General features: G+C 37.5%; 1 long non-coding RNA gene across 4 annotated transcripts; it reads left to right on the top strand.

Annotated features, from left to right (window-relative positions):
* Positions 1-44649: 44649 nt before the first annotated feature.
* Positions 44650-96929, top strand: LOC112985405 (uncharacterized). 4 transcript variants are annotated; one of them, XR_010387184.1, is made up of 7 exons: positions 44650-45463; positions 50302-50423; positions 61750-61861; positions 73707-73798; positions 89465-89552; positions 90210-90397; positions 92627-96929. It is a non-coding gene; the product is annotated as an uncharacterized LOC112985405 (long non-coding RNA). The 4 variants fall into 4 exon arrangements; XR_010387182.1 differs by having other exon boundaries at positions 44650-45460; positions 90210-96929; XR_010387181.1 differs by having other exon boundaries at positions 90210-96929.
* The last annotated feature ends 47250 nt before the right edge of the window (positions 96930-144179 follow it).

Here is a 144179-nt window from a genome sequence, read left to right as displayed (position 1 = left end):
CCTACATAAAGAAAGGGAAAAACAGACTAAGCAAGCACCAATATTTTGCAGTGAGAATGCAGAAATGAATCAGCTTAGTAACTCAAACATATTCTAGATAAATGGGTATTGCAAGAGGAAAGAAAACCTCAGTGAGGAACAGAAAATTGCTGAGTGCAAGAGGAAAAAGCAGTAAAAAAAATTTAAGGAGAAAAAGAAGATGAAGAGAGCCTCCAATATTTCAGCAAATAATAATGGGTCATTTGAACTAGGTTTGGCATTAACAGAGTTTATGATTAATTTGAGCAAAACTAGATATCTACAGTACAAACATCTACATCTGACTTTGTCAAAGGAGAGAAATAAGCACTTTAGAGGCATAATTATTATCACCCTAAAAAGGAGGTCTATATTTGTTCAGATCAACCTCCTCTTTTTCTCTCAATGTTACAAGGACACTAAAATGACTAATTTAACGGTGTCTATATTTTATGTGCTTCAGAAGGTACTAAAGACAGGATAGATACATTCTTTTCAGTAAAAGACAAGGGTAGGGTACAGTAGAGTCATTTTAATTTTTAGATAAGAGTTTACGCAAGAATAAAAGGAAAATGTGATAGTGAAGATGGTAAAAGTCTGAATGAACAATATGTATCTGGGAAATGTCAGAGTAATAATTCACAACCAAAATGCTCAGAACATGCTGATAGTGTAGACGCAAAGGACATGCAGGTGGTCTGAATAAAGGTTTCTGATCTGTGTTGCAAAGCGAAATTCCATATTGAAGAAGAAGTAGCAGAATCAGACAACGTAGACAAAAAAGCTTTCATCTCAAAGAGAGGATATGTCTCAGTAAAGCATTTAATGGTAATGGCTTTTCATTAGTGATAAGAACAGTCTCCACAATGGCATGTTTTACCAACTTTGCAAAAATGATGGGCAAGACTCCTACATTTATCATCTCTGACCAAATTAGTGAAATAGGCCATTTTTCTGCATTTTATTTTATTCTGGTCCTCTATTTTATGCATTTTAAGCACTAAGGATACCTACTCCAAAATTCGTTGGAAAATGTACAGATATAATTCATTTATTGAAAGGAATTTACTTTGGTTGCATTAAAAGAAGGATAATTCCTAATTTGTTAACTCTTAAAAATGATTCTAAATTCATATGCCTGTTACATTTTTAGTGTATAAAACGGTCTATGGAGACAGTTATTAAACATTCATTGAGAACAGGGCTTTGAGTATTTAATATTGATGATTCAGTATTTCAAGAAGGCGATCACTTAAGCTATTTTCTGACTGGAAAACCTGGTACTTGTCAGTTATTTCTGCTTCCACTAAACATATAAGATTATTTTTGAGGTGTAGTTCTACTTAAAATCCATTGGTGGATTCTTTCCCCCCCCCCCCCCTTCTTGCCATTTATACCAGATGAAATAATACAGCTGTTTCCAAAGCCAGTAGGTTGTCCTAGGGTAATCCCAATGCCTTACTCGAAGACACCCTAGACATATTCACAGTAGTAAGTAAAATCTGTTTTCTGAATGTACAGGCCAAGCCCATCAGAGTTTTGAGAACACAGTGCAGTCAGGTTTGGGTTTAGTTAGAGCTTGGCCACAGGCACAAATGGACAAAGCACAGTGCCAGTGCTTTACCGTATCTACTGCAGAACTTCTGCAGAGACGTGAAAGATTGTAAGAGAAAGACATTTATTTCCTGGCGTCCACCTGTGCTGGACCACTAACTAGGGTAGAAGAGGAGAAACAGTCTTTTATGAGATGTGGCTTCTTTCCCCGTGCAATCTTTAAATCTCTTTTTTTTGCTCTTTTGGGGAAGGGCGGCATTATGCTAAGCTCCTCGCAGGGCTCTGTCCATAGAGCACCATTGACATGGTTTTGTATATTTACAAGCACAGGAAGAATCTGTCAGCGCAATATGCAGGACTTCCTAACATTCCTAACAGCTGAATAAAACTTTTACAAATAAAAAAATGACAGAGTCAATGCAGGCAGTTCTGTCATTATCCCTTGTATAATTCCTAGCAAATTACTACTTTTTCCATTCCATCAACTGAAGAGGTATAAAATAGGAGTGCTTAAATCACCTGCTGGAAGTGTCTAAAGTTAGACAACTGGCCAGTTAAATCCTGATCTTATCTCTCTCCATATATTTACTAAGGAGACTAGACACTGATAGTAATTTTTCATTACAGTGTATTGATCACAGTGAGTTTTTTTCTTTAATTATTAGGGTGTTCTGAAACTATAGAACATATTTCAGATGAGACCAGAAATTAATTTTTAGCACTCTATTGGTAAACTTGGCAGTGTCTCCTAGAACTTATTTTTTACAGTAAGTTCTAATTTCAAATAAATACAGCAACATGAATTAAGACTTTACAAAACACATCCCAAAAGTTATATTGTGAACCAACAGGTATATCTTATTCATATATTTTTATAAATGCAGTATGTTTATTTTTTGTAAAGATTTATTAAACTGATGGAGGCATAAAGAAAATCTGATAAAAAACTCCAACACATTTGAACAAAGAAAATCCCATATTCAATTATTTCAACTGAAGGCAGCTAAGATTAGTGTTTTATGTTACTCCAGCATGATGTTTTTTTAAATGAAAGATTTTGCAAAGTGAATTTTGTACTTAAAATATCAATTATTTTTACATGCAGAAACAAAACTTTTTTTCCATTACTCTTTTTAGTGCTTTTACTTTTACAGCTTTCCCATATGAATAAAGAAGATTTTTGCTATAACATAGTCAGAATTTAGTCCTGAAAACAAGGAACATGTCTTCAAATACTATACTGAGATGCCTGAGGCTTAATGCTCCGAGCATCCACACAGCAAATGCTCCTGTATGAGATAATTCAGCTGGAGTGCTTTGGTAGCCCTCACACTGAAGAGACTGTTCCTGCTGTGTGGATATGAAAAGGCTGAACCTGAGCTGTATGCTAGAGGTGATTCAGATGTAAGGTGCATCTTTCTTACACCTTTCAGCTGTTACTCAGTGGTCAGTAAACGAGATCTGGAGCTGACCGTGTAAGCATTTTTCAAGTCAAAGAAGTTCATTTAAGCTAGAGAAACTCAGAATTAGTCTCTGGGTCTCAGCACTGAACTGTTAACTAAGATGTGAGGGGCAAAAAGAATCAGCTTCCTAATCATTTCATAGAGTAAATGACTGTAAATGTTTCTGAACTAGGTTAGGGTGAGGTCAAATGTGACCTTGAGGAGGGGGCTTAAACTCATCTTCTGATCTGGCCTCAAAACCTATATGACATGCTCACATTCTGCAATTATGTTTAGACTTAAGCCTTCTAAAAAAGCATCTAACCTAAACTGATCATGCAGGCTTTCTCTATAATCTAGTGAAAGAGAGATATTCCTCCAGAGCATAAATTTAAGAACATAACCTACCTTTGCTAGGCCTGCTCTATGGTTGGGCTGCCACATGTGCAAAAAGTTTTCAGAGACTAGACATAAAACAAACTAAAGGAAACCTGACTTTATTATTGCTGATGCTCTTCTTGTAACCATTGAATAACATTCATAAATACCACAGGGAACAGGAGCTCACACCCTGTTCTTCAGCGGCCTATTCATCACTGTTCATTTGCTCTTTAGCTCCCATAGTCTTGCATTGCTGATTGTAGCGTCTCAGCTTGAACACTGATGAAACGTCTCATATAGGGGATACACTGTGGTAATATGCAGTGAAGTGGCATGTCTCTTCATGTCTGGAACTTTGTGCATGCCAAACCTCTGAAAAATTCACTCTGAGGTGTGAAAGAAATGAGGTTTTATTCCTAATAATGCTAAATGCAGGCTTTCAAGTCTAATCATGATATTGATAGAAGTCATGAGCTTTAAAATATTAATGAATCTTGTGTTTTTATATGGCTTGTTTTTAATGAAGGAGTCATATTTTATATCTTTCTTCTCATACAAAGCTGGTAAATTACTTCAAAGGGAAAACCAAGCCTCCTGTAATTACCAGGCTTTAGGACTTGAGCCTGTTAAAATAGAAGTAAATCTTGTGACTCTCATGAAAATTTGAATGTAGCAATATATTACAGCTCTGAAAATCTTTCTCTTAGCATATGCTGGAATGTAGAAATAATATTCTACCTTGACTTCCCAAATAGGCATTAATAATGGATCTTACTAATTACTGAGCCCTAAAATAAAGCCAATAAATGCTACATCTGTAGTTCTTATTGTGCTACACTTAAAGGTTTGTCTTGTTAGATCTTTGTTTACACTAAAAGAATGGAAATGACAGCTGACTTGTTGTAGACAAAAGTTGTTCCAGTTTTCATTAAATAGGTAGATCAAAAAGAAAGAAAAAAGCACAAACCATAATGATGATGTACCTCTACTTCTGCTTCAAACCATGTTGAGCAGCTCTTGCGTTTTCTGTAAATTTTCAGTCTTTGCTATCTAGGCCTGATCTGCAGCCATAAAATGTAAGCAACACCTTGTAAAAAGCAATAAACAGATCTTTAAATTATCATGTGCCTGTTTGTTTTTAAATCAATTTAATTAAAAAAAGAATCAAAATAATAAAAAATAACACAAATGTCACATCAAAAAACAGACCTAGACTAGAATGTGGACATGTGAGGCTCCTGGGTTCTTTGAATCACACACTGAGTTTCCTTTAGGGAGGCATAATGACATTTTAGAATCAAAGTACCTAATTTTTAAAGTTCATTGTGAAGTGCTATTTTTTTTTAAGTTAAATGTGATGTTTTTATCAAATATATTAAAAACAATATCTTTGGTGAAAGCAAAAAGAACCCCTAAGAATTTTATAATTTAAATTAAAAACCGAAAGCACCAGGTCTTCTAACATTAAAAAGCTATATAATTTATTGAAGAATCACAAGAATGTTCAAACAATAATGTTATCACTTGTTCAAAACTGCCATTTATTTTGTTTTAGTAGTTCCATAAATCATACTTTATTATATCTGCAAGATTTATGCTGAGTAGAAAGCTTTCTTATTGGCTGCTTTATATTGAAATTAATTTCCTATCCATAGGCAGCAACTAAATTAATCACCTAGCTCTTTTGAAATAGAAACAGAGATTGATAGCATTAACTTTAATTTTAGGGAAACTGGTCATAGAAGAGTCAAGCATACCAGCAAGATCTTATAGGAAAAAAATGGTCTATATTTTATGGAATGAAGCTACAGTAATTTACAATAGCTGAAGATATGAGATAATTCAGTGTTTTCTAGTTTTCTGTGATATCTTTTTCATAATAATAGGAGTAGTAAAATATTTCATTAAAAGTAGAGCTGTTTGATAATGTCACTTGAGTATTTATGGAAAAATAAATAAGCATTACAGACTAGATAGCAGAAACTAAGAAGTAATATAAGTCAAAACAGCCATTTTAATGGGTATATCTCCTGTGTCGGCTTAGAAAACATATCTACATATCTCAGCTGTGACTTCTTTACAGTATAATTGATAAATAAGTAAGAGTGCACACGTTATTTGAAAATGATCAAAATGGCCTTTGTAGTTAACTGTTTCATGGGAGTGATGTGGCACTGGAAGGGAAGGCAAAAGCAGGCATCCCAGATTATTCCTGAGTGGATTAAAGGTATCAAAAAACTATCACAAAATGAAAATGTGCAGTTTAATAGCCAATAAGCACAGACAGATAGCTGTGTCATGGAGCAGCAGTATAGGGTTGGGATCCCTAAAAACAAGAATCGCCAGTGACCACAGAATGACACAGAGTGACCATTGGAAGAGGCAGATCCTGAAAGAAGGAGCAAGCTGAAGACAAGAGTGATAATAATAGATAATAACAAAATGCCCCTGTGCAACTATAAATCTCTCCAAGCTATTGTCTGTCATCCCCTAATGACTTTCATGAATCCAGTAGGTTAAGAGTGAAGAAGGGTTCAACCACATGTGCCTTTGAGCTTGTAGCCATCTTCTTAAGAAAGTCACCTTCCTTCAGATTGTTCTGCCTTCCCCAGCAGTTGCTGCTTATTTGATTTAAGTTAATTTAATTTAAATTATCTTGATTGACAATGAAACAAATCAGGAACTCTAATCTGGTCAGTGAGCACATCTTTGTTGAACAGTCATTAAGTAGCAAGTGAGGCTATAACCATTAGCCCAATGGACATAATTTTTTTAAGCAATTCAGGCTGTAGACCTCTGAATGCATCTTTACTTGATAGTTATTTTGTCCTAAACTCCATATTTACATAGAGTGATTTTATTTTTATTGCTGTCAATCCATCCATTAAAGACAATTTAATTCACCATAAAGTACAATGTTGCTGCTCTGAAACTATTTGTGAACTTACCAAATGGTGTTACATGCAAAATCTTGTTATGGGTGAAAGGGATCGCACCATATACATGGAGACAAAAATTTCCAGTTGGTCAGTTAATGTTTTAACAGGCAAATATTCCAAATTATGTGATTAGATGGAAAAGCCTCATTGATACTAGTTAAAATGGTTTAAAAAAAAAAAAAAAAAAAAAACTTGCAGGTATCCCTGGTGTTATGGTGTTATTTTCTCTGGTGTTATGCTCAACCTTCAAGTATCCCTTTGGGCCCTAAGGTTAATGCTTCAGTTTTTCTCAAACAGCATGGGAGGAAAGGGGTGTCAAAACCCTTCTTTTTGGTCAGTTTGTTTGTCTTTAGCCAAGCACGAAGAGATATAAGTAAGTAGGATATACACAGCTTACAAATATAAGGTGATTTTTACTTATCATCATCTGCCCCTGGCTCCATCGACACTGCTGACGCTGATGGCCCGGACCTGGCACAGAGAGACCTCAGCCCGGCTGCTGGAGATGCAGCAGGGCAGGGTGGGAGTTTCTTGTCCTGCCATCTGTTTTTCCAAATGTATTAAGAAACTTAAATTCAGCCCTTTAAAAAAAGAAAGAAAGAAAGAAAGTTTTGGACCTGCATCAACCTAACATCTGAAAAGCTCTGCAGGTTGGGGTGTTTCCAGGTTGAGGCTGCTCCTGGTTCCTCTCATCAGAGCTGTCCCGTTCTGGGGCAGATAAGTCACCAGTGGAGATAGGACTTGTAAGTGTACAGTCACTCACTGAAGAGGTAAGACATTCCTGTTTCAGTGCAGTTCCAGAAAATACTCAAAGCTATGAGTCTCACCTTTAGCAAATATTTTCATCAATTGATGAACATATGTGAAGGTAAATTACCTTTTTTGAGTTCTTCCATTTTGTGCTGTGCCAGCTGAAAACCATCTGGCTTTGCTTTAGACTCTCTTGAAATGCTGTTGTTAGAAACCTCTGTGAGGAGAGGAGAATATCTATTCAAATTAACAGAAGCAGAAGGGAATTCTCATGCAGTTTTCTCAGGCAGTTCCTATTTTTGCTTTTTCATGTTATATGTTCCTGAATCAAAATATTTTCCCTGAGATCAAATCAAATGTTTAATACGACATTAATAATTTGGGCTGCCTGGCTTGGGGGAACAGAAGAGTCTTTTCCAACTTCCTTTTATTATATCAAAATAAAATAGTCATTTAAAAAATAGCTTTCCCTCCCTTCTCAGTTTCTCATTTTGGCCACTGAAAATTCTATGTTTGTTTTGAAAGTCCTGTGTTTGTTTTAGTTCTTGAGCTTTTATGCCCTTCAGGAACCTCTGTTGCTCACTAGTTTTATGTGAGGACTCAGGAAGAGATTTTCCCATGATGAGATATGTAAACTTCTCCCAGAATGTACATGTTCAGAGCCTTTCTAAAAGAGTGCAGATACATTTCCAACAGGCTACAATTTCTAGTATTATTCCTATTATTCCTCTCCTGTAAGAAAGAAGCAAAAAATTCAGGAGTTAAAGAATGAACCCTCAGTTCTGCTGAGTTGTAAATGGATGAGAAAGGTATTTCAGTAACAGCTGTGCAAAAAGAGAATATGTCTTTTCATACATTCATTTCCTTCCATGCCAAAATAAGAAAACCCAGATATTCTTTGATAGAAATATTATTACTTTCATAAAACCTTAGAATGCTGATAAGACTCAAGGTACCTACTGGCGTATTAGCTCTGCAGAAAGACCCTGAAACAAAATGAAGATGTTTCAGGATACCTAAAAATGATCTTGAGGGGATCCAAGATGGTTGCATCAACAATTAGAAAGTTGTCTCAAACTCAACAGTACCTGTTATTACAATATTTCCAGATGTTGTTGTGACCTTTTTTAGCCATTGCAACAAAAAAGAGCAAGGAATTGTGGGAGATCAATGTCTTTTGGCAGGTATGACAGATGATAAATGAGAAACAGTTGTAACTATGAGTTACTGAAACATGAATAACCCCTCAAAAGAATACATTGTGGAATGTTATTCTTTCTAGATGTTTTAACTGAAGTTACATAAAATCCATAAGCTAGGTGAACAGAAACTGTTTAGCTTCCACCCACAGATTAGTTTTTCCAACTCACTCCTACATGGGTTATTGTAATTTCTCTTCTTTAGCCCAAATATTTCTACAGAAATTACCTACACTCCCCAAAATATTATAATTAAATAATGAAGAATTAGTGCAATACAAGAAGTAGGTGATACAGACAAAATGACAAACTAGAACTTGGTAGCAGTGTTTTAAATGTATATGAGCAGGGTAAGATTGCATTTTCAGTAGAAGAGCAGAAGATACTGTAGAAGACAAGATGCTGGGACCCTACGTGGGAGTTTTGTTTTGATGAATGATATCTATATCTTAGAGATCTTTTCAAAAAGGAATCTAGAATATTTAAATACAGCAATCGAGTGAAGAAAGAAAATGTGCCATTTGCATAATGAAGTGCAGTGAAAATGAAAGGTAATGAGGCAAACTGATTACAAAAGATAAGGGGGAGGAGGCTTTGGGGGCAAAGACAGAAAGCTGAGATATGTCTGTTTTTGTGTTGAACTAATAGTTCAAGTTCTTTGTGAAGAAAATGTCAGGAGAGAGGCGGAGATTTTATTTTAAACACAGGGTAAACACCTACAGTAGAGAAGTAGGTCTGAAATTGTCAAAGGACTGGTATATTTATGTACAGGATCTTTCTCTGGAAAAGGAAGAGCAAGAAGAACAAGGACTGAGACCAGTGTAAACATGTATAATAGAAACTGAGGCATGCAGTATGGACTAGGAAATGAGTGATACAATCTTGAGTTATTGGAACCTAAGTCCCTGCAAAAGAAAAAGCAATGGAATAAAATTCCATTCATATTTAGATAATATACAATTTAGAAGACTTGGAAGTAGTCAGCTTTAGATTTCACCCATATATTTATTTTCCTACAAAGTCCTGCTATTGTTATTTCTATTTTTTGATCTGGACATTTCTATAAAAGTGGCATGTTTTACACAAGTTTCATTTTGGTCCTTTATGATTATTTTCAGAATAAAGTAAAATATAATGTACTGTTTCCAGTTTTAATAACATTACTCTGTTTCAGCTGCACTTACATGGATTTACATCAATGTAACTAAAAGGACAATTGTAAGGGTGAGGTGGGCACACCGCCTGGACTCCCAGCAGGGACGGATACACAAACACAAGGCACACGATGGTCGATATGGAGCATTTATTACCTCTGCGTCTGAACGGGGGTTCTCCGGTGTTTTCCCAGTTGAGGCAATAATGGAGCGGGGGATCCCTGGCACTGCTGAGTGTTGGTCCAGGGTGAGGGACACTGGGGGGGGCACTAGATGAAGTTTTTATGTACCATACACATGCGCAGTAAGCATGTTGAGCTCATTGTTATTCTCGATTCAAAGCCCAGGTGCAGCACCACACTGGCACAGGCTCAACTACGTGACTATGGGTCAACATTCCCTGTTGATGCTGCTTTTCCCACAGAATGGTCTGGCTAGCTTCCATCGTCTATCTCCTCGACATTCTTCCGCACTTTCCCGTACACTCCACCCCTGTGATGGAAAGCTAGTTACAGGCCATCTCAATCCTCAGAAGGGCATGGGGTATGATGGCAAGGGAGTTAACAAAGTAATGAAATCAAAACATAACGTAATACAAAGCAAGAGATAAACAAGAGTCCTCCTTGTATGAGGTGGCTGATATTCTCAATAGATGCCGATTCATTGGTGATGTTGAAACAGCACATCTCAGCAAAGTCATGATGTCTGTGGTTATCTCGCAGTAGGAGGCAGTCGATCCCTAGGTGGTTTTGCAGTGTTCCTTGCTACACTGTTCCCAGCTCCCTATTTAAAGAGGCAATGGCTCTAGATGTCCAATTTAAGCTGTGAGCCAAAACACAGGTAACATGCTCTAACTGTTTACAATTATGTGCCACCACCCCCGGGATCCCAACTAGGCTCAACAATAGGCCTAGAGCTTCTGCATGAGAAAATAAACTTATATGGCGGTTACGAGCAGCATCTTAGGATATGCCACAGGGTCCTCTGCCACTCCATCATGAAGGGAGGAATGCTTAAAGTAGCACAACCGACAATGCATAGGCCACCTGTGGTGTCAGCCAGCACATATGTATATGCTGTAGTGCCACACAGAAGGAACCACCCTAATGGTAGTATAAGGTGAGCAGACGCATAGGTAATATCCATAGTGCCATTACAAATTAACTGTACATCAGTTACATTCTGCAGAACAGAGACAGCATTCACAAAGCGAAAGCAAGTATCTGCTTTAGATATGTTAGCTATATGAAAAGAGTAAGCCCAAGGTGTCAGCTTTTGGGAAACTACTGAAATCATATAAATTCATGGGAGTAACAGAAATATCAATTTTTTGTATAACTCTGCAATACCACGAGTGGAGCTGGTACACCTATGTAACGTGTAGTTAAGACATCATCCACTGATCGTCCTCCTGCAATACAGAAAGCAGAGAGGTTAGATGATCTTTGTGCGAGCCAAATCCATGTATTTACATGGGAAGCTGGATGGTCTTGTAGATCAAGGACATCTGTCATGGTCACAAGAGGCAACATTCCAACAGCAACTTTCAGATGCCGGCGTGGTAACCTGCTGATGAGAGGATAGAAAGGCGTGGTATCGCCATCAGGAAGAACAAGAGCAGTGGCTCCTGGACCATCTGCTAAAACAGTGCCAGGCTGTTTTTTCTTTTGAGGAGTTAGTACCCACACACTGGCTAAAGAGTGTATTGAGGGTGTTTGCTGAACTTGAGGCACTGAGGCAGTGTGGATCAGGATTCCTCACAGTGTGGGTGCTCCCTGTGGAATATTTACTGGCACAGATGCAGATACCTGGAACGACAAATCTTGAGAAGAAGTCAATAAGAGTGGGGCTATTTTAACAGATATCAAAGGTGTAATCAGCCATACACACTGTGAAGGGCAGTCCAGTCTTAAATGTAAGCTTATAACTCTTCATTCAGTAATCATAAGTTGCTCAGATGTATAGAATTCTACCTCCCCAGAGGTGAGCACACGGGGGGCAATTCCCCCCCTTCCATTACAGATATCCAAACAGGGATTGCTCGGGTCGGTTTGGCTTGTACTCGCTCAGGAGATAATGTCGCAAAAGGAGGGGCCTCTTGGACAGGTAATGGGACTATTGGGGGAGCAAAGCCCACATCACAGCCAAAAGCTGCTTTTCCAGAGGTGTATAATTTGCTGTGGCCCCTTGCAGGGAACAGGACCAGAAACCTATAGGTTCCCATCTTGCGTGGGCACATTGCTGCTACAACCCCCGAGACATTGCATCCCCCAAAATCATAACTTCTAATTTGAAGGGTTGACCTTTATAGGGTGTATAGCTTGGAATGCTGGACCACCGCCTCCTTGCACAGGTCAAAGGCTTGCTGCTGCTATTTAGTCTATTGCCACTGGCTACCCCCTTTTTTGGTCAAACGCTGTAGTGGCCACATTAAATATGCTAAGTGGGGTATAAAGGTCTGCCAGAACCCCAAAAGGCCCCCAAAAGCTTGTAGTTGTTTTACAGCAGTGGCAACAGGGTATTGTTGAATCATATTGCGCACTTTCTCAGGGATAGCTTTTGTCTGCCGCCTCCAGACTATCCCTAAGAATTGCACAGTGATGTCCGGCCCCTGTACCTTCTCAGGGTTTACAGCACTATGCAACACTGTAACCTCTGCTCCTGTATCTACTAAATCAAGCACAGCTACTTCCCCTCCTGAGCACCACCTAATTCGCAGGGGTACATACGGGTGTAGGTCCCCTGGATGATACGCTGCAACCGATGCTTGGATTTTGAGGGACCCTCCTCCCCTTCATTGTTTCTTAGGAGGCAGCTTCCAAGGAGCACTGGGTGCAGGTGGGGTGGTAGGCTGTGTCTGATATTGCTGATTAGCAGGTAACCGTTGCTTAAATAAGTCAGCAGTAGAAAGACCATTTATCTCATCATGTAATACCCCTACCTGCAGCAAATCAGTCCACATCTGTCACCTCGTTAGCTTTCCACTCAATTTAGTAGTCCCTGCCAATCTTTTCACCTTGGAATTCTGAACTGCTCTCACTTGCCTAGCGTCCAGTTGACCAACAAGTGCAAAATTCCTTATATTGTTTACCAAAGCCCCCACTGTAGCGGCTAACTCACCAGTGGATGGGTAAGCACCCACCACAGCAGCGCACAACCATTGATACAGCAAAGGAGCAACTACAGGGTTACCAGAGCTATCTTGCGCAGACGTAAGCTGGGAGAGATAATACCGCACTTGAGTGTCTGTGGAAAACAGGCTTATTAAATTCAGCTCCTCTCTTAACAACATTAATGATCCAGCCCCATTATCCCAGGCTTTCACCATCCACACTAGTAATAACTCCCCCAGTTGCTGCTGAAATGTGGTCAAAAACTCACATAACTCCTTTGGTGTATAAGTCCTTGTCTGCTCTACGGTATCCCTATCTATCTGTCGCTCCCCCCGCATCTGAACAAGCGGCCGCACCTGAGCGTTAGCAGTTCTTGCTCGATATCAAACTCAATTTCTGAGTCAGATGAGGTACTCCAAATATTGCCATTCTGCTCCTCTGGGTCCCAGGAGGGTCGAGTTATATTTGCCTGCACCTGAGAAACAGTAGTGGGCACCTTCCCATAATGCCCACGCCACCTATTAGCCATCCGCAAAGCTAGCTGCTCCATCTTGTGGGCTAAATCTTGGGCGTTCTCAGCTTGTGCTGTAATCACTTCTTGGGCTATCGCCTTTGCATCTCACAAATCCCCCACCTCCTTTTCCAAATCTTTCACTCATTGCTGCAAAGACGATACCTCGTTATGTAAGGCTCGAATGCCTGTCAACAGTGCCCACCCTAATCGTTTGGCCAGCTTCCGAGCTGCTTCCGATGTGGCACGGAAGGGCATAACTTGTAAAGCGGATTCAACCGCCTTTGGGGTAACATTTCCCCCCTGTGCCAACTCTGGCCAGTCCTCGGGGACTGCCAGCTTGGCAAGCAATGCAGCTGCTGGCCCCCATGGCTCAGTCTGGGGCCATCCTGGCAGCCGCAGGCAAGCAGTCCCTTCTTGACTCTCACCCTCCCCCTTCGCTCTCCTCGGCCACGGCATTGTCGTTTGTGTATCCTGCCGACTACGCCAAGTGTAAGGGTGAGGTGGGCACACCGCCTGGACTCCCAGCAGGGACGGATACACAAACAGAAGGCATACGATGGTCGATATGGAGCATTTATTACCTCTGCATCTGAACGGGGGTTCCCCGGTGTTTTCCCAGTCAAGGCAATAATGGAGCGGGGGATCCCTGGCACTGCTGAGTGTTGGTCCAGGGTGAGGGACACTGGGGGGGGGCACTAGATGAAGTTTTTATGTACCATACACATGCGCAGTAAGCATGTTGAGCTCATTGTTATTCTTGATTCAAAGCCCAGGTGCAGCGCCACCCTGGCACAGGCTCAACTACGTGACTATGGGTCAACATTCCCTGTTGATGCTGCTTTTCCCACAGAATGGTCTGGCTAGCTTCCATTGTCTATCTCCTCGACATTCTTCCACACTTTCCCATACAACAATGTAGTTCAAAACATAAAACTGTTAACCTTTTAATCCCCCAAAACTGCAGAGGGCTGACATCTCAAGCTTGTAAGTCATTTCTCTCTTCAGAATAAGTTCATGCTGGCTCAATTCCATGGCAGCCTCCAATCCAGCTGTGACCATTTCTGTATTCGTATTTTCTTCTCTCAGCATTTTCAATAAATGGATGAGACCTGCCAAGTCTGTGCCAAGAGATAGAGGTCTTACCTCGAAGTTTCATGGATACAAAACTGCTAGTCTAGTGTTTATGCAAGTGACAGATTGTTTCACCTCAGCTGATTTAGTTCTGTGTCGCTTAGCTGGACTAAATTCATTTTTACACTTCAAATAATTATAAAGCAACTTCTTAGCCACCTCCGCCTTTCCCCCCCCGACCCCCCCCCCCCCCCCCAGTATTTGTTTAAGTAGCCTCAAGGTATTGCACCATTTTAGAAGCTGCTAAGTTCTTCTTACAGATAAATTCTCTGTAAATTTTTGTCCTTTATGTAAGAGTGATGCTACAGACCTCAAGAACATGTTATTACTGTGAAAGGCAGGAATTAGTATTTGATCTATTTTCTTCCTGGCCTCATAACCTGCTGTAGCTCTGTCTATATAGATCGAAACACTTGCCATAAGAAACCAGTGGTAAAAATGCCATGGGTTCCCCTGAGGGAGCCCTCAGATGTTACATAATTCATAGAGATCTATATTTTCAGTTTCAGAGGTTCCTGCTTCAATCCCAACATGGCCTTAATGACTGGCTTAGCCAATGGACAGTCTTCGAAATTGTATAGTATTTATTTCGTCATTCTTCTTCAATCTGTACAAGAGCAATTAAACAAGTCAATGTTATATAGTATATAAAGGTCTGACACACATGTTTATCTAAGCTACCTTTAGACACCTACAGTGTAGGCATCTCTACCTGAAGTAGTCACCCTTTACTCCTTTCATATTGTTCCAAAGAAATAGGTATTTCTGGAGCACAGATTGTCTAATTTATTTAAATATTTACTTTGGAGAAGAGAGGAGTTAACTGTGCTCTATAAGAGGCTCTGTCTCTTTATTGTCTTTAACAGTCTAACAGACTCATTCTCTCTTTACAAAGTGAGATCAATGAATTATTTGTTCACATGTACTCACCCATCAAAAATCCTGGCAAGACTTATTACTTGGCTTCAGTCAAGCAAATTAGGCAAGGGACCCAGCAGTTAATAGTTTTATCATGATTTACACCTTCCTTTAAAAAGGAAAGCCTTTAAAATGACTTGTCCTGAACAGGACTTGTCATGCTACCTCCTTTTTTTTCTGCTCACCAGTTTGTTATGGTGTACTTAAAATGATTCTTTAAAAGGAACAAATGGATAGGGCTCACTTGTGAATTATGGGCAATAGCCAACAGAAGTGAGCAGGAAACTGAGGAAAAAAAAGTGAAAAGAACCTTGGTTAGACACTCAGCTCTGGGGTCTGCTGCATATGGTAAATCCTTTGTGAGATTACTGGCTCAGCAGCTGTGGTTTGGTGAGATGGTGTCAAGGCTCTCAATCGTTCAAGTCACTGACTCATCATAACAGCTTGTTTGCTAAACTAATGTCAAGATTCAGACTGTGGGAGGTTACTGGTAGAGTATTTATAACTCATTTGGCTGGGGTCCAGCCACATAACTTTTCACAGTATTGCTGGCTAAAATATCTCTTATTCCCTCGGTGTCAAAGTATAGTGAGGCTTGCTGGCTCAGTACCTTCAGTTTGCTGGGCTGATGTAAAATGCTGGTTGCCTATTACTGTTTGTGTGGGATTTTTTCCCTCCAAACCAGAAAGATGAATCTGACTCTGAGCATCAGGTAAAGTCATATTAGTAACAGAACAAGAACAAAGGATCCTAAAGATTCAGTGTGATCTTACAGCTATGCTGTTGAAGAAGTCCAAAAAAAAGCTGCCTATTGCAATTCAGACAAACAATAAGAAAAGATAGCTTGTGCTGATGGAAAAAAAAAAAACAGGAATAGAAATGTATTTCTGAATAAAAATTAGGTACCCAAGAATGTCTTTCTTTCTCCCTGTCTTGAAGAAGGAAAGAAAATAGATTAACTACTATTATCTGCATGAGCTTTGAACCTAGGGATTTAGTACCTAAAATCCCACAGCACTGGCAATGACAAAAGAAATTATATTACTTAAATATATTTCATAGAAGCATGGAAATCTTGGTTGAAAAGGACCTCTGAAGGCCATCTAGGCCAATCTCCCATTCAAAGCAGGAATATCTCCAGCAGTAGATCATGTCAGCCATGACTCTGTCTAGTAACTCCTTGAAAACCTCCAAGGGCAGCGATTCCATGATTTTTGACAGGGGCCTGCTCTAGTGCTGCACTGCCACCCTACTGAAAATGTTTTCCTTAATGTCCTACTCCCAGTTCACAGGCTGTGGATCTTGTCACCCTTGCCATATAATCTGACATTAATGAGAAGAGTTTCTATTAAGTCACCCCTTAGCCTTCCCTTACCAAAGTAAATACGCCCAGCTCCCTCAGCCGCACTTCACATGCCCCTGAGGTCTCTGTTCAGCTTGGTAGCCCTCTGATGGATCCTCTCCAGTTTCTCAACATCCGTCTTGAACTGAAAGGCCTGAAACCAGTTGCAGTACCTAGGTACAGCCTCACCCGCATGAAGCAAGGAACTGGCAATTTCCTCCCAGTGTGTAGTTTGCCTTATAGACATTGAAAGTGCACTCTTGGCTCACACTTATCCTGCCATCTAGTATAACCCTCCAGCTCCTTTTCAGCAAGGCTGCTGCTCAGACAGACAGTTTTCTCTCTTTTCCTCTATCATCAGCTCACATACACCTAGCCCTTGTTTTCCGAATGATCATAGCAGCTTCCAAAATACATTTCTTCTCCATTACTCTTACCCTCCACTTGTCTCTGTCATTAGCTATCTGTTTGAGCTCTCCTCAAATTATAATCACAAATTTCATCTTTCTAACATAAAAATTATGGAGAGAATGACTTTGACTGTAGTAATTACACTGATCAGTTCTCTGTCTGCACTTGGTCACTGTTATCACAGAGGATTCTTCTCTTAGTCATGTTTCACAGTGTTAATTTTACCTTCATGAACCAAATGACCCAAATCCCAAGGTTAATATCAGTTCAATCCTACTTCCCCATTTGTTGCTTCATCAGAATACAAGAGCCAAACACAGGAAAATCAACCTTAAATAAAATTTCAGCCTCATCCTCCTCTTGTGTTGCCCTGCTTCTTACAGAATATGCATTCAAATAAGAGAGAATATTTTTTTTATGTCCCCAAATCCTTTTTTCATTTTTTCCTTTGGTTGAAAACTGCATTCCCCAACCCTTAAAAAATGAGTTTCCAACTCTTCTATTTTGTTATTCATAGGATTCCCAAAATCTTTCAGTTTCCAGTCAAGCAGTGTGAAGAACAGCAGAAGTACTCTTTAGTTATTTCCTCTAAAGTTAATGCAAATGACGTAATGCCTAATTAGCAGCAAATGTATCCCATGCTGGCAGTTTCCTATTCTTTAGTTAAACAGAAGTTTCACCTTACAATACCATCTGAATAATACTAGTATAATACATAAAGTGAATAGAAATATTTCAAATAGAAATTATTTCAATTTTTTAGATCAGATTTTGCTTCTTCAGTGTAATATTATGTTCTCTTTTAAGGACAGCATAAGCAGTTTCAGCTAGACTAGTCACCAGTCTGTTTAAGCTTCCTATCCATCATCGATTATTACTAGCAAAGGCACAAAGCTAATTTCTTTTCAGCTTTTCTTTTACTGGGTCTAGTAGTAAAGCATCCTTGATTGTTACAAGGAAAACCGTGTGCTCGGAAATAATTGTATGAATCAGTTGCATGGATACATATAATTACACATTAATTCCTGGCTGTCATTAGCCATCTAAGTTCCACAGAGCACACAGGTATATCAGGAAAGAGCCCTGCTGCTGGCAAGTAGCTAACCAGTGTGCACCATCAGATTGACTCCAAAATTTTAGCCAGTTTTTCAGTATGTCTTTGTGGATAAATTAGAGCAATAGCTATTATTAATTCTTAATCAACAACATCATGGATGTATATCCTTCTTTATTTATGGATAACACTGTTGCAGTACTATGTGCATGATATTTATGGCACAAAGAAATAAACATATCTTTCCTAATGGGTAAGGGAAACATTTAAAAAGTATTCAGTGAGGTGCCCTGGTTTTGCCAATCAGCAAAAAAGTAAAGAATTATCGTGTGACTGGTGATACTATCCCATGTATACAGGGACTAGACAGTGAAGGAAATACTCCAGAGTAACCATCTGAGATGGATTTTATTTTTATTTATTTTTGGTGTGCTCTGTTTCTGAAATTCTAATGGATGAAAAGCATAAGAATCTAAAACACTTCACTCAGTTCATGGTAATTCAGTTGCAAGAAGGGAAATGACAAAATTTTTGCCTCTGTTTAATCCTTGTTAAAAAACCCAACTTGTTTGTCTACAGCAAACAGAACTGTAAATCAAACAAACTGATGCTGTTTATTGAGTTTTGTAGTGACCACACAAGATGTGAGGAGACTCTACATGCCATCTACAAGTACATACACTGCTACATAAAAGTGGGTTGGGAAGTCAGCTTAAGCATTGGGTCCCTGATCATCCACACTACCTAATTGCGACCCTATCCCCTTGCTTTGCTTTGGATCACTGAAATCAGCTCCTGCCGGACAATGTGAAGCATGTTAACAGTTGACTCCAGGGACAGCTCCCAAAAGGCAGTACGGAAAAGACTGCCTCGAGTTTGGGTTCTCTCCTTCCTTTTGGAAACCCTCAGACCTGCCTTCATGCCATACCCCAGGACATGCAAAATTTATCCTGAGTTTCATAGCATAACAACACCATATGGGGTGTTTGCTACATCACAGTATTCCCATCATTTTAGACACTTTGAACTGAAAATTTGCCACAGAATAATATAATTTTTTTTTTTTAGATCCACAGAGACATTATACTGGGCTGGCAGTGATCATGATTAGGACAGTTATTGGGTCCAAAGAGAGTATGTCTGGCCTGCTTTATGCTAGCCATAATCTGTACGAATGTGAAGCACTGGAGGCCAGCATTGGTTTCTGTATTTCTTTATTTGCCAGTATAGACAAACAGCCTCCTTCAGTTACAAACAAATGCAAAGAGGTCATATAGCCAGAAAAAACCTACAGGATATCTGTTGCACATAGTCCTACTTGCTACAACAACCTATCACAGCCTAAAGATCTGAGGAAAAAATTAAAACCACAAGCTAGTATTCTCCACAAAATAAATCATGAGACCAAAATGAGGTCTTACTTAATAAGCACCCTTATACCATACCTAAAGTATCTTAGGCAATAGCAGATAGCTTGCTCTCCTGCTTCATAATCCTTGAAAGAGAACTGTGCCTCACGCAACAGAAGAAAGCAAAAATCTCCAGGAGTCTTTGCCAATACAGAAATTCCTTCTGGATCCCAAATTAGATTTTACATCTGAATTGGCCCTCAGGCAAACTGATCAGGCCCCTGAAAGATTTTTGTGCTTCTAGAAGCATCAGGAAACTTTATTACCCTCATCACTATCTTATTTCTAGCTATGAACAGTCTCCATTATTTCAGAAAATGGTGAAAAAATTAAGCAACCCACTTATACATCTTGGAGGAGGGGGTATATATTTTGGTGCTTGATTCAAGTTTATTCTATCTCAAAGCTAAATTGTAATGACAACTGTTCAGTTATATGCACATTGATTTTCAAATAAGAAAATTATAAATGTGGTCCCCTACTTTCTTCTCAATAAAAAAGTAAAATAAAAAAAGAATATATCTATCTTTATTTTTTCTTAGAGTATGTGGACAGCCTAACACCCACACATTATACCTGCAACGTGTCTCTGCGAGGTCTATGAACATTATTTGAAGTTATAAAGGTTTTAATTGCTTTTCACACCATTGGTCATGTATCAGATTGTTATGCTAAAGGGGATTATTAAACACTGCAGAAAAGGCCAGTTTATTTTATTTCTTAAAATCCCTTGAGCAGAGAGTGGAGATATTCCTTAGTTCAGGAGGAAAAAAAGCAATCTGATACAAATAATTTCTGATTCTGAGAAAAAGTATCTATCAATATTAATAGAAGAACAATGAACAGTCAGAAAATCATTTTCAAATCTTACACTTTCTGTATCCTGTTCCACATGGGATCTGAGCTTGAGTTTTCAAATTCCATTCCTCATATTCCCACATTTCTTATCCACCCCCTCCATTAAGTGTTTATTTTAAGTTTATTCCTCAGTCTGCTTGTTTTTCTGTAGGTTAGGAACAGCTTTTGTTTTTTTTTTTCTTCCAAAAACACTATTAATAAGACTTCATTTTTAGCTGAATGTATTGCAATTGCTGTACTTGTGATTGTAGTGATTTTCACATACTGAAAACATTCTGAGGCAAAGAAAATCACGGCAGTGGTTTTACAATTTTGTTTTATTGTTTCTCTCATGGATATCTTTTTAGAAGAAAAAAAACAGTGGATTCTAGTCTATCATTAGGTATGGCTTGTAGAATACAAATGTATTATAAAACATTTATTTATTTTTAACTAAGTAAGTGTTGAATTTTGAATACCCTTTGATTCAACTGAATTGGAAATTTTCTGAAAAAAAGAAAACTTTAGAATTTTCTATCAAGCACCATTCTCTGCAACTGCCTATTTTCTGTCCTTTAGAATAATTTACTCACTTTATTAATTTCTGAGGTATTATGCAAAACTTCTAAAATGGATTCTGGTATTTTTGCTACTTCTGAAAATGTTAGTGGCCCTGCAAAAGTGACAGTGTCATATGTCCATTATTACAAATGGTGAAGGCCAGCAAAATCTGGCAGCTGAGCTACAGGAAATGAGAGAGAGTTTTCCAGCATTCTTTTTGCAGTATCATTTACTGTGTTAATGGGGCTTAACTAATGCTAAAGGGGGGAGAAGTCCCTTCTTCAGCTCATATTCACCATCTTAGAATGAATGAGGCCAGACATATAGTGAAGCATACATTTTTATTTTATTAGAATGCCATTACTCCTTATATGATGACCTATAATGCTTGACTGTACAAATAACAGGAAACTTTGAATGACTTATAATTTCTGAGTTGAGAGTCATATGTATGTCTGATATGGATATATAGGCAGTATTGGGGTCCTCAAAGGGTTAAATGACATCAGCCATGAAAAAGGACTGTCACCAACTTCACTGTGGCTATCACTAGGCACTAGTTAGCACAAGTATTGCTTTCTACATCATCTTCAAAGATAGTCCAGTATCCAAGAACCTTCTCCATTTGTACCCCGAAAGGTTATAATTCTAGTGGCCTTGGACTATCAGTAGATGATATTCCTAAACTCAAAGTATACAGTAATATTCAGGAAGTACAAAATCACTAGAAAGTATCTGAAACATCGCTCTTTCAGGGTGTGGGTCTGAACCATGTTTTCACTGTCAATGGCCATTACTGTTACTAAAAGATGTGTGTTAGTGATCATTTTTACCTCTAGGACATTGCTTCCATATACCATTAACAGGGTGAAAAGGGCATATCTGTGCTTTAATGGCTCCTTTCAGATTTACTCAAGAATATGCATCCTTACTTAGGGATCCACTGACATTTCCTACTACAGATTGTAACTGCTAAACTGTACCCTGAGAGGAGACAATAATTTGAACTGACTGTTAAAAGAAATATGGCATCTGTCAGTGATTATCATACCAGTTACCAAAATAAATCACAGGTCTTTATTTAAACTGTCTTTCTAAACACTGAGATTTTCCAGCAAATTTTATTCTATCAGCAATACTTGGGGGGGGGGGGGGTGTTTGTTTTTTGGTTTTTTTTTTTTCTGGCTAAACCTGTGAAAACCACAGGATTAAGATCTCAAAGAGCATAGTAATAGACTTTACATGTATTATGTATACTTAGCTGAACTATGAAATAAATATTGAAGAAAAGTTATAGAATGCAAGATTATGAGACTTCATCACATCTATTGCATTATGAAAGGTACTCAATCAATACTCAGTGATGAAAGACAGAAAAAACACGGGTCATACCTCTTGTCCAGAGAATGGGAAACTTTCACAAAGATATTTCCAGTGGTGAATCTGTCTGAATCCATGTTTGTGAGGAAACATTTATTCTTAAGAGTATTTAGGATACAATCCAAATTATATCCAAAAGGACATAGTCATGCTGTGTTGTTGTGTCTAACATTTAGATACATGTATGTCCCTGACAGGAATAAGGAAAATTTGTAGCACATGGACACTCACGGTGCTTTGGTGTAAGTTAGTTTTCATATTGGTCAAAGACATTATGACTGAAGCACTGCTGAGTGTCTGCATAAATGGAAATTGGAAAGCTGATGAACTCTGATATTGCAAATTGAGGTATATGTGGAATTTAGGTGCCTTTGAGGTTAGGTCTAGCAATGAACAGGAGGTTTCAAAGCACAAATTTTGAACTAAGACACCCCGGACCCTTCAAATTTAGGCACCCAGATTATTTGGTGAAGGTCTGGGCTATGTCATAGAGTCTAAATACTACACCAATCCATATGAACTCAGTCCAGGCTATTTAAACATTGTTAATCGATGAATCAGTGTTTGTGAAGTGTTCTTACATTTCTACAAGAAAGACTATGGAGAAAAAAGAAAAGAAGAAAGAGGAAAATATCCCATTCTTAACAAAGCAACATGCCATTGTTGTCAAGGAAACAACGCAGTCATCTTGTTGCTATAGTGATGTTATATAGGACACATTAACACAAACGAAAATAAAAAGCAAAATTTCTTTACAAAGGGAATTCTTATGGTGGATCAAATACAGAGTCCAATACTAAACACAAGGTTTTGATTTAAAAACTTCAGAGCCCTTCACACTTCAGCCATTTTTATGATGGAATTTCTCTGTGCTTCCTTTCCCTGTCAAGTTCTAGGAAAAGAAAACTCTGTTCAAAAATATAAAAACTAAAAATGCAACTTTCCATCTGGTATTTCTAAATCTAAAAATAATGTCCCATGTTTAAAATTCATTTACAACTCCTTGCACCACCACCACCCCCCCAGAGAAAGAAGCAGTTCAGCTTTGCCTCACTATAAATCTTTACAGTGTCCTTTACTGATTTGTTTCCACGTTCATAATCTCTGTCTACCACTAAAACAGGATGACTGTGTCTTCCTGAAATACCCACGCTGTAAGCAGGTGTTGATCCTGCTGGAAAAAGAATTAACACAGCACGTATGACAGGCAGGCACGTGATCTCTTATTACTTTGTTTTATTATAAAGAAGGCAAAAATGCCTGCTCTGACAGAGAAGCCAGGCAACTGGTTTGATAGTCCTCAAGGAGAAACTCTTTGGACTAGCCAAACATAGGAACATGATTTCCCTGAATTCAGTGGTGTAAGGTGGTTCAGTGCTTACGATCAGATCTAGTAAATTTTTCTGCACAAAGAATGTCATGGAGCCAACTAATAGGAAATAGTGATCACAGTCTGGGTGTGGAAAGGGGACTTGAGGTATAGGAATCTAGGCACACATTACTGCATAGTAGTGAGTTTTAGGCATCTTCAGGTTAACGTGGCCACAATAGTGTTAACGTTTTGGTTCACTGCGATTTTCTGGTTCAGGGACCTAAACTTTACCTAGCATCCTATTTTTGTAGCCAGCCTGGTTCTTAGCAGAGATGCCTCAGGTCTGCAACATCTCTCAAGTGTCAGTATCCTTTACCAATCCAATACCAATTTGATCTTCTGTATTGTCTACTACATTGACTGAAACTTAGGCCAAAAGGAAACTGACTGCTCTTTGAAGTCTCTTTAATACAAGATTTCATACACAGTGACCCTCTTTTAATGTCAACTCTCTTTTTTTTTTTTTTTTTTTTAAGTTTCTGTCTGAATTTGTTTGTTGGGTAATTTGAACCTTCTCACTGAATCAATCTTAACTGTCGTAACTTGGACATTATACACTATAGATCAATATTTAATCAGCTAACAGAACACTGGCCAATTAAGGAAGTAATACGCTTGTCACATGTTTCTCTTTTCTAATCAAACTAGAGCATTTACCAAAACTGTAAAATTACAACTGTGGTTACAACCGTGGAGGATTAGGCCAATATCTGGTAAGAAATGTGCAATTCATTTGACTCTACTTCCACATGCATAGCTAAGTTCATCATACTGCACTAATCCATCTCTTAATATAAAACAGAGTTTCCAAGAAATGATATGAAATTCATCATATTTAATCTGAAGGGCTTGATCCTGTTGCTGGCAAAGCTTTTGAAAGTCAATGGACATTTTGCTCAAGTAAGGCCTACAAAAGTAAACCATAAGAAAGCCATATATTATCTCAAAACATAATCCCAGCTGTAGCTTTTCACTCAAGTAGGAAAATATGTTACATGCTCTATAAACGGAAATGAGCTCTCCGCTATTAGAAAAACTCATGTTTTAATTTTCAAAGAGGTGTGCAGTGCAATCTGTCAACCTTACATCATCTTGATATCTTTGTATGTATCCCCTAAAACTCTGTGTTATTTGAGCACCTCTCAAAGTTATTACTCATACCCATAACAGTAGTTATCTCTCTTCGTCTTCCCTCCTGTCAGTAGAGACTTTACTCTGAGCATCATTCTTTGTTTTGTCTTTAAATGTAATGTTTGATGAGAAAAATCTTAAAAGGAGATTTTAGAGGTGTTCTAGTGTTAGTTCTTCTTTAATTCTCTTATTGATGTGGATGAGTAAAATACAAGGCAACTTTCATCTCTGTGTTTAATTTCTCAGCAGATACATTTCCATACTAACATATGTTATGCATTTGAAAATTGGCCTGTGCCGTCCAAAAGTAGCATTTCTAAACACATCCGGAACACTGTAGACCTCATAATTATCAGCTTTGAATGTCCAGCATTGAACTCCTCAGGTGCTTTTCAATTCTTTTATCACCTTAGAATAAAAAAACAGTCCTCTGAAAGTAAGACTTATTTTTTTTTCTATCCCTCTCTTTATTCTTGCTAATATAAATCTTACAGATGCCTGTGTTACATACAGAATTACGATTGTGCAAACAAATGTCAACTAATGAAAAAAATTTTTTTTGAAACATTGGACACCATTTTGATTAGGTGTTCAGAGTAGCTGTCAGATAAAAAAGAAAGCACATGTAGAATTTCATTATACTTTCCCTTGTATATATAGATTACATTCTTGAATTAAGCCTGAATCAATTTTTGATTTGATGTTTATAAAGTTCCAACACTAATATATGAGTAGTTAATTTATCATATGATTCATTCAAATAAATGAGCAATATTTTTGTTCAATTTAACTTCAATTATATTGTAGATGCCTTAACTAAGATAAGTAAGAATGTTAGGAAACTTCCATAAGAATATACAGTCTTAAAAAATATAGTTTCTGTCAGAATTTTTTGTGGAGAGACCACACACAACTGAGCTGTCAAAATTCTGAACATTAGCATAAGACTGAGCCATTCCTGGAGAAGGATTGAAATGTTCATGAAATCAAAAGAATTTAATTTGCTTGCATTTGGTTAAATTAATGGTTTTGTGCGGACAGAAAAGTATTATTTTTGTTTCAGTTATAGTCCTTTTCCCTTCTTGCCACTTCAAAGTGGTACAATGATCCAAAAATATACTCCAAGTTTCATTAGAAGTCACACGTAATAGATTTTCATTTCAACTTCTGTACAATACTGGGGCCATAATAAATGTTCTGGCAATGCCAAAACGTTGTCAGTGATGAAGAAGCATGTGTATTATATTTATGGTAGACCAGTTTTTACATTCTATTCAATTTATTTTTTGTCTAGCTACTTTGTTAAAACCCTACACTGTCATTTTCCATGGTTAAGAATACTTTTGCACATTTCATAATGTTATAAAAATGATTTTTGCCAAAATCTCATGATATTCTCACAAAAATAAAAGCAAGAATGAAAACATATGTGGCATATGTAATTTTCAGCAGTCTGTGAGGTTTTGCTCAGCAGTGAGGTAAGAGAGGACCTCAGAGACAGCAAGATTAGATCATCTCCTATTTGGAAAAAAAATATGGGGGTTTTTCTTTGTAATTTTACTTAATGTCAATCCCTTGTGAGGAAGAGATTCCATATGTGGAAATGGAAGTGGCTTCCAATCACAAACCTGATGGTACTTGTAGACCTGTGTGATCTGATGGGCTTTGAGCATTTTATAAATCCAGGAGCAGTTTTTGTGCCATTTCGGAGATAGAACGAGACAGCAAATAAGGTGTGTAGAATATTGACTGGTTTGGTCTTTTCCTTGGTAATTTGAATGAGCTGAATACATAGTTTTGCATATAGTGCCCATCTCTTGAATATAATATTATGTGCTAAACAGAAACAGTAAAGCACTTACAGTGAGAAGACTATTTCCACATTTCTTGACCTCAGCGATTTTAAAATCTCCATCTTAGCATTGTAAAAAAGAAGACTTCTGTTGCATATTTGCAATATATATTTCCTATTGAAATCAAGAAAGAGATTTCAGTATGGTAACACTTGTCCTGCTGAGAAAAATCATCTCTATCTCAGCTAAATAAAATCAATTTGGGATCATAAATTACATTGCCATGTAAAATGTTCCTTTTAGTATGTTAATATCCGTAATAGCTCTTTTAGTGTAAATACAAATTGTCTTAGTAAATAGTTTTCTTAATTTAGCCAATAATTACAAGGCTGGTTTCTAATGAAGAGTGTTATAATTAATTGTTTTTGAAATGTGAAAACTCCCAAATGGAACAGAAAATGTACAGCAAAAACTATCAGTGACATATTGATGGCATAAAATATGACATTACCTTGCTTTATTTTTGAGTAACTGATATTTGAGTCCACATTCTAGATCCTAAAGTAAATGCTGTATTACATATAACTGTCACAGGAAAATCTAATCATTTTGTCATATTTAATTTTCTCTGATTCTAAATTTCAGAGTTTTAAGGAATTTAATTCCTGAATTATTCTTGAAGTCATTTTATTTTAGTCTATCAGTTATCAGTGCTATGTCAGATTTGAATTCATATTCCAATATAATCTCTAAACCTATAACTTTGTCAAATATATATATATATAAATGACTTTGCATGCATACTGTAAAATATGTTCATTCAGTTTTTCATATTTGCCTTTGTTATCTGCAAGACAAGCAAATGAAGAGCAGCAAAAACAGCATTTTGGTAGTTTTGCAAGTTACACAGGTACTGTCAAGAGAATTTTACAACAGAGTTCTTCTCTACCAGGGCAATCCTTTGCTACAGATGCAATTTAGGCTACTGCTTTTCTCCCAATACCTGCCTTGTCCCTGCTCTCTTGCAGCCTTATATCTCTCCGCACTTCCAGCCCAGTAGCTCTTCTCTCTCTGTTCCTTATGTTCTGCAGTTGCATGACTCAGTGGGTTATTATTACTAAGTAATTATTCTCAAGTACTTCCTCCAGTACTGTTACTTTCAAAGGAGCATATATTATCTGAGGTGAAGGCTGTATACACAAAAATGCTGTAATTTCTACTTCGAAACTATTCTGCCAAATTTTATATCATTTTAGTTTCCTGAATGTACCTATACATGTGTGTTACATATATACATAGGATCAGAAACTAGAACTTAAGTAATCTCACTTGCAATGGAGAAAGCTCTAGAGAGCCACATTCCCTCTTACTCTCCAGGGCATCTTGGCACATTTCTCCTTAATGGAAAGAATTTAAGAATGCGAAAGTATGCTATTCCCATTATTACTATGCTCATGTCTGATTACCATATTCGATGTGTTTCAGGCATTCTCCAAAACTTAATTTTTATAAGGCAAAGAAAAATATTAAACAGCTATTTCCCTGTCCTGACAAGCCTATAACCAGTGGGCTATCTTTAAAAACATACAATAAATAAAAGGCTACTTCATTCCATGTTTTAAAAGAATGTGGGGATTGCCACAGGTTTTGCAGGAAACAAAAGCTCTTTTCTCTCCATTTTGAAGGCCTAATGTAAAACTGGTAGAGGCTCGCAGAAGGTCAGATCAAAGTTACAGGATGAATTCCATACTAGGAAAGAATATGTAAACTAGGATTTTCCAGTCTGGAAAAGTGCAACATGGTAAACATCAATGAAATTATGTTCCAAGATGCACATCAAGGGCCATAAGAGTCACCAAATAAGATTTGCAAGTAGTGGTTTCAAAACAAGAATAAAGAGCTGATTTTTATATATATAATTAATACGTGGAGCTCCTTGTCACCATGTATGTGAATGGTAGAAGTTTAAACAGGTTCAACAGAAAGCTAGACAAGTTTATGAAAAAGAAATTCACCAAAATTTACAAAACGCAAAGAAGGTCCAACTCAGGAAATCTGTGACAAAAAATATTTTAAAGATGCTCAGAAAAAGAATTGTGTCCTATTGCTGTGTTCTTATTCTCCTCTCTAAGGATATTCTTTTCCTCTCTATCAGATACAGCAGCAAAAAGACCTTTGCTCAGATGCAGTGCTTTTGTTCCTATTCTCTTACCCATAATTAGTAGATATCAGCAGTGATGGCTAAAAGATATGAGGAGTATCTGGAATTCTTCATGACTTAGTGTATCTAATAAAAGGTCAGTGTAAGCTTCAAGTGGTTTCTTGACCAGGAAACCTGCTGGTAGGAAACTTACATAGTAAATTTCAGGACCACAGACATTATTTCATGATCCTTATGACGATCCATGGTTCTGCCACTCCAGCTGGCTTTCTGCAGAGGACGAACTATCTGGTTGCCATTTCTAACTGGATTCTACTACCTTGCACCTTAGCCAACCAGTGTCAAGCTTGTTTCAAGTTACTAATCAAACAAATCATGCTAGTCACAAGATCTATATTAAATTAAGTGTGTTTCTGTAAGATTTTGTAAGAAATCTCAGCTGTGTGATTGTATATGTAATGTTATCAATGGAAATAGACCCTATTGTGAATGTAGTGGTTTTAACTCAATCTAACTTCAGCAATATATAGGGGATGAGCATAATGGATAAAGGTAAGAGTAACCTTTAAACCTTATCCTTATTTCTTGACCATTGAGTGCACATTTTACAATGTTAACACTAAACAAACACTTGTAGGTTTTTTTTTTCTTTTTCTACAGAAGTTTTTATGTAGTTATCTATATAAATTTCCCTCGCCGTGCCATAGGTCAAACATGACGTGTAAAAATGTCTAATGGCAGTGTAAATGTTGAGGGTAGTAAATGATAAACTAAAACCCAGTCTCAACAGCAGGAGGAGTGATTTTTATAGCTGAAAAGCTCCAGGAAACTGCTGGGTGTCCAGACATATTGGAAGGATTTGATGAGCATTGTGGGCAATTAATAACTTGAAACAAACCTGAAAGAAGGTTTTTTTGCATTATGACTATATATTCTGCTCTCATTACCCCACACATTTATATGCTTCTTAAAAATACTGTAATGACAGTAATTCACTGTAAAAAATAATTGCATTGACATGATAAAAATAAAAATTAAACAATAAGTAGTTGTTAATGTCAGAAAATAATAATGAAATGTTCCCTTAAAAATAATCTAATATTAATATAAATATAGTGAGCCAGATTTTCAGTCAAGTTTAAGGATATACGTGCTTGTAGAATTTACTATGACTTGGCTAACTGATGCCTGTTTCCGTCTTTGAAAGTTTTATCTTGCAATTTAAAAGTTCTGAAAATGCTTTTCTGCCCCAAGGAACTCAGGCTAATGCTTTGATTTCTGTTAGTTGATTTATCTCCAGTATCTTTGACTTATTGAGTATCTTTGACTTTGATTAATACCAAGAGGAGATTTAACATCTCCCTACTTTAGAAAAGAGATTTTGAATGCCACTGTCAAGTTGTATTTCAATGTTGCTGCCTTTTCAGGCAGCACAGGCTGGAATATTATAGCCTATCTGTAAAATGAGTCTGAACATGATATATTTTTTTTTTTTTTTTAAGATTTCATGTATCTCAGTGCAAAACTCATTTACATACATCTTGAGGAGTTTTCAAGTTTCACTGTTTTAGCTACAAAATGAATGTGTAGTTTATTAGAAAGTAAGTTAAAAAGAAAAAGAACATGATAACTTACTTACATATCTTTATAGTTTGCCCATAGAATCACAGAAGTTTGGGGAGTTTCAACACTGTTCTTTAAATGTTGAAGCAAAGAGAACTATTGCTGCCACTCTATCATTTCTGAAATTTGCTATTTTTTTTTCAAGATTTCAGTATTACAAGAAATGGAGGATTTTTTTATATAGCCATTTCATTATAATTTAGGAGAAGTGTATGCAATTCTCATTAATAGCATCTGTAGTATGAGCACTAGTATGCCACTAATGTAGCTATGGCAACTAGAGGAAGTTCAGGGAGTTATCGGGCCTCATCTCCAGTGAAACTGGATATCCTCATATATTGGATTTTCATTTCTGTATTGCTGTTACAGGACTTGTGGAGATACTATCATAAGCTGATAGTATGACTGCATCAGTCACAGTAGCCAGAGAAAATGAGACAATTCATTTTCTGTTTCAATACCTTTATTGACAAGGTAAGACATATGAATGGTGCTAACAGCAATGTACAAAATGCTAAAGCATGAATCTGCCTAGAACAGTCCTCGCAGTGATAATGAGGTAAAGTATATGGGTGTCTTGGGGCTTCATTGTATCTGAATTCACAACATTTAACATAATGAGTTTATGAAGTTATGCGTTTTTGAAACTAAAATAATTCAAAACAAGAATCTCCAACTCAACTTTTTATAAACTAGACTCAGTTTATTCTCTCATCTATTTGAATTGATATTAGGCTTTTATTTTTTTTGGATATCTAAAACAAGCCAGAAGCTACTGAGAAGAAAATATATATTTTAAAATAAGCATTTTACCTGCATGTATTTAAACTGTGTATCTGTAAGGCATCTTTGAATATGGTGCAAAAATATCTGATGACTGTTGCTAATAAAAGAAATTAAATATTTGAGTGGCAGTTGCTTTTCAAGTATATTTTTTCATGTTTCATAACACTGTCATGATATGAATTTGTAATGGCAGCTCTAAGAAACAGTAGCTCAGAACAAAAATGGTTTCTCTCAAAATTCAGCTACTTCATCATGAAGTAGCAGAGTATAGTGTTATATACTAATGGTTCCAGTCTTGTGTTCACTACTGTAGATAAATACTATTTAGGGTCCTTAGTAGCAGAACTTTTTAAGAAATAGCAAAATAACTGAATAACACTCAAAGTGTTATGGAGATTTTTATTGTCAGAAGGCTCTCTGAAAAGAATGCTTTCTTTTGAATAAGAAGCCAGCAGGAACGGATTTTACTGCTCTTTAACCCTAGAATTAACATCCCATTTTGCTATAGGGTTGTAGCAGTGCTTACTGCATCCCACTTCCAGATGGAGTATGGCTGTGAACAGTTACTACTGCCTGTTCTGAAACACACATAATGAAAATTTAAGCAGAGTAGATGGCTGATACTGTTGTCGACTATATGGTGCTAAATTTGGAATATGCATTATGTTGATTATGATGTATATCAAGCTTGAATATATTCAGCTAGAAGATATCTATGTTTTTCTACCTCCTATGGAATGATAAAGGAAAGTGCGCAGTGCCTAACAATCTACAATGTATAACAACTTCATTTCTCTGTGCTAACAGGTAGATACAATTTCAGTATTCTGTGAGGATTTTGTAATTATTTCTGAAATAAATATGCAAGATCCTAATCAGAATGAAAAATACAGTACAACCTAATATGCCTAACCTTAAATGCAGGCATTTCAGAAGTGTAGAGGATCACCTAGACAAACTAAAGCAATCACTGATATGTTGAAGTCAAAAAATGCAAACAGAAGTCTCCCCTGGCAGACATAGAGGAGTGGGAAGTTTCCAGCTCACTGCATTGAATATTGTGAGAATTATTACCTGATCCTCGGGTAGTGGCATGTGTGTGCACACTGTGTAAACTGCACATGGCTTTTAGAGACAAAAGACTTCCTCTCAAGATCAGGAAGCCTGTCCTGGAGGAAATCAGGCAGACAGATAAGTTAATTTACAACTTCTTCAGGCATATCTTTGAACCACTGGGAAAGCAGCCTCCGTGCTGCTGGGAAATGGAAAGAAAAGCAGGGAAGTTCATCAAGACGACTTTCATGGACATTGCACAATGGTCCAATTTACAAACCAGCATCTCCAGCCTCATGACAGGAAGAAATTGAGCTGATGAAAATGGAAACTATCCCTAGACTGAGAAAGGATAGAAATCTATAAAATTCTTTGCATTGCAGAGATGACAACCAGGAAACAACTGCCTCCCTGTCTCTTCAGTACTAAAAAAGGGACATCAAATGAAACTGAAGATAGATAGCTGAAACAGACAGAAAGAGACAGTTACTGACAAAGGAAGAGATAAATACTGAAGCACACTTTTGCTCCATATTTCCTTATACTGTTGTTTTTCTCTTATAAAAATAAAGTGATGGATATAGTCTGTTTCTCTTCTCCTTTACCCTAAGTCTACAGACAATTCCTGATTGGCCTCAGAATATGAAATAATTAGACTTGAAACTTAGTATAAGGTACACTGCTCATCTTATCTAAGAATTTCAAATATTAAGACAAGGCCCCCACAAGATAAATAGAAAGTATTGTGGTAACTAAAAGCATGGGGAAAATGAGTCACACAGAGGCTTTGTACCAAAGAAATTTTATTAGCTGATGAGCATAATTTCACTAGTCACCTATTATACCTTTAAGCATTCAAATAGAAATTGTTTTTAACAAACTCACACAAATTAACAATAGGAATAAAATTAAAGAAATAAAAGCCTGGGTTTCCTTCACACAACTTCAGGAATTTTACTGATATACATAGTAGAGAACAATTGCTCAGTGTTCACATTGTGCTCAATGGAAAGCAAGAGGCATTTCCAGAATAGTCCTGCTGGGATGCCTGTTTCTCTCCTTTCGCTTCAGTAGGAGCTTAGAGATGTTTATAAAATTCATTTAAGTTTGCACAATTACGTGGAATTAATTCAGCTTTTAATTTTAGTTTCCAAAACTGGTTTATTTTCTTGGAATCAGTATGAGTACACATTTTCCAGCTGAATGGTTGAAAGTGAATACAGTATCACTTTTTTTGTATAACAGACTGAATATTTAAAGGAATTAATGGCATTCCAATATGTAATCTACTTCCTAGTGAGCAGAATTTTGGCCATCAGCACAGGCAATGATGTAAAAACAGCTTTGTCAGGAATCTTGAGTATTACCGTAAGAGAATGAAACAAAGGCTCCAAAATAGGTAATTCACAGAAATGATTGATGAATGGCCCAAAGAACCCCATACGTGATCAGTAGCATCTGATATATAGCACTAACTTTTCTCTCTGCTCTTTTTAAGAGACAGCACACACAGTCCTTATGTGCAGATAGGGTCATTGGAAGGAATACTGGAGGAAGAAAAAGGAAATCTGAAAATATATTTGACATGGACAAACTCACAGTATTAGAACATGAAAATGATTTTGTTTGCAGTGAAGGCATCATAAGAAGCAACCAAGTAGCAGCAGTAGTAGAAGTGGTAATAGTAGTAAAGATCAACTGCAACATATGCTAATTTGTTCTAAAACACATCCAATCTAGGCAGTTTTGCCCCTCCAAGTTCTGTAGAAGAAGCTGTCTGAGTCTAGTCTGGTTAACAGGTTTTGAAGAGATCTTGTGCTCTCTATATGTCCTCTCAGCTAAATTTCTGCACCTTCAGGAGCTCAAAAAGTGATGTGCCACACTTCAGCTTTGAAAGTTTGTCATAAAAAATGGGAACGTGAGTATAGCTAGACTTAATAATTAATTGTACTGAATTAAACACTGAAGTATTTTGGGTATTGAGTGATTATATTGAGTAATTAAATATTGAAATACTAATTATTTTTCTGCTTTTGTAGTAGTAGAGAACACAGATTTATCTTTTACTTAGACTCTGCATTATCTACATTGATAACCATTATCTTTATTTTACTTTTAAGAAGAAATAAAGAAAAAATTTATAGACAATGAAAATACTAATTATCATCCATTGTTATCAGATCATATTTTTTTTTTTTTTATGTTTTTACTGAGACTTAATAATCCCTTAGTACTCATGTAAAATTCTTTCAGTCTGCTTAGTGACATTTTACACAGGAAGGTACAAACTAGTTACTTTAAACAGTTCTGAAAGGGAAATATATTTCTTTTAAATGCAAAGATAAGCCTGAAAGATTGAACTTCATTGCAGTGTACACTACAAAAGACAGTTGTTGCTAAGTAATAATAAATATACATACATACCCAAACAGACCTTTAAAGTACAATTTAAGCCTGCTAATTTTGTTGTTGCTACATGGACTGACAATTTTGACTGTCTCTTTGTAATAAACAGTTACATATTTGAAGATTACCTTTCCTCTACTTCTCTAAACAAACCCAACTCTTCACATCTTCTGTTATCAGTCACAGTTTCTAAGCCTCTAGTCTTTCCGGCTACTGTTCCCTGAACTTCTTCCAGTTAACCTACTCCAGCTAAACATTAAACTCAATTTCTCTGGCCAGAGGTTGTCATTTAAGGTTGGCTTTAACTTGCCAATTTTGCAAGAAGATTATAAGCTTCCACTGTGAGAGTCATCTCTGCTCTTCCGTGATCCATCCTTGATCCACATGCTAAGAAAAGTGGATGAGTTACACAGGAGAGAATTACACAATTCTGTAAGAATATTTGATAATTAGCACTTCTACAGCTCAAAGATCAGTAAGATGTGTCCTCAGAAAGTCCTGCATACGTGCACAATCTAGTCATGTTAATACCATCACTGTAACTTTTTAGTGTGCTTGTTTATACCTCAGTTAAACAAATATGGGAATTTATACATGAATATGGCTCACCAAGCTAACTGTGAAATACAGACATACCCAGAGAATAATATCCTTGGACTAGATATTAAGGGAAAAAAAAGACATAGAAGAAAAGGGAAAATAACATATTCAAGCAGAGTTGTTACATTTTCATTGTGGTGTAGTAAACAGTCATTCTACAGTCATGATTGAATGAATCAATCAACCTTCACCAAAAATGTAAAACTGTTTTTGTTATCATAGTTGAGCAATAATGTTAAGCCTCCTAGTTTCCTCAGCGGATGATCTGGTGCAGCATACCAAATTGAGCACAGCATTGATGTTGAAGCTTTATGCTAAGTACGGGTGCAGGAGTAAATGAAAGAACAAATTGAAGTATCATGACTGTTTAGGAAAATACAACTGTGATTATTATTGTAAATCAGATGTGATATTAGATTTATACAGGTCAGTGAGACAAATGAAAGCCTGGTGTTACTCCCCACCTACCATCTGTGCTACAGATGATTTGCATTTCTAACTAATTTCACCTGTGAGGTCTTCCATGGGGCAAAGGCAGTAGACCATTTCTCATATTTGTTCATTGCTACAAATACTAACGGGATGTAATTATAATCAAACTTTATTAACTCTTAGCTATTCTTTTAATAGACCCAAACAGTGTGAGATAAGAGGAAAGATTCCATCTCAAAGAGAGGAAATTGCTATATTAGCTCTGTAGGTTCACATCAGATAAATAAAGCTTTTCATATTACACCAGTAAATCAGTGGTGTATCCACTCTTGTTCTAACAAAAGTTGGAATTTCTTTTCTGACCTTTTCATCTTTTTGCCTTTTAGCCTAAGTGACTAAGGTTAAAAAAAAAAAGAAGAAGAAGAAAGAAGAAGGTCCAGTATAATGTACTATCTATTTGTACACCATGCACTCAACTCAATCACCTACACATAGAAACCTGGTGACAGGTGAGATTCCCCAAAGTGTTTGAGACATTCAATGAAGGTCTAGTGGATAAAGCACAAAACCTACAAGACACTGGTACTGCCATGGAGTGACAGCTAATAACATATGGGAGACTTAGATCTAATGCCATTGGGTCAAGTCTATTCAGTTATCCTGAAAATAAACACTTGATACACATAGAAAAGATGTCAGTTGCATCATTGTAGCAGTCCAGAAAATTGTAAAGACTGTTCATTCAAGTTCTGAGCTCTTCTAGGAAGTGCAAAATACCTTCAATTCCCTCTGAGGGCCACTGAAGTAACTTAATACCTCACCACTATATGCCCCTCTCTTCAGGCATAAAGCTGATTTCAGTGTGTGCAGTATATCCTTCATACAAGTGATCGTTGTTCTTACATGCCATGACAAGACAACTTACATGAGCAGGAGCTGCTCTATTTCCAGGATAAACAAGATGTAGTATACGTACTGAATGAGTGCTTAACAATTAAGTAGACCTGGAATAGTATGAAGGTGATTCATACTTTAATTTTTAGAATGTCTACTTTTAGATGGACTATCAACAAGCTCATTATTATATTCTGGTAATGAAGAATATCCTATCGAGTCAAGCTATACATGGAAGTACAAGTTTTCCGTAGGTCCTAAAGCATTAGCAGGAGAGAACTGCATGAAAGATGTTTATGAAGTTGTGAAAACTTAAAATTAACTTTCTGAATCAACCCGTACTATGAAAGACAATACTGGAATTTTTATTAAAAGTGTAATTTTGATGGTAAATCAGTGTGAACCAACAGAGACTTTAAGAAGTAGTAAATTATCAGGACCAGGTGGCAGTCACATTCTGAAAGTTCAGCGGAAATATGACTTAAAGCAAGCCATGTTGCAATGGAAACCTAAGTGCTTTTGCAAGAAGCAGCCCCTTATATAGTGCTTTGTTACTCACCTGAACTTCTTGAGATCAGTTCACATTATGTTTTTTGACACTGTCTTAAAAAATCATTATGCATTAGGTAAACTTCTTAATAGGAGCTGTCCATATATATGTGAGACACGTTCAGTAACCTTTCAGAGTTTTTATCTGTTTTTTTCAAACAAAAAAAGCATAAACCTTAGTTGATGACCTAATTTAGGTCTTCACCCCACCTATAACAGTTATTAGAACTTTTCTCATAAATACTTTTTGTCTCTGTCCTTCAATTGTTGCTCTTTTTAATCTGTATTTTTAAATAATCTTTCTCTTTCTGGATTGAGCTGCGTTTTACCTTCAAACCTTCCATGAGTAGGATAGCATTAGAAAACTGGTATCACTTACTGTTTTCTTTTGGTGACAAATTTTATGAGACTGTAATATAATATTCTTCCCCTTCAAGGTCACTAAGAATGAGCACTGACTCTGCATCATAAAATATACCTGGATGTGATCAAGGGATGGATATACACATTAGGATTTTGAAGCCAAGGGACAACAAAACATGCTTTAACTATTATATATCATTTCACCAGACACATTATGGTTACCAACCAGGATATACTGTCTGAGTCAGAAGATAAAATAACATGTATACTACTATTACAGCATATCTGCAGGTTCCCCAGCTTTTCTCTAAAAATTATTACCCTGAACAGTTCATTGCTGAAAATCTTGACAGATAACTTCTTTCTGCATTAAGTCTTGACTTTTATTCTACTAAACAGATAAAATTTATCTTATTCAATCAGTGTTAAAGTTAGCACAGCAAAGCAGTTCTAGACTTCCACAGATAAGGAACAGGAATTATCACAGGAATGTATAACCAAAGCTCTGCTAAACTAAGAATGATGTTTCCAGATCCGCCTTTTATTTTTAGGCAGTATGCTTGCACAAATTTTTTTCAGCCTATAAAAAAATCTTAGGAAAAGACATTTTTCTTCCCTGAAATTTCAAAAGTTAGTTGTATTTTAAACCTGTACAAAATATGCTGATTTTTAACACTCTTGCTGCTTAGCACTAAACAGTTTTGATTTTTGAACGTGGAATTTGGCAAATGAATCATTCATATGTCCTGACTGCTTGTGATTTAAGTGTAAAAAAGGATGTTATGCCTTGAAAGAAAGAATAATGTTTCTGAAAGGGTTTTGAGATACTCTTTAGAAAGATCTGAGAGTATTCCATCCAATTTTTGTTATGAAAAATAGTGGTTGGTATCCCTGTGCACACCATGGGATCACTCTCACAAGTGAGGAGGACGTCCTGACACCAGATGAGCATTTACTCTCCCAATAAAGTCAGTGTTGCCATGTCAGTTTTGATTTTGACTTCAGACAGAGACAGAGAATTCTTTTTAAATACTATACAACTGAAAAGCTATATTCCTTGATTTAATAATAGATGTATCCTAATGCATCAAAATTCTGCCTCTGTAAAGTCTACTGGTATTCAAAATACACAATGTGTATTTAAATAGTTTTGCTTCCCCTTTTTTATGGGGATCTGATTCTCATATTCATTTTCATTAAAGACTGAATCATAGATGCAAGGGAAATGATCTGCAAAAGAAATATCTTGTGTCCATGGAGAGCACAGATGTTTTGCACAAGGTGAGTCAGGCAATCACAAATGAAAAGGTTCCCCCTCGTGGCCAAAGATACGGAGAGGCACGTGCCGAGAACCGGCTTCTACCCCATCTCTGCAGCGGTCCCACGCGATGCTGAACAAATCAATTGAACTAAATCTTTCCCTTTAGTCAGTAATGAGAAGGGTCATCTGAGAGTCTAGTCTAATTTGCAGTTTGTTACTGTAACAGAACTCCAGGAGATCTGCACTTTGAACAGCAAATAAAGTAACGACTCCAAAAAAACCATATCCTCATCTTGTGAAACTGAATGCTGAAATTAGTCAAAATGAAACCTGGTTGTTGGAATCAGCCAGTTCATCAAAATTTAATAGTTTCATGAAGGCAATTCAGTCTTGACAAGATTCCTCTGATAGTCAAACTCCAGCAAAACCAGTCCTGCTTGATAGATTTCATATACAATTACACTGATGTCGCTTTGGTAAGCCATCTCTTGGACTGACAGTATCCCTGGCTGCATGTCTCACAGCTTCTCACTAGTCCAGGTTCCAAAGACTTGTAGGATCACCATTTTTTTAGTATAACTGGGGAGATACATGTGTAGTTTCTCCATAAGTTATTCAAGTATTTCACATTTTGATTTAGAAGAGAAGCCAAATTGAAGGAAGGTAAATTTAGAAAGAAGTCAGATTTCAAAATCCCTCATGTAATAAAATGACTATTCTTCATCAAATTCCTGTGGAAACTATTAATTTCTCTTTCTTAGTAGCTCTATAATAGTACTCATAATACCTCTAGGAACTTTTATGCATATGAGTCCATCAATATTTGTGAAGCATTCAAATAGCATAGATATGATGATGAATGCCATCGAAAAGTCACTTGAGAACATCGGTAATCAGCTCTTCAGAACAGAGCTCGAATAACATGCACAAAACAAATAGGACAAAAAACAAATATTGAATAACTACTCATTAAGGAAAATCCAGCATTCTTTGTAGTACCTGAGGCAGAGGTCCACTAAGGAAAAATATTGATAACTTAATTAAAAGACTTAAAAGAAAATAACTTTACTAAAACTAGATCATAATCATAGGTAAGACCTGAGAAAAACAGTTAAAAGTGTTCTCCAGCTAGCACTGTATAGATCACTCTTTCAGAACTTACTATGGTGGAAGTCTATGTCAGGCTATACCTTCCCCTGGATTACATTTTGCAGTCTTAAATATAATTATCTATAGCTCATAATGTTATAAGATCAATAATGTATTACTTACATATATGATGTGGTTTAGCAGACAAATTTATAAAAAATCTCAAAAGTTAGAGGACCTAAAGCAGACCAGATGAAAACTCTTCCATTGATTTTAGCAGGCTTGATATAAATCTCTAATGCCATTATCATATGCATTCTTATGGACCATGCTTACCTCATGCATGCAAACTTACCATGGACAAAACTAGGGGCAGAACACATTTAACTAACTGTACAAAGCAGTATTGAATTCCTTATCTGGTTTAACACAGTTTTACAGATTCGGGGAGTAAGTGCAGATAGCTCCCAGGGTCCCGGCTTTGGGACAGATCAAACAGGCACAGGCCTATCTGCCGTAGGGCCAATGTCACACAAAACCGCCACCTTCCTAAGGGTTTGGTCTTAGGGCAAGCTGTCATGGGTACTGCCAGAGCTCACTGCAAACACTGTCGAGGGGAACTCAAAGAAATAGAACTGAAAAACTCTGAACCAGTATTTTGTTTCACCTACCTAGAATGTTATACTTCCATGTTACAGATATACTAAATCTTTATGTTTCTAACTGTCGCATGTTTGTAAGTGAAAATATCTCATTGTAAAATGCATGAGTAGCTTGCACAAAGTCTAAAATCCTCTAGCAGTGTAAAATCCACCATTTTAAATTATTTTTCTAAAATATCACCAAAACTGTTTGAGCTTTTTTATGGACTATTGTAAAGTCCTTGACTCCTTCTCCATTGCCTTTTTCTCCTCAAGCTAAGCAAAAAATAAAAATGTCTCCTTCTCAAGCCGCCTTAAGTATATCATCATTTCTCTGGCTCCTGTGCTGCCTGCATGAAATAAATCAGAAATTTCTGAACATATATTTTGTTTCCTCTAACTAGAAATTTTAATAAAATTTAAGCTTTATAGGAAATGTTCCAAAAAACTAGTGATATAACTACAGTATATGCTATGTCTCCCTCTTCTCAGAGTTCATATTCATTTATAACATCTTATAATCAGGCAAATACTTTTGATGATAGAAATAATTAACTGCTGCAAATTCCAGAGAGCATGAAGAAATTCAGCATCAGCATCCTCTTCCCTTAGTGTTACACTGTCTACGTTCACTTAAGAGGATGAGTACTATGCCTGGGATAAAAAGGTGTCTATTTTTCTTCTTTGTGAGAAGGTGGATTCTAAGACATCTAACTCAGACTTGCATGTTCAACATATAGACATCTAAAGTTAGAAATAACACACTGGGATGTATAATTTTCATTCACTGCAGAATAAGTAGCCTTGCTGAAGTCAAAATTTGATCATTGCTGAGCCAAAGTTCCACAAACCAGGCCTTTGTCATTAAGTGACAATCATACCTAAATGTTTAAAATCTGCATAAGAAATAAGAACATCCTGAAAAAGCACAAGAAAGTGGTGTCATTGTTGCTATGTGTAAGCGCTATTTTTAAAAGATAAACAAATTTTAACACCGATGTTTGTGACCTTGAACCCCCAAAACACAGTAACAATCTCAGCCTGGTGACTTTCCCATGGCATTTACTGAAAAGAAAACTACACATCAAAAAAAAAAGGGAGGGAGATGATAAGTACTCATTAAAAAGTACCCCCCCTGCAACTCCTCCTGCTTTTCCTCCTGTAGGGACTGTTTAGTAGACCCTGAGACTGAATAATATCTTGTCAAGAAAGGGCTGTGTGACATGAGTATTTTAAGGAACCCCTATCTGTTACGCAAAATTATTGCCATGGTGACTTAAATGGCTATTTGTACCCCTTGTCACTAAAAGGATGGGAAAGGCAAGACTGTGAGCATGCTTCATAGATGAATGTATCCTTGTGTGCTGTGATTTCACTGTTGCAACTTCCCCATGGAAACAGAGTAACTGCAAACAAAATAAAATGCGTGTAAATGTTTTTATTTACTCCAAGCAAACAGTTTCTTATTAATTGCCATTCAGGATTTTATTCGGCATAATTTATTTTTGAATAGTCCAGAAACAGAAGCAGAAACAAATGGAGAGGGAAACTTCTGTTTTCATGCTGAAATGCAATGCCAAGGCAGACTTCAAACACAAAATAAAGTAACGATAGAGTGGGGTTTGAATCTTTTCTCCAAGGCATCCAGGAGCGAGTGTGATATTGTGGTCATATTCCCTTTAAGCAAGCAGATTCATTTGCATTTTACGGTCTCGTTACATGAATGGACACTTTTTCCAAATTCCATGAACAGACAGATGATTTTTTATGTTCTTTTTGTAGTTCATTTAATTATAAAGATTTGCAGAATCTTAATACCTGATATATAGTGACAAGAGATGTTGTTAGAGGGAAGAAACAACCAGATAACTCTCTCAAGTATGTAGACAGAATATTAATGACGACAGAAACAGATACTGAGACTTCTGCTCTATAATCTCTGTTTCAATTATTTATATGCTGTTCTGTTGTGTTCTTTATGGGAGTAATTGATTGCTTTACATCAATCAATCTATTCCCAAGACCCCTGAGAGGAAGGTATAAAGCAAAAAATACATTAGTTTAAATTAAAATATACTTTTTTTTAACAGAAATCAATAGAGAAAATAGAAGATGAACTTCACAACAGCCAGAGAAATGGTCATATAATTCAGGTGGCTTGAGAGAAAGACATATTTATTTATTGCATAGCTCCAGGAGAAGAAGGCAATGGAATTTACGGTAGTCCATAGAAGAGCCCTGAACTAGGGTATAACAACGCAAATCAAAAAATGTTGGTGAAGCTTTAGAAAAACATTAATGTCCAATATTTAGAAACATTTGATTTAGTACATCTACACCAAGGAAATATGATGTCATCCCTTGAGCGTAATCCAGCTGCAATCGACACTTTAGAAACGCTACTAATCTTTGAATAGAAAATATCCAGATTAAATCCAACTGTCTATAGAGTCTTCCCTTATGTCTTCTAGATATCTGAGAAGCATGTCTCAACATGCTTTTTACTAAATTAGTCAAAAAAGATCCATAAACACAATACGGCTACATATTTGTTAAATAGGAACAGCAATACAACTAGAAAAGTAGGGACATCAAAGCTCATGCAGACTACTCCCATTCCCCTTCTGCACTCATGTTTCATTCATTTATGGTATAGTCACATATTGAAGGCCAACCTGATTCCATCTTTGACTGATGGATCAGGTGAAATTTGTGCATGAGACCGTAGAGCAAAAGACAGGCTATGATACCATGCCCAAGTGAAGTATCTGGTGTCCTACACTCAGAGGAGCCCAGCACAAGCCCCATTTCCCGTGTGGGTCATGGGAATTGTCCCTGTTCTTTATCTACCATGTGCCCCAGCAAATCCCTCCTTCATTGCAGAATGCCATGCTCCAAATGCAGCCCCCTTCCCTCACATGATCTTACATGGGACTGCTTCATACACCTCAAGAAAAGAAGGTACATGCTGTGGAAATGAAGGGGCCTCTTTCTATCTCACTATTGTGTTTTTGAACTATGGAGGAGCAAATGATAAACCAACTCTTTTAACTCAGATGCTCTAAAAGTACTGTTCGGTAGTCGTCACTAAAGTAAGTCAGAAAACAGTATGTTTATAGTGCCATATGTTGAAATAACAGTAGAAATGGTTATAAAAGCAGGAGGAAAGTTCCTGTCTTTCCTTTGTCAACAGTTAAAAAAACACCTCTTAATACCTGGCAAACAGCTACCCTGTGGGATGTGTTGCCCTCAATGTCAGAAAACCCTATATTGCTCCAAGAGAACAAAACTGCAACTCAAACAAAAGCAGCTTAAAATTCTGAAAATTCTTGCTTTCTCTCATATGAAATTTGGAAGGAAAGGTGTTGAACAGCCACCTAGTAAATGATGTCCATAGACATGTATAAATCCAACTGGAAAAAATGCATGTTCCTATGCTACATATAGTTGACAAAATCCTGTGATGTTAACATACTAGAAGAAAAAAAAAAAGACGACAATCCACTTTCTTCAATATTTTTGATGTTTCTTCAAATAGTTTTTTCGTATCCAAATGCCCATTGAACTTTCAGTAACAGTTTTTACCACCCTAGCTGTTTTCTGGAAAATAGATTTCTCTGTTTCAGTTTGGAAATTCATTGCTTATAGAAATTAAAGTCTAACACATTACTAAACCTGAAATAAGAGGTAGCGCCTAAAATGAAATCTTCTCCTTTTATTAACTGTTATCTATTATTATCCATTCTGTCATATATAACATTCAACACTCTTCTTAACAAAAAGGAAGGTAAATAAAAGAAACTCAAGCATCAGTGAATTTCAACCAAAACTTATTGAGATGTAGCCTTAGATGAAGTCAGTGTTTTTGCTTGCCGTGTTTCACTAGGAAAAAGTCTTTAGTCTGAATCTCTGAATGGCATGAAGATATCTATTGTGTTAGTATAACTAGTATATATGAGCAAACTGGTAGGGACAGCATGAGAATCAGGCAGAATATATATCAGAACCTGAAATGAAAACCGGTTAGAGCTTTTACTTATGTAATTTTTTTTCTTTTAAAAATAGCCTAAAATAAAACCAAAACAGGGTGAACCAGAGTACACGGCAATGTGCATCTAATTTGGAGTATAAATAGTCTTCTGTGAACTAGAAGGCTTTCTGGAGGCCTAGAGGTGGAGTTATTCTGAACTAACTCTTGAAATTTAGCTGTCTGAATTGTCATTTTTTCTTCCTCTTTCTATGCTTACTATTGTGGCGGACAGATGAGTGAACTTTTGCCTTAAACATTTCTTGGTACATAAGGTGCAAGCAAACCATAACCCCAAACAAGCCATCTGTTCCCGGCGGGAACAGGACTGAGCTGCTGCAACCCCCGAAATGGTCTCCCTGCGACCATGCGGGACACACCGAGCCTGCGCTGAACCGGACCACGATCGGGCAGAGACTTTGGGACCTGGACTGCAAATTACTGCTGCTTAACACAACTTTTATAAAACTTGCTTAGACGCACTCCCTAGTTCAGTGAGAAAGGGCCCCAGAGCTGGTGCAGACTGGAAAGATAAGGGAGTTACAAGCAGTCTGCATTCCTATGCTTCACACTCCGGGAGGGAGGATGTCAAGGCTTTGAAGTGAGGCCTGCTTGGGCGCCAGGACCCTGGGAAACAAAGCCTCCCCTCACTGCTGAAACAGTGTTAATTAGGGGGGGGTCTGGATTATATCCTCCTCGTCAGGACCTTGGAAGATAACACCTATTGTCACTGCTGGGGCAGTGCTAATTGCTGGAACAACACCTGTTTGTCAGGGCCCTGAGAAAGAAGGGCAGAACCCGAGGAATCAACACATTTGTCAGCAGAAACCGCAACAGTAAAGATAAGGGAGAAAAGCAGCCTGCCTAGGAACAACGAGGAGACCCAATAGGGAGCAGGAGACCCCAGACCCAAAAATTACTATTGGTCTGAACTACCGCGTGAGGGGTGGGAAACTTAATTTGAAAAAGCTATAATTGCCCAGGGATTTCTTTGTTCAGGGTCCCTCTTTGGAGGCACCCAACTCGAGCTGTAACTACTGCACACGTGTCATTCCAAACTTTTCAGCGGGAACCTAGGGTCGGACCCTGCTCGAGTTGTAATTACTGCACGCGCATCGCTAAAATTTACACCCAGGGTGAAGAGGACCAACGGGACGCCGCTGGATTCACGGGTGGTGATATCTCTTTCTCTCTCCCCCTTTTCTCTCTCTCTCTTTCTCTCTCTCCTCCCCTTCGCCTTCTCCCCCCACCTTTTCTCCCCACTCCGTGGAAAATAAAGTTAAAAGGTTGTACGATATTTGACCGGTTTTAGCGTCTTAATCTCGTCCTTGGGATCATAACGAACCCCCCCCCCCCCGATATTGGATCGGGACAATTGGAAAGTATAATTGCCCAGGGATTTCTTTGATCGGGGTCCCTCTTCGGAGGCACCCAACTCGAGCTGTAACTACTGCACGCGTGTCATTACAATTTATTTATTTAATTTGCCTTGATTTGGCTCCGAACTTTTCAGCGGGAACCCAGGGTCGGACCCTGCTCGAGTTGTAATTACTGCACGCGCTTCACTTAAATTTACACCCAGGGTGAAGAGGACCAACAGGACGCCGCTGGATCCACGGGTGGTGATATCCCTTTCTCTCCCTCTCTCTCTCTTTTTCTCTCTCTCCACCCCTTCGCCTTTCCCCACCTTTTCTCCCCACTTTGTGAAAAATAAAGTTAAAAGGTTGTACAATATGTGACTGGTTTTAGCGTCTTAATCTCGTCCTTGGGATCGTAACGAAACCCCCCCCCCCCCCCCCGATATTGGATCGGGACAACTATTATCCTCTGGAAAAATAACATGAGAGTCAGTATATTCCTCACTCACTTTCTTGCTGGCTAGTTCATCACCACATGTACAGTGTAGGTTTTGCTGAAGGAAGAGATGCAGGCATCTAAGTTAGTCAGACTTGCTGTTGTTCCTGAAGCCTTCAAAGACACCTACTTGTTTTCGTTGATTCCGCAAGAGAATTAAACACTTCCAGTGTGTGGTGGAGCTGGGCTTGGTAATAGCATGTATGCTCTTCATGCTTAGTACAGGAGGAAAATAAGGTGCAGAAAGATGCTGGGGTTTATATCTCTTTTATCAATGGAGATAAAGTTCTGGTGGGGACAGACGTCTCTGTTCCCAAAGGAAGAGCTGCCTCTGGGTATAGTTAATCCACAGATCTAGCTGAAGATTTTGGAGAATGTAAACTGTCTTTACTCTTCCTGATTTAAACAGCTACAGATTCCTTATACATGAGATCTGACCCAAATAGTAATAAATGTAGAAACTAATCTCCCTAGTGATATTTAGCTGCTAAAACTGAGGTTATGGCTCAGTCATTTTTCTTTGCAGGCGATCAAGATGTAGCATTTTATGATTTGTATTGTTTTTTTCTGTCTCATTTTCCCCAATTAAAATGTAACAAGGCTGTTAAATGTTAACAGTTGTTTCAAACAATAGCTTTTCAGGTCTTTTCTTAGGTTCTCTTGCCCTCATTAATGATTTATGCTCATCCCGTATAGTCTTTTTGGCTATGGAAATCATCTTCTCTCTGTTTCTAGAGGGAAATACTCTTAAGTAAATCATCCAATTAAAACCAATAATAAAAGCTAACAATTTTTTGTTGAGTTGGTTTTAGTGTTAAATCTCGACTTATTTTTATCATCTTGTTTTTATCATCTTGTTTTCTGGCGAAAGCTAAGGTAATTCCATGGTGTACGGAGAAATGGATTAATCCCCTTGTGCCTGAAGACAATAACTATTGGATAGTTATGGAATAGAAAAACTGGGTAATAAAAAAGTTGCCTTCTTGACTCATTTACAGTTTACTTGCTTACTCAATAGCACCCAAAACTGGATATCGATGGTATATTCTGTGAGTAGTTTTCCTTGAAAGTATCCGATGAGATTTCAGAAATCTGTAAATCATGCTTACTATCACTGAGTGAGGCTACATATGATGAGTTTACCACTCCTGCATTATACACAAATAAATGAAATCTACTTAAGAATATCAGACTGGATCAGACAAAATTCTAAAAACAGACACCCAAACACAGTCTTTGGTTTGGTTTTGTTTGGGGATTTGAGGACAAATACTTCACTTCAGTCTCAGAAACTATATCTTTCAGAAGAACTGCTGACAGCATACTGTTAGTACACAAAGGGTGAGGTTAATCAATCCTAACTTAAGACACTTAGAAATAAAATTCAAAGTTTGAGGTCTAGGATGATTCTTGTCCCCCTAGTTTAGGCATCTAATATAGGTCAAATAAATCACACTCTGAAAATGCTCATGCATAAGGACCGTCTGAGGATGACTTAAACACGCAATCTTTGGACACCTACTGCTAAGCTAGATAACTCCCTTTCTCAGACTACTAGCGCCACAGCTGTGCTCAGAAGAACAAAATAAAAAATGCCAGAAGATGAACGTAGCACAGCAGTCACTAATTCAGTGATAAGTAATCTAAATGTGCACTAAATTATAGCACTTACCTCCAGTAAGTGTAGTTAAAAGTTCAGTAACTTGTAGTTACTGTGATACCAGCTACACTGGAGATGATAGAATTCAACTATTTATAGGTAGTGTGATTGCAGTAGCTGGGGATTTATGCTTTTTACCAGTTGGTGGACAAAAGCTATAGATAGCAGAATGTTATTCACTTCAGATGTCCACAGGGCATTTCTTGTTAAACTGAAAAATGCTACAAACATGATTGTTTTCCACTGCTTTTGAAATGCTAAATATTTTCCTCTCTCACAGACAAGTTAAATCATAAAAGTATGGATAACAGCCAACTATAATACACATGATTGGCATTATGTGGCTGTATTATATGTCTCCTTTCTATTTTCAGTTTTCAGGTATTTCATTAGCTGTGCATGAAGATAATTTTTATAATTATTCTGTTCTCAATTTCATATTTATGGGTTTTCTAGAATATTTAGCACCACAGTCAGGCTACATAATACTCTTAAATTTCCTTTATGTGAGTTATTCACTTCAGTACCTTGAGACTTATATCCTAGAAGAAACCAAATTGAACTGTGAAAATCCTTATTTCTGCTGGGAATTTTATTTTTAGATTTTTAGCCCTGCCTCCATCTGCCTTTGAACAATTTTCTGTGCTTCAAGCATGAACAAGCAATATTAATCCAATTTCTAGTTTCTGTGAGGCACATTAAGTTAGATCAAATGCACCTCAACTCATGTCCTTAGGAGCTATGTAGTTATTTAACTGTTTCATTGTCTCACTCCCTTCATATCTGTTCAGCAACTAGAGCACAATACTATGAAAAAAAAAATAGTTTGTTTTTTTTTTTTTTCTGAAGAGGATGGGGAGATGAAAAGGAAAGACAAACAATTAGGAATCATATTGCTTTTTGCCAAAGGAAAGATTCCACCCTGATTCCCCACACTAGCAATAATTCAAAAGCATAGTATTTTACAACTGTCATTCAATCAGTGCTCAATTTACTCACCAGGTAGGGTACAACAGCAGTAAGGTTGGTACGTGTTCTTAAAAACTCTTCAGAGACTTTGAAGCAAAAAAGACAAATACTTTCTTCTTTCCACCATCTTAGCTTACAGACAGCTGCAGAAGGAGGAAATTGGAGTGTTGGCCTTCCTTTCTTCTCCATCCAAAAGATAAAGTATTATCTTCTGCACTTAGGAAGAGAAACAAGGTTGACCAAAGTGTTTCCTAACTTTGCCCTTCTTCTTTAAACTGAGGTATTCACATTCCCTTGCTGAAATAGCACTGTTTTTTAGATGGGATGCAGCAATTGTTTAATTACAGGTCGCAAATATTATGAAGACATAGCTTGAGATGCCTCTTATCCTACATGAGAATAATCCTTCAGTAGACTTGCATTTTCATAGCTGTTACTGTATTTATAATTGCTTTCCTCTGTGTTATATTTATACACAATCCAATAGAACTAGATAATATTCTGAGGGATTATTTTGAGCTGAATATTGTTGGTCTCTTAGGACTACTACTCTTATTATTACTCTTCTTATTGAATTTGATCTCTTCCTTCGCCTGCAGATTTGTGTTGTAGATATTTTAAGACTTTCCTGTAGAGGATATCCAAACCAAGCCAAGCCAAGCTAAGCTAAGCTATTACTGCTATACAGATGATGCTTTTAAATAATGTAAATCCCTGGTAAACTGTCCCCCCCTTTTTTTTTTGTTTTATAGCCTATGCAACTTGGAAATAGAAATCTGGTAGTATTTGAAGCTTGACCACACAGCTCCTAGTTCACATATCACTTGATAAATAGTATAGTACTGAGGAATTATCTTACACCCACATTGCCAATGGTGAACACAAAGAATTACTTTTGTTCTTTAATATTCTCCTTTTTTTTCCAAACCATTCTGGGATACAAACACTTGAAAATGTGTGATGGTTCACTAAGACATACTAAATGAATAACAGTAGGGATAAAATTTTTGACCTCTTTCTAATTTATATTTATTCTAATAATTTAGAAATGCATTTATTTGATATTTTCCTATTTGCCATTTTGGAAAAGATTTTTTTTTAAAACTATTTTAAAGCTATTAATTTTTGCCACAAAGGCCTAATTTATAGGTTACTGTAAAAGAGCAGTGGCACTTGGTGCTGTTGCTTGACATATTTGCCACATTGATTCTATTAATATGAAGAGCCTTTCTTAGGATTTTCTTCCTTAATTCACAAGTATGTCATTAGGATTCATACATACCTGAAAAAAAACATTATCCAAAATACAAATTTCCTTCCCAGGATTGCCTTGTTTGGATACAGGTTTCCGTAAGGGAAGATTCTGTCCTTCACTTGTCTTCTACATGTTCTGGTATCTTAACACACAGAAGACCATTCTTATAAAAGCGGTTACTGTTGATTTTTTTTGTTGTTGTTTTATTTTTTCCTTGGCCATTTCCTCTAAGGAAACCACAACTGCAATTTAATGTCTTCCTGTCCCTATCCTAGGTCCCTTCCTACAGGAAACTCCAATACTGTATGCAACCGGACAAGAGTTGGGAATCATCATTCATAGACTGAAGAAATTTTTTGGTGATATTCCTTCACTGAGACATGAACTCTTTTTCTTGGTGAGTAATTTAATATTCTATCCTTAAAAGAGGTCTAAAAAACATGTATGTTTACATCTTTTTTTGGCACCAATATGAATAACATCAGTGAGTATAAGCGAGATCTGATATAATGTACACATTTTTCCTAATCTCATACTGCATTTCTTACAATTTGTGATGATGCCGAAACCTTTGCACTTTAAATATTAGAGAAAAATGCAGTTGTGCCTAACTTTAATACATTAGAGCGTTTAAAAAATTTCAGTGATGAAAACAAACACAGAAGCGACAAAACTATTAAAGAGGGTTTTTTTTGTCTCTTTTACATGGACTTAAATTTATTTCCTAGACCAAATCACAGAATACTTATCAATAAAACTAGCTTCTTTCTGTGGTATTGTAAGCCTAAATTTCATGGTATAATCATTAGAAAATACATCTTGGTCAGACAGTCTACAAATATTTTTTGCTGCTTGTCCAGTGCAATACTGTTTTAAAAATATAAAAATTTACAAGAAAATAGTTGAGGAAAAACTGCATGTTATCTCTTCCAGAAATCTAATTGTATAGTTTGTAACTCACAATGTGAATCTAAACTGCATAACAGCAACAAAAACAAAGTAGCAAGGATTACTGTAGCACTAAATTACAGGAAAGTAGATATCCTGTCTGTTATGCAGAAGAAAGCAGTATCTAAAATTTCCTGCTTTCTCCCCACCTCATACCTTCCACTCCCTGAGAAGATACAAAAATGATACTTATAATAATTTATGATTAGAGGCAAATATATTTGTGGAAAGATGATTGTCTAACTGCAGACACATTGTGTATATAAAACAAAACCTTTTTTTTTTTTTTTTTTTTTTTTTTGTCAGTTATGGTATTGAAGACCTTAATACTTGCTAAAGCTTGGAAGAAGTAATTTCAAGAAGAAATTCCAAGGTCCTCTTAACTTGCCCTTTGGCTTTCTGTATTCTCTAGAAAGAAGAATGTCTGTTTTTTAGCCTAGGAGCTGTATGTGCAAACTTTTCAGAACAAATATTAAGATACATTTGTCGACAGCTGTAGAGGCAGGATGAACTAGAAGAACAGGCAGATACCTTCATCTGGCTTTATCTGATGATGCCATTGCTGGAAAGCTGCTGACCCTGACACTCAAAGCAGGTGGCATGGTCGGGAGCTGGAAAGTGCAAGGGGTGAGGTGGCAGATTACTGGAAGTTAGAAAAAAACTGGATGAACTTCTGGAAGGAATGGTGTTGCTTGTTACCACTACACCTCTAGCATTTGCATAGCTTCAGAAACGTGTCATTTTCTATTTTTATTGGAAATGAAGGTAACAACAGTGTGTCTGCTTTTCAAATGTCTTGAATATGACGAACTTATAAAAAAAATGCATCTCTTGAATCCTGTGAATGGCTCTACTGAAGTGAAAAAATTATTTATAGTATAGTGGCAACCTTGGGTCTATAACAAGGTGCAGTCTGAATTTTGCTCTCTGGGTATAGATCCAGTGTCAGTACAATTTCTTTTTACGACTTCCATCAGCCTTCACTTCCATGAATATCATGATATAAGGAATTAACCCTCCCAGCATTCTTGTACAGAAAATTAATATCACCCGGTACTCCACATAGGTGTTATGACTGATTCTCTCCTCTGACTGTGAGAGGTGAGGTCATGCTTATATTATCAAGTAGTGCTGCCCAGCAGCTCTGACTTGAGGCCCCATCACCCACACTAGATGTCTTCTGGATGAGTGGGTGAAAGTTCATTAGGACTAGCCCTAGTCAGGCCCCATGGACTAAACACTGTTACTGGTTGGAGAGCTTTAGTTGCATCCCTGCAGCTCATCTTCCAGATCAGTGTTATTTGAGAGACATTTTGTTGACTTTTGTTAACTCTGAGAGGTCTCCATAATGTGAACCCAAGCATAGTAAGAGGGCACAACTGGGAGATGAGTTTCAAAGCCATATTCCTGATCTTAAACAAAGGCTAATGTAGACCCACGCCGAGAGTCAAAAGCACTCTTTGCTTTCTTCAATTTACAGACCAGTTTAGACACAGTAGGTGCAATGGCTGTGTAAGTAATTTCAGTAACATGGAGACCAAGAGGGAATTAACTTTCCTGCTTTTCACCTAACTTTCATAGCTTCCATTTGAAAAGTAGACTAAACACTTGACCAAATGTTTTTCTGATCAAAAGCTAGAGGAATACATAATATAGTGCTAACACCACTTATTCCAAAATTATTAAGTAGTTTCCTCCAAATCATTCTATGTTTAATGTTATTAATTCCATGTTTTTAATTTAATGTTTAATTGTATGTTTTTGTGTTTACAAAATGGTTAAATTAGGTACCTAAAGAGCAAGGTAGGAGGAATTATTTTAAACTGCTGAGAGTGGAATTGGTTTCTGTGTTATGTCTTGGCAGGTCATGCATTCCAATTTTTTGGTAGCTGTGAATAAAGCTTTTTGAAAAAAAACTTTGAATGGATATGCCAGAGAATGAATAAAGACTCGCTAGTAGGTAACTTACTGGAGTTACGAAGAATAGCTAGGGATTAAGTTCACAGTTCTTTTTTGATCTGTAATTGGATTACCCATTAACAGAACATTTCAGCTCCTTAAATTTCCCTTCATATGCTTATTTTTGTACATATTTAATCAATGACAGAACTCCCACTGGAGAGTCAGAATCAGCCCCCTGAAGAATAGAAACCATCTTTGAGAAATGCTACCTCTATGACTAATTCTGGTGTTTGATATCTTTCTGCAGTTATTTGATTAAAAATGAAATGTTCACAGCAATCTGGACCTCAGAAAATATTAAATATTAGATTATATAGAATCTGTTCTAGCTGGATTATACTCCCTGCTGCTAAAGAAAGGGGAAATACGTTGTGACAAAGATTTCTCATATTCTGGGATCAACAACAGTCAATCAGTTGGACAACACCACATCTCTAAATATGAACCATTTCCTATTTTAAATCACTAGAAAAGACTAGAACTGCTTTCTATAGTAAAAATTGTGGGACACCCAATTAACAGACTGTGGAAATGAAATCATACAGAGGACAAAAAAACAGGATTTTGTTTACTGATTTCCATTTGATTTTTTTTTCTAGTACATATGTATGCCTTGCAAGTTGGTCTACATATCTGGCAATATTATTGGTATGCTTGCACTTGGTAAAATATGTCTACCCTATTTATTATATTGAATATTTAATTGTTTCTCTGATAAGCTAAAAAGTACAGTAAATACTTTCCCCCAGTGTGGACTTAAGCTTTTAAAGAATGGCTAACCAGGATAGACCTAAGCCATAAAGATATGTTCTTCTTGTTGTTCATCTTTGACAAACCAATTTTGGATTTTATATATTTTTATTTTTTCATAGTTCCATATAGAAATAAATGGGGGTTGTTTTCTTTTTTGTTTTCTGTTTAGCAGATACTTAATCCTACCAGAGTGTAATTCCCATGTCTTTAAGTGTTCTGCAAGAACCGAACCACACCACTCAGTACCTTAAAATCAATTGTTGATTTAGTGAGTGGGGTGGCTATCACGGGTGGATAGAGAATTCTCTTTTACAGCATACACACACACACACACACACACTGGACAGCACACTCTCACATCCGTCAAGGTCTCCAGCCCAGCCATGACCGGCATGGAACGGGTCCAATTTGGTGTCATCTGCAAACATTATGAGCAAGCACTCCATTGGCTCCTTCAGCTCATTGATGAAGATATTAAACAGGACAGGTCCCAGGATAGACACCTGCAGTACTCTACCATTTACTGGCAACCAAGTAGAGTACAAACCATTAACCTTTACACTCTGAAATCAATCATCCAACTAGTTTTTACTCATCTGATTGTCCACCCATCCAGGCCATGATGTCCTAGCTTAGACACTGGAATATTGTGGGAGCCAGCGCTGAAAGCCTTACTATAGTCAAGGTAAATGACATCCTCTGCTCTTCCCTCATCCACAGATCGAGTGATTCCTCCTTCTCCTTCCCAGAAATGTGATCCAAATTTTTTTAGATCCATGATTTTCCCAAGGACTTAAGTGAAGCCAACCAACTCGTAGTTCCCTGTCTTGACCTTCTGACTTTTTTGAAAATGGGTGCAATATTTGTCTCCCTCCAGTCACTGGGGACCTCCCTGATCCCCATGACTTTTCCAAGATAATAAGAATGGCCTCAGTATGACATCAGCTAGCTCTCTCAGCACCCATGGAGGCAGCCCATAGGGTCCCATGGACTTCTATGGGTCAAAGTCTCTAATCCCTGACTCGATCCTCATCGAGCTAGCAGTTCTCCTCCTTGAACCTTTTCTCCAAGCACAAGGGCCCGGGAGACTTGCGGTGAAAAATGAGGCTAACAAAGCATCCAATACATTCAGAAATTAATCTTTTTTCAGTCTTCCTTTTTAGTAGACAATAAATAGGCCCTTTAGCCCTGTGTCCCATGATTATCCTAGTAGTTCTTTTGTGGAGCTGTTAAGCCTGTTAATTTGAATATGCCTCTTTGTTAGACATGAGTTAATACCAATACCCTTTCAAATGAGGCACTGGCCTTGTACAATGGAATTAAAACTTTTCTGTCTCTACTGATTGTACCTAGTTCCATCTATTCTAAAACTATATTTACCATTTCCATTTACATCATGTCCTTATCTTTATGACTGGCTACTACAATCAGATTTTTACCACTTTCATTTCCACCCGTGAACTCCTAACTTAACCCAGACATTCCTGCTATTAATCCTTAAATGTATGACCTTCATGCTGTTGAATTCAATATCTGAATCTCTTACTCCATGGATCACAGCCATCCCAATTGTTTCTTTGAAACCCCTGTCCACTGCTGTTCCTTATCATCAGCAGATTTAACAGGAACACCTATTATTTGTGCCAAGATCATTAATTACAGTATTATATAAAGTAATTTCCAAAGTCAATCCTTGTGATGCTCTGTTCCCTCAGAAGTTCACCTTTTATAACTGGGAGAATGTACAAACTGAGGTTCCATCAGAGTCCTCCTTAAGTCTCATACTAATTAATCATTTGCTGAAATAGAGTATATTCCTAATAAACTTGCAGACAATTATTTCAAATATCTTTTCAGACACTTTGCAGGAGTGAAGGATACTACCAGTGAAAAATAGGAAGAGAATCCAAATGATATTTAAAGTCACAGAAATTCCCATTAACTTGGAGCATCTTTTTGTACACGACAGTATTCAGCATAGGTTTTTGTAGTCAGGCAATTGTTAACATCTTTTGAAAAGCAGCAGTATTTTTTCTTGCATGATGCCTCTTAATAATATTGCAGAGTCTTAAAATTTGAATATTTTATCCTTTTTTGAAATCAAGAAGTATAGAAAACATCTGTATTAATGTTGATAATAACAAAAAGTTGTAACGCTTAATTGTTCCTGATATAAAATAGCATTTGTTTAAATTTACATTGTGTAACCATGCTTTAGCTGTCATAGTTTCTTATCCACATTTACCTTGTGTCTTTCCCCTTCCAGTGTTACTCTTCTTGAAACAATCCTTACTGAGATTCATTGAGATAAACTGAAGTCAGTATGGTGAAATCATTGCTTCAATTAAATGATTTACAATGAAGACAATATCTATTCTATAAGGGATTAGAAAGAAGAAGTATAAATTAATAGATGATGCTAACACAAAGACAAATTAACACAAAAATATCACAAGTGAATCTAGTAGTGATAAGCCACAATAATCAGTCTTAAGTATTCAAATGGTCTGTTAATGCAATTTGTGGTAACAACTATGGGTCAAATCCTATTTACTGATTTCCTTGGAAATCTTTCATGGATCCTTAGCTGCTCTTTGAAAAAGGTAAATCTAGGATTGCCTAGACAGATGCAATGAATGTGTTTTTAAAACAATGATCTGGAAAGGGTAAAAAATAGAGATCAGATTTATATGAGATACTCTATTTCCAGTGACATATATTGCATTGCAACTACCTTTGGGATACACAGCCCTACTGTTATCTTAAAACTGTTCCTGGGAGATGAGCAGAAGAGTCAAGTACAGCTTGACCTTTACTGATCCATGCACAGTTTTCATGAGCTACTCGAACCAATCAAATAATAACTTCTTTAAATCACCCTGGCAAGTACTGTAGGATGCATTTGGTGCCTCACTTTGATGCCTTTAGCTCTCCTTATAACTAGAGTGTTGGAAACAGCAGACTAAGGTAATCTAGGCTCTCTGGTTATATCACTCTTTTGTGTCTTGTTGTGTGCCTACGTGATTAATGGGCAAGTTATTAAAGGTAAGCTACATAAAAGATCTTTAGATCTTTCTCTCTGAAAGAGAAGTAGGGACTGAATGTGAATCTCTCATTTCCTAGGACCGCTCACCAATAAGAAACTCTATTACAGGGAGTAACACCAGGTCCTGTGTAGTCAGAAATTCCTGAAAGTCCCTGCAGCACACCATAATTTGCAACATGCTTTTATAATCAGTGGAGGACATTATGATACAAATACTGAATAAACTATAATCATGCTGTAGACCTAAAACCCTGGTCAGATAACTGACAGGCAGTGAACTGCGGAAAAGCTGACCTTTTAACAAAACATTAACTGCCTTAATTAGTGTGTATTAACATTAAGTTAGATTAAATACAAGTAGTATAAGTCTGAAGCAAGTAGGAAGAAATGCTGAGTGTGTATGTTAGGCCTGATAAAGGCTCTGACTGGATGGAAAAAAGCAGTTCTGCATTGCACCTGGCAGTGTAGAGTAATTTATCATAGCAACAGTCATTGATAATTAACTGTAGTGTATCTTTAGTGTCAATAGCATGCTATTTGATTTTTGATGTGTCATGATGAGCTGGAATAAGTGTTTCCCTTGGCCGTGTGGGGGCCTTACGCAGATCCTTTAAATACCAGCTGGTAAGCAGACCAGGTATCTCCTCAGTCACCTGCCGGTCTCATGGGTGACAGCGGGCCTCATTGCATACATAACACTTTGCTCCCACTCTGTTCTGTAAAGAATGACTGTGTTTTTTAAAAAATGTATATTAAAGTATAAAGGAAATATTTTGAAAAGAAAAAACACTGAGCCCCAAGTAAAACGTGGAGTCTCCAAATGAAATAAAAATAAACTGTTAATAAGCTCAAAACTTTAAGTCGTTTCCTAAAGACATCTACAAAAATGAAATACGTCATTATATACGTAACAGAAGCATAAATATACCTTCATGTACACAGATATAGATGCATATTCTTAGCTATATATTTACAAGTGATACACTTATATAACTCAAAGAATAAACTAAAGCAGGAAATTCTAAATGCTATGAAAATAAGATTTGTTTGAGAAACACTAAATTATCTCTATAGGAGATTTCTTTACAAATACATAATACTCAAAAGATCAAAAGGAAGTAACATTCAAAGTAACTTCAAAAAATGTAACAGTCCAAAAATCTCTCTGCCTAACCCTTACATATTGTGAAAATAGAACACTTTCATTTTGATGTCTTTTGTTTTTGAGGTGGGGGGAAGATGCAGGGAGGGCTCCTAGATAAAGTGAAAATCCTTAAGGCTGTGCATGTTGCTTAACTGAGCATTTTCACATTTGGAAGTACTGAAGAGAAGATAAAAAATAGATGAATAGCATTAGCTCACTGTTTTGGAATGAAAAAGGAATTCATATCAAGTGTCAGTGGATTGGAATACTGGATTCTTACACCATGTTTTTTCTTCATTAGAGTTTCAATATAGGGAGGAGGCTATGAGATATGATATTCTTAATTTCTTCCTTTACTTTTAATTTTTCCTAATTTTATAAGTATAAAAGTAGTTAGAAGAAAAGGTGTAAGTCAAAAGATTATTATAGTTATTGCTGTTAATTTAGGTAGTTATGCTCTTGGCTTTATGTAATCAGATATGTAGATAAAAAGATACATATGTAAAAAGATATGTAGATATGAACTGTACGATGCAAGCAAGGTATGCATTTTATGAATATTAATACTTCTACTCATTTTCTAAGAACAGCAAAATTAAGCCCAAAGGTATCAAATGGCTTTGGCTTGTATGATTAAGTACTATAATGTGCTGGCATAGTTTAGTAGTCCTTAGTGTTTAGCCCTGATAAGTCAGAATACATCACTTTTCCTTTTTAACTACTTATGGATATCCTCCAGAATACAAGTCTTTGAAGGTTAAGAACTACATTTAATTATTCCATCTCATATCACAGTTTTCTCTCCTCTTTATTCCTTTTTCTCTCTCCTTTATTCCTGCACAATAGTGTCAAATCAGCCAGAAGTAGGATATGGAACTTAGAAGTGAAGTATGGTACAGAATATTTCAAACTTTTCTTCTATTCTAATTGTGCAAGATAAATACTGATTTTAATAACAATTCATTGTTACTAATTTAGCCATGTAAATATTTCGGCATATAGTCTAAAATAATAACCTAGGCTTCTTCCACAATCAACAAAAAGAAGTAGGAACTTAAAAGGGTGCTTCACACCAAAGCTATCTTAGAATAGAGAACAATACCTTCTAAAGGTCTCAGCTCTCTCCATTGGCAGGAAAGGCAGCCTGGATGACTAGTTGGGGCTAAATGACTGTATTTTATATGCTTGAAAGAAATAATGATGAATCCCATCCTTAATCTGCTGGACTCTAATACATATTTCTTAGCTGTTTGTTTTACATAATTCTTGCATTGTATATCCTGGATTATATCCAAAAACATAAACCTAAGGCAATATTTCAGTAATTTAATAGTCATATGAAGTATATTAATATTGAATACGTAGGTATTTCTGCTTCATTATAGCATTTCCAAATCCTTTTCACTTACTCTTCGGTAATAAATTTAACTGCTATTGATAGGTGAGCATGTTATTAGCTATTTCATTAAATCATTAAGGAGTGGATGAGCCAATATTTTGTTGCCTAGCCTAGCTTATTTTAATGACAGTATTCTAAGGCTTCTTAACTGGTGCTTTTTCATCTTTATAGACAGACTTGTCCTCATCTTGGCAGCTAAGCAGTAAAACACATCTTATTCTGGTTCTTTTATGTCCACAGGAGATAATTATGCAAGATTTTATTCATATGGTAAATTTGATGCTTATTTTAGGATTTCCCATAGTATCTGCTAACAGGTCATCTGATAATCACTGGTGATTTATACAGTGTAATAAAGGAGTTTTATGGCTCTATTATTTTCCTCTGGGGAAAGCTATCAATTCCTACTTCTTTATTTTTTTTTTAAAATAAAACTATAGAATACTGCTTTTAGTCATCAGATGTAACTGATTTTATGATATCACTTTCATAGACATATTCTACTGTATCTGTTACTGGACAAGCCATGCAGACCAAACTACTTGAAATGGTTGAAAGTCTCTGGGCTGTTATGATGTATCTATTTCTATGTTATTTTCTTATTTTTAAACTGGATTGGCAGAACTGCAAAGTAGATATAGCTTGCAACTCAGTAGCTGCAGGTTTATCTTGTGTTCTTGATTCTGAGACTAAAATCAGTATTATCCCCAACTAATTAGTCCAATATGTACATTTTTATGCATGCAGTTTCCAGTTCAGTCACTCCTGTTAATTATAATGAGGGTAATTATTGTGTATAGTGCATAAAAGCAGAAAGAAGGGAGCTTATTGACTTAAGCTATTCAACTCTTAAAATAACAGGCCTTAGAAATTCTCCAGTAGCTTCCTTTTGTCTGAGCAAAGAAAGTATACTTTCAGTGTATTGCTTCCCAGGTACACAGAGACTGAGTTGGTAAGAACAGCAGTAACTAAGTCTTTTTTTTTAAATTATAGCAGATCCTTCTTATCGTTCTGGAGGTCTGGATTGAACTTTGAAAAAAAAAGTCCAAGTTTATTTTTCTTCTTTAAGAGAGATACTTTTCTTTCTTTGGCAAATATTTAGATTTGGGGTTTCAGTTGGCCCATAGGTGTACTAAAACACTCACATTTTAATTAAATATACATATGTATTTGTTTAAGTTTAAATATGTGATATGTATTAATGTTACTCTAATGTTTCCAGTCACCACAATCATGCACCAATTGATTTGTGATGTCATCTCTGCATAAAATTGCTATATTGGTGAGCATTTCATCAAAATACTAACAGAGCCCGAACTCTGGGGAACATGCATTCATGATGACTGGTTCCACACAGAGTTTTGTGAAGACTAGCCAAAACCTATTACCTCCTATTCCTTTAACTCCTTTTGATCCTGCCGTGATATCACTCACACCCTCTGATGGGCTTTGTTAGAAAAGGATAAGAAGAGTCAGAACAGGCATAAACGTAGCCACAAAAAAGCATTTGTACACAGAAGAGATGGACATCTGGCTTGAGATTTGTGTTTATATTGCTTTGCAACCAGTTACACACATACCCACATGTCTCTCCCCAGCAGCTGTCCCTCAACACTCCATCTTTCCAGCAGCTGGACTTAGACACATGATCTCCACCAAGTTAGTGGCACCCAAACCTGCAAGCCCTTGAGCCCCACTCACACTGGCACTCAGACCCCCTGTCCTACTTGTTGGCTAGCCTGTCTGGGAGTTCGCCAGCACCTGGCACACATGAGCTCAAATTCTAGTTAGAACGAGGATTTAGTATGAAGATAAGCTAGATGGCAGTGATCAAGTGTGAGGCTTAGTCAAACAAGGAGTTAGGAAGTCAGCTGTACGATGACAAATGCGAATAGGTCTATGAGATTACGAAAAATGGCAGAAATGGATAAAGTGCAGTCTTGCTGCCAGAACATGCTCTAATCTGCAAAGGAAATTAAACTACTATGTAATAATTTATAAATACTGTACATCGATCTGGTTGTTAAGCAGTTTGCTATATAAAGATATTGATCTAAAGTACTACAAAAAAGCACTCAGATAAAAAACGACAATATAAACCATCCTCAGAAAAACTAAAGGCTCACTAAAACCATTAGTTTGATCTTTTTCCTGGCTTTGACAGGTTACTATATGGCTTTTGACAATTATAACAAAGTCAAGAAATTGGCCATAATATAAAGTTTGCTGTGGGCAAAATGGAAGAGACTATCTGCATGGAGGCAAGAATTTCTTGTTAGTCTAGGTAAAACCTTAGCAAGCTAATCAAAATACAACCATTGTTACACAAATTAATGCAGAAAAGCCTCATTATTAACACAGCATTTGTGTTAAATTGTTGCACAAGAAGACTTACAGATTTGTAACCCTTTTCTCTGGTGTTATGCTTACCCTTCCATTGTCCCTTTGGCTACTAAATTCGACGGTGCCAGTCCTCCTCAGTTAGGGAAACTGTGGGCATTCCAGTGAGTCTGCAGCCTCCTGAGGTCCTCAACGGGGCAAGTTCAGTGCCAGTGGTGGGGGTCCCTGCCTCTTCAATCTTTGGTAAGTTTGACCTTCGTTTTATACATTTTCTTCTCATAGTCTGTTCACTTCTGCTTGGTTCTCAGCTAAAGCATGAAATCCCAGACATATCCTGAGACCCTACACTGCCAGGTCAGTGCGAAGCCTGTGGCCATCACTAATTAGTGGAAAACTCTGATTTACTGTGATACAGTGTTTAGGCTTTTTCTCTCAAAAATGCCATTAGAATATAAACTTTACACAACTTTTAGGAAGGATGGAAAGGTTTAGGTAAGAATATATATAGATTCTTAAATATTTTAATTTTCTTTATAAAATATGGTTTGTTCCTTTTTTAAGATAAGAAAATATCTAGTTTTAAGAAAACTTTTTGGGTATATTCATCACTGTTTATAGTTCCCAGAAGTAAAATCCCTTAGGTATTAAAGCTTTTTGGATGTACATGCAAGTGCAGCTGATATACAGGGTACTGTTGTTAAAAGTTAGTCTAACAGTGGGAGAATTGTATGATTCAACCTGAGAAGAGATAACGGCAAAAAGGCTGATATTTGAGGAGTATAATCAGAGAGACTGGGAGTGGGAAGAATTGCAGCCAGACTATAACTGTGAAAAAAGTTTAGGAATCCTTTGTCTGTAGAAAATCACTCAGTCAATCAAGTCTTTAGGGATTAAAGTAATGTATCAGATTAAATTAGCTTTTTAAAAAAGGTTTCAGCCCTTCCTTCATGCCTGGACATTTAAATCTCAGCATGGCACTAAATGTTCTATTCATATTACAAAATGAATCAGAGCCCTTTAAAGAAGCTGGCAGACTTTTATTTTGTTTTGACAGAATAGTTATATCATTAACTGAGCCAAGAGGCTTTTATAGCTTCTAAATTTGATCCTCATCTGTTACTCGTTAGCTTGCAGCCTTCAGCTACCTTAGACACATTTTTGTGATTTAGCAATTCATTCATTAATATCAGAACTTTTTTCACATCATCTTTTAAAGAAATTCTAATTCTGGCCTGCACAACATCACAAAATAATGGTTACATAGATTCACAAGCAATGAAGCAAGAAGACATTGTGACAGCCATCTAGTCTGACCCTCAATGTAACACAACTCAGTGGATTCCATTTATTGATTCCCGTTTGAACTAGAGCATTTTATTTTAGAGCATATGATCAGGTGTGATTATCTTTTTTCTTAATTGCCATGACGTCAAATGCATTACAGACCTTGGTGTATTGTTTATATGGCCGATCACTTTCATATTAAAAACAAAAAGAAGAAACCCCCATTATTTTCATTAAGATTTTTTTTCTTATTCTGTGTCTATACTTCCGTTAGGAATCAGACTGCTTCTTCTTGTAGGTACATATTGTTCGGTGATCATTCTTGTTTAATATTCATACAAGGAACATGCTTTGCTTTGTTTCTGGTTCTAACTGACTGTGCATGACATAAATAAGGGTTTCACAGATTTTTGCTTAAACTCTGATTGAGAAAGCTCTTCATTTTCCAGCCCTACTTTTCTGCTCTCACTCTTCCTATCTACACACAATCTTTCCCAAGCCCAAACTCAATAATACTTCTTAAATAAGTATTTATATTTATATAAATAAAACACACAATTAAAATTGAATTTAATTTTTATGTTTTATTTACTTAACTTGTGAAATACCCTAAAGCCTTTGCGATTCTAGGCTTCTCTGTCCATTTCAGTTCATGTCCTTTTTCTCATGTAGGATGCATTATATCAGCTCATCTTGGTGGTCAGCCATGGAAGTCCATGCATTGCTTCTGCTGGTTAATTCACTTCCTGGTGGCCTTTTTCTTTGTACCATGATATCTCCATCCACTAAAATGTTAGCCATTTTTGACTCAGTTTTACTTTTTTAACTCAATGACTCCTTTGCTTGGCAAATTAATTCTGTGTTCACCAGTATCTTTTACAAAATTTTTGATTTATAAATAAGTTCTGTCTTCTTGGTTTACAGATAAATGACACTATATTAGATCAAATTTTAAAAAAGCAAAAAAAAAACATATTTAGAGTGATCAACTGGTCCACAGTCTGTTAGTACCTGTGTTTTTCATTATTTACCACTTCCAAGCATTTGAGTAATCTACAATAATTACAAAAAATGAGTTTCTTCCATATCTTATGCTATGCTATGCTGTGCTATCGTATCCTAACATATTATGGGGAGATAAATTGATCCCTAGTGACTAAATTAGAAATACATCAGTTTGGTAAAGTTTCTTTTTTTTTCTTTTTTTTTTTTTTTTGCCCCCATTAATAATGCCATCTACCTCTCGGTCAGTTTTAATTCACTGAAAGTCTTGTATAATGATTTTGAACTATTCCAGTTTCTTTCTCAGAATGTCATGCAGCACCTAATTAAATGCTTTACAGAAGTTTGAGTATATTATTATCTAACGGAGGTGAAACAAGGACTTTTGTTATCTTTTGTTGTTCTCACATACCTTGTGAGACTCTTTCATTTTGAAATTTTATTTTCTTCATTTTAAATAAGAAGTTTTGACTTGCAAAAAAATGCAAAGGTGGTTTTAAATTTTAAGACTGTCTTTGACAAATAACTGGATAACTACTGATCATTTCATCTGAAATTTTAATATAAAGGTGGATTAATTCTTACTGAAAAGAATTGTAGGACAATTTGTTTTTTTAAATATGAAAAAAACATGGGTTAGATACATCGACTTAAGGAATGCAGGTTGCCTATATCTGACTATAATGCCAAACTGGAACTGCAGTTAAACCGGTATTTCACAAGTTATTGCAGCCATATACACCTACAGACAAATTTAATGGCTTAATAATTTCTGAATCTTCAAATATTTCACACTGGTATATCTCTTTTTCTATGGAAATGAATTGTAAAATACAAAATCCATTTATTTGAATGGGAACAGAGTTAAGCCAGCAGCTTTGTATATTTTATATCATTTGTAGAACACTGTATCTGTATTATTTCCTCTATTATTGTGCTTTATTTCAAGAACTTTGGCATACATAAAAAATACATTAAAAATAAGTCCGTTTACCAGCTGTCTGCAAGAACAAAAAATATATATATAACATTTTAGGGCGAATTTTCAAAGAAATGTATTGCATTTGCTTAGATGGGCTTCAAAAATCTCATCAGAAATGATTCGCTATTAAGGAATAAAAGACCAGCACAGAATCAACAAGTATTCAGAGAATCTCAAAACCTCATCAGTAATGAATTCTAACAAAGCATTTAGGCTGTTTAACATATGCATGCTTTAAATCCATCTGACCTAGTTTTAATATCAACAGCCTAAGTTTTTACATTTGAACTAGTCACCTCCTGGTTATCTCACTCAATATTTCATGCAAATAAAAGGGTCTTAGCATGTATGGTTCATCTCTTCCTAGAGAGGACATCTCAAATGAGTTAGATGAAGCAATTTCATAAGTACCTATTTTGTTTCTACTGTTTAAGGGAGAAAATAGATGATTTGCCTCTGTACAGGTAACAGAAGTCAGCTGAGATTACTTCTATTTCTAATGCCTTCAATAGGCAGAAAAGTAGTACTCCATTTATGTCCATGTAAATAATCTGCATAAGGATTACTCACTTAAGGTATGCAAAAAATGCTAAAGAACTAAGGACTAAACACTCAGGTATTACATCAGATCCCTGACTCCACTGCAGTGGAGAGTATCCTCTTGAGACTGGTGGTGCTGTGCTTTGCCTACCTAAGGACAGACTCGAAGCTGCAAAACAAACCTAAACTCTCACTGTCTGACTCACCTGCTGTGAACAGTCTCCCTAAAATTGCATGTATTTATATTCCTTAAAAAAATTATATTATTCTCTATAAATCTTTGTATGATACTTGAGTTTCATCACAAAAAAAACTATATTCAGATGCCAAAAGCACTTTTTGAATAATTCTACTGTTACGCCTAGACATTCTCGAAACACTGGCTTTGAGAAAAACAGTGATAACAAAAATCCCACAGATTTAAAGGTAGCTGAAGTTTGTGCTGAACAACACAGAGCAAACTGTGCTTAAAAACAAATATTAGATGGTTAAGAACAAGTTTGAATTCCGTTCATGTACAGTATAGTATGAAATGAAAGAACGAAAATATTGACCTTCAATCTTTTTATTTGACAACTTCTGTTCTAAAATAATAGAGCTTAGGATATTATCCCCATTTCACATCCAGCTAAACACCAGTTAATAACTTGGCACAAACCAAAGATAGTCCTGACTAAGAAGAAATTATGCTGGTATTCTCTTGATTAAGCTGTCGCCATTGCCATCCATTGTCATTAGGTTAAATCAGTTTTTAAAGAGATGTCCCAATAAAAATGGCACTTACATTTGTTTCTCAATTAGAGGTCAGTATACACTACAAATCTAGCTGTGACTAAAGATGGTTAATTGTCACAGTTGCATATGTCTTCATTGAATTACTTTCTTTATTTTTTTCCTTTGGTAATGCACATGAAATAATATGGATATAGAATTATAAATCAAAGTATGATCTGAGTCACTTTAAAAATGCTATACTAGTATGTGTAGAGCGATAGGATGTGATTTCCATTCTTAGTTGTATTTCTTTAAACTTGTCTGCTAGAGGATCTCTGAGATATGACTTTTACCCTTATTGCAAAATTTCCTTCTGCTTTGAGAGTGGTATTTTAGCGTAATTGGTAATCCATCCTGTGCTGAATCTGTGGACTAAATTCAATACTCTAAAATGTTGTTGCATATACGAGGTTTATCAATTCTCATGGAGTTTAAGCACCTATCAGACTTTTGAGGGCCTAACCTTAGCATATTCTGAATACTGCCAAACCACAAGAAATGAAAGCTCTTGCTCTTTTGGAGATGATCCACCACAAGGAACAATTCATGGTCATATCAGCTGAATGAATCTCAGAATCACAAAATCACAGAATGGTTGGAGTTGGAAGGGACTGTTAGAAATCATCTGGTCCAACCTCCCTGCTCAAGCAGGGTCACCTAGAATATGTTGCCCAGGACTCTGTCCAGACAGCTTCTGAATATCTCCAAGGATGGAGACTCCACAACCTCTCTGGGCAACCTGCTCCAGTGCTCTGTCACCCTCACAGTAAAAACAGTTTTTCCTCATGTTCAAATGGAACTTCCTGTGTTTCAGTTTGTGCCCGGTGCCTTTCATCCTGTCTCTGAGAACCACTGAAAAGAGTCCAGCACCATCCTCTTGACACCCTCCTTTCAGATATTTTTACACATTGATAAGATCCCCCCTTAGTCTTCTCTTCTCCAGCCTGAACAGTCCCAGCTCTCTCAGCCGTTCCTTGTATGAGAGATGCTCCAGTACCTTAATTGTCTTAGTAGCCCTTCGCTGGACTTGCTCCAGTAGCTCCATGTCTCTCTTGTATTGAGGAGCCCAGAACTGAACCCAGTACTCCAGATTTGGCCTCACTAAGGCCAAGTAGAGGAGAAGGATCACAGCTCTCAGCCTGCTGGCAATGCTCTGCCTAATTCAACCAGTGGCCTTATTTGCCACAATGGCACGTTGCTGACTCATGGTCAACAGCATTAGCACCCCAAGGTCCTTCACTGCAGAGCTGCTTTCCATCAGGCTGGCCCCCAGCCTGTCCTGCATGGGGTTATTACTCCACAGGTGCAGGACTCTGCCACTCCCTTTATTGAACTTCCCCTTTCTCCAACCTGTCGAGGTCCCTCTGAATGTCCCTCTGTGCTGCCACACAAACCCCTGGTGTATCAGCCACTCCTCCCAGTTTTGTATTGTCAGTGAACTTGCTGAGGGTGCACACTGTCCCTTCATCCAGGTCACTGATGAACAAATTGAACAGCATTGGACACAGTATTGACTCCTGGGGAACACCGCTAGCTACAAGCCTCCAACTAGACTTTGCATCACTGAACACAATCCTTTGAGCTTTGCCATTCAGCCAGTTCTCAGTCCACCTCACTGCCCACTCCTCTAGCCTGCACTTCAATGGTTTGTCAATGAGGATGTCATGGGAAACAGTGTCAAAAGCCTTACTGAAATTAAGGTAGACAACATCTACTGCTCTCGCCTTCTCTACCCAGCCAGTCATTCCATCACAGAATGCTCTCAGGTTGGTTAAGCATGGTGTCCCCTTGGTGACTCCATGCTGACTACTCCTGATCACCTTATCCTTCACATGCTTAGAGATGACATCCAGGATGAGCTGTTCCACCACCTATCCAGGAATCAAGGTGAGGCTGACTGGCCTGTAGTTCCCTGGGTCCTCTTCCATGCCCTTTTGAAGACTGGAGTGATATTTGCTTTCTTCCAGTCCTCAGGCACTTCTCCTGTTTTCCCTGACCTTTCAAAGACGATTGAGAGTGGCCTAGCAATGATATCGGCCAGCTCCCTCAGCACTGGTGGGTGAATCCCATCAAGGCCCACGGACTTGTGGATGTCACGTTTGCTTAAGTAATCCCTAACACAATCCTCCTCCACGAAGGGAAATTCTTCCTTTCTCCAGACTTTCTGTCTGGTCTCCAGGGTCTGGAATTCCTGAGGGCCAGTCTTACCAGTAAGAGGCAAAGAAGGCATTAGGTATCTCTGCCCTCTCTATATCCTTTGTCACCAGGGCCACCACCCCATTCAGCAGCAGGCCCACATTCTCCCTAGTCTTCCTTTTGTTACTGATGTATTTAAAGAAGCCCTTATTGTTGTCCTTGACATCCCTTGCCAGACTAAACTCCAAATGGGCCTTGGCCTTCCTGGCCCCATCACTGCGTACTCAGACGACATCCCTATATTCCTCTGAGGTTACCTGTCCCTGCTTCCACTTTTGATATACTTCCTTCTTCTGTTTAAGTTATGCCAGGAGCTCCTTGTTCATCCATGCAAGTCTCCTGCTCCCTCTGCCTGACTTCTTGCTCACTGGGACGCACCGTTCTTCAGCTGGGGGTGATATGCAGGGAGGTGATCCTTGAATATCAATGACCTTTCTTGGACCTCACTTCCTTCTAGGGCCCTATCCCACGGGGTTCTTCCAAACAGATCTCTGAAGAGGCCAAAGTTTGTTGTCCTGAAGTCCAGAGCTGTGATCTTGCTTTTTGCCCTGCTCGTTCCTCTCAGGATTCTGAGCTCCACCATCTAAAGGTCACAGCAGCCAAGACTGCCCCCAACATTCACATCCTCAACCAGCCCTTCCTTGTTCATATGTACAAAAACCAGCAGACCATTTTTTCTCATTTTTTCCTCTATTGCCTGTGCCAGGAAGTACATAAAAGGCAACTCCCCCTGCTCGCCTTCCTGGCCTGTCCTTCCTAAAGAGCCTGTAACCATCCATTGCAGCATTCCAGTCATGTGATCCCACAACATCTCTGTGATCCCAGCAAGATCATAGTCCAGAAACTATACTCAAATTTCTAATTATGCCTGTGAGGTGGAATAAGGTGGACAGGAATTGTTTTACACTATGTTTAAAGACAATAGTTAGGGAATGTCAGAAGGAACCAGTAGGTACTAGATGATGGAAACAGAATACTTTTTCTTTTTTTTCCACTCAATGACTGGTTGAGCTGGGAAACTTTTTTCCAGAATTTTACACTGTTGAAAGGAATACTGCATTATCTCATGAAAAAGAAATTCATTGTGGGTTATATAGTGACTTCATTAGCTGAGCTATAAATTTTCAGAAGCATCATATATCCTTTCCCCTTCCCATGCTTTTTCCAAAGCATTGTCATTTGGCCACTTTTAGAGATAAGATGTTGTTCTGACCCAGTACTTTCATCCTTATATTTTTATGTTCAAGACAAAATGTACAATTCAGGAACTGGAAATATGCCAGGTATTAATATGACCTGAAGACTTCTGTAGAGTGTCAAAGGAGAATACAGTAGATAATACTGTCTGAGCTGTAATATAATACTGACTGAGGTGATGAAAGAAAAAGCTGTGAAATGTTAAGTTTTATATGAAGAAAGCTTTGGGAGAATTCTTTAAAGAGTAGTGGCTTAGGGTTTACTTCTTTCATACAAAGTAAAAAATAGAGAAAAATAATATTACACCTAATTTTTTTTGTTCAAGAATGTTCTAACTCAAATTGAAAGACTGGCACGTTTAGTGACAAGATCCCTAGAAAATGCATCTGCATGTCCGAAGGACTCCTTCTCTCCTTCCTTCCCTCTTTCCTTCCATCCTTCCCACCTTCCTTCCTCTTCCTTCCTTCCTGCCTTCCTCTTCCTTCCGTCCTTCCCACCTTCTCTTTTTTCAGTTCAGCCAAAGCAGAATGCTACAAACGTTATGGAGTTTTATTGAAACAATTTGCAGTTAGTGCATTTTTATATCCTTTTCTGTTTGAGCTCAGCCAAGGAATAGAATTTGCTCAAAAAATAGGAAAGCCTGATGAATCAAGCTAGATGTTGCTTTTGCAACATATTTTAGTATTTAATCCACCATCAGCAAGCTTATACACCATCCAATTTTCTCCGCCTTGACTGCTCCAACAGCAGAATTTACACAAAACACACAGCATAAATTTTACTCCATGGACATCCTCCAGTAGATTTCATGTACAGATTTTGCTGCCTCCTCAAACAATGGAATTTGCACAGAAAGCAATATTCTCCAGAAAGAACACAGAAATCACCAACATCATTATTTTATTAGTAAGTCACTATTATAAAATTTCATTGTGTGTTCATGTACATGAGAATATATATTTCTAGCTGTTTTCAGCAACATGGGGAAAATAAGATATTGATATGAACGTATAAAATAAGGCAGTTACAAAGATTACAAGCAGTACGGTCTTTGGCATCTCTGCCAAGGCAAAGGTGCAGTCAAGCTGATCTTCTTAGGAACTGATTCCAACAGGGTATTTGCAAAGTGTGTCTAATACACTCTGGTATAATTCATCTTTCATAAAATCTGTTTGTGAAAACTGTGTTTTAGAACAACCTCACTGATGCCAACATTCTTTTCCTCTTTTTCTTTTATTCCTTTTTTTTGCCTCCTCCCCTTTTTTTTTCCTATGATGGTACCATGCTCACTATATAGCTTGCATGTAAAGCAGAACTGAGAAACACTTCTAATACCTGTTCTGAGCCAACACACTGTCTCTGTCCAGGATGTCTCAGCCATGTGTGAGGTTGGCAACATGTTGGCATCCATGAAAAACAGCCAGGCTTAAGGTCCAGACAGTATCTCTATTATATTCTGTATACTGAGTTATGAAATCCTGATGAAGTAAATGAAACAACTTTTCTGTTACTTTTGTTATATGGAGTATATACACCATAGAATGCAACCATTTTCTCATGCCCTTAGAAAGGAGCCAGTTGTATTCTCTTCAAGAAGACATTTTAGCCATTCGTACCTGTCAGAACCAAATTTCCAATTTTTTTCAAGCACCTATTGCTGTGCATTGTAGAAGGAAACTTCTGTAACATACAGAGCAATCAGATTCCAGACTAGTTCATACTTTTTGCTTCTTACCTGATCCCGGAGAAGCATTGAGACCAAAATGTTAATCACTCTGTAGCTTTCATTGTCCTAATAAAGCTTGGGGCAAAATGCAGTGATGTTCATTTTAGAGGCTCTTGAAAAAGCTTGGCTTCCCAACAAAGTTTCTGTTGGTTTTGAGACAGCCACAAAATGGAACTGATGATTAACGGAGTACTAGCATACCTCCTCCTGTGAAAATTACTTGCCACCAAGGATGCATTTAGATGCCTGCCTTGTTTCTACTACTTTATGTAGTGATGCATGTTGCAACTTTTGAATACATAGTGGGATGGGTTCCTAAATGAGCTATTTTAATGTCTTCTGTTTTTGCACTGTTAAGATATAAGTACATTTCTATCTTTCATAGTTCAAATATAAGCTTGAAATGTCTCCATGGTGAACGCCTTCATCCTTCAAAAGACAAATAAACCCCACATACTATTGTTCTCTTTAAGTTTTATAATCCTGTGCAGCCAATACGCAAGTTTTCTCAGTAGATGAAAGGGTCAGTGCAGTTATATTAGTATTTAAGTAGTGTTCTGTGCTTTCTGCAGAAATGATTAGCATGTCAATGTGATAATGCATAATTAACACATTCAAATTCTCATATTTAATGTCTTTCATGTATTTGTAATTGTCATTGACTGTTTCAGCACCTTAGTTTTAATTAAAAACAAACAACAATGAAAGTATGTAGCATTTTCAGATAAAATATTAATTAGTTTGTTATGAATTACAATATCCAGTGGGAAATAAACAATTTACTAAGCTGCCCTAATTGCCCTACAGACTTTCTGTAAAAAATTTTTTCATAAAAGTCATTCCAGTTATTCCAAAAAAAAGTAGCATCTATTGTATTAGTTTATTCAATGTAGCAATTTTTAGCAGTCTAGAAGAAAGTAATGGGATCATTAAGCTACATTCTCATCTGCAGTCTGCACAATGGAGCACTCATTGTCTACGCTGCTCTTCTTACTTGCAAAGAACTCCCATGGCTGCCACTGGGGTTTCTACATATGCAGAAAGATCAGAATAACCCTAGGGAGATATTCTATTCACATAAAAGGGGAAAATTTAGTCAGAAGACTAATAAAAGCTTGAGACTGTATTTTTCTTTTAGTCAATGAATGGAGCGCCAGCCAACATCTGTGGGAGATTTGCACAAAGACTGAGAATAAACAGGGGGGATATTTCCCTAATTTCCTTCATAACACTTCTGCATTTATCTGCCTCACAGATTTTTTTAGTGTGGGCCACTGTTATAATAACTTATGGTTCCATTGATTCCACTTTCCTTCAATGCTTCATGATGCTTCGTGCTCAGCTTAGCTTATCGCCATAAAATACTAGGCCAGGATGGACCACAGAAGAGGCTAATTCTGTCCTAATTTCTGAGGGACTGTAAGTACGTCTAAACAGCAGGACTGAGGACTGTTTCCCTGCTCCTTGAGCCAGTTGTACACCTGGAAAAGAAACAGGGGATATGAGCAGGGAAAAGGCTGTGGTGCCTTCCAGCAATTTGCCTGGGCTGGCCCATCAGGAAGCCACAACTATAGGCCATATTGTTGTTCAACACAGTCCATGTTTTATGCTTTATAAAATGAAGGTGTTCATTTCATAAAGAAACACAGATGTTCCAAGACATCATTATTGTTTCCAAAATATTCTGCAATACCTAATGACAGCAGCTAAACTTTCCAGATAAGTAGATCTTTTCTGTATAAACAATGGCACTGACAGTGTGTTCACTGCTCTATGTTTCTCAGATTACAGTATTAACTGTGTAGTAGAGGAAGACAGACTTTCTAAGCTCAGTTAAGTTCTTTTAGCATTTTATTTTCTTCTGTTAATGTGTCAGCTGCAGTACATCAGAATATTTTTATATACGTCCTTTCCAAAAGAGCATGTAAAATTAAAATCTGTTTATATTCAGACTTCTCCTTGAAACTTTGAATTTTAGTATCTACTTTTGGATCATTGAAATACATTCATTTAAATAAATATTGATTCATAGAAAATAAAGACTGCTTTGTTCATAACCATGAGCATATACATGGTTTACTTAAGACTTCAACAGTAATTTACTCATAACATAGTCTCAAAGATGTAGTTTCGTCCACACTTGATAAATACTGACAATTTCCCCAAAAAATGTTTATGTCTTAGCTTACTCATGTAAGTTTTCTTATATGACTTTATTAAGAAAAAAATGGGTACTTCTCTCTATATAATACTGTACTGTGTGTATTTGTGTGTGTGTTTGCATGCTTAAGACTTTACATTAATAACAGGCAGAAGTATTTATGTTGTAAAGAGTCTTATTCTAGTGCAATTGGATAAATCTTACAAATCTTGTATTTGTTTCTCAGGTCTATCATATGTTTATACATACTTATAGAAGAAGTATGTCTGAGGAAATAACCAAGGAGTACATGTATCATTGAAGCTGCAAGTTGCAACAGTAAGCCTATAAATAGCATTTTAGCACTTATTCAATTTTCTCTTTCTTCAAGTGACACGAGGCAGTAGCAAAACATCTCTAATGTTCATATCAGTGCTCTGAACAGAAAATATTCAGTCTTCTTAATATACGTTAATGTTTATTTCTTCAGGAACAGTTCAGTATACTGTTTTTTTATTAGTTACATTTTACCTTTGTAGTAAATATTTTATTCTTTAAAATGATTGTGACAACTGTCCTGCTAATAGGAAGGTGGTCATCCATTTGCAATGCAATTTCCTACTCTTATCAAATGTGTCCCACAAGCCTTTTTAGTGGCATAGAGATTTTAGCTGCAGTTACATTTTCTAGCATAAACCATAGCAATATTATTGTATACAGAAAATTACATAGTGTTTCTATTCTAAGAAGTGGGAAAAGAGTGTTGTCATAAAACTGCAAGTCTTTTCACTGTGAAAATATATATGCAAAATGTAGCTTTCAGATAATTATTAGCATTTTATTATACTTTATTTTCATGTTATTTAAACTGTAAGGGATAAGTTTTAGACTGAGAATTTTTAGCACATTTTTGTCACCCTTTCAGCTTATTTTTCTTAAGCATGCTCTGTTTAGGCTTTAAGTTTCTTGTGGTAAGCATTTTCTCTAGATGTTTTTCTTATTTTAATATGCTAATAACAAAATAGGTACAATGGTGCCTTTAGAACTATCAAATTCTGTTTTTTCTGACTAATCAGAAAAAAAAACATATCAACATAATCATTTTAGGTTTTGTATATAGCTCTTCTATACATATACTATTACTAGGCTGTTATGTTACCCCTTATATGCAATACTTTGGCTTTCTAAAGCTATTTAACACTGTTAGGAAACAAAAAAGAAAGCATTTAACATCATTTTTCAGTTATATAAATCCAGCCATAATTAGTTAAGAGAGAATCTTTTTTGTTGGGGTTGGGGTTGCTCTTTGTACTTACATATGAAATGCTCACTCCAACTTGCATTTTCTCTCTGGTCTTATTTTGACAACTTTGGCTGCATGCACACAGTTACAGAGGACACATGCGAAATGGTACCATATGGTTTTCTGCTGAGGTACTCGCCTTGAATACATCAGCTCTGGATCCAGTTCCTACTGCTGGGCCAGACAAGGAAGATAGATAGGTTTCCCTCTTTCTAGGCAGGTGCTTTTACCATTAAGATATTATGTAAAACATGAGTAAGTCTTTTTTCTTTCAGCTGTATCTCTGTGTGTGTCTGTTTTAAGCAAACCATAAATATTTATACATAGAGACGCCAACTGTTAGACCTCAAAAAGTAAAACTCAGTAAAAACATGGAAGAACATATAGTGACAGAATTTCAAGGATCTATGCATTCGCCAGGAAAAGTAATCATATATGAGATTTCAACCCATTTCATCCTCAAGTATGATCATCTGACCTAAAATAAGTCAGACGCCCTAAAATAGGTCAGATGGGTTCTGATCAAAAAACACTTATTTCTCCATGAAATAAGAAGTACTTTATACAACTAATTCAGGTGTAGATATCTACTGTTGACTTCTAAAATTAGCTGAGATTAATCCCACCCACTTCATGTTTGGTAGGGTTCAAGCCTGGATTTAGTAATATAATTTCTTCTTATGTCACCCATTAGAAATAGACTGTAGTGTAAATTAGTTGGGTTCCTTCTATAGTTAACAGGGAGAAATAGGTCTCTCCAGCAACTAAATCATCCTGCGCTATGAATTAAATCATTTTTTGAATAGTCTCTTTTTACCAGCTATAGGAGGACCATACACAACTGTGACCAATTGCAATGATTAACTGTCAAACTTTCAGAAAGTTAAAGCTAAATGAGATGAGTCACACTTTAGGAATCTAAGCACTATTTTGATTCTTACACTAAAATACCGAGTTGTGATGGACATCATAGTAAGATAAGCATTCAGAAAAATCCTGCAAATCTTCCTTGTTTCCATTAAAAACATGCACACACAGGCAAAGTATTTATTGAGCTATATATGCTCTCCTCCCATATAGCTAGTGTTTGTGTTAGCCTTAAGAAGTCATGTTCTGTAACTGTTCTGTACTTAGGAAATTAATCAGATTTTAAAATGTTATAGAACTTCTGTTCAGACTGTTCCGTATATACACAGCAAGGCAATTCTGCTGAGATTTTCGGCTGTTTGTTTGGGGTTTATGTTTTGGGGGTTCTTTTTTTCACATTCTGGCTAGCATATATGTGACAAGAAATATATGCAGCAAATTTGATATGGTGATGAAGAAATCCAGTTTTAGTTTAGAAGCTGGCCTCTTGGAGATGCTGCGTCTGACCTGATGGAAACCATTACAGCAATTTCCCACAGGCAGCAAAAGGGATCAAAATGGTATAGTCACTCCCACTTGTGGTTCAGCGGCAAGAACAGTAGATGTGTCTTGTCATGATGGCAGTGAGTCCCAAAGAGGTAATTTTTGAATATAATACACAGCCCAAGAGGACTGAGGCTTTCGTGTATGTTGTGTGTAAAGGTTAGAGTGCTATTTTATCTTATAACTAATTGTAAGCTAAAAACTTCAAATACACAATGTGTGATGTTATTTATCATAGTATAAAGAGAAGTGTAAGTTGGTGGGAGAATCACTGGCAAAGCAGCCATGCATAAGAAAGGCTATCATTATTGTAGCCATTACGCTGTCGAATATAATAAGTAAAGATTTTAGAAAAAGAGGAGAGAAAGAAAAACATCCCATAAGTTGAAGAAACCCAGGCTGACTTTTTGAAGGGTTTTTTTTTTTTTTTTTTTTTTTTTGAGAAATCATCTCAGAAAATCTGCAATAACTGAAGTTAGGTATTATAACTACAGTACTGTGGCACTTCATTTTTTTAAATCACAGATAATAGAGATGCTGGGAGGTGTTCACCCAAGATAATTGGGTGTCTAATTGAAGTGTTCAGAATTTCTCTTGGAGACTCTACTTCAGTTTTGTGCAGCCATTTAGTGTGAGATTTGCCCTAAATTAGGTTTTTAAAATATCTGACTTTCAAGTCATTTGAAGCTTGTTTCTTCTTCTACTCTAAATATAAATATTTGTTTAATGTGTCATTTATTTAAAATTGTCATCTCTTTAGCACGCATCTAACCTGAAATAATTGTATCTATTTCTACTATTTGCAATGTCCTCTTTTGATCCACTAAACTAAGATTGGCCAAGCCAATGAAATGCCTTGTCCTTCTTTAGTTGTCTTGAGAGAAAAAAACACACACACAAAAAAAGACCAAATAAAACCCATCCTCTGAAAATGTTAAAGAGACAGTTGTGCACTTTGTTCTCACAGAGACTGATACAAAGAAATTTATATTAAAGTGCATGAAAAGAGAAGCAGAGTCATGTAGAAGATAATACTTTCTACTCATGACTGTAATATGGAAAGAGACAATGCATACACTGACAATTATTTTTGAAGTGTTCACTCAAAAAAGTTAAAGAGTTTGGACAAAATATTATCTTAAAGGAAAATTAAATTTAGAAGCATCCTCATGAACTGATCACAATTCATTGGTAATAAGGGGCAGAAGTATGCTGCCCTCAGAGACAATAAATATGTTTTCATAGTACAGTGTCTCTTCAGGCTTTATATATTCCTGATAGTTGTTGCTGAATGCCCTATAACTCTACTGATCATTCAGAAATAAAAGGCTCACCATGGACTACAAAACCTTTAATTGTGTGTGCAGAGGAATTCTTGAACAAAGTCCTGATGGATTTTAAAGCACTGTGATTGAAAAAATATTTCATTATTGTGTCAGTGTAGCATCACTGAGTTTCAACTCAGTCTCTTGACCATAATATCTGAGATTTTACTTATTCTTTTTAATGATATATTTCTTGTGCTGTTTTGATCATCAGAGTATTATCCACAAATTTAATTAGTCTGCTTTTTAGACTTTCACAATTTTCTTGATCATGTCAAAAATTTAAGAAAATATGAGAACGAAATCAGAAAAAAATAGAAAAAGTTAAAACATTTGTTTACAAGCATCTTAGACTCTTGAGAAACAATAATGTGAAGAAAAAAATGTCACTGTTTTATTTGGGATAGGTTTCTCACTATGTAAGTTGAAAGAAACTAGATGAATGGAAAGAAATAAATACAGATTTTTCAGAGCAAAGCAAAACTACTGCACTTAGGCAACTTGAATATAAAGTTTTATTTTAACATGATCAGATAGAGAGACAGTACAGAATGCAAAGAATTCATGTGTGGTAAATCAAGATAATGACTATTACATAGACCAGGAAGTAGGCAACTAAAAGAGCATGCAAATTTAGCAATCAACAGAATCCATATGTTACATACAATCAATCTGTGGAGGAAAAATCTTCTAGGACAATTATAAAGGTGACCTGCTAACAGAAACCCAGGAGTGATAAGTTTAGTTATTGGTCATGCCCTAAGTAATATCTGACAGCATAGAGAAGATCTAGATTTACAAAACAAATAGAGCACCATTCATCCATTATTATTCCCTATCATTTATGGACTACACACAGAAAAATCTTGCCATCGAGAGGTTTTTTTTTTTTTTTTTTTTTTTTAAGCAGCAATGGAAGTTCTACATTTGTTCATCTTCCAATACATTGTTGTGCCTTGTGCCTTCAAATAAAATATTTTCATAAATGGATACATAGAGGCATATGCAAAACCTGCTTCAAACTAGTATTTATTTAATTAATCTGTAATGTCAATTTATGGAACATCAGTTTACGATGTACATAAACAGAAGGCTTGTGGGTGTGTCATTTTAGATGCACAGATGGTACTCTGGCCTGTGTTTAGGCAACTAAATCCCACCCCCAAATTCACATGCAGATATCTATCTACAGATACCTTAATCTGGTGTCTGAATCTGTATCTCAATCCCACCCATAAAGTTTGACAACATGAATGCCACCCCCATGTTACTTACTGGGTATTTAGATGGATCACTTTGAAAATCCTGACTAATGCAGCTAAGGAGTAAGTTACATGGTACTAAGCAAATGAAATGTGACTTTTTCATCCTTCTCCTTGTTTTTATGGCAATTCTGAAATAGAGAATGTGATCATATAATTAAACACTGTATTATAATGCATAATCACAAGAGACCCAAATTAATGTTGCATCTGACCTTAGTATTTCCTACTTTTGCATCCTTAACTATCTATCTGTCTCACAGAAACTGAGTAAGCACATGTGTGTGTGTTTGTTTGTAAGAGGTATTGGGACAATTTTGTGGAATACAACAGTCATCTATATTTTCTCCTGAGGCATACAGCAAAGTCTCAAAGGCAGGATGCCAGACCAGAGACCCCAAGCAATTTATCTCAGCTGAAGAAACACACCTAATATGTGTATTCAATAATTTATTGATAGTGTAATTAAATTATTAACAACCTAATCACAGAACTATTATGAAACCAGTTACAGTGATGCTAATACACATATTCTAAAGTGTTCTATTATTGCTGCTTCACAATAATGATAGTTACAACTGATATGCACAAACTTTCTAGTTTCTATCCCTATTTCTGGTGTTAGCTACTAATCCTTGCTATGCTGCTCTGGGTCATAAAGATGATGATATTAGTCTGCCTTAAGAAGGAGAGTAGGGAAGGGTCAAAGATAATCCTCAGCATGCCAAGTTCTTCAGTAAGAGGAGTATGATGGTAGTGGGGGTTTCTTCCTCCTTACTCAAGAGTCCTCATGGGGACTATTTTAAACTGTTTTGTAAGAAATACAATGCTCTTTCTTCACTGGTCAGCAATTCCATATTAGATCCCAAATTTACTACTCTGGTGTGCTTTACATTTCAGATACATGCTCTTTATTTTCTCTGTTCTCCCCTTTCACCTGTTCTCAAGGTTGCTTTCCTTTGATGAGCAATAATTAGCCATCCATGACCTGTGTAAGCCCTGGGATTTCTGGATTCATCTTATGCCCACACTTTAAAGACATGCGCTGTCATACTACCACTCCTCTACATTATTATTCTGTGATCATAGATAGCTCATTCTTCACAGAATGACAACTGGTTAGCACTATTAGTTGCAGAAATACATCCCAAAATAATTATAGCAAGAGTTATTTTACCATACAATTGCACAAAGCTAAACTAAAACTAAAACAAATTAGATAGCCATCTGGCTCTTAGACAACTGCTATTACAGTTAAACAAGCTAAAACAAAGTTCCAGACAGACCAAGACAAGTCCAGAATAAGCAACCTGACAAGTCCTACTCCTGAGTCCATGCAGAGTTAATACAAAGCCTGTGGCCAGCTACCAGCAATGGTAATACTGTTATTATTGGGCTACTGAAGTAGCACTTCCATGTGCAGATTAAAACATGGTATCCAGACAAGGGCTTGTACTTTTAGTCTGGGGGAGAAAACTTTTCAAACAACAAAACTGCATTTTGGTGGAATTTTCATAGGACTGGTTTAGAGTTTTTTTGTGAAATATTTAATTCCCAGAAAATGGGGATTTAGCTTTTCAAATACAATTATTTTTTCCAGAAATGTCATGGCTTTTTCCCAACAATACTGCACAATGTTCTGCTGATTTGACCTATTCCATTTTGCTGAAACTGTCAGTAAAATTATATTCAATGAGCTGGCGCAGGGAGGAGAGGAGCAAAGATCAGAAATGAAGTAAAATTTGTAAGGTTTATGGAGTTTGTCTCAGGCTTAGAACTTAATGTGACTTAGAATAATTCAAAAAATTCATGACTTTAACTATGAGAACAAATGGAGACAGACTATTCTTTTTTTGTCTTCTCTTGAGCTAGAATATGCATTAACAGAGACAAAACTTTCACATTTCATTCTAACTAAGTGGAGGATACATTATCAGTTCTCCCAGAATGTAACAGTGATCACACTTGTAAAGGGGAAGCCCTAATCTAGAGATTTTTTTTAAAGAACTATCATTATAAAAGTAGTAGAACTTCTTTTAACAGCAGTCAGAACGATGCCAAGCCTAGACCTGGGAATCTGAAAAATCTGCCTGATTAATCTTTTGATCTATTTATTTATTTATTTTTACATTAAATGTTCTTTAAATCCTATTAAATCATGAGTCTAAAGGAATAGGTATTTACAAAAGATCATCAAGAAAAAGCATGTCTCTTTCTTATGATGCAGATTGATCTCCTATTTCTGCACAATGTAAAGCAATTATCACCACGTATGCAACTGGAAGGGCTTTTTTTCTCTGTGTATCTGATCTAGCAGATGATTTGGGCAGATAGGTCAACTACAGTACATAAATGCATGACTTAAAAAATTGTTGATGATGTGTCACTAGGTCTTAATTTGGAAAATTTTGGAACGACATCTCTTTAGCAGAGAAACATAAATTGCTTAAATATGTAACTTGTCTCAAATTCCATGACATTCTAATGCGTTCTGAAAATTCCCTGTTTTACAGAGGAAAAAAAAGCAAAAAAAATCTACTCTGGTAATGTTTTAGTGCTGGAAAAAGTATATTGATTTTATTTTTTGATCATTTTCCCCTTAAGTTTTGTGGGTTTGCACAATTCTTCCAGGAAAACATAGAAAATTACTTTCCCTCAGGACTGATTCAGGTACCTCAACCTATCTTCTACTGCTATTTTAAGGCCATGCATACTCAAAACATCCATATGTACTTGCCAGTATGACACTGGAGTTGCAAGACACCTGTGTCCTTCTGGAGCAGCAGCTAGAGATCTGGCAAGATACCATGGAGTGCCTCATGGCACGAGATACCTAGGTTTAGGCAGCTGAATCACATTCCAGGTTCTGCGTGGACTAGATGCTCAGATAGAGCACATCTAACGCCATCTGAGACATTTGGGGTTATCCAGCATATCTACCTGTGGTTGATACATATGACACACAGTAGGCTTACGCCTTTCAGGAATCCATCTGGAAGCCAGGAAACACGTTAACATATTCCAATACACATTTCTCAAATGTGAACTGACACTGTATGGGCTAGTGAACCAAGCCCCCTAGCTCACCTCTACAAATAGACTTCAAAACATGTCTTAATCTCAAGCATACTCTTACCTCAGAGGTCTTTTTTTTTTTTTTCTTTTCATAAGTGCTGAGCAATTCCTTTTTTACAGGGATGTTCATGAGAAGAGTACATCTTATCTGCTTGGTAGAAGTACAGTGTAAAACACTGTAATTTGTGAGTCCTTAGTAACTATAATACGTTCCAAGCAATTATTCAGATTTTGGTGAGCTAATTTTTAAGTACATTGAACTGAAATTGTTGGCCTACATTCAGAAATTCCTCTGATAAATATCCAGATTCCAGCAAAATGAAAATATCTGGAAACCTCTGTTCAGGTCAAAACCTTTTGGCGGCAGAAACTGTCTTTGTTCTGTTTTTGCCGTGATTAGCACATGCACCTTTGTAGCAGCTGCAGCTTCATGATCAGGGCACTTGAGGGCTACCACAGCATAAATAACAAAAGAGCCTGTGACACGTTGGAGGAAGGGGGGGGTATCTTTTTTTTTTCCCTCTGATCTTAAATACTTAAACACTTTTCCAGTAACCTGTTAATTAAGAGAGGAAATTTGCAGCTAAGCCATAGAATGATTTCCTAACATCAAAGAGAGCTAAAGTCTTTAATCTTAGAATAACATGGGAGCGTGCAAAAGGAAGAGTGGCAATCCAAGTGCAAATATGAACTACAAGAGAAAAATAATCATACAGAAAGATTAATTAATGACGTTAACTATATGAAAAATGCAAACCATTGCTGACTAGAAAAATAATATTTTAAATGACAATGGCAGTAGTCACTGACTAGACAATTCTGCTAAAATCACTATCAAATCTGTCATTTTTATGCCTTATTAATTTAAATTACCTTCTTTAATTTTCCATTTTTTTCTTCAATCTGTTTTTATTCCTTAATAAACCTTTTCAATCTCTGTCTTAGAAATATGACCATGTTATGTCAATTCACTTATTCATTTGGTACTGTGGATGTTATAATTCTAACACAAATAGGTTTCACATCAACAAAGCTTTCCTTTTCAGTGCTAAAATTAACATCTTCACTGTATTCATTTCAATTATAATACTACTCAAGATCATTTAACTGCCTTACAGAGATGTCTAAATTCTGTCTTTTTGCCAACTACAAGTTCAGGTAACCTAACTTAGATTCTGAAACTCACCTTGCTAGAACTTCCAAATTTAAAAAAAAAACCTTTTTCATTTACAAATGTGTGTGTGTGTGTGTGTAATACGAGTTTTCTGTTACTATTAAGAGTGTAAACACAATCAAAAGTTTACAGTACCCAGAAAAATATTTTATGCATAGTTGGCTCAAACACTACTGATGCTGTTAAAAGCACAGATGCCTTTTAGAAATTATCTAACTCAAGTAACTGCAGTATTATTTCATATCATCTTCTAAAAATACTTCTGCTCTGTCCACTTATTGCTCACTGTGATGTGGAGGTAAAAGCAAAAAAAAAAAAAAAAAAAAAAAAAAAAAGAACTTAGAACTAGCCTGTATATGGAAATTCATCAGTGACAGTTTAATTTATCCTGGAACAGGAAATAACCCTTTTTTTTCTTCAGGATACATTTCTGGTAATTTGTGTTTTTCACAAATATTTACCACAAGATTCTCCTCTAATAGAAGTAGATGTGAAGATTTTTTTTCATTGCATGCATGTCTTCAAACATTTCTGCAATCGGTTTTTAACCATAGCTTTACTGTTGGAATATAGTCTTTTCTTTCTCAGTCAAAAACTCTTGTATTCTTCAGAATACAAGATCTGATACTTCTTTAAGAAGTATCCTATACTTCCTTAGCTTCACAGATGTGCACAGAATCAGAACACACAAATTTTTAATTGATACTTTTGAGGATTTTATGACAAGGCAACCATGCTATGTAGAAAGCTGGCGAGAATAACTTGGTAGTTACAAAAGATGCAATCTTATTGCATGTCCACATGTATTCTATGCCGTCCTATGAAATTACTCACAGAACTGGCTGCCAGAAATTGGCATTTTGAAAGGTATTGCTGTGGCTGGATATTGCACAGTAAAGCATTACACTTGAATTAAAGAAAGCAAATTTCTTGTGTTGTCTTACAAGGAAAACAGACTATCAGCTGATTAAATTTTCTGTGGTATGTGGAAGAGCTAGGGAAAAATGAGGGGGGCAGATAGGATATAAAATCAAGACTGAGATTTAGAGATATAACCATCCAAAAGAAATTCAGTTTATATTTTAAAGCCAGAAATATAAGCTCAAACACATTCAATCACATTTGTTATAAAGAGGTTTGGTTTTCAGCTTTTATTAGTTGGTAGTGCATGCTTTTTCTCAAGTTTTATTAACCAAAGAGGAAAGGTGAATGCAACAAGAGCTAAAAAAAACTTTTCCAGAATTGTAATCTAGATCCTCAAACAGCATTTCAGCTTTTTCAAGTGAAGCACCCATTTCTGGGAGCAGCATTTTAAGCACACCTAGGAGATGAAGTGAGTTCCTATATAGCCAGACCAGTGAAATAAGGACTGAATAAATGGACTTCAAGGTGGGTGGGAAATTGGTTGGATCTCCAGTCTCAGAGGATTATGACCAGTGGCACAATCCCGAACTAGCAGCTGCTTAGGGACCTTTCTCAGAGGTCAGCGCTGGTGCTAATATTGCTTAACATCTTGTTAACAACATCTTTGTTAATGACCTGGAGAAAATGTGAGGAACATTTAATTTGGTGGAAGGTAGAACTGCTATTCAGAGAAACCTAAACGGACTGCAGACATGGGCCAACAGGAACCTCTTGAAGTTCAACAAAGGCAAAAACAAAGTTCTGCACCTGTGATAGAATAATCCCATGCAAGAGTCCAGGCTGGAGGCTGACTGGCTAGAAAGCAGCTTTGCGGGGGTCCTAGCAGGCAACATGATATCCTTGCAGCAAAGATCAACTGCCTACTGGGAAGTATCAGCAAAAGGGAAGCCAGCAGCTTGGGAGCAGGGAGTACTTCCCTCTGTTCAGAACTTGTGAGACCATATCTAGAGTATTGTGGCCAGTTTGGGGCTGTCCAGTACAAGTAAGATGCTGACATACTGGAGCAAGTCAAGCAGACAGCCACCAAGTTCGTTAGGGCACTGGGGCACACGATGGATGAAGAGAGGCTGACAGAACTGGGGTTGTTCAGCTTGGGGAAGAGAAGGCTATGGGGAGATTATATTCCTATCTACAACCACCTAGTTAGGAGGGTATACTAAAGACTCTTCTCAGAGGTGCACAGTGGTAGGACAAGAGGCAACAGGCACAAGCTGGAATATGGGAAGTTCTGGTAGACAAAGGTCAAAAAAATTTGCCTTGGGGGTGATCAAATACTGGAGTGGGTTGTCCAGAGAGGTTGAGACGTCTTGATTCTTGGAGATGTTCAGAATTCAGATGGACAAGGCCTTGAGCAATCCATCCTAATGGGATCTGCTTTGACCAGACAACTGGACTGGATGACCTGCAGAGGTCCTTTTTCTAAACAAAGATTTTATCATAAAGATAGGTTTCTAGTATGAAACAAAGGACTTGCAGGAGATGCAAACCTTTCTACTGTGTAAGCTGAAGGCCAAGAAGGATGCTTGCCTGAACAAGCTGCCTGGATAAGATTTAACTCCAGAAGACAGAATTTAGATGAAGTGAGATGTTTACTGTTATTTAGTAACAAATGCTGAAATGTTTGTTTTAAAAATCCGTGACTATTTTCTGGACACAAAGAATTCTTTGAAAAGATTTATGAAGATTGGTGGTATATAATTTAATTTTGATGAGCCCATTTTTTTTTAAAAAAAAAAAAAAGATCTTTCAGAAAGGGGAGTAGGATCTTAGTATTTTCTGATCTTCAGGTTCCAGTAAAACCTTCTGAGATTGGGCATCATCACATTGGGCATCATTTCCACATTCCATCCGAATGTGGAAAAAACATAAAAGAGTGAGAATCTTGTCCATGTCTAATCAAGGTCATCATTCATCAGTGACTAGATAATAATTATGCTATGGGTGATAACATAATTTCTTATGCAGATAAGATATTTTGCTTTCTGGTTTAGGTGATAGCAAGTATCCTTTGAAGAACAGAATGACACAGATTCATTCTTTTCAAGATCTCACAAAGAAAAATTATAAGGAATTTTTTAAAACTGAAAGTAATCACTAGAAGGATGTGACAGATCTTGCTTATGTGTTCTAAATATGCTGATAAACTCTGTCACATGACTATATTACATTTCTAAATCATATAAGATATTCTCTGAAGGTTGTATAATTCAGTATTACCACCCATCAAATATAATCTACCTTTATTAAAAGCTGCAAAAGCTAAAATGTCAAACCCACATGATCAAAACCTCTGATTTGGAGGAGAGAAAAATGCAAAGTGACCCAGAACTGCAGTTAAAAGAAGCCAGAAAAACAAGTGGAATAAAAAGTAAAGCAATTTTCTATGGAAAGATGAACAAAGAAGCAACATACACCTACTGTGATTCTTGGGGGTTTTTTTGTTAAGGAAGATGTTTGTTGTGTAATAACCTGCTTAATAGCTCATTAAAGCATCATTGCCTTTATTTACTTCTAATCTTCATGTGGGATTTTGCACCTGCTACATGCTTCCACTTATCAGCCTCAGTATATCTGAAATGTTTAAACGCCATCACATTGCCTTTGTTAAGAACAAGAGGTAGCACTGACCATCTCAGTCATGCTTTCTATAGAATTCTTCATGTTACCTCTTATCTCACACAGGAATATAATGATTCTGAGAAACCTCTAAGCTGTGGCAATAAAACATACCTAAAGGAGATATTAAGCAGTACACTAGAAATGAGTTTCCTGTATTTTATGGTAAATATTATGATAAAAATCATAATCTGATCATAATCTGCAGAGAAATCAGACCAGGGAGGAATAATTACGTTATATGCCTCAGCATGGAGAGACTGGGCCCATGTCTGCATATTCCATTCTCTTCTGGGTAGTTCCCTAACAGAAAGTTAATCAATACTTTGAGAGAGTTCAGAAGAAGGTGCCTAAAGAATTGACACATGAGGATGTATTAAAGAGATTAAGTATATAATGCTTAGCTAAAAGATTAAAAAGAAAGATGGCAATTTTAGCACTGAGGAGTGAGAAGGTACCTTAAGCAGGTGCAAGGAAAATAAATAGGAGTAAGCAGATAAATTTAAGAAGTTGTTATATAAAAGAGTTCCCCATAATGAGATATAAAATGGTTTCTTGAGGGAATTACTGGAAATTGCAGTGCCTGGCACACTAAATAACATCATTCACAAGACAAAAGAAAAAATCTCACAGAGCATAATACTGCTCTGGCAGGGAGATAGGCCAGAGAACTGAATATTTTAACTGCTTTTACTGTGTCTACAAATACAGAGAGTTCATAAAGTATTACAGTCAGGATTGTAACAGACCACTAACATGGCTTAGGGTTTGTGTAGACTAGGCTACTATCCATTCATTGGAGGTAATACAGTAAGTTAAATAAACACAAAGGGCTAACTGGAGATTTACGACGATACCTGAAAAAACTTCACTTTTTTTTCAGAAAATATTTGTTCAAGTCTCTTTAATGAAAAGGTTTGATAAAAAATGTCAAACAAACTTTGAAACTTTGAGTTTTATGACTTTTTTCTAATCTGAAAAAAAAGGCAGTGTCTAAGAGCTTTTTTCCAGTTGTAGTCCCTCTTTTATTCCCATTTCAAATAGCCCTACAGTGAGATGCAGCTGGACTTCTACTTGTCAAAATATCTGTATTATACTAAATCCATATTTCATGCCTCTGCTTATCATTTATAGCAGCCTGGGAAGATTATTTTCTCTCCCCTTGTTAAATACTGTTTACCGTTTTCACTTTACTATCAAACATTAGAGACCAATCACTGAAAAAGATAACATGTATAGCAGAATGTATAGATGTTTTCATGGTTGTTAATATCACAAAGTTTCCTCACTGGTGTCTTAGTCATGTACTCAGTGTTTAGCTGATCACCAGATTTTGGCATAGAAGTTGTTTCTTACCACATACACTTCTGAGAAACTGTCCAGGATTATTCTCCTTTCCCCTTTGTCATGGAGACCAGCAAATTTCATATTGCACAATGTAGAATACTTGCAGGACCTTTCTTGCTGCCTTTTCACAGAACATCACAGCTTTGACTTTCCTTTTTTAAAAATTATGTATATAGATTTCCTTACTTTGTAGAACTGGAAAGTGCTTTGTGGACTGTGGCAGAATTCAGAGCAGATATTTTACAGATACTTTGTATAGAACTTTGAGTGCTTGGGAGTAGGTGATTGCAAGGGACTAAACTCAGTGACAGGTTTCCAGATATTTACTACTGAAATCATTCTTCTCTATTTTCAGTGTAACACTTCTTTAATTTATTAGAAAAAAGTTTTGTCTAAAGCTTTCCAAATATTTTCTGTTTTTCTTCTCCTATATTTTTCCTTTAGCATTTCTTAACCCCTGCAGCTTTCCATCACTTACTTATGTGTCAATAATTAACATTTCTCTGATTCAATTTATTTATTCAATGTGTTGTCAATTTAAACAATTGCATATAACCTGTTATTACCACATTGTTTCTTTTCTCACACAGATGTTTTAGAATCTGGCTTTTTATAATCTCTGTAAACACTTTTTCATTTCTACTTTCTTTGATGATCTTGAATCTGAGTTTCAACCTATGTATACTGTGAAAACTTTCTCTCTTTATGCAGTAATATCTTCCTCCTGGTCATAAATATTTCTCTTTGTGCATTTGCTTTGCTTTTGCCATTATAAAACATCTTATTCTTGAGACAGTTTTAAACTACGCATATGTCACTAGCCTTCTTTGTTTCTGCTTCAGTTTATTAAGCCATTTCTGCATGCATCTGACTATGTCACTGTCTGTATTTCTAACAACTCTTCTTTAAGACTGAATTCCTCGGGCAAAGCAGTACCACATCAGGAAATCTTCATGCTGAACTACCAAGTACCACAAGGCAGAAAGACATATTTTACTATGAAGTAGCAATTAAAACACAGAAGCCATCCATGAAAAGGAAGACATGAGCTTCCTCTATCCAAGCTTTGTGGTTTAAGCACTTTGCTAAAACAGGCTCAAAACTCGTGCCTCTCCTTTTAAATCTGGATTTGGCAGAAGCCAGGTTGCTTGTGTCCTCAGAGAGATATGTTTCTGATCATGTTCACTCCTCACTACAACTAGAGAGATTTCTGGCTAATCAGGAAGGCACCTATTGATTTCAGGTGCCTAAAAGGTGAGCTAAAACTGGAAAACAGGCATTCTTGGATCACTGTCTATGCTGAAAGTATTTTGCTTAACACCCAATTTAAGAGGTACGAAAGGGTACAAGATCTTAATCTCACTACATATGTATCTCCCTTTTTTTCTGTTAGTTTTTTTATGCTGTAATTCCCTGCAATATTACTCTTTAATAATTCTTCTTTGTTCATTCTTTTTGCCTGTCTGTTCTTGAAGCTGCAACTTTTTCTCAGCTTCTAGCTGCCGAAATCTGAGTAGCACATCCTCACCTACTTTTAACTTTCCTTTTTGATGCTCACATTTTATACAGCTAGTATCATTCCTGGGATAGTACTTTATTCTTCCTCCTTGTGGTTCCTTCATCTGGAAATCTGCTTGCCACCTCTGGGAGAAGTAAGGTAAGTGGAAGAGATAATCACTTTTATTATACTAATTAATATAGTTTGAAAAATGAGCAAGTTTCAAACACGCAAGTTCTTCTGATCTGGAAAAGAAACAGAATATCATGACACCAATAGTCCTGACTGCTGTCACTTTTGCAATATTCACGTTTGTCATACCTTTATTTCACTTTTGGGAAAATCCTCTGTGTAAGGATATGTAGAATGGAGGACAATAAGTAAAGGGAGAAATAATAAAGTTAAGACTTACAGAGACACAGACTTCGTAGACAAGGGATAAAGAGACAATGATGAAGAGCGAATCTTTCAGTCAGTAATAATGGGCCATTAAGAAACTGCAAACATCTCCAACCTGGAGTTTATAACCATAAGGAGGACGAAACAAGACAAGCACAACAACTTTTAAATAAGGCCGGGGGGCCTGTGAGACTATGCTAAACTTTCTAAGGAAATATGGGGGAAGGGGAGGAATAGAGGGGAATAGAGATGGGAAGTATAAGAAGGGCTTGTTGCGTGTAAGCAGTTGCCAGTCAGGACACTTGTTTGACTTGCCCTACACCTGACCACCACAGTCAATCCTATCTTCTTATTAAATCTTTTCTCAGCTATCTTCTTTGTAATCTCACTCTCTATCCCATGTGTGCGTGCCATCAGGTCTAGATGCCAGCAACTGGAGAAGCACGGGTGAGTGAATTTGGACCAGCAACCAGGATCAGACCTCGGGCAATGGTGGCTGCCATGTCTGTGGTGCCAGCAACTGGAGTGAGTGAAGTCCTTTAGCGTCAGCCACTGGTGCAGGACTTGGGGTCACAGGGCCCATCTGTCCTGGGCCTGCAGACCAGGTACTGTGGGCCTGGGTGAGTGAAGTCAGTGAGTGACTCAGCATCAGTGGCTGGAGCAGGGACCACAGGTCATGGTGCCCATATCCCTGCACAGCAGCTCCAGGGAGTGGGGGAATGGGGATAGTGCATTTGTATTTTTCCCTAACTGTGTGTGTGTGTGTGTGTGTGTGTGTGTGTGTGTAATTCACTAGCAAAAGTCAAGCTGGACTGGCCAATGAGTAGCAGGCCCATATAGCAGGCAGGGGGCCCAGGATCCAAGCAAGGATATTAGATGGGCACAGGGTTCATGCTGATATTTGAGGGATCTGCAAATGTGCATATGCTTGTGAACTAGGGAATTAGGGAGTGTGCATTTTCACTAGTGAACTTCAGTCTCTACTAGCTCGAAAGGAGGACGGGGACTTGGCTACCTGTGTTTATGTTTTATGTCAGTTCTAGTAATGTACGTGGATGTCGCTGAAGGCAGCACGTTGTCTGCAGCAGTCTGTGTAGCCGGCCCTGTCAGTGTCCTCTGTGTGTGTTTGTGTGCGTCTCTGGGATATACACTCAGCCTCACTACTGGTTGAACCTGCCGACAGGAGAGCAGCAGTCGCGTCCATCAATGGAGAGCCCTCCAGGTCCCCAGTTGCACCACACTGGGCTCCGCAGCTGGGGGGGAGGGATCCCCCGATCCCAAAGCCTGCCAGAGGTGGTGGCCCTTTTAACATTCCTCAACACTCTGTTTTGGCTTTCTCTCTCCTTCACCTGGCTATGGAGATACTCTTCCTTATGGCTTCCCTAGCTCTAGTCTCCACTTTCAGGTCCCAATATGTGCCAAACTCTGTTGCTAGTCTTAACCTGTTCCAGTCTCCTGCTGCCTATCCTTTGGCTTAAACAGAGGAGCACAATCCAGTTAGCCCATTATCAAACAACTCTAATAGCTCTCCAGCTATTTTATCAAACTAGCATAAAAGCAAGAAATGATAAAGTATACATAGAGACTAGGACTGGACCTCACCACTGGTTTCAGTTTCATCTTCATTAACACTTTCTGTAATCAAGTTTAGCTTTTAAAAAATATTTTAAAGTTAACAGCTTTATGTTTATATTAAAAAATCCTCAGAAATTTATAGTTACAGAATCCACGGATATTCTATTTTACATTCACTCTCCAATAAAGATTCTGCTATATGACCACTTGTTTCTTTTTCAGCAACATTTTATCCTTGTTTCCTTTTTCATGGAGAGACTTGAAAAAAGGTACTTCATATTGAGAACTCTGTGGATCAGCAACTGTAGTTTCTTATTCTTTCCAGTCTATTTGTGTTTTTTGCTTCCTGCATTTAGCTAAAATATATGTTATTAAAATAGTAGAGTAAAATATTTCTAAGTAGGCATTTTAAGAGTTTTGGCAGCACAAACAATTACAGATATTGGGAGTAAAATTGATGACTGTAGATGGTACTGAGAGAGGTAGTTAAGCCCTGAACATATCTATATGCAGAAGAAAAAGGAGAAAGGTAGGAAATCAAATAATTTAAACAGCGCTTGGACATAAATCCCAACCTTTTAAATATCTCCAGAAATAAATGTATTCCAGCCAAAAGAGAGAAGAAAACCTGTACTTATAACAAACATGTAGTACTTCCAATGAAAAAAAGTTAATAATTGCACTAACTCTGGTATTTAAAAGATTATGTCAGCTACTGGGAAAAAAAAATGAAAACAAGGCAAATCCTCCATATTTTGTAAGACAAGTTACAAATTAAGAACCATACAGGTAATGTTTCATTATAAAAATAGGAAACCGACATAAGGACTTTTTAATTATTTTCCCTTTGCCTCTTTAAAATTACCATGTGTAACATTCAGATGTTCAAGTTACACAGCCAAGAATTATTGTTTTCAGAAAACTCAGCTAACTCAGCTTTAAATGTAAACTGAACAGAGAAAAGTGTCATCACAATCATGACAGTCACGTACGGAACAGATTGTGTTGCACAGGCTCGGAGCAAGTAAAATCCAACTAGTAACTGATTTAAATAAATAAATAAATATATTGAATTGGAAAAGCTTTAACCACAGTTTACCTTCAGTTTTCTTAAGGCTCTAGGAAACTCCATCGTATGTTTAATGATTCATACTTTTTCAGAATTACAGTACTCTGCACTTTAAGCTTATCAGATGGGTTCCTGCCATCTTCCACACTGAATAGGGTTTCCCTTTCTCTTTCTTTTTTTGTCCCTCTAGAAAGCTCTTCAGGAAGAGGTGGAACATTAAAAGCAGATGTGGGAGTCTTCTTATCTAAGGAAAAACCTGAGACTAAAGATTCAGATATCCACATTAGAAGCTATGCTGACATTCGTCAAATAAAAAACAGTATATGAAAGCATAAAAACACACTCTTATATTTATTTCTTCTCCTTTTCCTATTTATTTTGTTTGTTTCTGTATTTATAGGACAAAATAATAAATCTAGAGGCCTTCTTATTCTACTAAAGCCATGTATAGAACATAGGACTTGAACTGATACTGAGAATAAAATCTAAACATTGACATATTGTAATACTTAACTTCAAATTGCCTAAAGTTTCTTCAGACCACATTAGCAAATTAATTCTATATAAATTAAAGAAAGTCAGATGCATACAAATGCACCCTTTGAATGGATTAAGATGTAGGTAACCCAAAAGGAAATATCATAAAAGAAGGACTCCTGGAATACAACAGGTGCTCTTCACATTCTGCATGATAGGTTCATAGTTAGAGTAATTTAGACCATACAAAACAGTGGGTTGCCTGTAAACATGGACAAGTGCATAACCACAGCTCTTACTTTTTAGGAATTTTCCCTGGCCTCACAGGAAAATAAAGAGGGGACTGTACTTAGTCATTACTCCAATGAGGAGACCAAGGAAGAAAGAATGATTACTTCCTCTAAGGCTTTCAGAAGAAAGGAGCTGATGTGGCTCTTTGTCCTATCTTCTCAGCAAGTTTCTTTTTTTTATGTTAAGTAGGCATTGACTAAAATAAAAGACTATTTACTATTCCCAGCTCCAGGCTTTTCGAGTCTTAGTTTTATACACTGATTCAGGCTCTTGCTTCTTTTGCCTCTTGGACCAAAATTCTTGCCTTCAAGGACAACATACTCATGAAGACTATTCTATAGTCTCTCGTTTTTCCAAGAAAATGTTGACATCTATATTTACAAGAAAACATCACATAACCCCATTCAAGAAAGCTACATATGTTTTCTTTGAAAAAATACAATATCTTCCATATATCTAGTTAAGACAATTAACTTTATGTAATATTTGCAGCTGTAGCAATAAATTTATCCATGAAAAATGTGTTTCTGGATTTTAATCAGCTTCTGGAGCCTTTTTATTCACTTCTTGATTGCTGAGTGAGACAGAGTAGAAGAAATATTGAGGTAGAGACACATTCTGACATTGACCCTATTGGAATGCAAGCCCTGCAAGAAAATTAAGTTCAATAAACTCATTTAGTAATACTCTTTTAATAGACATCAAAGTTACAATCCAAAAGGAAATAATGTCTCACTTTCATTTACACCTAAATATTTTGATAACATTTTAATAAATACATTAACCTTAAATCAGACTATTTCCAAATTTCTAAAGACACCTTCTAGATGTCTTCATTATTTTAGAGGCTAAATATTAGAAAGTATATTTCATAGGTAGCTTTTTTTACTTTTGTCTATTAGACTTCTCAGGCAACAGAAGAACAACCCAGTTTAATATTAGGCCTATTCATTTAGAGTTAATCTGTTTTCACCTCAATCTTTTCTTCCCTTAAGACTTATTCTTTTCTTCCCTCTCTCTCTTCATTGTTCATCAGTACTGTACTGGGAAAGCCGTACAAATATTTAGAAAATACTTTATAGCCCATTTCCTAATATTTCCTAGATATTTCCTAATGAGCTTATTTTCTACTACATATTCCTAGTATCAGGAAAAAAGGGGATCATGTAGATGGTCTACAATTATAATTTGATTAAAACAGGAAGCTGCATGTACTCTCTCTGCTTGCCCATTACCTGTCTAGGGCTTTATCTCTTAAATTTTTACAGAAGTAAAATTTTGTATGAGTTGTATATGAGAAATAGAGATGACTGTTGAGATTCATTTGGCCTTATTTATGTATTTAAACATTAAGCATCTAAGTTGATGTCAGCTTCAGAGCGCAATTCATCTCCTCCTTAATATGTATCTGAGACTGGCAAGACAAATCATATTCTGGAAGCTCCTGTTCCTCTCCACTAGTTTATAAAGCATGTTTAGCCTGACTAACTCAGGTTTAGACATCTTTCATTAGATGTCAGTAAGACAGATGAGATGATTCCCAAGCCTTCTGCTAAAATGCATTGTACGTATTAGCTACGAGGTGCTAGGAGAGTAGCCTCTTATGCACATACGGAACCAAATTCCTTGCTAGAGTGCTCTGTCCAGGCTTGCAGGCTCTAGGTTTAGTTCTCAGACCAAGACCATATATAGGAAGACACACAGAAATAACTTCTACAAGCACAAAAGGATCTCTTTGGGCAAACATTCTGTGATATAAATGCATGGCAAATTTACCAAAAATTCTTTGACCTGGACAGCATTCAAAATATCATAAGATGGAGTACACTCATAAAGTTTTTAGAATCTGCTAATTTTATCCCATTCTATAGAACTGCCTTAAAGAACTTTCACTTAGTGTAATAAATATATTCAATTTAATTTAAAGCAATTTCTGTAACTATCTCTTACTTGCAAATATTAAAGACTAAACCACTTTACTGGTTAAATGTAATAATGAACTGAATGTCAGTAATGAAGTGGCATATGGGTGGAGGAGTAAAAATGAGAGAATGACAGGGTATATCAGGGATGGAAAAAGATACGAGATATATTCATGACTGCTTTTTGTATTCTCAGCTAAAGCCCTGCATTTTCCATTTTCTCAAGATAAAATTTATCCACACAAGCAATTTATACCACCAAGTGAATCTCCTTTAAGTTTAGCTGGAATTCTGTTAAATATTTGAGGTGACATGCATTCTATTCATTATCCTGCTCAGTAAGCATGTCATCCAAGAAAATTTTAAAACACCAGTCTTACTCTGGATTTACACTGATGTAACCAAGAGATTTCTGGCCCACAGACTTTCAGTATGCTTCAGTCAGCCACTTCACATTGCTTTTGTACGTTCTTCTAGACATATAAGCTCTGTGTTTTCTAAAGAGATATTTAATACATTCAGAGGTTATATAGATCCATTAATTAATAATGCATATTCAGAATAATGACCCATGTGTTTGCCTTTCAGTGATTTGTGAATCCTATTTTTGATTTGTTAATGGGTTCATTAATGGGCTCGTTAATGGATAAGCAAATTACCAGAAGGCTGCATATTATTTTTTTAATTTATGGATTCACTTTTGATAGCAATAATCAAAAAAAAAAAGCAAAGCTCTAATTTCAGTTTGAAAGAATTTGGAGGAGAAGCTGAAAATATAGAAATGATGTGGAAAAATGGAAATTATCTTCTTGCAACAGAATAATAAAACAAGCAGGAGCTATAAGTTAGCAGGGGTTTCAAAAGATAGTCATTTTCTGTGGAAGAGGGAAGGTGTAAATTAATTATAAGAGTAGAAGTAATGGAAAATCTGAATATCTGTCTACAGAAAGTGTTGCTGTATAAAGAACATACTGGGTCAGCGCAGCATAAAGAACATATTGGGTCAGTGCAGCACTGAGAAGGCTGCTTCACTAATATTACAAAAATTGAAGTGTAATCTGTAACTCTTCAGAAGATTAAAAGCAGCACAATTTGAAAACTGTTCTATAAATGTTACTTTAGTAGTAAGGCTGAAGAAACTTTTAAATCTAGATTACAGTCTTTTCTCACAAGTTAGCATGCATTTATGGATGTTAAAATGTCAATAAAAGATACAGAAATATGCTCCAGCAGTGTAACTTCCTTTATCCTACTAGAATGAGACCAAAAAAGAACAGAATATCTCTTTCTTTCACCTGGATATTAGAGTACTTCCAGAAAATGGAGAGTTGTATTTTTCATGCTTTTTAGATAAAAATTGAATTGAATGTATATGGACTTTTATATTTGCTACGATCAGTGTCAATGTGTTATTTCTGTCTTTCATAGTTTCTTTTAGCATTGAATTTGATAAACTAGATTTAACAGAATAATATTATGAAGTAACACAGAATTTGATAAATTGATTAGGCTTGTCATCTTGGTTTTCTTTTCATAAGCATACAAAAAAGCAAGCAAGAAATGTTAAATGGGAACTTTTCAAAACAACCGATTTACCAGTTTATTTCTGAATGCTGACACTATTTAATCAAGTACTGTATAATAATAGCAGTAATAGCAACAGCAAGCAATGATGGAAAATAAATAACCCATAAACTTACACCAGAAGACTTTATGGACGATGCATAGATGTAAATAGACAGTGTCATAAATGCGCAGTCTCTTCCATTGTTTTTCTAGAACCAATAAAAGTTGTCATATTGCTCACTGGCTATGTTTTTCTTAACTGCTTGCATCATTGCTTAACAGTAACAATAATGTCCTGCAGCAAACATGGGTAGTCTTTTTTGAAAGCAAGGGTGGCAATCCATTCAAAATTAAGAAACCTAAATCTAACACTCTATCCGAAGGTGTCTGCATGGACATTAGGTGTGAAACATCCAATTTTGGATTTTGGTGCCATTTTACACACCCTGGCACCCAGGTGTCTTTCCAGAATGGTGCAAGGTCTCCTGGTCATCTGATAGCCCAATGCAGATTTCTTGGATGTTCCATACTGTCTCAAATGGCAGTAAAAGTCTAAATTTCACCAACTGAATCAAGCCACTGGTCAGTACATTCAGGAGAGGCCTAGGCAGTGATTCAGCTGACCAGCCACTTGAGGTGGGATTCACTTGCTTAATCATAAGTATCTAGTGACATTTATGGTGCTGCATACTATGCCACTAGGCTTCCAGCTCTTGCTTCAAATACATGTAGGACATGTAAGTTTAGCTGGACAAGACTAGCTAAGCCTTTTTCCGAGCTACACTGCAGTTATGCCTGTGCCTGGCTATTCACCTTGCTGATCCAGACCCCAACCTTGACTCACTGGCTTGACTTCAGGACCTACCTCATCACCATGGACTTGCCTAATGATCTGATGAACACAGTTACTGTCATCAGACCTTCTCTGCCTGCCTTGCTTGGGTACTGCAAGATTGCATGCTTGTCAGTGAGGCCACTGCCCTGCCTGCCTTTTTGTCACCCTCAGCTCCTAGACCCCCTTTCTTGGCAGAAGAGCCAGCCCCTGATGCTCCCTGACACAAAGTATACAGCTGAGTCACATCTCCAGTGCCTACTTCAAGGAAGCTGGACTGCTTGTCTAGAATCCAAAGATTACATTCAATAGGGACTCCAAACTATTACATATAGGCATCTAGCACCTTTTGAAATGTCCTCGGGTATCCTACCTGATCTCTAACTACTGGTCCAGAAGGATGCAGATCTGTTTTAGGTCCTGTGCTGTATTAGCCAGTCTTGTGCAGACATAAAAGAAATCCTAAGCATCTCAAATAGCACTAAGCATCTCTGTTTTGGCAACAGAACTGAGCCCTTGATCTCTATTGACTATAACACAGACATCTACATTTAGGTGTTTCCATCTGGAGTTGATTTCCCATCTACTTTTGCTTGCCATAATTTCTGAAAAGTACTGCATTTTAGGTATTTGAGATAGAATAATATTCTGGATGTACATGAATTTTCAAAACTCACTATAGAAATTCTATTTCCCAATAACCAAGGGTGTGGAATGGGCAAAAACAGCAAAAAAATAAAATAATGCATACCGCCTATATTGAAGTGCTATAGATTAGAGAGCTAATCTGTCCAGGCACCATGTATAGTCATTGCAAAGAGAGAATCTTTCCTCCAGGTGGTGGTTTTTCAGGCTTCCACTCTGAATTGCCTTCTGGAAACTGTTTTCTCCATTGTCTCTACGGAAAGTTGGATAGACTATTTTAATTTAGATACTCAGCTACTTGTGTAATATCAGGCAATACAAATAAACTCTTGGCCATACAGATCCTGAAGACTGCTCAAGAGTCATAAATGTTATGAAAAAATATACATCAAAGTTCTGACCTTTTTACGTCTGTATTAGTGAATCCCACCCCAGCTGACTGTGAGTTGCCAACATGATAGAGTTGGGAAGCTTGTAAAAATAATCGCAGGATGCATCAAAAAGGTACTTCCAGTAAAAGGAAAGTGATATAATTCCAATATACAAAGTTCCTGAAACAGCTCATCTGTGTTTATGAAAGATCAACTGAAAACTGGAACAAGACCAAAGAAGGAAGAAAGAAAGAGGAATGGAGAGTCTTAAGGCAAGAAACCCTTAACCCTGCTTGCTTAACCTATCAAAATTAAGGCCAGGAGGGATTCACTTTGAAGGTATAAATATGTTCTTGCGATGAGCATGATGAAAAGAAAAAAAAAAATTCTCTGGCCCTAAAGATGCAGAAATGCATTTGGTCCCTTTGGAGGACTTTTAATAGACCATGACAAAAGAGACAGCATTAAGGAGAGACAGGAAACTCAAAATTCACCTCTTCATGGCACAGGCTCCTTTCAAAATATATAATTGCTATGCTTACACAGTGTGTCCTGGGCAGACATGAACTTGCTATGCCTGAGCTCTGCACATACCAAAAGCTCAGTGACAGTGTTAATGAAGTGCAGAGCTCAAGTTAATAAACCTTACAGGAGAAGGGTTCATTAACTCAAGCTTTTTATCCATGTTAACACAGTTGCATAGCCTTTGGTCATCTCAGAACTTGAGCAAAGCAAATTCACATCCATTGAGAGCTAAGACAGAGCAAGCTTACGTATATTCAGAATATAACAGGAAAATATAGGTACAGAGCCCGAGTAAAAAACATAAAATTTAGCCCATCATAGGTAGACAAATATTACTCTAACACAAAAACATATAGCTATGCTATACTGACATTTTGAAAGAATATCACTATGGTCACGGACTTACAAGAAAGGGATAAGGGTATTTTAATGAAAAAATATTTTAATGTATAGTCAAATTGACAAACTTATTCCTTCGTATTCTGACTGTAAGTTTAAGTCAAATCTAAACTAGAAAAAATAGACAAATCAGAGATGATTTTTGATACTGGAAAAATTTATAGAAGGTGTAGTTCTTATGACTGAACTAGCTCTTTAAAAAGGGAAAGTTGTTTTACAAATATATATTTTTTATGAAAGATGAATTCTAGTACAAACAAAGATCAATACAGGGAAGTACTATACCTGTGTCATACAAGGGATCAGTTTAAATCATAATCATTCCATCTTGCAAATCTATAAACCTATCAATTGTTTCATTGAATGCAGTGAGTACATTAAGCTACAGAATGTTACCTAGCGTAGTGCCATATGGACTGATGTTAAATGCGTTTGTCTAATATTTTCTGTAATGAGCTCAGTGCCAGCAATATAATATAAGCTTTGGAGGTCTTAGGAAACCTTGTTGGTAGAACATTGCCACCAGAGATTAGAAGTTTGTACAAATAATCACAATGCAAGATATTCATAGCACTGGAGAAAGACCCAGGGATAGTGCTAGTAAATCTGTAGTATAACATGGCAACAGATTTGATACTGCGTTTAATGCTCTCAGATATGATATCATGAAGGAAGGTAGTGATGCCTTGTTTATTTCTTTCACTTTCATAAAGCTTTTTCAAAAATGACTTGTACTGTCATATCTTTAATATGATTAATCTGTCTCTATCTCTATCATGATATTATTAATTCATTTTAGAGACTCATTCATTCCTCATGAAATAATTCTTCCATCTTAGTAAATAAAAATGTGTTCAAAAATGGTATAAAAAATACTAGTATTTTAGGAAAGTCAAATATATTTAACTGAGAACTGAGAATGTTCAAAGTATTCCCTTCTCAGTAAGAATTCTTTCATTATACTTCTGAAGTAATATGTATTTTCAGAAACTACTGTTTTATACATGTTCATACATCAAATGTATAAAAACTCTACAAATAAATATCCTTATTCTGATCCAGTGTCATCCGAACTTCTTTCAGATGACATAGCAGCACTAGTTTAAACCTAGAGAAGCAGCAAACAGCTTCCAGCAAGTGCAAAGCAGTGAGCTGATTATTATAATCATGTCTTAAGATTTCAGGAGAAGCTATGCAATTTATGTGTTCTGATATGATGTCCTTTCAAAACACTAGCTATTTAGACTGGCCCAGCAAAATAACATGTGAATGACTATGACTGTCCATCACATCATATTATTAACTTTTGTATTACATTAGCAATGTTCAATCACATCAGATTATTGTTGCATTGGCACCAGAATAATGTTAGGGTTTTTTGCATCCTTTTAATAAAGGAAAACATTTGTATAGTAAAATATTGTAAAAAATTGGGGGTTTTTTGAACTTGCTACCAGAATCAGTTCTGGAAAAATGTTAGTCTCTTTTGTTTCACTGACTATTTTGCACAAATATGTAAAAAGGGTTTGAATTTCTTCTGGGGTTTAATTATTTTTTAAGAAATGATAAGAAATAAAGAAATACCACCTATATTCTCTGACATGATGCAAAAACTAATGAGGCACACTGCAGCAGTACTACTTGTCTCCATCTGAAATGGGATTTGATAGTGAGTGAAAGCTGCTATTCCTGTGTGCATCAAGGCGATATATTTTGAGAAAATTCTGTTGCAAAGATAAATACTAAAGAACCAGGAAAACCCCACAGCAGATGTAAAAGTCAAGGAACAATGTTTCCATGGAAATATACAGCCACTGAGAGGACAAATAATCAAGGAAAATAAAAATGAGAAACAATGCCAAAAACAGGAGCTATTATAGGAAATTGAAACAGAATTAACATTAACTAAGAATTAATGTATATCTATTATTATAAGAAGTAATTTCAAGAAAAAAATATAGAATCTTAAAAAAGACATTTATGTAAATATTTAATCATCTTACCAATATAATATAGAATTTTATTTCCTGGTAAGGGATTTTTTCTGAATTATTTATAAAACCTGTAGAAAAACAATAGCAGTCTTTAATAGATTGGATAGTTTTTCTAGAGTAATTTCTTCAGAACTTTAAAATTTTTCAATAAATCTTAGCTTCTATTAAAGTCTGTGCAATCTTCCATTGAAGTATTATATGTGTTAAAGAGTTTTCAGAAAGTGTCTTTAAAGTGCTATGTATTTTAAAAATGTTGACTCATGGGTTATTAAACTCAGCTACAGAACTCACACAAAATACCTACAATACTTAGATACAAAGGAAAGTTAAGTGTGATCCACATCAATAGACAACTGGCCTCGTCATGACCTGATTATCTATTTTGTCTTTCCATCTCCTACAAGTGTCATTTGCAGATAGATGACAGAAATGTAGTCCGCTTGTCACACAGGTAATTTGTTGCCACTGCTGCTCACAAATGTGAAGAATTTCATTCAAAGTACTGCATGCTTCGAAGAAACAAAAAAAACATAGTTTTCCATACCTCCTCTTACTTATACCTTGACCACATAATTTCAGGTTGCTTTTTATGAAGGTAATGACAACCCTCTAGTTAACAAAGAAAAAACAAAAATCAACAAAAAAAACTTGTTTCCCTTTGGTTAAAATGAAAATTTCTGATTAATTTCAGATTCACTTGAAAAAGAGGCTATGAATGAGATTAATGATCACTTTCTGTCTTTGAAAGAAAAAGCGCTTCTGTATAAGACAGAAGATTGTTTGTATGATATAATGGACTGAGAGGAAAATGTAATTATAGGTTTCTTATCCTTTAGCAGAGCCACTCTCATTCCTCTCACAAGGGGAGCAGGGAAGACAGCACCAGAGAATTTGAACATCTCTTAGCTGCTCTTTGCATCCTAATAACCGACTCAGCTTTTAGAAAATAGCCACTAATTGCATATTGCTGATTCATATTCTTTGAGGATTTTTTTCTTTCCTCTAATCAGTTTGCTTATATAGCACTGCTATTGATTTATATTTTATCTACAGAAAGCCCAAAGCACATGGAGGGAAGAATTGTCTAGAGAAAATCAAAAAGAATAGAATTCTTCTCACCTAACTTCAGACATCTAGAAGTCTGGCATCTATTCTAAATTAGTTATTCAAATTTCTTATGCAGTCAATGCAGAGTGATAACAACTCTTCAGTGAGTGATTTCTCCCACCTGTCTGTGTTACAAGAATGAATGACTGTATGGAGGTCGCTATCTCTTTCCCTTACCAGCAGAAGCAGCTTACATCATTAATTTAAACTAGACACTTGACTTTCAGATGGCTAAAATCTGATGAGAAGAATCACATCACAGCACGAAGTGTGCACAGTTATGGGCTTGAAATCTTTTTATGCTTCAGGTTTGTGGTGCCTGAATTATGACTGCGCATGGTGCCTCTGTCCACTCAGAATCTAAAACCTGGAACAATTTCCTAAAGGTAGGCACCTACAAGAAAGATCAGCCATGCTAGACCTACAGTATATCTTTTATCAGTCAAAAAGCACCTTGATGTTTCAAAGATGATGGCATAATTAAACACCTGAGTCAATCATTGGTTGTTTTGCTTTGCAAACTTCACAGGCAATAGTGTAATGTACTGGACAACTCATTACATCAAAGTTCAAAAGATGTGGACTAAGAAGAAAATGATGCCCATGATCTTTTTTTTTTCCATTTGATAAATACCTATAAGAAGTTTAACTATTTTGAGATTTCTTTCAAAACTTTGAAACCTCATAAATAAAATCTCAATAAAAGAAAATGTCTTTCCTGGATAAATTAAAATTGTTCATTTCCCACTATTAAAAGACCAAAAGGAAGAGAAAACCAAAACCACCTGATACATATTAATAATATCTGAAAGATGATGATTTTCTAAATACTCTGTTAGAAAAGTGAAACCTAAGGTAAAGAAGTTTGGAACCTCCCCCAGAGATTTTGCCTGTGTAAGATTGCATCTTGAGGCCTAAGATTTTGATCACTTTTTATTAGAAAAGAAGTAACTGTCATGAAACTTAAAAAAAAAAAGTGGACTTGAAAGGGAAAAGACAGAGTGTATTATGTAGATCACTGGTGCCAGAAGGAGTATGCAAACACAAATACTATCTTGAGTATTTTTTACATCCTAAACAGAACATCTGATGCAATGAAGGGAAGAAAAACAGTGAAGGCAAATTATTGTATCATTGCCATTTGATATACATTGTATAGACTCTGTAAAATAATTCATTTGTGGATCAAGAAATTTGCACAGCTCAAAATATCTACTGTCAGGAGCTGAGCTCGTAATTGACAAAGCAATACATATTACAGATGTAACAGAAAAGAAGGAAAAGTGTGAAACTGCAGGAAAAATATCTCAAAGAATTCATTGAGCATAGCTTTTCTTTAGCTAAGCACTAAAATATTCTTATCCTACAGAGAGCAGTTTTAGATACAAGTTGCACATTTTAGTTGAAGAACAATAAATGAACCTTTAAGAGTTGATAGCACAATAAACCAAATTTCTCCTCATTTATCTTTTGATTGATAATCTTATCATCTATTTCTCCATTCCATCCAGTCTCCTGTGCTCTTTATCCATACTGTTCTTGGGATTTTCTTTGTCTCCTGAATGACTGTCTTCTGCAAGCAGACACCTTTTACAACCACATATTCAAGAACTTTATCTTCTGCACTTACTGCATTCATACCTCATCAAACCAGTCTTCTGCAATACCTAATTATTAGAGTTTGCTTTTTTATCATGGCATTGTCAATTCATTCTGTTGACAATCACTTTTAGTCCCTGACTTTGAAATAATAATTGAAGACAATAATGAAAACAACCATTATAATTTAAAAAATAATTTTAAAGATCTTGTCAAGCACATGGCAACAGACAAAAGGTAAATATTAAACTAGAATGGTAAGAAAACAAGTTATCTATCTTAAACTCTAAATGTAAGAATGAGAACAGTCTAATAATCAGTGAAACTACTGAAATGAAAGATTGCAAGTGCTTGTTGTATTTTTGTAGCTACAATAATGGGGTAGAATGGGGTTCCCTTATAAGCTTCATGCAAGAAAAGCTGCAACAATAAGAAGTTCTTGTTTTTGAAAAATGATTTTTATGCAGAATTTCAAAGGCCATCCACAAGAGTAGGTGAGTGACATGGATGGGATTCAGCTGCCTTAGTATTTACTCTTGAACACCGTTCTAGATGTCCTAGGCTATCTGAAACATCTAAACATGTCTGGCATATATGAGAGAGGACCTAAAAAAGACCCATGCCCTTTGGAGGAGCTGCTGGAAGCCACATAGGACATCTTAATCTATAGAACTTAAGATATCTGAAATGCTCTAGGATTTGTACAATCTTTACAAACTGAAACTATTTGTTGCAGGAGTAGATCTGGCAGCAAATATGAGTGAACTTGACTCTATCTCAGAACTCATCAAGTGACCTGGAGAGTCAATAGTACCATTGCACAGAAACAAAACAAAATAAGCCAGAATTTTTATGTTTCCAACTATCAAAAGTCATATTTAAATGCAATCCATATATCATTTATCAATGAAAGAGTGAAAGGAATGTCTTGACACCAAGTATTTTCCAGTCTGGTTTATTGTCTTTTGACTTCAATCACATACCTCTCAGAGAAAAAGTCCTTGGAAAAAAAAGTCTGTCAATATATGGATTCCTGGTGGTAAAAAACATGTTATTAAAGGTGCGAGCAGATGTCAAACCAAAGTGGAATGGTTAATCAAGCTAATACCACATATACCTCATTTGTACCAAAATATTCCCAACAAGAATAGCCACTATGGTTCTGCACAGATTTCTGTTCAAAGTGCATTCGGTCATGAATTTACATATGAAGCTTATGAACTTATGTCAGACTCCCTTACTTCACTCAAAAAGTTTCATTTTTTCACACAGAAAAAGCAAAAAGGTGTTAAGTTGGCAATGACATTCTCTGTCTGACTGACATCCTCTTTCCTCCTATGCCATTTTCAGCAAACCTGCGACCTTCTAAAGAAGTAGTTATGCAGGTATAAATTCTCACAGGGATTTACTCAAAAAACCATATATACACTGCTTTTTAAAAGTGTTCTACTAACCAAAATTACAGCCATAAAATTATAGCAATAATTAATAATAATAAATAAAAACAGAAAGGTAATTTATCTATTTTATCTTTCTGCCACAATTTCACTATTTATACTTTCTATTCATGTACTCCCTTAAATACTGATCTCATTATTTTTATTGGAATAGTTTTTATAAAATATGTGTTATTTTACAATAAATATTGATTTCTTACATGAAATTTATTGCATTTTGTTGTTTTTGTTGTTATTATTTTAAATATGGCATGCTGACCTTGGTACAAACGAAGTAATTGGGATACGAAGAAAAGAATCATAAATGAATCTTGGCAGTGTGCAGCACTGACATTAAGAGAAGAAAAATATTTAAAGTCTCAACTCTCACCTTTTCAGGTTCTGCTACAGCTGCCTGATGTGTTATAAAGTTCCATGACTTACCCTGAACCTCATTTTGATCAATGTCATTCTGCTTATGCTCCAATATTCCATGGCAGCGGGCCATGAAGTGAGATGTATTCAATTTTGGCTTGGTTGAATAAAGGTTCATGGTATATCAGAACTTAGATTTCTTTCCATTAGAAATGCCCTGAGATGGCTACATTGTTTTTCATTTTCCTTTATTAAAATAAAAAGACTGCTATTTCTGCCCTGTTCCTATTCACAGTTAGAAGTTCTGCAATAATAGCTTTTCTATCACCATTTTATCATTTCTGATCTGGTTGCAGATATAATCCTTAACAGGAAATTAAAAGCAAATCCAAAGAATTCAGAAACTCCAGACTGCCCACTGATTTAGAATTAGTTTAAGCCTTAGTTCTATCTTCATTTATCCAGTTGCATTATTTTACATCCAGTATCTAAAAGAAACTGTGGTGTATACTTTTGATTTTTAAATTCACTCACAGTATTGGCACTTAGGAAAGGATTAATCTCTTTTAACTCGACTTGCCTAAGAGCTAGCCATCTAGGTTCTGTCTTCAGTCAATGGAAAAAGCTAGAAAATATCAAAAGATTGATCATATTCTGTTCTGAATCACTTTCTAATCTAATTCCTGATTGATCAAAATTATATGAGCTGAATCTTGGAGCATTGGCTGCTGTGATACACAGTTAGCATATTTAGCTATATGTTAATTTTGCAAACTCAAACTTTAAAAAGGAATTGCTTAAATCCATATTTAGATACCAAAATAAGTGGCCTGATTTCAAAAGCATTGCTGGATATTTGAGTCTTCTGGAATCCATCATAAGAGTTTTTAGTGATCTGAACACAATATTGCAAACCAGAACAGAAACAGGTAACCAGGTTTGAAGATCTCTGCTCTAAAATTTTGATTTGAAAGTTCTTTGTTATGATTTTGGGATAAACACAGCAGCTAAAAGGTGTGGAGTGCTAATTGGAATGCACATAGCCCATAAGAATTGAACAGATGCCTTTTTAAAAAAATAGCTTAGAAAGGACAGTCTTTGAGAATTCTGAATGTTCATATCACTAGCAAACTCCAGGGAAATAATTCTCAAAAATAACAACAGAAGAGTAACAGATGGGGCAAGCTGGCCTGCAAACAAAACACCTCTATCACAGTGACTCTTAAAACTATACTAGTCATGAAGATGAACTTATGCTAATGCCTTAGCTGCTGTTAGGCAGTGTACCTGTGCTGAACTGAGTTGGTAGTTTAAAGACATGGCCATTATGTCTATTATGACTCTTCTGCCTTACCTGAGTGTTTTACAATTGCAGCACAATGTTTCTGAAGATCTCAGGGATTTGGGAAATAAAAGGCTATATATGGCACCTGGATATAAAGTGAAAAATTTTTGAAAGAACAAAAAGATGGAATAATTTCACCTAATTTTTTACTATCTAGCAGATAGGTGATTAGTCTAAGCTAAGTCTATCTGTATCTAATGAGCAGACACAGTTCCAAAGGTCATAGCTAGGTGTTTCAGATAAATGGGATAAATCTCTCTCTGTTGACCAGTGAGTAGCTAGATGCTCCTACTCCAAAACTATTCAGTCCAACTAAAAATAAACAAGAAATAGAAATCTGAATTTTTTGTACCTCTTTCCCAAAATAATATATCCACATTGGATATTTTAATTTATTTATGTGTATTTAAATGAGGAGTTATTGTTAATATATTTATTTCTAAATATCAAAACAAGATTGCTACTCAGAAACATACAGGGATTTCTTTGGCAGTGGGAGTATTAGGTGTCCGAAAAAAATTGTTAAAAGTCTTATTTACTAAGTAAGCATATGCACAGTATATATGTTTTGTGGGAGTTCTGACTCCTTTGAAAGGAACGCCCTTGATTCATTTAAGGGTCTATGTCATTTGGTATAAACTGAAGGTAGGTCTGTTTTGTGTTATCTGTATATTCCAGATCCCTGATCGTTCAGACTGGGGGACTGTCCCAATCCAATATCGGGGCGGGGGGAAGGGGGGTTTCGTTACGATCCCAAGGACGAGATTAAGACGCTAAAACCGGTCAAATATCGTAGAACCTTTTAACTTTATTTTCCACGGAGTGGGGAGAAAAGGTGGGGAAAGGCAAAGGGGAGGAAAGAGAGAAAGAGAGAAAGAGATATCACCACCCGTGGATCCAGCGGCGTCCCGCTGGTCCTCTTCACCCTGGGTGTAAATTTTAGCGATGTGCGTGCAGTAATTACAACTCGAGCAGGGTCCGACCCTAGGTTTCCACTGAAAAGTTCAGAGCCAAATCAAGGCAAATTAAATAAATAAATTGTAATGACACGTGTGCAGTAGTTACAGCTCGAGTTGGGTGCCTCCAAAGAGGGACCCCGAACAAAGAAATCCCTGGGCAATTATAGCTTTTTCAAATTAAGTTTCCCACCCCTCACGTGGTAGTTCAGACCAATAGTAATTTTTGGGTCTGGGGTCTCCTGCTCCCTATTGGGTCTCCTCGTTGTTCCTAGGCAGGCTGCTTTTCTCCCTTATCTTTACTGTTGGGGTTTCTGCTGACAAATGTGTTTTGATTCCTCGGGTTCTGCCCTTCTTTCTCAGGGCCCTGACAAACAGGTGTTGTTCCAGCAATTAGCACTGCCCCAGCAGTGACAGTAGGTGTTATCTTCCAAGGTCCTGACGAGGAGGATATAATCCAGACCCCCCCCTAATTAACACTGTTTCAGCAGTGAGGGGAGGCTTTGTTTCCCAGGGTCCTGGCGCCCAAGCAGGCCTTATTTCAAAGCCTTGACATCCTCCCTCCTGGAGTGTGAAGCACAGGAATGCAGACTGCTTGCAACTCCCTTATCTTTCCAGTCTGCACCAGCTCTGGGGCCCTTTCTCACTGAACTAGGGCCAGGTCCCAAAGTCTCTGCCCGATCGTGCCCTGGTTCGGCGCAGGCTCGGTGTGTCCCGGGTGGTCGCAGGGAGACCATTTCAGGGGTCGCAGCAGCTCAGTCCTGTTTCCGCTGGGAACAGATGGCTTGTTCGGGGTTATGGTTTGCTTGCACCTTATGCACCAAGAAATGTTTAAGGCAAAAGTTCACTCATCTGTCCGCCACAGGGACCTATAGAACTGCACAGTGCAGCTCTTCCTTGCCCTTGAGCTTGGTTTTGTTTTCAATATGAATGACAGCACATGGAAGTAAGCTGTGTACCTGAGTCTTCTCCCAAGACACAGTCAAGATAGACAGAATATGCCTCTATCCTAGGATAGTTGTGGGGTCTGAGGCACAGTCAGGGTTCCTTCCACCTCACAGACGTAGGATTTTGAGCCATTAAGATTTTGAGACCTGAATGGCAAGTAATCAGGTTTGACTATCTTGGTTTTCTACTTAAATTTTCTAAGACTGCAGTTAAAAGTGTTAGGCATTAACTGGAGATGCACATCTTCTCTAAAGAGGAAGAAAATTGCTTAAAAAGTAAATAGCTTAGAAATGTCCTCCTTTGGGAACTCTGAATATCAAAGGGCTCTAATCCTTTGGCTACTAGATTCTGTAGTTGGAAGTAGTGATTTATCACTTCAGGGTTAAAACTGTACAAAAAAAAGAGAATATACGTATAAAATGAAAATGTTTTCACTGAACTCAAATATAATGCAAGGGAGAGCCCTACTGGCAGAGCTTAATAAATACAAATACTGTTTTAGTAGCCCAAGTAAATAGCATACCTCACAATGAGGGGCAGTGAAACATATATCCTGGAGTATTTCCTTCTTCATGTTCTTCTTCACTTTAGATGGTGTATTGAGATATGCAAAGTATGTTTCTATAGTATGGATGCATCATCATCCTCTCTCTCACATTAGTATTGTTACTATGTACCACTCCCTCCAAACAAAAAAATGGACTACGAAACAGTTCACCATAAGAACACCAGCAAAACCCTGCGCCCTCTGTTTTGGATGTTCCAAAAATGTGAGCGTAAATGCTAACTTTTAAGCTACTAATTGCTCTGTCTTTAAGCTCCAGGTATTTTTAGAAAAGAGAAGCAGAAATACTGCTGGATAGAATGATGAAAAGGGAATCCTTTGTTGATTATACAGACAGGAAGAAATATAAATAATATCCTTTCAATTTGACTAAAACAGCTAAAATATAGCTTTCCGCACTAGATTTCTGTCATACGTGGGTGGTGTTGGAGGTGGGAGGTGTTCTTGCAGATTTTACAAATCCTTACATTGGTTCCTCTGTACCAATAACAAGAAAAATAGCAAGAGCAGTTGGATTTGAATAAAGCTGTGGTAAGCAGGCCAGCATCATATCTAAATAAAGGTGAGTGCAAGTATGGTACAAAGCATACAAGGACAACTTACAAACGAGGCAAGAGAAAAGCTTGTCTCATTTTATATTATGGTTTAGAAGATACATAAACCTTACTCAGCAGCTCCTAAAACAGTCACTACTGAAGTAAAAGACTGGTGACCAGAGTAAAAGAGAAAAAAAGTATTTCATAACTACGCATTTTACATTTTCTTTAATCTTCCTTCAAAGCATCCGTGATAGCCTGTAAGAAGCAGATGCAACACTAAATCCTTTGATGATGTATGTAATATTAATTTTCTATAAAATTTTGCATTACTTAAATACATAAGAGACAATAACTCATACCTACTTTCAAAAAAAGCAGTCTGAAGGGAAAAAAATCTTACACCAAATTTCAAAACTAACACCCTAAGGGAAAAGGGACAGTTCTCACTGATTTTAAATCAGTGAATTTCAAATAATAAGCTTTTTAAAATGCGAATAAATGGCAGTATTTTAGACCAGCTTTAGAATATATTCCACTGTTACAGACGAAATATTTGTGGAAGTGCAGAATTTCAAGCAAAATCCTCCAAACTGATCTGCTCTCTGGTATAGTGGGATAGGGTACATCTTGATTAAGGAACCCACAAGCTTCTCCAAGTTCTTGAGCCTGGAGGCACTTCCTAGCTGCATCTCACCTCTATGTCAGAGCAAAACATGGACATAATACTGGTTCTCTTCCCTTTTCCTTTCCCAAATACTACCTTCCAAAGGCAGGCTAGATGCAAGACGACTTCACCAACAGGTTCCTATCTGGGCAATCAGAAAACCACACATGAAATTCAGCTCCAGACTACAGACACCTAAATTTAGCTTAAGGTCCAGTTGACTATATAAGATACTGTAAGCTGTCTAAGAAATCTGCTGTGACAGAAGACCTGTGCCTGTTTTGAGCATCCACTGAGGGCTGGACAGATTAGCCTTTCATGCTTATATTGGCACTAGATAGCTATGCCTACTCAACTAAGTCTCACTGTAGGGGCTTCATTCAGAAGTTGAAACTACTATTGCATCTAGCACAGTGTGGGGCACTGTAAGGAATCTGCAATATCTGCACGAGGTTGGCAGACATGCCACAGAACCTATAGGAGAGCCACTGCCATCTGGAGCAGCAGCTGGTGGTCATATAAAATACCTTATGGCCTCCCAAACTAAAAGCCAGTACTAAAAGCCTTTGTTTAAAGTACTTGCGTGCAAAGACATCTAAGCTTTCATTACAATTCAGTAGAGAGCTAAGGGAACAATCAGTTACCTAAACATAAGCAACTTCATGAAAGAGTTGCCTCCAAGTATCCTGTCTGGCCTCTGGCTCCTGGTACAGAGGGTACCAATCTCCCTGGACCATATTCGCCAGCCCTCTGCAGATGTCTCGGATACCCTAAGAGATCAGAAATAACAGTAGATGACTACATTTAGACAAGTGGATCAAGACCCTTCCAGTACTGACAATGGAGCCTAGACAGCAATTTAGCTCATCCTGCGGGAGACATCTACATTTGGACAGGTGAACAGTCCTCAAAATCAACGACTGTATTGCCTGGAACTTCCCTGATTATAATAGACGTTTAATGGCTGGATTGGTAACCATCATTTGTTGTTCATTCATTAGGAAAAGAACAGAAAAGTCCCTGCAGAAAGCAGTTTTGTTCTGAGAAAACATAAGGCGAGTAGGATAACAGGTCATTCTTAGAAATGTTTATTTTGTGAGGAAGATAAAGAATAAGCAAGATGAAATAAAAATATATATTAAGTTTAGTTCACTTATGGCTTAAAGATGCAGAGTTCAAATTGTCTTTAATGGAATGAGCTGGCTGTATATCCACATATGCAGATTTGTATATACATAAACTTATGCTGGAGAAAAAAATTATGATATTATTAGGAGAGTAAAACTAGGAATATGGAGTAAAAAGAAAGCTAAATACATACCTGAGAGCAGAACAGTAAGGGAAATCTGCACAGTCAGATGATGTCTGAACTTACCTGGGTAATAGGGTTTGTGATGATGTGCCAAGAATTTGAAAATAAGATTAGCCATGACCCTGAACAATATATAAGGGAATTTAAAAAGACATCGGCATTTACAAATAGACTTATGAGAGATGCATTCATTGACATCATCCATATTTTAGCAAGCTGTCAATGGAGACCCATTTACGTAATGTACAGAGACTGCACAGATTATACAGACTGACCCTGACAACTGCTTTCTAAACAAGGTATCTATCCCACTGTTTTCACAGCAGGCTATGCATCTGCACATTTACAGGGGAAATACTGGCTGTTTCATTATCTTCTCTCATACTTTCCTGTTTCTATATCCTTGAAATAATGGGACCCAAAGAGAGCACACTAGTCAAGGTCTGGGTGTACATTATGTATACAATGGCATAATGATGTTTTTACTAGTAATTCCCAATTTCTAATTTTCTTTTTGACTTCCAGTAAGCAATGAGCTAATATTTTCCCAGAACTATTCATTATAAACTCAAGACCTTCTTCTCAAGTTACAGTGGTCATCTCAGAGCCCATCAGCTACTTTATAAGATATAAAATTAAAGCAGCAGGAAATTAAAAAAGCAAGGCCAGATCAAGTCACTCCTACAAAGCTGATTTCTACATATGAATGAACAGCTAAGAAAAAATCATCTCAAAGCTTCTCAGTGAAAGTGAATTTTACTGCACCAAGAGGAGCAGAAGCCAGGTTGTTTATGAAGAGGATTGAAATAAAAAGGGAAAAGGGAAAAAAAGAAACCTTAACAAAAAGTTGAGGCTGACCCCTGAAGAGCAGGATTGTGAAAGGGGTATCAGTAGCAGCAAATATCAGATAGCTCTTTACCCTCCCTCTCTCCTTCTTTTCTCCTGTTTTTTCCTCACAGCAGTAGCAGTCACTGTTCAACCCAACACATTCATGTGCAGCAACTGCAGCTTTCTTTGCTTTTTAAGGCTTTCGTACAGGAGAAGTACACAGCTGATCTGTGTTCAGTTGTGTACTTCTGCTACCCTGGCACTCTGCTGCCTGAAATAACTGAATAACATTTGCTATGCCTGAAGCCAGCACTGGATGAATACAGCACAGGATAAGGTGCATAAATAACAGAACTGAGGCCAAGTAAGGTTATTTGGTATTCATGACATTTGAATTAAGAAGGATTTTGGAAGGTGACTAATTAAAAATCTGTCTCTTGGGGAGTGAGGGCACATTTTTCTCTCTAAGTTATTCCACAATGTACTGTTCTGTTTGTGAAGACAATTTTTTCCAAACTACCATTTGTACAAATTAAGCCTAAGGTCCAAGAAACTTGAGTTTGTGCTTCATCATCTATGTCAAAGATTCTGCAGGTCAAGTTCTTGTCTATGGGCTGTCACTACACTATTCAAATTACACTCTGAGAAACAACTTTGCGATCCTATTATCTCTAGTGGGATACACAGTGCCAAACAAGGGCATAAACAGTGGAGCTGCACAAATAAGTCATTCTATTAGAATTTAGTTAAGAATTCTGTTGACGGTTTGCAACTCATCTCTGCCTGACAGGGGCACATTGCTTCTGCAGCCCTGCAGCCATAATACCTGTTTTTTCTTAATAAAATGAAGATAAGAGATCTCCTGATAGGTGACACTTCCAGATACTCTTTTTTTAGACAAGGACTATGCTTCAGAGTGAAACAAAGAGTTTAATAAAACTGCTCCCAAACTGTGTTTTGCTGGCTCTTTAATCTATGCATCATAGATTTTATACAGTTCAAGGCTACCAAATAATTAAATTTCCTGTTAAATCCTATAAATTGGGTTAGTATGCCAAACCCCAAGTGCTGTAATCAGAAGGACAATGAGAATTAGAAAAGAATACATCAGACTGACTTCTATGAAAAAGGATCTACTGTACCATTTCAGTGCATCAAGCTACCTACCAGACAGCTAACTGTTGGCAGCACTTCATGCTTTAGGAGAAATAAGGGGAGAGAAGTAATCAAATTAATTTAGGTTCATTTGACCAAGTAGGAATTGTGATTTTTTTTTCCTGATCCTTGAAAGCATGAGATTCCTCATTCATTAATGAAGAGCTATATGTTTATTAACATCAGGTTAATGAAGAGATTATTCTTTCCTCCAAGAATCTTCGATAAAATCAGAAAACCACAAATTCAAAGATGTGACCACCAAACCCTGAAAAACTCCCAGAAGCAGAATTCTGTTTTAAAGATTTCCAGTTAATTTCTTCTGTTTTTAAATCTCAATCTTCCAAGACAGTGAGTCTCCACTTTTCTGAAACAGCTTCTCTGATAATAAACTACACTCACACAACAAGATTGCTTCTTAACCCTTGTAGCATGAAGTTTAGAATTCATTTCCTGTAGCATATTTTCTTCTGCCTGTCCTGAATTATTCCTGTATCTTCCTAGTATTCCAAGCAGCCTTCTGAGAACAGTTGCCTACACATGCCAGATCTACTTCCATTTCTCTTTTTAAATATCCAAGAAATACATCACTCTTACTGCACAAACTAGTTTATGGACAGTGATATTTATTGCTGTTAGACAAACAGAAAGCAATTCTCCTTTTCAAATTTTCATTCTTTTTGTTCAAATCGCATTCCTGATGAATATTATGAACACATTCGTAATTCAGTTCAATTCAATTATTCCTCTTCCCTTACGTACAGGTACCTGATTCTCAAAGGTTCTGCTGACCGCACAAAATTGTATTGTCCTCAACATCCAGCCCTTTGAAGAACAGGACAGCCATTTAATAATAACTGAGCAAACATCAATACTTGGCATTTGTATGCCCTCAACCCTCCATCTCCAAGGATATACCTATTCATCATTCTTTATCTACAAAATTTAAATGAGTGATCCGGGAGCACTTCTCACTTCCCTGCTTTTTGTATGGACACTGACTGTAGCCCGATCATATGTTGAAATGAGATACTATTCCACGCATTTAAATATTATGAAGTGCATAAAAGCTTTTGGTCTCATTTTCTTTAGAAAGAAACTTTGGCAGATAATCAAGAAAGAAGCTGTGATGTGCTCCCTCAACCTGAATGACCAGGGAGCAGCATTGCAGAGTTTAGACACAGCTTAGTTACTTACCACAGCTAAAACTGACCTGTGTTTTCTTCTCAACCTTATAACAGCTTTGGAATCCCTCAATGAGGAGACCCGAGTTGGCAGAAACAACTGAAGGGCATTGTTTTTCATCACTTGGATCTTTGAATGAAAAAAGGATGATTTGCAAGGCACAAATATATACTGGTCTCTTGAACATTCTCAGTAGAAAACAGAACAAGTTCTCTAACTTCAGGCATCTAACAACAAATGCTTTCAACCAAAGCTTAAACTGCAAAGAGCAACACTTCTTCCTTTTGCATCTAGGCACCACTGTGCATGTATGCACTTGAGCGCTTTTCATCTCTAGTACATACCCCATGTATGCAGGCTTTTATCCTAAGGAGCAAGACCGTAAAGCCAGAGTTTTTAATGTAACTACCTTAGCCCCAATTAAGAACACATCTATTCTTTAATATTTCTAAGACTACATAAAATCCATCCTTTAAATGCTTCTTGATAATTAAAGATAATGAGAATTCTGATATATTATGCAGTAACTAAGGTAAGAAAAGATACTATGATGGTTAAAAGAGAAACTTTAAAGATTTTTTTCCTACAGGGATTAATGAAGATACATTAGGGAAAAATCTGTTTTTCTTAAATATACTTTGAACATTTCTTATTAAGTCCTTTCAACATTCTTTTAAAATCTCATTTTCAGATCTTGCCACTGTTGTCCCACAGATCTACTTTACTCATGACATAGCTAAGTACTTTCCTTATTTGAAAAGTTCTCCTTAATTTAAAAAGATTTGTACAAAGAGAATTGTATGAATGCAAACTTATATATTCTCAACTGATTTTTTAAGGTAGTGTAGAAAACTTATTTCATTTTGACTCATCTTTTTGGAAACTTCAGATGTATGGAACGAAGTAAAATTTTAATTATCTTGTACTCATTATCAACAAATTTAAAAAAAAGCCTAAGGTTTACAGTGATGTCTGCCTGTAGCATATAGCAATATTTGTCTTTCTTGCTATTTTCTTTCAGGTTTTCTTGTATAGTTTATTTATTTATTTATTTGAAACTTCTTCCTAGGAATTCTAATATACATTTTTAAATAGCTGTTTGCAATATGTGCAAATCTAAAAAATATGTCTTTTTTGAAGAGTTCTAGTTACATTGTTTTTCAGTATTTGTGTCTTTTCTTTTGTTATGCCCTCTCTTGTTAAAATATTAGCTATGAGATCTTGTCAGTGAAGAATAATCCTCTTTAAACGACCTTTGCTATTTTTAGCCGTATCTTTAATTTCTTCTGATGCACAGATTTTCCAATACCATGCAATAGACTTGATGGTTGAGAAATGTTCCCTGAGGTTGCCACCGACCGCAGTGGAGGCAGGTCTTTTGGCCGCGCGGCTGCGGCTGGTCAGAGTCAGTCGGAGCCGGTCGGAGCGGTGGCGGACAGATGAGTGAACTTTTGCCTTAAACATTTCTTGGTACATAAGGTGCAAGCAAACCATAACCCCGAACAAGCCATCTGTTCCCGGCGGAAAAAGCACTGAGCTGCTGCGACCCCTGAAACGGTCTCCCTGTGACCACCCGGGACACACCGAGCCTGCGCCGAACCAGGGCACGATCAGGCAGAGACTTTGGGACCTGGCCCTAGTTCAGTGAGAAAGGGCCCCAGAGCTGGTGCAGACTGGAAAGATAAGGGAGTTGCAAGCAGTCTGCATTCCTGTGCTTCACACTCCAGGAGGGAGGATGTCAAGGCTTTGAAATAAGGCCTGCTTGGGCGCTAGGACCCTGGGAAACAAAGCCTCCCCTCACTGCTGAAACAGTGTTAATTAGGGGGGGGTCTGGATTATATCCTCCTCGTCAGGACCTTGGAAGATAACACCTACTGTCACTGCTGGGGCAGTGCTAATTGCTGGAACAACACCTGTTTGTGTTTGTGCCTTGAGAGACAAGGGTGGAACCCGAGGAATCAAAACACATCTGTCAGCAGAAACCACAACAGTAAAGATAAGGGAGAAAAACAGCATGCCTAGGAACAACGAGGAGACCCAATAAGGAGCAGGAGACCCCAGACCTAAAAAAATAGTATTGGTCTGAACTACCGCGTGAGGGGTGGGAAACTTAATTTGAAAAAGCTATAATTGCCCAGGGATTTCTTTGTTCGGGGTCCCTCTTTGGAGGCACCCAACTCGAGCTGTAACTACTGCACGCGTGTCATTACAATTTATTTATTTAATTTGCCTTGATTTGGCTCCGAACTTTTCAGTGGGAACCTAGGGTCAGACCCTGCTCGAGTTGTAATTACTGCACGCGCATCGCTAAAATTTACACCCAGGGTGAAGAGGACCAGCGGGACGCCGCTGGATCCACGGGTGGTGATATCTCTTTCTCTCTCTCTCTTTCTCCTTCTCCTCCCCTTCGCCTTTCCCCACCTTTTCTCCCCACTCTGTGGAAAATAAAGTTAAAAGGTTGTACGATACTTGACCGGTTTTAGCGTCTTAATCTCGTCCTTGGGATCGTAACGAAACCCCCCTTCCCCCCGCCCCGATATTGGATCGGGACAGGAGCCGGTTCCCCCGTGTCACATGACTCCGCCAGCGCAGCGGGAGCCCTCTGAAGCGGCAGCAGAAGGCTGGGCAGCAGGATGCCCCAGTGCCTCTCCAGTGGCTCTAGACGGATGTGCAATGGCAGCGGGATTGCACCATCTTTAGATGTGTAAAAGTTTAGGGTGGGATTCGTGTGTTTTAGCACAGGTGATCTAAATTTTAGGTGCCTTAACTAATCAAGAGGGCTAGATAAGCACCTCTAAGCAGCAATTCATATTTTTTTTAGATGCTTGTTATGGGACAGGAAAATTTGCTTTGTGAGTTGCCTGTGTCATTTCTTTGACTACAGAGGGAACCTAGATAACTTGTTCTGGATGTCTGTCTTTTGAGATAGGTGAAGTTAGATTCATCTTAGTCTCCATGTATAACTGACAGGTATGTCACAGGGGGAGGCAGAGCACAGGACAGAAAGACATGAGATAATAAAAGGTTGGCATCAAGCTTCCAGTTAAGAACTGGGTAAGGTGTTGGAGTAGAAGTCAATTTTCCATTTTGTCTGGCATGTTAGCATATTTTCTGTTTCAATTTCCTCTCATCAAAATTCACTTTGTTTTACTCAAGCATGCTGTAAGCTGCTTACAACTGTGACTCTTGCTTGCCAAGTCAGTGCTTTGTAATATGAATTTCTTGTCTTGCCTTTATGCTGCTCCCAGTTTCCCTGATCCATGTCACATCACCAGAAAGGAGGCACATCCACATATGAGGTCATATGTCCAGAGACGAAGGGGATGCAGATCTCCCTGACTTAAAAGTGATTGCACCTGCAGTCATATTATTCAGGAGGGCAGTCGGTTCAGAAAAGGCAGCAGCCTTCTCCTATGCCGTCTGTGATGTGATATGGTTCTGTTCAGAGGCCCACAGGAGGCATGGTTTGTGGATGCAAGCAACCCCAAAATCTTTCCGTCTCTGAGAGGCCTTATTGCATCTTAAAATTCTCCTAAGAAATAAGTTCACAACCCAAATCTTAAAGTCATGTATTAGGGCAGTATGAAAAGGATGAATATTTTGCATGAACATTGTGATTTATTTTTAAATGCAAAAGAAATCAAATAGCTTCTTCCAACATCTGAGTATTTTAAAAAATATTAATGTGAACAAGATCTCAATTCATACACAAAAGCATATAACCAAAGTAATAACCAGGTTTATTTTTTCCCTTTTATAAGCTGTGAGAGTGAACTTGAGTGGTTTATCCACATCTTTCTGACTTCAAAATAGAATGGTAGTTTCACATCTGCATTTGGTGATAATTGGAACATAATGGAATTAATGGAACGTAAAGTACAGTTAATATCTAGTTAGTATGATTACTTATTTCTTTTGGTTTCTTTTTCACTGTCTTTTTTCCTGCCCTCCCTGAATTCTTTGTTCAATCTATTCTTTGTTCAATTCGTAATAATATAGTTTAGAAAGGTTGTTAATGTTAAAGAATTATGGAAAGCAAGCTATTATTGTATATGGAGTTTTTACAGATTATTGAATCTAATGCAGCTGGTGGGGGGAAAAAAAGGTCCACTTTTAGGGTACCTTTTAAAGTATTCATACTCTGTGTAGCTGGGCAGCTGACATCCTGTGATCACTGTTTATCATGGTAATGAATATTGACTTTTTTCTCTGTGCTTCTTCCATACAATACCTGCCTGTTGTCTTTTGTTTCACACTTTTTGATTATTAACTCATATGGGCACATAATAAATAATAATAAATTATAATATCCCATGAAGAATTTGCTGTGTGGGGACACATAGAGAAGTGAAGTATCTAGGGATAAAGCCAAAATCAAGCTTGATTATTTGAATAAAATCTACAGGCAGATTTTTAAAGGTAATAATTATGCTGTGTCTTCAGAACATCATGTATTTTACATTCAGTGTGTGTATATATATATATATATGTACACATATGTTTATATGTATGTATATATGCCACTATGCCTCTGTTTTTGGAGAAGCTATTATTCACCACAAAAAGTAAATTTTTACATCAACAGTATTGACATGAGGAATGATAATCCAACGAACAGTATACAGCACAGTGAAAAATAGAAGGTAAAGTAGGACTTATAACTGGAAAGCTATAAAACTTCAGGCATGAAGCCTTCAGATCAGGAGCAACAAAGAACAACTGTGTACAATCCATAGTAAATTAATGCTAACATAGTAATCACAAAATTACCCTTGAACCTATAAATCCTTAAGGTCTATATAAAGGTATTATAATCAACAGCATAATAAACGTCTTATAGTTTCCTGTGAAAAAGGCTTAATCCTGCACTTTTAACTGCAGAAATTTAATTTACCAAATAAGAATTGGTTGCAAATCTGTCAAATTCTGTTTCTATTACAATAAAAAAATGCTGCTTTTGCTTTGACCCACATATTTGATAATACGCTTTTCTTAACAACTTTCTGGATGCTTCTCCAAGTAACTAAGATGTTAATGTTCTTATATGTAAAGATTAACCATTAATATACTCCATGTCTCCTTTTACCTGTGAGAATGCCTACAAAAATGTGGTAGTTATGTATCATAATCTACTTTTTTTGTTATTATTCAGCAACGAACAGGTAACCAAGATCTTTCATGCATTTTTGACAAAATGTGATAGGGAAAAAGTCCTTTTTTTTCTGTTTTTTTTTTCCTTTCTCTCTATCATAACAGGTTGGCAGCTAGGTTATTTTTGATTGAGAAGAAAATGGTTCTGGTTATGTTTCTTCCTGAGTCAAGCCTTGTTTTTGAATCTTAGTCATGTATGTATCAGGTTACAACAAATTATGTTCATTAACTATCAGTTTGGCTGAAAGAAGATCTTGTGGTTTGGAAGTATTCCATTTAATGTATACAAGTAACTATAGAGATCTCATAGTAGATTCACTGTATATGCAGAGTAGGTGTCCAGTATAGTTGGCATTCTACTGAAAATGTTGTAGTTAACCTAAAATAAAAAGGATGTCAGGTCTACATTTATTAAACATGGGATTTGAATCCAGAAGCTTTACACAGCAGATGAGTGTCACCGGTCTAAATAATCAGTGACTGCTTCACCTTCTTTTCTGTTGGAGCTATTGCATGTTATGTAAATATATATATATGAAATCAGACACCCCCTCCCCCCCCCCCCCCAAAAAAAAGGCTATTTAAACAAACAAGAATTTAGAGAACTTCTGAGATAGGGTAGATTTCCACCTGGGTCTCTTTTCTATAGCTTGAAATGGATGGACAGCTATCTTGTAGTATGAGCCTGTCCTTGGGCACCAAACACTGGCTCCACTAGCTTTGCTAAACTATTTGTAAACTATGGAAGGAAGCCTAGCTCATCTTACAACAAATTCTATATATTCAGAAAAACCCTTTACCCTCATTTTCATCTCATTTCTACAAGAAACAGTAGTGTAAATATATTTACAAAAAAAGTACCATTAAAATTTAAACAGTTAAATATCTCACACAAGTATCTTAACGACAATACTCACGAGTATCAGTGGCACATACTACCTGTAGTAATGGAGTGATTTTATCACAAAGCTGCTGTTAGTTTGCCTGAAAAGGCAAGTTAAATATTTAATAATTTGTAAAAACTAAGAGAACATGGAGCATGAAACCAATGACTACATATGTAAAGAGGTGAAAACAAATCCAGACACTTATAAGAGGTCATGCATGCAGAAAACCTATTAACACAAATCATTCATGACTAACAATCCCAGCAAAAACTGTCAGGACAAAATGTAGAACGAAGAGATCAAATAAAAATGTTCAAAGTAAAAAAAAAAAAATCTCATTATTGAGACATTGAAGAGAGGAAAACATTTCTCATAAACTGTTTGTCTATTATCCTTAAATATGGAAGAAAAGACAATATAAGATATATGTATGTTTTCTTATAAATATGTAAGATTTCAGTTCTCCTTTCATAAACTGCTGTATATTGATTATCTTATAGATTAGGCATAATTACGGTCTTATGCAGGTTTCCAAAGCAGTTGCACTAAGCATGTTAAGTGGAATTTCTCCTACTTAGCACTGATGAAAGTTTGTTCAGTCAGTTTTAAGCATATGTTCCTCCTATGAGCAGGATAATCTCAGTGAAGAAAGTTTGCTACGTATAAAATAGATTATTAGTTCATAATCTATATTTTGTAAAATACTACAGGACCCTATCAGTATTGTTTTAGTGTAAATCAGTCAGTTTTGCGATTCATATTTCAGGGAGGTAGAAAACAGAGGTCACATACAGCTACAAGCTGTTCATAAATGCTGTCCTCATTCAGAGTTGCATAGGATTCATATGAATGAACTTCTTGTTCCCATGAGTTACGTTGTTTTTAGTACTTCTAAGGGTTGTATTCAATATCTGCAAGATCTTCTCTAAATGAGTCATCTGAACTTTACATGCTCCATGCTGCAGGCCACTGTTCTTTATTAATAACATGGAACAAAGTCATTAGTCCAGTCTGGTATTTTGCTAGGCGTGTGTGCTCTATTGAATTCTAGTACATTAAAATGAAAAATGAAAATGTCATATTTTTTAAGGACCAAGAGATAATAACTATTCCTGTCAAAGTATTCTCCTGGATTCAGCCAAAGTTTCCTTCTTCATTATGTGCCTGAGCAGAGTGGTTTCTGTGTACTTGTGACAAGTTTTATTCAGTGACAGTTGGACAATACTTTGTGAACTAGCTAATCATCTAATCTAGCCATTTATTAAAAAAGATGTGGAAAAAACAATGAAAAGATTCTCCTACCAAACGTCTGCCTTGTGGTCCTTGTTCTTTGGCCCATATCTGAATCTATGAACCATTTCCAAGATCAATAGAATTTATTTTCTCTTTTTTTCTGTCCTTCTATTGAAGCTATCTAGAAGACTGAACAGGAAAGAATTTCTTTAATAGAAACATGAATAGAAAGAATAACGGGGAGAGGCAGATCAATTTATATGTTACATGAAGTACTACATCAAAGTAAGTTTTATTCCTTCTACTGTCAATAGACACTGATGTCATTAAAACACTGTGTACAGAAAGCCCCTTTGATTAACAGCAGAGATTTCAGTGTGACTTCAATTAAAATAAGAGGCAAAACATAGATTAAAAGTAGTATGTTTCCTTTCCCTTTGAATTGGCAATGTATTGCCAGTATGGCAGCGTATTCAGTGCGCTGACAGCAAAGCTCTCGCAGTTGCAAGCATTCATTTCCAACCCTTAGCTGCAATAGAACACTCAATAGCCACATCTGAATCACTGAATATTTTAACTAAAAGTAATGCAAGTCACAATTATTTATAACTGCTGACTTCCCAGGCTATGTTATGTAAAATACTTGTGGGTATCTGCAAGTCAACTGAGAAATAACTCCTTAAAATAATTTGTTCTCCATTCATAAAACAATAGAGGGTTTAGGAAATTTCACTGTGGACTGCAAGAACCATCTGCTCGGGATGTTAAATGTTAGAATCTGAATGCTGCTGAATGTTACCCCTGAAGTTTGGAAACACTACTGAGATAACTTACATTAAAATGTAGAGTACAGCCTAACTTAATGTTTTTTATATGTTCAAGGAATATTTCTAGCTAGGATAACAAAAGTTTAGCATGCCCTCATAAAAATAAAATATATTCAACTTTTAAATTCCTTCTGCAGAGAAATAAACTATATGTAAAATGTTTATTTTCTTTTGCAGTTTAGTCATGCAATTTCCATTGCCACTAAGGGTATCATTTGTGTTTGAAAACATATACATTAGTACTTATATAATTCTGATTCAAAGAAAACAAGACCATTCAGAATGATAAAGTTTAAGATAAACAGCATAAAGACTAAAGATAATCGCCTCTATCTATCGCAATATGAAAGATTGAGTGGAATTACTAAGTGAGGAACAGAAGTGATGACCCAATGAGCCATCTCTGCTTTTTCTAGTATATTTCAAACATGTGATACTTAATTCTGAGTCTGCATAGTTTTACTGGGAGAGGTTTGGGAGCACAACTTCTTCTGTCTGTTTGGTTTTATTTTATAATAAATCTACATTGCATGCTTTTAATGTATGCATTTATTTACAAAAAAAAAAAAATTAATTAAAAGACTACAAAGCATATCAACATTGTAATAGTTGCCCTATGTTTGTGGAGGTCTTGGCAGAGAGGAAGCTGAACATGAACTGTGCCTGTGAGGCAAAAGAGGCCAACAGTATCCTGGGCTATATTAAAAGAAGTATAGCCAGTACATCAAGAGAGGCCTCCATTTCTCCCCCAAGAAAGGTGTTGACCAGCTGGGATGAGTCCAGTGGAGGGCCACCAGGATGGTTGGGGCTGGAGCACTTGCCCTGTGAGGAGAGGCTGAGTGACTAGGGCTTTCAGCCTGGAGAAGAGACAGCTGCTGGGGATGTAACAGCAGCCCCTAGTACCGGCAGGGAGGTCATCAAGGAGATTGAGCCAGGCTCTTGACAGTGGTGTGTGGTGGGAGGACAAGGGACAATGGGCCTAAGCTGAAATGAGAGCTTCACATGGATATGGCAAAAATCTTTTCCCCCATGAAGATAGTCAGTCCATGGAACAAATTTCCCAGGGAGATTGTGCAGGGTCTGTCCTTGAAGGGTTTCAATACCTGATTGAACACAACCCTGAGCTACCTGGTCTGACCTCAGAGCTGATCCTGCTTTGAGCAAGAGGCTGGTCTAAGGTTGGACTCCTTAAGTCCCTTCCAACCTAAGCTGACCTATGAACTCTTGGTAATTTTGGTGGAAATCAAGATATTTCTAAGTGAAGAAGCACTTAACTGATGCAAATATCCATGTTCCTTTGAAATAAGCAAAGTTAGGAGGTATAGGTGTAATATCAGTCCTGGGTCTATTATTTTTTGATCTGGAAATGTGACAGGTAGAAATATTGTCAAAAACAATTTTCAAACTTCCACTTCAGTGTTGCCAGGTATATTAGGGTGTATTATTCTCAATGAATTATTTGAGATTTATTTTAGAGTCATAATTTCTTCTAATTATATCTCCATTTACAGCAATTTTATTGTATACATTATAACAACAAATACAATAGAGAAAAAAATAGGCAATCATAGAGGTGTAGTTCATCTTTGATTTTTCTGTGACCAAAAAAAAAAAAAAAATCCAGCATTTTAAATACTAAAATGGTTATAAAACTCCTATCCAGCCTATAGCTTTCAGCTAAATATATATGGAATATCAGTGTTACAAATCAATTCAGGAAGCTAAAATACTGCTTCTTTGGTTGGGACTGCACCTTGCTGCCACTTTTAAAAACAAATTCACTGGAGGCCCAAATGAGGCTGCATTACATGTAAAAGGAGTTTATGAAAAAACAAAATTAGAGTGCACTGGAAATGGCTAAAGTAAAATGCAGCTGAAATCAGCATTTCCCTGTCTCCCATACAAAAGATACTCAATCTCCCCCTTCCCATTCACGTTCTTTTTAAACAATGCCTGTGATTTTAAGTGGCATGTCTTCACCTGAACAGAGGGTAAATGACTTCCACTTCTTCGAGAGTTAAACTGTTGCAATTGTAGGTGGCTAAAATCAGCATTATTATTACATTTAAAAATTGAGCTGCCAGGACTGTGGATTCACAGTTTCTAGAGCCTGCATCTGAAACTGTGGCTGCTCGTTCCTTCTGAAAATTCAAGTTCTGAAAGTCATATGCAAGGGCTTGACTTTCACAATATAAGCCATGTATTATAGAAGCTCACCAGCTCTAAAAAGCAAGCAAGCAAGCAAACACTCTTCCCCCTCTCCATTTTTCTCTCAGATAATTAGAAGTTACTAGAAACTTATTTCATAAGCAATAAGGCCGGGACCTTACCTAGTCTTTCTGAAAGGGTAATGTGAGCTTTAAGCTTCCTATGCACTTCTCTAACTCTGAACTCAGTATACACTCTGGAACACAGTATCCAAGGTATTCTTTCACGGCAGGAGCAGAGAGCATGGAATACCATCTGAAATATTGCTAGGGCGAACTGTAGTTTTTGAGATGAATGTGAGGAAGAATGGGAGGGAGGAAAGGTGAGACATGTATTTAGACCTCTCATCTCTAAAACCATTTAAACTTACACAGTGATGAAAAGAGACTGCATTCTTCAAGAAGAAGAAAAAAGTGAGGCCAGTGGCTTTTGAATCTGTATTCACTTACAACAAGGTCCAGCAATCTTTAATGTAAAGATATATTTTAACCGGAGTGAAGATTCTGTTAGGAATCGTGTGGTATACTAAGCTGAATTTCTACTAAAAATACACATCAAATTTTTTGTTTAGTGTAAAGAAACCAATTTAGAAAGGTTGAGAAACTATTTAAACTACTTTATTTGTGTTCTTATTCTTGAGACATTTAATTTTGCTTCACAGAATCTGGAGTGGAAAAGTACAAGTTGGTTATCAATACAGGGAAAATACAAAATGACCACTTTGACACAACGGCCTTCCACAGCCACAAGGGGTTCTTAGTATTTTACATTCACTGGCAATGCTACAAGCTGTTTCTATTCGTAGCCCATAAATACAAAAAAATAATAATACTGTTAAATCATACTTTATGAATAAGGAATAAGACACCTTTATTATTTCAGCAGACACATACAATACAGATCAGCAGAATTTCTACAAACACTGTGAGCTGTTCCTTATGCTCTACTGGTTATCATTAGAAAGTGCCAATTCTTAATTTTTCTGCATGAGGGCATTTTAAGGCAGTATGTGGAAAAAAACAGAAGACTGTGACTACAAATCATGGTTTATTGATTATGGAGGAAAACAGTCAATGCCTCTGTGTGTTTTTTGAACTAAATCCTTTTTATTACTTCACCTGTCTGTGATCTAAAAAGCTGATCTTCAGGTCTAAAAACATCTGTTTTTCAAGAAATGTAATAGAACGCCAACAGATGTGAGACATAATCACTCACTGAACACGTGTTCATCATCATCACAGATTTGAAAATTTACTTAAGATTCTGATCGCTAAGGTATTTTTTCTCAGTTGTATAGGGAAGAAGGCTAAGCATTTGAAATATAGACCATCACGCAATAGGTAATTCATATCTTTAAATACTTTATTTTCTGAACTAAATTCTGATTGCTGTGGAATTTTCCCATGCTAGAACATAGCAGAGGGTTTTTTTCAAACGATATGCAGGTGCAGTGCTGCTTTCACTGATGGTGCGTGAGGATCAGTAGTACAACTGATTAGGTGCTGTCAGAAGAACAGGGATAGTTTTGTGGCCAGGCTGCAGTCCCAGAGCTGAATTCTTTTATTCTTTTTTTTTTTTCCCCTAACAATTTCTAGGTAAGAGAGAGAAATTCACCTAAACCAGATTTTTAAAACTACATGTATGTCCATTCTTGTAAATACTGATTTCAGAGTAGTTGCAGTTACTTTTTCTTCTCAGGGCATAGTCCATTTACATCAGATTATAAATGCAAACAGATTGTACAAAAGATATGCATAAATATCTATGTTGTGTGTGCACATGTGTGTCCATAGTGTAGTCCAGTAAATCCAGGGGGCAACTGTCACACTTCAGCTGGGAACCAAGGAAGAGAGAGCAAACAGGGATAAGAAAACACAGAAAAATAGCCCCAAGAGCACCCAAGACTGAGAAAGAAACCACCACCATGAACATCACACTCCCCCGGTGGGCTTGGGATGCTGATGACTCTGACACCTTTCCACATCCCTGCCTTAGGAAGAAAAGCACCGCCAACCTTAGACCCAAGAGAGACAGTGAGTGTGTGCACACCACCAGAGAATAGGACTAGACAGTAGGAAGATTATGTACAATATTTCAAAGTGTATTTATTAGTGAGGATTTTCTGTATGAATTAGATGATTTGAACTATTAGACTGTTAAAAGATGGATAGGACTGACAATAAATTCTTGGCTCCATAAATATGGTGTTCGCTCTTGCTCATAACAAGATTTTGAGTGTAACATAGCCAACCATATTCTTTTGTTTAAATGCATGCTGCATCATAACATAAACATGTCAAACTAACAACAGTAAGGTTTTAATCAGAACATCTGAGAAACACTGTTACAGAAAAGTTGAACATTATCAGCCTATCTCCTCCTTTATCTGAACTTCTTTCCCTGTGTTATCTCCAACATGAAATGCAGTGCAGTATCTTTTATTTTGTAGGCAGGCACTGCACTCATCACTGTAATACCTAAATTCCAAAATATTCAAGTAAGAGACGGGTTAGATGTCTGTCATGTTTGTTTCCCATAGTCTCTTCAGAAGCAATAAATCTGAAAGACTACATTGGTTTTTGCTTTGGGATTTTCTGTTTTTGTTTTCACAACACACAAATGTTACTATATATTAGAAAGAGGAAAGCCAAAGAAATGTGCCATACCATTAAACAGGAGGTAAAAAGTGTGCTAATCCTTAGTTTCTCTAGTCATTCATCCCATGGCTGTGTCAAATGTCTCTTGTTCAGTCACTTACTCCATCTCCCATAATAGTAGGAGGCACCAGTGAGAAATGACAGCTTTCTTCAGGGTTTTTCTGAAAAAGATGAAAAGTGGAAGAAACAAACAAGGAATTAACCTTAAATACACTTGGAAAAGTAATGTCTCTGTCAGGTCTGTCTGAGAAATCATCTTCAAAATTATAGTCTTGAAGAAGAATTGTTAATGAAAATGGCAGTAAAAGAAATGATATGTGTACATTTAGAAAAAATACAATGAAAAATCCAAACACTCATCTGAATGAAGAGGCCCAGAAAATAGCTTTTCCTTTATCACAAGAAGATAAATTGTTACACCAGTATAAATTGGTGATTCTTGAAATGAACTCATAATGCATCCAGAACTAGCTCTTCCTATTCCCCAACCAACCAGCTTACCAAATCCCAAATGTTAGATCCATCATGTATCAAGGTGAGGCAGTCACAAATGGAGGAATCTGAACAAGAAAGTTGCCTCCAGCAATGTCAACACTTTAGCAGAGACTAAATACAAAGATGGCCACTCCTTCGCTGCCTCTCAGTTGTGTCCTTCCATCCTGTTTCTAAGTTCAGCATTCACAGGAAACCTTGTCCTTAATTACTAGGACTGTGATTCCACAGACAATAACACTGGAATTACATTCAGGCATAGGAACATCATCCATTCTTTCAGATGAGAGTGCTTTTCCATACCATAGACTCGTTACCCGATATCAGACACATCCAGCAAACCGTCTTTTGCACAATGTGCTGTCCTCGCTGTTGGATTCTGAGCATATGCATGGGGTCTCTTTTGCAAGTCAGGTAGAACATTTAGATTCCAGCTAAGCCATCACATAGAGAAACAGCTTCCTGAGAAGCACCGCAGCACTACCATATTGTCATTACATCTCAGTGAAGGCCATACCATTTTTCCTCTCACCTGACCAGCAGTTGTAGAATAGATTTGTGCCTAGCAGTAATGGTGTAGGCTGTAACACAGTCACATCAAATCACTCTACATGAGAAGCAAGCTTTCTTTCTCATTAGAGATCATACAAAATTAGAAATGGTCCATGTGAAGGTGGAGAGGCAGCAGGCTGAACTCATTGCACTCCTAAAAAATATCACTGTTAAAGACAAATTGCCATCTATTTGTAAACAGTGCCTGCTGAATAATCCAGGATTTTCCTCTAGGCTAGACTTTTTGGTGGAGTGCAGTTTCAAAGCTGTTACCTTATATTCTCTTACAGTTCTTTCACATGTCTGAGGGGTCATGTGTAGCGAACAGTCTATCAATGTGACTTACCAATTACATCCACCTTTCACAGGGAACTATTTAGTTCTCCGTGAAAGTTATATTAAAGAGAATGTAGGGGCAGACAGCGAGGGATTGGACAAGATAGAGTTAAGGAGCCGAAAGCCTTGGGAGGAATAAATAGCAGTATGTAGATAAGGTAGTAGCCGCATGGGATGAGAAGGAGTAATGATGAGAACTTGACCTTCGGGAAAGTACCGATCCGGGCTAGAGCTTATATAAAGGGCTTGCTTGCTTGAGTAAAGTTGATTCTGATCCAGCACATCGGAGTCTGTGAATCAGACCGCCACAAGAGAATTATGATTTACAGATTGGAAGATTAATCTGGTAGTCTGGAAGGAAAGTCAAGAGCAACTGGTTTTTTTTATACAACGTGTTCATTAGACATGCTAACCACTAACTTACAGACCTTGTTTATACTAAAAAGGAAATGCATATTGTATCCACATAGTTATGATGCTGTTTCTATGTGACTCTAATTAAATAATTGTAATGCAAAATTAGTTATTTCCTATTAGAAATATGTAATCTAAATTCAGATGTAATTTCTAATGCAGTTATGCATAATCACCAGTAATCCTAGCAAACTACTGACCCCCCAAAATCAGATGCTGGATATCAAAATGATCATACCTGATAAGAAGATCTTGAAATAAATAATAAAATAGCATATTTAATGACTGTCAGGGGGCATTTAATCAACAAATAAATTTTTCATAAATTTGCAGCTTTACTGTAGTTATGACCAAAATACCTCTAGAGCACCCTAATTTCCTCAGATGCTTACTCTTCATTTACTTCAGGACTTTGAGGATCCTCTGCATTGTAAGTCTGCATCTCAGATATATTCAGCAACCCTTTCTTTACTGTGTTTAAATCAGTAGAGTCCAATAAACCTTCATGACCATCAAAGATATCTTCCATCCAAACAGGCACCAATAGTCATCAAGCTGTTACTGTCTCTTGTTCAAAGAAACTCTGCTTGGAAAATTGCCCCTTTAAAGGGCAGTAGTTCATTTTAGAAGTCTGTGTACTGCTTTTCCTTTGGAACACTGTTTTTGTTCTCTAATAATAAATGTTTGTAGTAGTTTCCATTCATTTGCCATTCAGACAAGTGCTCCATTTCTTCGGTCTTAAACCCAATGAGCCAAATTTTTCATGCTATAAAATAATAACTCTAGAAACATTTTCAACAAACTGACTTTTGCTGAGCACACAGTGGTGTAAAATACGCTTAATGTCATGTTTTATAGCTAGTAACTTTATGGTCTATGCCTGTTTATGGTATGCAACATTTACTGTCATTTACTGTTGCATTTTTCTACTTCAATATCCAGCAAAGAAATTAACTGAAAATATTACTGACATGCTGTAGTTGATGAAAATAATAAAACAATGAACTGTGTAAGTAAGGTCTCAACTGTGAAGAGCTATTTTTAGTTGTATATTTCAAGGGTTTTTTTTTGTTTTAAATTGAAGAACCACTAGTAAGTACACTCAGACAAAACAGTTATGTTGATTATTAGAAATATAAAAGCACACTTATATGCAGTAATGCACTCCAGGAAAAAACTTCAGCTACATAATTGTATTGTACCATGTAGTCAGGCTCTTTTGAAATTTCTGCACTTCTGTTTCCATTCTGCTTTGCCTGTCTGCCTTACTCACAGGAAGGAAAAACTGTCTGACAGCAGATAACCAGACTGAATTAAAGTAAATTTTCAAGTTCATGCGCAGTATAAGTCTGAAGTATCTGAAGATCAGAAAACAGGAACTATCATGGCTCACCTGCTCTTCACATTTATGGAAATTTCTGCAGTTGTCTCTTGCTCCTCTCTTTTTAGAGTGTGGGTGACACCCCAGAAAAAGATCCATGAATGCATCTGTAAATGTATTCTTCCTTCATTACAGTCCTCTGAGACTAAAACAAGAGTTCACATAAATGCCTACAGGTGGTTACATGATTGTAATCTCCTTTGATATTTATAATTGCTAAGTTACAGTCCTGTCTTACATTAACAAACAATGTGTGCAAACAAATTACATACTTGCAGAGAGGTGTTTGTAAATTGCCATTTAATGTACTGCTTCTTGTTTTACTCTCATTGGTCATACACACTTTTGTCTTCCATAAGTAATAATTGCAATTTTAAACAAAAATTTGATGCCACAGCTTCTTAATCGATTCTCTGTGCGGCATTGGTATTGGGATACTAGGCATCTTTAAAAAATGAAGAGAGTTCTTGAATAAATATGAGGAGTCCAGAAATGTTATTAGTAATGCATATTAATCTCACTAGAAATATGTGTAGATTAATTTACCCTCTCCCTACACCTACTTGACAGTTTTGCATTTGCAATCCAAGGACTTCCTTTGCTATTTTAGTTACAGTATCACATTACAATCTATTATTCACTGACATAATTCCAACATCTCTACTTGGATTTATTCAGTACATCCATTTATGACATATCACAAGTGGAAGCAAAGTGATGTTCCTAGATGTATAACATATTAAATGAATATGGTAAGAATGAGATACCCCAAAATTCCATTTTACTATGCTATGTAAATTACGTACAACTAACCTATTCCTGTCATTATTTAACAACACTTGTCACTTAGTCCTGCTGTTTTGACATACCAGTAATCTTAACATAATTGTCCACAGATGTTAACTGATTCACTTAGTGCTAAAGGTGGAATTCATGTAGCCTCATTTAGCTAACAGTGTTACCTACATTTGAATAGTGCTCTCTTCTGTCAATGGACAGGGATAAGCACACCCAGAATACAATCCATTTTACCATGAGATAGGTGGTCAAAGCTGATGGGATAGATTGCCTACTCTCTCAATGCACTACAGAAAGCTTGACCACTAGTCTAGACTGGCCTCCTAACAAATGCTTCTTTAAGAAAGAAATCTTAATCTGCAGTTTCTAATTCCTGATGAAATTTTTTCCAATTTGCTATTTATTCTTTTTTCCTCATTCCCTTTCTTTCCCATTAATCAAAGAATAGTTGATGACTTCAGAATTGTATTTTTTAAATTCTTAATTAGAGTATTCCTGAAGTATCCCTACTGTTACCCCTTTATATTTATATATTTCTACTGTTCAGGGTTCATAGTTCTAGTGATTTTTGGAGGACTTTTTTAAAAGCAAATATTGAACAACAGTGTTTAAAACCATCACTTTTTCACATAGGAAGAGAAATAAGAATGATACGCATTTGTACCTAGACAATTATCAGTTGACTGTTCAACTGAACTTTCCCAATAGGTATTAAATATCACATAAAATTAGCTCAGCATATTTGAAATGAATATGCATCATTTTTAGAATTGGTAAGGAAATTAGACCAGGCAGAAAATAAGACTTCTTATATTTATTGGCTTCCTTAAAATCTTCTATAATAAAGTCATTTTACCATAATTTTGTGATGAAATGAAGCTTACATAACTGAACTGTCTGTCCATCTGTTTGTCATCTGTTCCCGGATAATTTTTGCAATGATTGACCAATTTCTGCCAAATTTGTGAGAAAGGTGTGTAGGGAACGGCGATCGGAAGATCTCGCGATGGCACGGAAAGAGGAAGGAAGAGGAAGGATATGACGTAGAGATAGCAATATGCTTGTAGGTATATAAGCGAATACATGCGTACAATAAACGCCATTTGTAGCATCCTCATATTGGTGTCAGTGCTCATTGGCCCGGAGGCAGGGGGAGCCTCCGTGCCGTCTCAGGCGAATGGGAGATTGTCGCATCAGAAGGCGACAAGTGGTGACCCCGACGTGATAGCTGAGATGGCGGACCGCAGGCGGTCGAGAGGATCCGGATCATGGACGCGGTACTTAAGGTTGTACGCGTGGGTGCCCGGGAATGGGTGCTCTCTATGAGAGCGGATGCAGTTGCGAACTGCGTCGGGCGGCTCCTGAAAGATGGAGCGATAGTTAGACCAGGGGACATTTTTTCCCCTTCTAACTGGGAGAAGTGCACTCGAGCACTTGCTCAGAGAGCTATGGCCACTAAGAAGGCCGCAGAGCTTAAGACGTGGGGAGACATAACGATCATTTTAGAAAGGACTAGGGAGGAGCTTGAGACCTGGCAGGCTGCCCACGTGGCGCTGCACATGTCCGCGGAAATGGCAACACAGACAGCAGCGAACGCAGAGGAGCAGACGGAGGCGATAGAGGGAGAGACGATAGTAGGGGATGAAGTGAGAACGGAGAGTGTGGAAACAGACATAAAGGAGGAGGCGGTTTATCAAGAACCAGAGCGGGGAGAGGGGGAGGCAAAAACTCCAGAGGCTTACCCAATAACGCCCTCTTCTCCGCCACCGCCGCAGTATCCGTGGAAAGAGATGAGGGCGATGGAAGGGGGAGAACCAGGAGACCTTTGTGGAGACCGAGATATGAAAAAGCCAGAGGCGGGTAGAGGGAAAGAAAGCAAGGTGAAAGTGGAGGAGGCAGAAGAAAAGGAAAGACCGATTATAGTGGATGATCCCCGAGACTGGCTACCGGGGGCCATGATTCGGGTGCAGTGGGAGGACGAAAGAAGAGAAGAAGCAGGGGAAAGACCAGAAGCAGGGGAAAGACCAGAAGCAGGGGAAAGACCGAGGGTGCCGCACCCAGGGAAAGATGGCGCTGGCCGAGAGAGGAGTGGGCATCGACCAGCATTGCGGAAGGAGGAGACTGAAGACTCAGGTGCAGTAGCTAGGGCGGAGTTCCCCCGCGCAGTCGGAAGCGAAGAAAAAAAAAAAAAAAAAAAAAAGGAGGAAAGTCACAAGAGATATGGAGCAGATGTTTATGCTGCTTACAGCTCTGGAAGAAGAAACAGCTAAACAAAGAGGGCTATTAGAGGCAACAGCTAAACAAAGAGGGCTATCAGAGACAGCAGGTTCTGCCCAAGCGGGAGGGGGAAAAGAAATTCCCCTAACGGACTGGAAACTGATAGCGACGGAATGTGCCCTGAGTGGCCTCAAGTTTCGTGCGCCAATAGGGGCCTTCCCAGTACGAGTTGCCCCGGGGGGGGGGGCAGTGGAATGGATGCCCCTCGACCCAAAGACGGTACAACAGCTATTGAAAGCAGTGCAAGAACAGGGCCTGCGACACCCGGTGACACAGACGTTGCTGGACGCGGCGCACGCGGGAGGCCTAATACCGTGGGATTGTCGCGCCCTCGCGCGACTGGTTTTATCGCCCACGATGGTCCTTATGTGGAAAGAAGCGTGGACCTCGCGCCTGCAGCAGGCGTTGATGGCCGCGCAGGCAGACCCGCAGAACCCACTGGGCCAATCCACCTAACGCGGTTAAGAGGAAATGATGCGGCCATGGCTACACCCCAGCAGCAGGCAGCGGGCCTGAGACCTCGGGAGATACTGGTGGCAACAGAAGCATCTCGAAAGGCCTTTGATGATATTGGGCCACTGGTGCAACAGGCAGACCCATGGACGACTGTGAAGCAGAGAGTGGGAGAGCCGTTTGACAAGTTTTGTGACAGGCTACAGGCAGCAGTAGAACTTGCATCTTTACCAGACGCTGCAAAAGGAGCGGTGATGTTGGAATGTATCAAACAACAGGGCAACGAGTTGACAAAAGAAATCCTAAGAACAGCGCCTAAGGGAGCAAGTCTAGGGCAGACGATCAAGTACGTATTAGAACACCGGGACAAGACCACAGCCCTACAGATTGCTGCAGCAGTTATGGCAATGCCGGAGGTTAGAGCTAGAGGAGGTCCAAAAGGAGGCCCATGCTTTGGCTGCGGGCGAATGGGCCATTTGAGAGCACAGTGCACGAATAAGGGAAGTTACGCGCGCCCAACAGGGGGTATGGGGAGCCTTACATGCTGGGCCTGTGGAAAACCAGGACACAGAGCACGAGATTGTCGGCGGTCGGGAAACGAGAAGCGGGGAGGGCAACTAGGGGGCCACCCCTCCCCGGTGAGCCGGCCTCAAGTAGCCCCCGTCAACAACAACACACCGCTGATGGACAGCTCCAGTGACCAAACTCCGAAGGGAAACCCCGCGTGGCCCTGGTCTTAGGGTGTGAGAAGAGACCCCGAGTGAAAGCGCATCTGATAGGCCCACCAGGGGCGGGTCCTCCTAGCATCCCCTTAATAATGATGCTAGATACGGGGGCAGATGTTACATGTGTGCCCTCGTGGTTGTGGCCATCGAGTTGGCCAGCAAAAGTGGCAAGCTCGTTAGATGGAGTGGGAGGCAGGGCGGAGGCTATGATTTCTGAAACCGATATCACAATTGTATTGGAGGACCCGGATAGGCCTGCTCAGATCATCCGTGTGCGGCCGTACATAACTGCCATAGGGGAACCATTGTTAGGGCGAGATGCCTTATTGCAAAGCGGCTTTCACCTGACAAATTTAGGGTAAGGGCCACTGCCTACCTCCTCGGGGCTCATTTCGCTGTCCCGCTGACATGGTGCTCCAATGAGCCTGTGTGGGTAGAGCAGTAGCCATTGACAGGGGACAAATTGGCGGCTGCCTGACAAATAGTAAGTAGAGAATTAGAGCAGGGACACCTGGAGGAAAGCCACAGTCCCTGGAACACTCCTATATTTGTGATACACAAAAAGGGTAAGTCTAAATTTCGATTACTGCACGACCTACGAGCAGTAAATCAGCAGATGGAAGCGATGGGTGCCCTCCAGCCGGGGCTGCCACTACCATCAGCAATACCAAAGAATTGGCCAGTGGTGGTGATGGATATCCAAGATTGCTTTTTCTCTATACCATTAGCCCCTCAGGACAAAGCTCGATTTGCCTTCACACTGCCCTCAGAGAATCTGCAGGAGCCAGCAGCGCGATATCAATGGACAGTCCTCCCGCAGGGCATGAAAAATTCACCTACGATTTGTCAGGTGGCAGTAGCTAAGGTATTGCAGCCGGTAAGGGCACAGCTCCCGCGCGTGCTTATCATCCATTACATGGACGACCTCCTAATAGCTGCAGAGACCCAGCAAGAAACCGATCAGGCAGAACAGGCAGTAATTAACTGCCTAAATGAAGCGGGATTGTACGTCCAGAAAGCGAAGACGCAAAGGGGAGAATCTGTCGACTATCTGGGAACCACCATCCTCCCCAGAGCTGTGGTCCCACAGCCGATAAAGCTCAATAGAGAGATACGGACGTTGCATGATGTACAGCAATTGGTTGGAGCTCTCCAATGGCTGCGAGGGCTGATAGGTATTCCCAAGGAGTGGATGGAGCCACTGTTCAAGTTGCTCAAGGGCCACAAACCATGGGAACCGAGGCAGATGACACCGAACGCGTTAGAAGCCCTCCGAAAAATAGAAGATCTCATGGCAAAGGGCGGAGTAACGAGATACGACCCGGCCAGACCTATCAATCTGTACGTGGCAGTTACAAGAACAGGAGCCATAGGCGTTCTAGGACAAGGGACGCCGGAGCGTCCGGAAGTCGTATGGTGGATAGTGTCGAACCAAATAAGTACGGCATACGTCACAATCGTAACAGCGTTGGCACAGATGATACAGAAGGGACGAACCGCCACTGTTCGGCACTTCGCGAAGGAGCCTGAGTCCATTTACCTGCCGGTAAAAAGGAGTCAATGGGACAGCGTGGTCCAGAAACAAGATAGTATAGCAATAGCTTTAGAAGGATTCCCAGGAACAATCAGATTATCGCCTGTGCTGGAGATGTATACACACCTCTCCGTCCTTCGGCCCCATCTGAAAGCCCGAGTGCTACAGCGACCTGCACCAGGGCGCACAGTGTTCACCGACGCGTCATCGGTGACCAGGGCAGCGGTCGTTGTGTGGCAAGATCAAAAGGCCCAATGGCACCGAGTGAAGATCAGCGAGCCGGACAGTAGCGTACAGCATCTAGAGGCCCGAGCTGTGGCGCAGGCATTGCAAATGTGGCCAGAAGAGCATTTGAATGTAGTGACAGACTCCATGTTCATCTTTAAATTGTTACACAACATGTCATATCCCGGATGGGCCGGATCGCCCATTGCGCTAATGCTAGAAGAAGCCCTACAACAACGGCGGGCCACTGCCTCCGTTATTCATGTTCGGAGTCATGAGGCAATCCAAGGAGTGTACCAAGAAGGCAACAATAAAGCTGATCAGGCGGCCAAAGGTGTGTGGACAGTCGCAGAAGCAAGGCAGGTGCACGACCTTCTCCATGTTGGTGCAAAAGCACTGGCAAAAAGCTGCAACATCCCCCCTCACCACGGCTCGTGAAGTGGTTGCGGCTTGCCCGTATTGCCAAAAAAACCCCCTGTGGGGCGCCGGCATCAACCCCAGGGGGCTGAAAGGAAACCAAATATGGCAAACGGACTTCACAATATGCCAGCGACTTCGACCACGGCCCTGGCTGGCTGTCACAGTGGACACACACAGCGGTATCATCGTTGCGACCCAACATAAACGAGTCACAGCGCGGGCGGCACAGTTGCATTGGCACATGGCAATGGCCTGGCTGGGTGCCCCAGAAACTATTAAAACAGACAACGGCACGTGTTTCACAGCGCAAAGCACGAGAGAATGGGCCGTACGGTGGGGAATTAAGCTAGTGCACGGTATTGCCTATAATAGCACAGGTCAGGCCATTGTCGAGCGAGCAAACCGCACTTTAAAGCAAAGGATCGAGATTCTTGGGGAGGGGGAAGGATATACACAAAGAATCCCTGCGCACAAACAATCAGAAATAATTATGCGCGCCTTATTCGGTCTGAATCAGTTCATCAGGGGGGAGGAGAACAAGACGCCAGCGGAAAAGCATTGGGCGGTCCAAGCCATGCACGAGGGACCAGACATAAAGGTCCGAATCCTGGAAAAAGGGGAATGGGAAGAGGGGTGGCAGCTGGTAACCCAAGGACGAGGGTATGCAGCGGTCAGGCAGGGAGAAGTGGTAAGATGGGTCCCTGTGAAGTGGGTGCGCCCAGACCTCAGGGCAAGGACAAGACAGGAAGCAGAGAGTCAGGTGAATTAATGAATGTCTGAGCTTTATTGCAGGGGAGGACCACCCTGAAAAGCCGATGATCCCTCCTAGCAGCAAAGACAGCAGACAGGAGAAGAAGAACAGATGAGAAAAGGCGCGTGAAATCACAAGAAGAACGCGTAACCAGAAAACCTGAGAAGATGGCAGGGGGAGCAACCCAAGTAGCTCTCCTCGTAGCGATGCTGGGACTGGGACTCCAAGGGGTGAAAGGCAAACCAATGTTAGCGAAATGGGGTAGTAACAATCTGTGGCTCACCTGGCAAACCGGACAGGAAATAAGCAATTTTGCCTGACGTTGGCGGGTGCGGGGCAGCCTTTTAAGACATGCTTAATAGGGGTCCCATTGAATTTGACCATAGACCTACCAAAGCTGAGAGAGCATTGCACAAACACAAGCAATATTAGTAACTGCTTGAACACGCTGAATGCATCATTGCCCTGGGACCCGCAAGAGCTTGACCTTCTGGGTTCGGTAGTGGTAATTGGCTTGGGCTAGGACCATGGGCCAGGCAATTACTAATAGAAAGGTTGCACCTGCTGCTGATGCTCGTGCTAGGCATATTAGCATGTAGACTAGTGTTTAGATGCTTGGTAAGACAACTGCTAGAAAAGGGGTGGTCCCACCCACACCCACACTATGAACACTTAACCCGCGACACGGCAATTTAAAGCAAATAGCATAGCCAAAGCATGGGGAGGGTGAGATGTAGGGAACGGCGATCGGAAGATCTCGCGATGGCACGGAAAGAGGAAGGAAGAGGAAGGATATGACGTAGAGATAGCAATATGCTTGTAGGTATATAAGCGAATACATGCGTACAATAAATGCCATTTGTAGCATCCTCATATTGGTGTCAGTGCTCATTGGCCCGGAGGCAGGGGGAGCCTCCGTGCCGTCTCAGGCGAACGGGAGATTGTCGCATCAGAAGGCGACAAAGGTGGAAGTCTCAAAGACATTTTCCCTCATGTTTCATAGAATAGGTGGCTGGATAGGAAAGACTTGACCAAATGCTTTGAGAAAACCTTCATCATGGGCTCATTATTATTATTATTATTTTGTCTGTTTGGCCTGTTCTCACCCAAACAATAGCAAAATGGATCAACAGCCACATGTACTGTTTGTTGTATAGCTAGTAATTCAGGGATGAATGAAAGAGTTTGAGGTATCCAGACAGTAGTGTGTGCAGCGTCAGAGGGAAAAAATGTAGGGAAGTATGGGAAATATTAAAAGGGAAATTATGGCCATAGGACATATGTCAGGGCAGCTGAATTTGCTCTGTCATTGGGGCGTAGCACAGAAAGCTTCAGGAAAAAAAGCTCCACTGTTCCTACTGCTTAACATAACAATTTCTTCACTCTTGTTATAAATAAATGTTACAGCAATTGCTCATCCTGTTCCTTGTCTGATTTGCCAGTCTACAGGTGACCTCTGCTGATGTATCAATGTGTGCTTTGTTTCATACTGTATTTATATTGATTTTCACTCACAGCTAGTCCTACCCATTGCTAAGCTCTCTGTGATGCCTGTGCCCTTTCTTAACTCTCCACTCACAAGTAACTGAAGGCATGCAAAACTATGGAATAAATAATAGCTTTCATTACATTGCACCCTATAAAATTAGAGGTATTCTGGTTTTGCTTGTCTCTTATCTTGATTATAAGCTCTTATAGTAAGGACAATCATTTACTGTTTGTCCATATGACACTATTGGAGGCATTATCACATTACAACATTCAGCGATAACAGCATTAGCTCTAGTTAAAATTGAATGAACATGAAAGCACTGTCCTGTATGCAAACCAATATAAAAATGTGACAATAAAAATATACTTCAGAGAATGTCTGCCCAATGGCACTGATCACTATAAGTTTTCATCACCCATACCTTACATTAGACCCTTTGCAAGTAGCATTGTTTAACCAACAAAAGATTCAGTGTTCAGAATTTTAGGCTTCATTATATCTCCACTGAGACGTGCATGTTAAAGAAAAGACTAATGTATCTAATGAGATGTCAGAAACTTAACAAGCTGTAGTTACATCTTGGATACTGGTTTCTATATGCACATATAGGCTTCATTGACAGTTACTTCACTTTTTTATCAATACTAATTCCCAGATTTCAATGAATTCAAACTTTTTTTTGAGATAATGAATCTATTTCTATTTCCTTATTTCAAGCTGCCAACAACATTGCTGCAAGAGAACAGCAGTGACATGAGGCTGCGGTAAATAGGTCAGAGCAATTATCTCACAACTTTCCCTTCAATCTCCTATCACTTTAGGAGTCTAGGTGTAGACATGGTGATGAAAATATCTTTGTCCAGCTCAGCAACATGCTGTGAGAGACAGCTTATGGAATAAGATACTGAAAAAGACAGCAGCATGAGAAAGTGTAAAAATATAACAGGAGGGACAGAGAAAATGTATCTTACATTAAAGCAGTATAAAAGGATGAGACCTGATTCTCTTTGCACACGCTATTGTAAACCCGGAATGATGCCATCAAAACCAGTGAAATTAACATTAGTTTATCTAAGATATTCAAAGCTCTAGGTTTCAAACAAATGATCATTTCCTTCTGTATAGGCAAACAAAATATATTGAAGTTATGTGATGAGACAAAAGGTAGTTCTAGAAACTTAAGCATCAAAATTAATTATACTTGAAATTTTGATCTTATTGGTAATGAATTTAATGATGTATTTGCATGCAAAACTTGCAGGTCAGAGTGTAGTATGTATATGAAATAAATTTATCTTTCACTGCTTTCCTTATGAAAACAACTGTCAGAGTCCAATAATCTCTGAGCAAATTCTTTTAGATATTCTGCATGTGGAGGGTATAATGTTTAATATTAAATGTACTTATCTGAAGATATTTTATGCGACACAGGATTTTTGATTTAGCAATATACTGAAATCACAATACAAGTCAAAGTTACACTTAGCAAAATATAGCAATTGCAATATACAGTTCAATCACAATACAAATGTGATTCCCATGACTGGTCTCTATAATATGCTGTCATGACGTTGGGTGTCCCCAGTCACCGGGAAGGAGTATGTGGGTTGAAACCAGCTCAAGCCCGTTGCTCTCTTCGAAATTCTTTTGTTAGTTGTTCAGTTTTTATACTGTGTGTTGGGCTGAGCCATGTATACACTCTCCCAACTCTGGTGTGGCTGACTCAGTGAGACATTCACACTCTTTCTGATGAACTCATGAGCACATTTACTCCACCAGTTGATCTACTTAACTGACATAGCTGTGTATGTAAAAGAAAGGCCACCCTCAGGTCCCCTCTGTGTTAAGTTCAACTTTCTTTGCAACAATGGTGGACAGTTACTCCCTCCATTTTTCCATGAGCTTCAGGGACACATTGCTCTTGTCCATCTCCACTGAGCCTTCTTCCATTGTAGAGGTTTATTGATCAGTCACAACAACAAAATCTTCATATTTCAAAATGGACAAAAACTTAATAAAATATTTTAATGCCAGGTGTCCCAATCCAATATTGGGAGGGTTTCGTTATGATCCCAAGGACGAGATTAAGAGGCTAAAACCAGTCAAATATCATACAACCTTTTAACTTTATTTTCCATGAAGTGGGGAGAAAAGGTGGGTAAAGGTGAAGGGGAGGCGAAGGGGAGAGGGGAACAAGGGTAAGGGGAAAAGATAGAGAAAGTTGGAAAAGGAGAGAGAAAGAGAGAGAAAGAGATATCACCACCCGTGGATCCAGCGGCGTCCCGTTGGTCCTCTTCACCCTGGGTGTAAATTTTAGCGATGCGCGTGCAGTAATTACAACTCGAGCAGGGTCTGACCCTAGGTTCCCACTGAAAAGTTCGTAGCCAAATCAAGGCAAATTAAATAAATAAATTGTAATGACACACGTGCAGTAGTTACAGCTCAAGTTGGGTGCCTCCGAAGAGGGACCCCGAACAAAGAAATCCCTGGGCAATTATAACTTTCCAGTCTAAGCTCTCCACCCCTCATGCGGTAGTTTGGACCAATAGTAATTTTTAGGTCTGGGGTCTCCTGCTCCTTATTGGGTCTCATCACTGTCCCTAGGTAGGCTGTTTATCTTTACTGTTGCGTTTTCGGCTGAGAGATGTGTTTTCATTCCTCGGGTTCCACCCTTGTCTCTCAAGGCACAAACACAAACAGGTGTTGTTCCAGCAATTAGCACTGCCCCAGCAGTGACAGTAGGTGTTATCTTCCAAGGTCCTGACAAAGGGAATATAATCCAGACACCCCCCCCCCCCCCCCTTTTAACACTGTTTCAGCAGTGAGAGGAGGCTTTGTTTCCCAGGGTCCTAGCGCCCAAGCAGGCCTCACTTCAAAGCCTTGACATCCTCCCTCCTGGAGTGTGAAGCATAGGAATGCAGACTGCTTGTAACTCCCTTATCATTCCAGTTTGAACCAGCTTTCAGGCCCCTTTTCTTACTGAACTAGGTAGAAGTTCATTATTTTATCTAAGTGCGGCCTAAGGCTTCAACAAATTTAGCTACTCATGCTATAAAAGTTTTACAGAAGTTGTATGAAGCGGCAACAATTTACAGTCCAAGTCCCAAAGTCTCTGCCTGATCATGGTCTGGTTCAGCGCAGGCTCGGTGTGTCCTGGGTGGTCACAGGGAGACCATTTCGGGGGTCGCAGCAGCTCAGTCCTGTTTCCGCCGGGAACAGATGGCTTGTTCGGGATTATGGTTTGCTTGCACCTTATGTACCAAGAAACGTTTAAGGCAAAAGTTCACTCATCTGTCCGCCACACCAGGTTACTTCAGCGACAGATGTGGGAATTGCTAACTGAAGTAGGATTTTTTTTGGTCTTTTCAGTAACTGTGTTGAAAGGAAATGGATTTGACTAGTTGAAAGGAAATGGATTTGATTCATTGAATTGAAAGTTAGTAATCTTTCTGTGTAGAAATACAACAAGGAGTTAGCAATTAATCAACACTGAAACTCATCGGTTAACATATTCCCAACGCTATGGATATATGAAACCTGTAAAAATGATGAAACCCAAATGATATATGAGACCTAAAGCAGAAATCCATGAGAAATAGCTGTAATTGTTTAACTGATCATGGAACAGCTTCTGCCTTGTCCTATGTGTACTTAAACGGTTTACTCATTTTCTCTTGTTTGTTTCTGTTTAGCAAAACTGCTACAGGGGTTGATATTTATCAGAAAACTGAGAGATTCTACTGGGCAATTGACTGTGATGTGCAGCTGAAATTTCACCTATTTCTAGAGACATTTAGGAAAAAGAACTGGTTAAAAAACAAAATCCAAAAAACAAAGAGAAAGAAAAATGGTTAAAATGCAAAACTCAAAAAATCAAAGAGAAAGAATGAGGGT

The sequence above is a fragment of the Dromaius novaehollandiae genome, chromosome 1 (assembly GCF_036370855.1).
Source record: "Dromaius novaehollandiae isolate bDroNov1 chromosome 1, bDroNov1.hap1, whole genome shotgun sequence".
Classification (NCBI taxonomy): Eukaryota; Metazoa; Chordata; class Aves; order Casuariiformes; family Dromaiidae; genus Dromaius; species Dromaius novaehollandiae.
This window is presented reverse-complemented; position numbering and strand designations above follow the sequence as displayed.